The sequence below is a fragment of the Mytilus trossulus genome, chromosome 4 (genome assembly GCF_036588685.1).
Source record: "Mytilus trossulus isolate FHL-02 chromosome 4, PNRI_Mtr1.1.1.hap1, whole genome shotgun sequence".
Classification (NCBI taxonomy): domain Eukaryota; kingdom Metazoa; phylum Mollusca; class Bivalvia; order Mytilida; family Mytilidae; genus Mytilus; species Mytilus trossulus.
The window spans coordinates 54,374,663-54,496,614 of NC_086376.1; the positions used below are offsets into that span (position 1 = coordinate 54,374,663).

At 32.6% G+C, this 121,952-nt stretch overlaps 3 protein-coding genes across 3 annotated transcripts; 2 read left to right on the forward strand and 1 right to left on the reverse strand.

The window, feature by feature from the left end:
* The first annotated feature begins 17,732 nt into the window (after positions 1-17,732).
* On the forward strand, positions 17,733-50,315 carry LOC134715533 (pentatricopeptide repeat-containing protein 2, mitochondrial-like). Its single transcript, XM_063577772.1, has 9 exons — positions 17,733-17,779; positions 32,529-32,624; positions 33,303-33,432; positions 34,964-35,084; positions 36,459-36,641; positions 41,807-41,923; positions 43,244-43,324; positions 48,072-48,185; positions 49,733-50,315. Exons 3-9 carry the CDS (start codon positions 33,311-33,313, stop codon positions 49,952-49,954), a joined length of 960 nt encoding a protein of 319 aa, XP_063433842.1. The 5' UTR covers positions 17,733-17,779; positions 32,529-32,624; positions 33,303-33,310; the 3' UTR covers positions 49,955-50,315.
* LOC134714343 (uncharacterized) lies at positions 29,935-32,462 on the reverse strand. The gene is made up of 2 exons (XM_063575582.1): positions 32,183-32,462; positions 29,935-30,343 (listed from the first exon to the last, which is right to left on the reverse strand). Exons 1-2 carry the CDS (start codon positions 32,422-32,424, stop codon positions 29,935-29,937), a joined length of 651 nt encoding a protein of 216 aa, XP_063431652.1. The 5' UTR covers positions 32,425-32,462.
* Positions 50,316-57,773: 7,458 nt separating the features above from the next.
* LOC134715535 (deleted in malignant brain tumors 1 protein-like) lies at positions 57,774-118,797 on the forward strand. The gene is made up of 33 exons (XM_063577774.1): positions 57,774-58,252; positions 68,280-68,437; positions 71,338-71,503; positions 77,355-77,693; positions 79,820-80,140; positions 82,409-82,732; positions 83,421-83,735; positions 84,928-85,080; positions 85,548-85,715; positions 86,178-86,334; positions 87,370-87,530; positions 88,035-88,361; positions 88,872-89,192; positions 90,111-90,434; positions 92,301-92,609; positions 93,233-93,550; positions 94,350-94,718; positions 95,163-95,486; positions 95,723-96,052; positions 96,818-97,120; positions 97,443-97,547; positions 97,923-98,135; positions 98,603-98,746; positions 99,834-100,007; positions 101,330-101,656; positions 102,730-103,056; positions 103,741-104,070; positions 108,038-108,391; positions 109,285-109,602; positions 112,272-112,598; positions 113,172-113,522; positions 114,059-114,370; positions 115,294-118,797. The coding sequence occupies exons 1-33, from the start codon at positions 58,156-58,158 to the stop codon at positions 115,665-115,667; spliced, it is 8,940 nt and encodes a 2,979-aa protein (XP_063433844.1). The 5' UTR covers positions 57,774-58,155; the 3' UTR covers positions 115,668-118,797.
* The last annotated feature ends 3,155 nt before the right edge of the window (positions 118,798-121,952 follow it).

Below are 121,952 nucleotides of genomic sequence, written 5' to 3' on the forward strand. Positions count from 1 at the left end.
GTAGTTTTAGAGGAGAAGATTTTTTAAAGTTAGCAAATATGATGAACAAATTGTGAAAAATTGTCATTAAAGGACAATAACCCCTTAAGGGGTCAATTGACAATTTTGGTCATATTAACTTATTTGTAGATCTTACTTTGCTGATCATTTTTGCTGTTTACAGTTTATCTTTATCTATAATAATATTCAAGATAATGACCAAAAACTGCAAAATTTCCTTGAAATTACCAATTAAGTGGCAGCAACCCAACAATGGTTTGTTTGATTCATCTGAAAATTTCAGGGCTGATAGATCTTGACCTAATGAACATTTTTACATCATGTCAGATTTGCTCTAAATGCTTTCGTTTTTGAGATATGAGCCAAAAACTGTATTTGACCTCTATGTTCTATTTTAAGTAACGGCGGCCATGTTTTTTGACGGATCAAAAATCGAAGCACACACTCTGTGCAGGACAATCTAAGGAACAATCATGCTAAGTTTCATTCAAATCCATTCCGTTGTTTCAGAGGAGAAGATGTTTGAAAAATTGTAAACGACGACAGACGTCGACGACGTCGACGACGACGACGGACGCCAAGTGATGAGAAAAGCTCACATGACCTTTTAGGCCAGGTGAGCTAAAAAGGGTACTTGTTCAGTAATTATAGACGTCATACTAAACTCCGAAATATAACAATGAACTAAAATTAAAATCATACAAGACTTAAAATGGCAGAGGCATTTGAAATGGAACAGGCACACAAATGCGGCGGGGTTCAACATGTTTCGTGAAATCACAACCCTCCCCTATACCTCTAGCCAATAAAGAATGAAAAACACACAGTAATACGAACAGTAAAACGCACTAAAAAAAGGAATACAAGTAATATATCAGAATAGAAAACAAAAGAAACTAATCAAAATGACAATGATAATGAATTAACAAAGGAGTTGCTATACTAGTATATGAAGCTAGCAGTTACTGCCATACGACAGCTCCATTAATTGAACTACTATAGTAATTGTAAGGTTATTTCTTCATTATGCACACTCTCTTCCTGTTGTATTTATTGCTTATTTGTTCCGGAACATTCATGCAATATTTGTCACTGGCAACAAAAAATCGATAATTCAAATTTTAAATTGGTTGTTTACGTACAAATTACAAAGAAACTTAGGATTCAACTCGGACAAAGTAGCCCTTACAGATGGATTTTGATATGTTTTAACTTCACCTTGGCCAAACACCTCTTCAATTGTTTCGGTTCTTATTTTTCTTGACTTTCAAATTTCAATTTTCAGCGTTCCGTTGGTTAATTCTTTACTTAAAATTCAGCGTTTTACATTGTACTGGTTTTTCGAGAGCAACATTAGTGTATGGCCAAAAATCGAAAATTCCGCCATGCAGCTGACAGTGTGGCTTCTCTTTACACGCCCCATTCTGACTGGATGTACATGTACCTTTGTTCTTTTAGTTTGTTCAAAGTCGATTGTTGTACGATAACTTAAAAATGTTCTAATAACAAAATGCAAATACGGACCAATAATATCCCTTTCCTTTTATTTATTATCTAAAAAACAGTGATTGATTTAGGACCAATAATGGAGCTATGTATATGATAAACAGTCCAAATGCTGTCCATAAGGGAGCAACCATTTAACTTTAAAAGTGGGGTGTGGTTGTTTTGTAGAAGCGCTAAACATTTTAATAAGTTTTTGATCGATATTAATCAAAATCTGGTTAAAAATTTAACACTATGGCATGGAGAAAATTTGGATTCAGAATTTTTTGTCCTCTGCTTGCACAGAATATTATTTTTTCATCAAATTTGGGATCAGCATATTTTTAATGTACCATTATCGAAGACCCTCGTGGAAGTTACAAAGAAAGAAAAAGTGACTATCTATATTTTGACTTCCCCAACAGATTACCATTTATCGCTTAAATACTTTTGAAAAGAATTTTCATTTTCAAATACCGACACCTACAAATGGAGAGATAGGCGCTTAATGTAGTACGGCGGCAACTATTACATAAATATGAATGCTAAAATTAATGTTTATAAGGTATACATTTATATATGATTTGAATGGTTTCAACTTTTACAAAACCAGAGCTATAAGTTGGATAGAAACGTTTACTTTATTTGGCCTTTTTATTTTTATTTGACTTTATTTGCCTTTTTAACTTAATATGATTCGAGCGTCACTGATAAGTCTTTTGTGGACAAACGCGCGTTTGGCGCAAAAACCAATAAAATTTATATCCTGGTATCCATCTATGACGAGTTTATGTAGATACCTTGTGACAGTATTTTTGCTCCAATCTACTAATATTTGATCTTAGTATTCTTAATTTAAGCGTAAATAAGATATATATATATATATAAAAAATTCAAACATTGTAGACAAGCACAACCTTAATAGGGACAACGTTAATTGGGACAACTTTAGTTGAGACACCCAGGCGCGGATCCAGAAAGGGGAGGGGGGTTCGGGGGTTGGCACCCCCTTTTTTGGGACGATCAATATATTTGAATGGGGACATGTAATAAAAGCACCCCCCACCCTTTTCTGTCCCGGGTTAGGAATCCCCCTTTAAAATGGCTGGATCCGCTCCTGACACCATGTATTCAGTATTCCTACCGTCTAACAAAATATTAACTTAAATCATTGATACAAGGCAATATAGTTATGATCGTCACACAACCGATAAAAATGAAAACATAACTTTAAAAGTTACGACCGAAGCGCTTTTCTGGATCGACCTTCGTAGGAACGCTTAAAGCTGAATATTTAGGGCCAACAACTTACAAAGAACAGATTAAAACGTTAAAGATGCTCGTTAATAATGAACATAGAATGATATATTCTTTAGCCAACATGATTGCAGAGAGTAAGAAGTTGTAGAGCAAAACAGAAAAAAATTGAAATCAAAAGAGATAATACACCGTGCATTGAGCCTTTTTATCGCTAAGAGTTGAGAGGAAAATTTATACACATGCTCAACTTAACCAAAATATTTGACCTACTTAGAGTTGTTCAGTTTTTATTGTTACATTGTTTCTCCTGTTTCTCCAAAAAAATGAGTGCTAGAAAAACCAGCAAGTAAAATGGCCAATATCAGAGCCGTACGTCTTGTTTTGAAATGAATTCTCTTCTTTTGAGAAATATTTATTTTGTCATCCTATTTTTCATACTTACAACTTTCTGTCTGTGGTTTTATTACGTACATTAACTTTTTAAGTATCAATATGTTTTCAATTCTCAGTATTGTTTCGTTTCGTTTTTTACAGGTTCCCCTCTTCCTGCCCCTTTTCTATTTTTGATATTTTAATCAAAAATTTAAAAAATGAAACTTTCAAAAAGTGAAATAACGAAACTTTCACATTAGATTTAGTATTTTAAAAGTTTGATCGAATTCCTATACTATCAAATTTAAACGATATTTAGAATTTTAATATTTAAATAATTTGGTTAAAATTTTAAAATTTTAAAACTTTTATAAAATTTGAAATTTTGATCAAAATTCCAAAAGTCTAAAATTTCAAAACTTTTTAAAACTTTGAATTGATAAGTGTTACACGGACCAAAACCCCGTATGGAGGTGCTCTTAATTGCAGAAAGCTAATACAGATAAGAAGAACCGTACAAATGTTCCGAATGAACAATACGAGAGTTCCGAATATTCCTCCATAGACCATATTTCTAACTAATAAATATGCGTGAACCCACAGGGGTTCACGCAATGAAAAAACAATTTGTACTTTTTTTCGGAATAGTATTTACCTTTCTATTCTATGGATATAAGTTTTATATAACTTAACGGTTATGATTTTATAAAAAAAAAAAAAAGCTGTTTATTAGTGTGGACTGGTTGATTACACGGTATGGACGCAATAACGTGCGTAACGTCTATGTAGTAAGCATTCGATTGAAAATGACGCCCTTCCTCAACTTTATGAGCTGTACAATACGATTTTTGGAGTATCTGGCATTTTCAATTCTTAATGTGATGGGTGAGCACCGATTGTTAATTAACATATTAACTACTTTTCTTAAAATCAATGATATCAAAATAGTTTTCTTTTTGAAAACAATCTTTAAAGTAAAAGTGAGTTTCAAGTTTGCCTCAAAACACATAAACCTAAGTTTTTACAATAAGATAATTTGACAAAGACACTTGTAAGCGGAACAAGAATGTCGCACATTGTCTTAGATTTTTTACTTTAGTTGTTATTGGCTTTTATACTACACTCGTTCTATTTGAGCAGTGAAAGTGCGTTGACTGAATATTTCTATGTCATATACAGTACCTGGCCCGATATCACTTTTCTTCATGAATATTTAAATAGAAGTTGCCGAAATGTTCATGTCCGTCATATTTGTTTTTCGCAAGAGCACATATTTCGTCCTATTTGTCCTCTTATTTTTTAAGATCTGGGTATGTGTTTGTCTCTGTTTTTTCTTCATTTTGACGCTACATTAGTCCCTTATTTCTGCGACAAACTCAATTTAAATAAAACTTAGATGAGTGTTACAAGGGGTAGAAAGTGTTCCGCCCAACTCCAATATATGCATTTGTGTAGTTTGTAGTGGTGAAGCCTCACTCCCCGGAAACGCGAAAGAGGGAAACCCAAGAATCAAAGTGAAAGAAGGTAGATCGATCAAGACACCAACAAACAACGCGAACTACAACAGCACAGACTGACAGTGGACACCCAAACGATGAAATACAAAGACAAATAAAATACCCAGACACGTAAAACGAAAGAGGGACGAGGGAAAGGACTGAGCAGTTGCAATAAGCATGTGTATCAGCTCTAATATACTGAGAAAAATATACCGCATAGAAAGAATAATTGGAATCAAAACGGACAACTACAAATATAAAGAGAACGGAGTTGGTCTTTTTAGAGAAAATTTACCCATAAACATAAGACATATGTTTTGCCGGAATAATGGACTGTCGAAGTAATGGGTTGTCGGAATAGTGGGCTATCGGAGTAATGGGCTGTCAGAATAGTGGGCTGTCTGAGTAATTGGCTGTCGGAATAAAGGTTGTCGGACTAATGGGATGTCACCGTACATGCAGCATATATGGTTATATAATAACCAGTGTACAACAATTTAAATGAGAAAGGCTACGACCCGATATATAAATGAAACAAACAAAAATGTAATAGGAACACAGCAATAAAAGAAAACTATTGCTTGGACCATATCCGCGTTACGCCATCGGAGGTTAGCGTGTCATATCATCAGACAAACAACCATCGCACTTTCAGGGGCGGATCCAGCCATTTTAAAAAGGTGGATCCTACCACATGATGAAGGGGGAGGGGTGTTCCAACCACATGTCCTCATTCATATGCATTGATCGTTCGAAAAAGGGAGTTCCAACCTCCGGACCCCACCTATTGGATCCCCAATGACTTTAGTGTCCGACACCATCGCACTTAAGCCTAGTCGTAGACCATCTTACTAGAGCTTTCTTACAAATTGACGAAAGGTACGTATGCTTGACGAATCATCCAGAAGATTCGTTTTAGGGATCCTTTATTTTGACATATATCAACCGGCCCTTCCCCCACTCTTCAATATTACAATGTTGCACTGTTTAACCTAAGAAAATGTCAAAGCAGATACAAAAATTTTCTTCCCTAACAGAAACACAAATACTACCTTGATTCAAAATTTAAAACGCTCAAAATAATAAAATGAAAATGAAGAAAAAAAGATGATCTTCATACTATGTCATATGCTGGTGCTCGTTTCACAACTTTTGCTTGAATCATCGCCTCTACCCTGGTAAAATTTATCGACCCCTCCCCCCTTAAATGTGTATATATGATACACCGGAGCAATGGAACGGTTATTTTAGCGTATAACTGCGTTTTGCCTATAGTCATGAACATTCATGAAACATTAGCCACTGGACGATAAGTGACAACTTTGCGTCTATCTTCCAATCATGTGTACTATTAAATCGTCATTATAAAATCCAAAATACATATTATGCTGCAAAATTGTAGATTTATTCTCTTGATAAACAAAGTCTTTTTTTCTAGATTTATTCAACATTACTTTTTAAAAACATTGTACCATCATTTTTTTTTAGCAAATTTCGATATTCCACTTTGACAATTTGCTGAAAGTGTATATTCAGGCATATACTTTTTTTTTTAAATGTAACATCTGACTGTGGTCAGTTTATTGGGAAGAGTGATATATAAATTACAAGGACTTCAAACTGTGAAGGTAATCAGTTGTGAAAATTATTTGAGATTCCCTCAAATCTGAGGGCATTCTTCGGGCTGTACTATAAAGTATCAGTGTAATATGATATCATATGAAAAATATGTGTAAAGCATAGAAAAACATAAATTACATATAAGACCAATTTACTATTCTTTATTTCACGCATTATTTGAATTCAGAATGAATACTGTAGATAGGCGAGTTACTCAGTAGTATCGATATCGTAACGCGGGAATGATGGATTGGACCTAATGTTTTACTGTGCCGTTTATTAACGGGACTAACACTGGTTGGAGTTTTAATATAAAAAAAAAGCTGGTATAAAGACCGATTTTTTATATGACTTCAGTAAGAACTTCTTCAATCTCCATAATTTTTTTTATGTAATAGGGCCGTTGAAATTTTAAAAACATGTTGCCTACAATGACGCTATAAGAATGCTACAAAGGTTTTAATGTGCAGAGAATGGGACATTCTCCCTATACACGAGGTATCTGGTTTACCTTAACATCTACAATTATAATAGCTGAGCATGACTGCTTACATTAGCATCCAGTATATAGCCGATCGGACGCCCCAACTTTGTTAAATAAGCTCCTGTATTATGGAAGGGCATGCGAATTCTTAATGTGTTACAGCAAATTCCAACGAGTATGAAGCTACAGGTAGATTGTTTGGGTAGCTTCCTTGTTAGCTCAACCATGAAGTGATTATTACCTTAAAGTTGGGAGGAGCATAGTACCAATTCATCTCCAATGAAAACACTCATATAAATGGCCTGTTTCAATATGTATGTTTCATACAAACAGGTTTACCTAAACAACTTTGCAAATTAAATTTCATTTCTTATAGTTTTTGATTCAGTAAAAAAAAATCTAATAAAAAAGCGGAGTTACGGTTTATGTTTTGTTCAAGGATGATCTACCCTTGTGTTGGTTCAATGCTAAACAATTAGAAATGTTATAGAAAATCCACAGCACTTCCCCTTGTGCTGTCATAGTTGGCAATTTAGAAATTGATAAACGGAGGATTATTGCAAGTAGTGCTAGCAATGATTTCCTAAAATCAAGTTTATAAAGGAGTAAGTACGGTAAGGACTCATTTTGGCCTCAAATTTCAGTTTCATCTGACGAAATATTTTACCACTTTTTAAAAACACTTAAGTGTCTATTTCACTTGATTCAATTAGTTTTTGTAAAAGATTTGAACTGATTTAGACTTTAAAAACGATCCGATTCCAGCTCAAATATGAAAAATCTCTCAAATATGCCAAAAACGTCACTTTTCAGATGTTTTTTTGTCAAAAATGAAAGTGGTCGCATCCGTGTTCATCCACAACCTTTATATATGTTATGTATTATTATAAAATACAACTTGCATTTCAATATTAAGGATGAACACGAATGCGTCCACTTTCGTTTTACACGGAAACCGTCTAAAATTTAACTAAAATGATAGAATTTTGAAGATTTCAGTAATATAGCATGACTTAATGGTGCTACAACCCGATAAATGTGCATTGTATTGTCAAAAACAGGCCATATTTATGTAGTAGAAGCATTCAACTGTCCAATAAATAACTAAAAGTTTACATTTTAACAATTTTGTAAAACTGCCATATTTTGGGGCCAAAAAAAGGTCTTACCGGACCTACACCTTTAAATATTGGTTTAAACAAATATGAATATTGACCAATTCAAGTACACCTCCTAGGTTGTGCTCGACTTTCGTGACTTAGCACGATTTAAAAAAAAATAGATTGTTAGGGACTTTAAACAATAAACGCTAGCACATCATATAGAAAATCAAGTGAGCAATCTAAGCTTAAAATTATATAACAAAAATATCTGGATTTTCTACCAAAATCTTGGTTTATTTGCCACAAAATCTCTAACTTTGAAATGCAATGACACAATAAGTAATAATGCTTGCTCGAAGTTTCCCCTTTGTATATGTACAAAATGGCCCATCTCTATTATTCTTTTTTTTAACAAAATAAATCCTTTATTGCACATTTCTCTGCTGTTTACAACTTACTCGACTCACAGTTTTCAGTCGGGTATCCCTGTAAATTTTTTTATTAAAAATTATTTAACTGAAATTTTTGATATTGGTATTTTAGACCAATCTTTTGAAGGTATTTTATGGGTGTACCTGCATCATAGGCTGTCAAATTTTAGATATAATACATATGTTTGCTATCTTCCACCTGATCACTCTACTAGACCAGTAGACAAGGAATTATTTTTTGACACATTGATTTCACAAGTTTATGAATTCCAATATGATGGTTTTATTTTATATTTGTGGAGACTTTAATAGTAGATGTGGGGATGAGTATGATAAAATTCCTGAAGTTGATTGTATAAATATTAGAAGTGTTATAGATTTTACACGTAATAGTTACTTTACTACATTTATTGATTTTTAACAAGTAGCAATTGTTGTATGTTGAACGGTCAATGACTTCACATGTGTTTCATCAAAGGGTCAATCGGTTGTTGATAATGGTATTACTAGCTATGAAAATCTTCATTTTTTCAAGACTTCAAAGTTATATTAGCTTCGGACTTAATTATACAATCTAAGCTTAATATGACTCAGTCGGAAACCAGGTTGAAATAGAACAAAAGAATCGAAGCTCTCTTTTAGAGAAGGCGATAAACGTTTATTGTATCGTTTACTATAGTGACAAAATTTTTAAAAGTTAATAGAAACAAACAAAACTACAATTTTCTTCTCAATAACGAGGTGTTTTATTTTAAAAACACCATTTGCATAAGTTTTCAATTTTTCTAGTACATAATTAAGCAGAACAATTAGATATCAAGTCGACGACATGGGTATCTTTCAAGTTGGATGACGAAAATGCATAATCTCCGATTTTTTTTTTTAAATAACCACGGACGGAAAACATATCAATCTATTAGTTCAGTATTTTTCTTGTGTGCCCTTCCATTATATGACTGAAGAAAAAATTCCAAAAAATAGGTTACAATTGTATCGAAAAGAGAAAATCGAGTGCACATTTTTATGTTGGGGCGTGTTTGAGTTGAGTATTTTGTCTTGGTATCGTAAGAATATTTCATACATCGTCTCGCTTCAGATTCTATCATTTTTATATATTAAAGCTACAGGTTGACTTTATAACACAAAAAATAACAGTACTAAAAGATGAAATATATGGGTCAAGTGAAATACCTATCTAATGAGTTACAAAAACAGAGAAGGTGTGTTCGAATAGCTATTTTTTTTACTAAAAGTACCTGACGACAGTCTTACAAGTTGGATGATGAAAATGCATATCTTCGAAAAATTCTATTTTTTTGTATGTAGTAACTATGGTTTATAGTCTTTAACCACTTAAAAAATCTAGTCTGCCCCTCCACGAAATATTTAATTAGATTTTTTTTTAATGTTTATGATTTTTCGAAAATTCCAACTGACAACCGATCAGACAATAGTTTTAAGTTGAATCAATAGATCATTAACAGGTGCTCATTAGCTAGCTGATACATTTGTCTTTTAAAATATAACTGACATATAAGGATCGTATTGGTGCGATGTGGATACATTTATCGGTTTCCAAGAGCAAAATTGGTAGCGCGTCATCCCTACAATGGCTTCCATTTCTACGATTGTGAAAATGAACTGGCGTAATGGGGGGATAATTTTGACAAAGTAAGATCCTGACTGTGACTGGGTTGGATGCGAGATCGTTACCCGACCATTCTTTGTTGTATTGTGAGTTAAATATCAGTGCCTCATTACCGTCGTGTCATACCTCAGAAAATCGTAGTTCTGAATTTATTAAGTTTGATGTAAAAAACATACTTTCAAATTTTTGTCACGGCGATGATATACATTTGCGAATTTTGGACAATATCAATGGTCTTGAAACAAATGAAGTATCCCAATGTTATATTGATCAAGTTTATACTGATTTTGTGCTATTGTCAGCGAAGAAATGAATCAGAAGTTGCATTCAAAAGTAATTGTTATGTCTGATAGTACGTATTGTAATAAGAGAAAGAGAATGAAAAAACCTTGGTGGAATGATAATTAAGGTGTATTGTTTAATGATATGTGTTTTGCAGAAAAGTTATGGAAAAGGGAAAAATGTCTCGTGTATCTTGTGTTGAGTTAAAATCCAGTTTTGTGTCAAAACGAAGGATTTTCGATCGCGAGGTTCAAAAAACAAAACGTAAGTACTGGTACACATTGCAGCAAGAATTATTGTTGGAATCAAAAACTGATCAACAAACGTTTTGGAAGAAGATAGGGTTTTGACAGAAAGCGACTTTCATTTAACAGAAGAAATTTCATTTGAAGAGGTTTTTAATGTCGTATTGTAAAAGCAAAAGAGGCAAAGCCTCTGGTGTAGATGATATTCCAGCTGGTGTGTTATGTAACCAGAATTGTATTATATTTTTACATAAATTGTTTAATTGGTGTTTTAAAACTGGTAAAGTCCCAGAGATGTGGAATAAAATAACATGTCAGATAAAAGAGACCCCTTAAATTATAGGGGTATTGCTTTAGCCCCAGCTTCGTATAAATTATATTGTAACATATTAAACTTGAGGCTGTCTCAATGGGTTGAAGATAATAAGTACTTAGTTGATGATCAAAATGGGTATAGTCAGCTATAAAAGGTCCCGATATGGCAATGTATTTAAACAATTAAACGAGAAAACTAACGGTCTCATTTGTATAAAAAAAATGAACGAAAAATAAATATGTAAGTTTACACATAAACAAACGACAACCACTGAATTACAGGCACAAACATAAATAATGTGGCGGGGTTTAACATGTTAGCGGGATCCCAACCCTCTCCTTACCTGAGACAGTGGTATAACAGTACAACATAAGAACAAATTATAATAAACAGCTGCGCCATGAGCGCATGATACGCCCGTCGTCTTGTGTGAAAGTTTAATGCAATAATCATAAATAATTTCTGAGAAAGTTTTAAGCAATAACCATATATTGTTTTTGAGATACGGAGGAACATATACCCCCCCCCCCTGTTTTTTTCAACAACAACAAAAATATCACTAAAATAAAATTTTGAATCAAAACCAAAAAGTATACAGACCTTAATATTAATGTAACAAAGAAGTGTGTAAAGTTTTAAGCCATAATCATAAATTGATTTTGAGTACGGCGTGACATTTAAAAATAACCTCATTCTGTTATACAAAATACTAAATAACTGAAAAATGAAATTTTAAATCATCAGTTTTTCACCAAAAAGTATACAGATCTTAAGATTAATATAACAAAGAAGTATGTAAAGTTTTAAGCAATAATCATAAATCGTTTTTGAGATACAGCGCGACATGTAAAAATACCCTCCCCCTTTTTAAAAAAATACTAAATAACTGAAAAATAAAATTTTAAATCATCACCAAAAAGTATACAGATCTTAAGATTAATATAACAAAGAAGTGTGTAAAGTTTTAAGCAATAATCATAAATCGTTTTTGAGATACGGCGCGACATGTAAAAACCCCTCCCCCTTTTTTTTTACAAAATACTCAATAACTCAAATACGAAATTTTGAATCATCGCCAAAAAGTATACAGATATTAAGATTAATATAACTAAGAAGTGTTTAAGGTTTATGTACCCTTCTGTAGCCATTTTAGTACGAATTTTTCAAACCTCAATTGTATCAAAACTACAGATATAATACATAATAGAGATAGGCCATTAAGTACATATTCCAAGGGGAAACTTTATGCAAAGCATTATCTTTTACTGCTTCATTGCGTTTGATAGAAAAAGAGGACTTTGTGGCAAATAAATCAAGATTTTTATATCTCTATGATTCATTATATCTGTAATTTTGATACAATTGAAGTTTGAAAAGTTCGTACAAAAATGGCTACAGAAGGGTACATAAACCTTAAAGTTTTAAGCCATTATCAAGAATTGTTTTTGAGATACGGTGCGACATGTGAAAAAACTACACCCTGTTTAAGTTACAATGTGCCGTAACTCAAAAAGTATACAGATCATTTGACCATCATAAGAAACAACTATATTAAGTTTCATAAAATTTGGATAAGTCGTTCTCAAGTTACGGTGCGACATGTTTACGCCGGACAGAAAGACGGACGGACGGACGGACGGACACCGGACATTTGTATACCATAATACGTCCGCTGTTATACATATTTAGAAATAATAAAAATTAACTTACATGACTTCTTCTGTGTTCTTTCGTGATTAGTATGTCTACAGTCAATAAATCCCTGGTGCCTGATGAATTGAGATCGATAAATCCATATGTAACAGTAAACTTGACATACACCAAATTATCGTGATGGCTATAACTAGTCAGTGACTTTGATACCACTTTTATTAACTGTAAATATACATTTATTTCAACATATACAAATCTTTCAACAAATTCGGAAACAATTACATTCATTCATACTCTAAATAGAAAACCACAAACTACAATAAGACAAGGACTGACGGACTAATGAATTCGACAAAGTACTTTAAAATTACGCCATGAATTAATATCGCCAATAAAACAATTTCTAGCTGTAATTCAGTAATTTTGAACTTTACTAAAAAAAACTATGTAAACAGTACGGAAAAGGCGTATTGCAAATTATGATAAAACTATCATAATATTTCCATTTAACTTTTAATGAATGAAACTCTATCTAGAAACTAAATAATATTTTCCAAATAACAATGTTAACTAACCTGTAAATATTGCTTTAGCATATAAGCATCAGCTTTGAAAGGCGGCTATTCAGTTAATGAAATCCAAAATCTCTATATAAAAATAAGGCGTACACATATTTTCCCGCGCTCGTGCAATACTATTTTATTCTATTTAAATCGTTCAGGTGTGAAGTGACGTGTATATGAAATTGTGCAGTGACGTATATTAGAAATGTCGTCAGTCTCAGTCAATCGTCACAATGAGTATGATGAAACAGAAAATGGAATGAATGAATGAATGAAATAAATGAACTGATGAATAACCATTTAATAGACACATAACTATGACGGTGACACATATTAATAAAATTGAGAATGGAAATGGGAAATATGTCAAAGAGACAACATATTAATATGTATTAGAAACAAATTTATATTCTAGAATATTGTCCGTAAGAAAATCCTTTTGATGAAACATTTTCATTTTGGGTTGAAATACAAATGTACGAGCTAAAGGTAAATATTTACTTATCGGTCATTCATATCCACCGAATGCGGACACCGACTTCTGTGCACGATAAAATCATGCAATAGAAAGTTCAAACTGCCTTACAAATAAACGAAAATACAGTGGTCACTGGAGACCTTTAAAATTCTGACCTATGTATTATCAATAATAAAAAAAACTTATTGACACACTGGATTAGGTATAAAGAGTTACTGATACAAGTAATACACTTTTTAAGGGACAACACCAACAGATCAATGTAGGATACAAAACTTATATCAAATAATTTGGGGTTAGGGATCAAAATTGCAGCAAGTTTTGTTAATCCAAAATGGGTTTTACATATATCCATAGTGGTTAATCAATTTTCCCCAAATTAAGTTAAGAGGGGGGAGGGGGGGGGGAGAAAAAAAACTATGTTAATGAAGGTTTTTTTATCCTATATTGCACGTTTGATGTCGCCTCTTTTAACCTTTAATAATAAGTGATTGTGTGTTATATTATTCATCAGTTGTTTTTTAAGTATTCCCTCAGACAGTAGTACGTGATCTCAATGCAGCAGTAATTATATTTCTTGAGTGTTCATCAGCGATGTCACGTACTTTCAAACGAGAAGTGTGGAAATATGATAAGCAGGTACGGATCCAGCCATTTAAAAAAGGAAAGGTCCTAATCCAGGAAAAAGGGGGGGGGTCAAACTACATCATCCCCATTCAAATGCATTGATCGTCCAAAAAGGGGGGTCTACCCCCCCCCCCTTTTGGATCCGCCACTGAAAAGATGGACATAGATAAATGTTTGAAAATAATGAATGAAACGGATTTGTATCACTACGCACTTCTTCTCACTGACAAGGATGTAAATGAACTATGTGAAATATTTGAAGATTACAAAAATGGTTAGCTTTTATACTGCACTAGACTTAGCCACGATCTGTGTAGATCGCAGAAAGGTCGTAGTGAGATCTTCAAGATCGTGATGAGCGTGAACATGTTCAAAACAAGCGTGGTATGATCGTATTTCGAAATCAGGTCGTAGTTGAAGCGTAGTTAGAGCGCAGTAAAGTCGTGGTAAGATCGCAAAGGTCGCAAAAAAATACCATCGAAGTGAGACCGTAGCAAAAGCGTGTTTATATTCGGAGAGACTGCGCTACATTCTAACAGCGACGTTATTGTTATTACGACCTCACTACGACCATCACGTTTGAATATAGACCAAACTACGCTTCCACTACGACTATCATGCTGCTCAAAACTATAGTACGATTCTAGCACGCCCATGCCGTCCTTATCACGCTCTTCTTGCGACCTGACTACGTTCATTCTACGACGACCTTCATGCTCATTTTCATTTTCACATAAAATATATAAAAGCTCTCAAGGTTTTGTTTGTTTGTTTGTAATTTGGACATCTTTTCCTTTTTCTCTAACGGCGCCACAACCATGCTTGACACACCTGTGTCATCCCTGCTATCGTTATACGGCGATTAATGATTTCTTAGGATATTTTTTTCATTTCTCTTGCAATTTTGCATAAATGTGAGGTTGTACTGAATATGCATGAAATATTTCCCACTGAAAGTAACGTAAGCAACAAACAACAATATATATTGTATTTGGGTAATGCATAAGTCTATAAGAAATTAGAAGATATATTAGACGCAACGTTAGAAAAACGTTTACTTAAATAAAGCTTTGTCCCATGTAACAAACTCGGGACATGAAACTCGCACAATTCGCGAAATGTTCACGCAACTCTTTAGCATGAAAATTCTATGACGTGATATATTTCAGTATTGGTTAACAAAATTCGAATTGAAAAATAAATTGAGCTACATATTCAATTCAAAACAATAGATTTGCAATGTCTTGCGGAAATGTCCTAGTTAAACTTTCATGCCTTCACAAACATAAACTGCATTCGCTTGTTCCTTCCTCCACTAAACATGAATGTCCTGCTGTAAACAAAACGAAATGATGCATACATTACAAAAATACACATCTATAAGATGACCAAAAAGTAAGAAAACTTCAGTATCATAACTTATAAGCTATTGTATACTAGTCAACAGAAGAAACGATACAAGACTTTTTTTCAAATTAAAGATAAAGTTTTCCATTCAATGGACCAATATTGAAGGTAGTAATACTTAATCATTATGGAAATATAAATCCGTTTAAAAAAAAGATATTGTTTTGCTTTCGTGACCTTTTTGTCGCGATTAATTTTTTTTACAAAATTTACAGAATAACGACAATTTAAAAAACAGAATTTCCAACTAATGATGCCAACCTCTCATTTAATTAAAGGTAAAGACAGTGTTTGTCATCAATTTGTTTTTAAAAATCATACAGTCTCTTTGTTTATTTGTTAAGCAAAGTTCGGCCCTACGAGAAATCGTTACATTATCAACTGATTTACCATAGACAGTATGCGTACAGTGATATTCAAAAAGCGGTAACAATCTTAAAACTATTCCGAAGGTTTCCAAATTTACTGTGTGTTGTTTTCATATCTAAAGCATTGATTGGAGACGAAAATAACAAAAAAAAATGCATTTTTTGAGATTTCAAAAAAACACTTTAAAAAAATTTGAAAAAAAACATATTTCAACCCATTAGTTACAACATGAACATAACTTGATTAGCATATTGAATATTTTTTTAACAAATTTGAAATTTTATTTAGTACTTAGAAAATTATGTCTCGATTTTTTATTCAACTTTCCGCAAAACTAATTTGTACCATATGATCGTTTACACGGAATTTAGATACTTTCCAACAAGTTTTGATTTTCATTATCACATGTGCATACATTGCAAATGAGAGCTTTTTAAAAAGGTGTATCTCATTTTGTTTTATATTTAATACTTTTTGATCAATTTTATTTCAAAGTCGTGTATCGTTTCTTTTGTTGACTAGTATATTATTTTATTTGTGCCGGATCGACGTGGGCTGGATCGACTTGGGCCGGGTGGACTTTGGGCCGGATGGATATGGAAGCATTTCTCGATGCATTGAATACCTATTGGTAACCTTCTGCTGTTGTCTGCTCTTTGGTCGGGTTGATGTCTCTTTGACATATTTCCTATTTGCTATTCTCAATTGTATTTACAATTATTGGGTGAAAATGATAATTTTTTTATTAGTTCTTTTGACTTTTGTGTAGACTAGTACATGTCTTAATACTGTTATTCGAAATCTATGTGTCTTTTTTTTTCTATTTTGTTCTGACTCCGATTCTAATGGAGGACTATGGTGATATAACACTAATTATTTTATCATTAGTAATTGTAACGTCTTTAAATGTTGACCCAATCATTATTCCACCGCTCCTAAAAAAAAGAAGGTGTAATACTGTTTAACCTCTGTCCGTCCGTCTATCCGTCAAACAGTCTGTGAGTGCGTCCGTCCTTCCGTCTGTCCCTTGAATATCTTCGTTACATCTTTTTCATGAACTACATCACAATGATTTATGAAATTTCGTTTTAGATTCTATTGAAGTCAGCTTTACCGTGTGATGCGTTTTTTAGATTGACCACTCAACAACTTCTTGTTAACCGAAATATTTGAGCGGAGTATCATCAGTGAGCAGTAACTCGCACTTTCAATTGTTGTTCTTGATTTATATGCTATTTTTAGACCCTGTAATTGGGAAAATGAAATATTCCATGCCATTCTATTCTATATATATAGATTTTGAATTCAGTATACAGAAAGTATTCGAACTACCTATATAATGTATAAAGTTATTTCTTTAAAATGTTATGATACCTTGATACTTGACTAATGGTGTCGGACTAATTGGTTGTCGGAATATTTGACTGTCGGACAAATGAGTTGTCGGAATATTGGGCTGTCGGAGCAATGGGTTGTCGGACTATTAGGTTGTCGGATTAATGGGTTGTCGAACGAATGACATTGTCGGATTAATGGCGTGTTACCCTACATGTATACAAGCAAAAAAATGAAATTAAATTAAAAGGCAGTCACTGAACCATGAAAATGAAATCAAGGACATTGACATATAATTGACGGAAATTACAAGGTATGAATCATCCAGGTCTTCTACCTATTGAAATATAAAGCTTTATACAGATAGTTTTTTTTCAGCTTCTTTATCAATTTTTATTTGCTCTGTTTGTAAAGTGCAATGAGGATTTAAATATATATTTTTCCTTTTATTAAACAAAAGTTGATATATATCAGTTTCAGGGCAAGTCATTTGAAGACCTTGGTATTAAACCCTTCCGCTGTTAACATAAATTCACATCCGGTTTATGATTTGGTTCTTCAGTTTTCTGTGCAGTGTTTTTGTAACCGTTGTTTGTCTGTTGGTAAGTTATTTTCTATTTTACAATGACTCCTATTTGGGCTCAATTGACTATTTCGGTCGATTGATTTACATGTAGATCTTATTTTTCTGAACAATTTTGATTCTTTAATAGGGACTTCTTAGTTGGAATCGTATCTACAAAAAGTGTGAAATCATAATTGTAAAGGACAATTCTTCTTCTTCTTCTTCTTCTTCTCCTTCTTCTGATATACAGTTACAGCTTCATTATTATTGAAGATTACGAACTGTTGCATACGCGGAGTATATGATTAACCAATAACTGCTATAAGGGGCCAATTAATGATTTCATCCATATTTTTATTTCTTTTTAGATCTCATTGTTTTTAATTATTTTACTGCTTTTCTCTACATAATGATATGTATCATACTGTAGTGTATCATGAGTATTCATTTTTTTAAACATCTCGCTCACTGCATGAAAAACTGAGTGAAAAGTTTTTAAAATAGCAAATGTAAAAACAGAAAATATGCAGGTAATTACAGTGAAGGATTTTAGCACAGAAATAATAAGATGAGTCGACAGAGACAGTAAATACCATAACCAGATATGACATATGCCTCCAAATATAAAGGAGGTTTATACAAGATATTTAATCGAATCGACTTTTCTTGTTTCTCTCCCCATACCATAAGGTTCCTTACATCATGCGGATAGTTCTAGGTGTCAGACCACCAATTATAAATCCCTATCTGTTCAACCAAATTTTGCAATTTTCACAGCTTTCTAAAAATTTTACCTTAAGTTTAACTTCATAGAAACCAGGTATATCCTGAATTGTACATGTTTCAGCTTTCTACATGCCAATTTTCAGCATACCTTTAAAGCCTTCTAACAAAATAACTGACCTTTAAATAGAAGTACTCCAAAACAAAAACCTGGTTTTCTGGAAATCTAAAATTAGCATACTATGGAGCGCATTAATCCTCAATTTTTAATGCAAACTCATAGACAAGTAAATTTTGGCTCAAAATGATCTAGATATATTTATCTTTCACCAAAAGTTTCATTATTGCAAATTTGTTTGTTAGTTTAAGTAAACAAGGACATCAAAAGCACTATTTTGTGTCAGAGTAGGTCTACTTTTACATACGTTCTAAATTGGACGGAGTAATTGGTGGTCTGACACCTAAAGAGCAAAAAAAGTTGATCAGAAATCTTTTGTTTTGTTTTTTCTTAATCCTTAGTCAATTTGTAGTAAAAAAAATCCTTTCTGAGCATAATGCGACTCATATTACAAATTTCACAGCTCAATTTAAACTGACTGTAATGTAAGCCTTTGATAGAAAATACTTGAAAATCTCATTTTGGACTAGAGGTACATAAACTTTCAATGTCAAGATCAGTTTTTGTTGATTGTTCCTTGTTTGTTCTACTGCTTTAAAGACTTTCCACAATTTTTACAATGAGTTTAGTAAAATATCAAAGGTATTGAAGAATCAAGGAATATTGACCCCCCTTTTTTACACCTGGTGTCAGTAATGTGACTATAAACTGATCAAAAGTGCAGTGTTGGCCATCTAACTGTTTTATTTACTATCAGTCAATAAAATTTAAGGTATAAAACTTTCATTTGAGATAATAAATGAGATTTTTGTTAGTTTATGCAGTGTTTATATCAGGCTATGTTATCTGCCATATACATGGTATGCCGCATTGATATAAGGGGTAAAAATCAAATAATTTCATTAAATCTTCATGACAACAATTTTTTTTGGGGTAGTAATCAACCTATGGTTTAATGTTTAACACCACAGAAACAACTTACTGTGCATTTATAACAATTTATAACATTTTTTATATGAAAGCATATAGTCAGGGTGGGAAAAGCTAAAAATAGCACAAATTCAGGTTTACGGCTCCAAATTTGCAATATGTGACTTTTTACCCCCAAAAAGATTAAAATGTGGCTACTACTATGTCAAATAATCAGTTAAGACCAAAAAATCAATTGTTATCTGAATTTTGGGTTTCACCGCATTTATCTTAAAGGTGTCAGACCACCAATTATAAATCCCTATCTGTTCAACCAAATTTTGCAATTTTCACAGCTTTCTAAAAATTTTACCTTAAGTTTAACTTCATAGAAACCAGGTATATCCTGAATTGTACATGTTTCAGCTTTCTACATGCCAATTTTCAGCATACCTTTAAAGCCTTCTAACAAAATAACTGACCTTTAAATAGAAGTACTCCAAAACAAAAACCTGGTTTTCTGGAAATCTAAAATTAGCATACTATGGAGCGCATTAATCCTCAATTTTTAATGCAAACTCATAGACAAGTAAATTTTGGCTCAAAATGATCTAGATATATTTATCTTTCACCAAAAGTTTCATTATTGCAAATTTGTTTGTTAGTTTAAGTAAACAAGGACATCAAAAGCACTATTTTGTGTCAGAGTAGGTCTACTTTTACATACGTTCTAAATTGGACGGAGTAATTGGTGGTCTGACACCTTCTAAAACTTTTCAAGACTTTCCACCATAATACCTTGATCCAAAGTACTGTAAATAATTTGATGCATATAATATATATTATGAAAGATGCAGATTTCAAAAATAATTGTTGAGGACCAGTTACAATATTATATCTTCTCTCTTCGCCTTGGGGCACCTGGTCAAATCGGCACCCGGTATAGTCAATTCTCCAACAAGTCAAATCGGGACCTGCTTAATTCGGCACTCAAATTAGCCCTCAATGTAGTTTTTTGGCACCATGGTTAATATAAGTATCAGAGACATTGTATTATATGTCTATAGGCACAGGCATTTGTTAATATCCATGGGAAGCCCCACTATCAACGTATACATATACGTTGATAGTGGGGCTTCCCATGGATAGAAACAGATTCCTGTGTTAATAGGTGCGGAATAAACCAAATGCCTATTTGACTTGTACCCTTATTACATGTACTATCAGCCACTACCAATATATATACCAGATGCCATCATTTGTCATCTTATTTAACAATTCACTTAAAGGAAAAAACTTACTCTTTCAGATACCAGAATACAGCAGATCTACCACATGTAAGAACAACTGCATATGGCCTTCAATCGTTCAGGTATGCAGGTGCTAGGCTTTGGAATGAGCTGCCAGATGAGCTTCGTAAGCAATCATCTTTAAATCAATTCAAGAACTTGATAAATTCTTGGTCTGGCAGCTCATGCCAATGCTTTGCCTGCAAAACCAGTTAATCTCTGCTTATTATTTTTTGTTTTGTTGCTTTATTTTCAGCATGGCAAATTTATTCTAATACCTTTACTATAGTGCTTCTGCTGCTTTTGTGCTAATTTTAGAAACTTAATGTGCTTTTATGCTTTTTATGTGCAAACCATTTCATTTGTGCTTTTGTGTTTTTATCTCATAATTGCATGTACCAGTATGTGATAAACTTGTAAGATGCTTAAAGAACTTTTGTGCTGCATGTTTATATACTGATTAAACTCTTGCTTTATATGTTTAATGTTGTGTGCATGACTCGATATGTATGTTTGTTTTATTTGTTGTTATGTCGGTTTTAAAAGCTCTTCAGAGCTTATGTTTGTAATTGCTTGCTTATACCGACTCTAAATAAAGCTTTATGTCTTATGTCTTATGTCTAACAATATGCATGATGTGCGCATGTGCTAGGAAATGGACGTCTAAATTGCAGCTCTCAAAAATATTTGGAACTTACAGCTTTTCTAGAGTAATAAATCCAGGAACTTGCTATTACATCAACATTTGGCTTACATTTGTCATTGTGTGTATGAAAATTACCAAAATATTTGATATTTCCTTGTAAATAAAATTATTTGTATACGTAAATTTTTGATTCACATTTGTACAGTGGCGGGAAAATTTATTTTCCATAAATGTAAACATTGTAAACCACTTCCGGTTTACTTTTTTTGTTTTTGTTTTGTTTTGATCGGCAAACAGAGTCTCTGTGATTAAATAGGTAATAATATCCTATCTATCTATCCTTACACCTTATATAATATGGCTTCCTAGTGTGTTTATCCTGTGTCCTTGAGTCGCCCAAGGAACGAAGATCTAATTTGTCATCAACTACTAACTGTCTTATTAAACATGTTATGAATGTGTATGAGAGTCACCATCCTTCTCTTCACTGATTATATTTTTATGACACTTAGACTCTGTCAAAATGTTTAAACATAGCTTAGTCGTGATTTGCTCAACATTTTTTATTTTTCTGAGCACCGTCAATGAGTTTAATATACAAAATAATATACTAGACTCCAACAAATATGAGGGTATCACTATCAGCCTTCAATGTGACACAACAATTGAGGTATCTACTCAGATTTATTACTGGCACTTACATGTGTCCAATTTTAAAAGAAAATGTGTTTTTGGCAAATCAGATCGCCACATTCATCTTTTGATCAGAATTCTTTTAAGCAACCAGGTTGAAACCAACCCTGGCCCATCAAACTTGAATGACTCCAGTTACCCATGCTCTATTTGCTCGCATGAGTGTACCTGGGACAGTGATGCCATTGTTTGTGATAATTGCGATAAATGGTGTCATATTGGATGTGTAAATATAAGTCCATCAATGTATGAAAAGTTTGGAAATTCATCAGTACTTTGGATATGCCCGATATGTGATACTCCTAATCACTCTAGAACCATTTTTCAATCATACCTCTCATCAGGTAATTCTATTTTGAACCCTAACTCATATTCAGTACTTTCAGATAGTTCAGCTTTTTCCTTAAGCTTTAATATAAATGATAGTCATGAAAACTTTGGAGACCCAGTTGCTACATCATCACCTAAACCACCCGTGACGAAGCAATTAAGAAATAAGAATATTAATAGACAAAACTCATTAAGAGTTCTTCAGATTAATTTTAGAAGTTGTAAAAATAAAGTTCCTCAAATTGAAAATTTATTAACATCATCTAAACCAGATATTATTATTGGTAATGAAACTTGGTTAAACAAAGATGTATTATCTTCTGAAATTTTTCCAAACACACTATTTGAAGATGTATTCCGAAACGACAGGGTCGGAAAAGAAGGTGGAGGTGTATTAATCGCCATTAAAAAAGGTATTATTTGCCAAGAAGTATATAAAAGCAAAAATGTAGAACTTATTGCTGCCCAAATTAATATAACTGATACTAAATCCTTAGTTATTATTTCTGCATATAGACCACCAAATAAAAATGATATAGACTATCTCAAACAAATGATCATTGAAATTAATGAACTTAAGTTAAAATTTAAAAATTCCACCTTCTGGCTTGGTGGTGACTTTAACCTTCCAGACATAAAATGGCCTGAGCAAAATATATCTGGCTCAATGTATCCTAAGGAGCTGAATGAAGCATTTATAGATATGCTTAACAACTTAGGCATTGAACAAATGGTTGATTTTCCAACTAGGAAAGATAATATACTTGACCTTTTCTGCACAAACCAACCTGCATTAATAACAAAAATAAAATCTATACCAGGTATATCTGACCATGATATTGTTTTAGTGGATGCAATCTGCAAGCCCCAAAGATCTAAACAATCACAACATAAAATTTATTTATGGAAAAAGGTAGACATTAAAAAGATAAAAGACGTAACATCTCATTTTATATCTGAACTTATATCTCAGACTAATGAAAATTTAAATATTGACCAATTATGGAATAAATTCAAAGAAGGTAGTAATAAAATAATAGATGATAATGTACCAAGCAAAATCACTAAATCTAAATACACCAACCCTTGGGCAAATAGGGATATAGACCATTTATGTAAAAAGCAACGTAAAGCTTACAACAAAGCTAAAAAAACTGGTAAACAAGAACATAAAGATAAATATAAAAAGTTAAAAGCTACTGCTCAAAGAGAAATAAGAAGAGCCCAGAGCACATATATGCAAGAAATAATTAGCCCCCAGTTAGAAGAAAAACCTAAATCTTTCTGGCAATTTATTAAAAGCAAAAAAACAGAAACATCTGGAGTGTCACCATTAAGAGGAAAGGATGGCTTATTGTATAGTGAGCCGAATACACAAGCTAACATCCTAAACGAACAATTTAAAAAGGCTTTTACAACCGAAGATACATCCTCTATGCCAAATAAAGGTACAAGTCCCCACCCCACTATGCCAGACATATTTATTAGTAATAATGGCTTATTAAAATTACTTAAAAACTTAAATCCACATAAAGCCACTGGCCCTGATAATCTGCCAGCATATTTTTTACATAATTTTGCAGAAGAATTGTCTCCATTTTTGACATTCTTTTTCCAAAAATCTATTGATACTGGTAAAATCCCAAATGATTGGAAGCAGGCTAATGTTGTACCTATATTTAAAAAAGGTGACAAGCATAACGCTATTAATTATAGACCAGTTTCATTAACTGCAATATGTTGCAAAATTTTAGAACATATTTTAACAAGCAACATAAGGAAACACCTTACAATTAATAACATATTAAATGATAGTCAGCATGGGTTTAGAAGCAAAAGGTCTTGTGAGACCCAACTTATCATCAGCATACAAGATCTTGCTAAATCATTGGGATATGGTAACCAAATAGATGTCATACTTTTAGATTTTTCCAAAGCTTTCGATAAAGTCCCCCATAAAAGATTAGCCCAGAAATTAGAATTTTATGGTATTAGAAATCAAAATTTAAATTGGATAAATGACTTTTTAGCTGACAGGCAACAGCAAGTACTATTAAACGATGTAAAATCTTCAAAATTAGCAGTTGATTCTGGTGTCCCTCAGGGAACAGTTTTAGGCCCAACATTATTTTTACTCTTTATAAATGACCTACCCGAACATGTAACTTGCAATGCAAGACTTTTTGCAGATGACTGTTTATTATATAGAAATGTAAATAATAGTTCTGATGCACAATTACTTCAAAAAGATTTGTCTGGTTTAGTAAAATGGGAAGAGGATTGGCAAATGAATTTTAATCCTGAGAAGTGTTATGTAATTCATATTTCTAAAAAAAGTAAACCTTCAACTTTTGATTATATATTACATAATCATATTTTAGAAGCAGTAAAAGACAGCAAATATTTAGGCGTAACTATAAGCCATGATCTTGATTGGGGAACGCATATTGACAATATTACTTGTAAGGCAAATAAGACCTTAGGTTTTCTTCGTAGGAACTTAAAAAACTGCACACGTAAGGTTAAAAACCTTACGTACACATCACTTGTCCGTCCGGTCGTCGAATACTCTTCCCCTGTCTGGGATCCGTACAAAAAACAACACATCACTCAGGTTGAGCAGGTACAGCGTAAGGCAGCCAGGTTTGTCTTTAATGATTATAAAGACAGATCACCTGGAGCAGTTTCAAATTTAATAAAATCATTGGAATGGGAAAATTTAGAATCTAGAAGAAAGAAGGCTAGATTAACTATGCTGTATAAAATAAATTGGGGGTTAGTGGAAGTTCCTAAGGACAACTTAACAATTTCTGATAGACGCACTAGGGGGAAACATAAATTTAAGCAAATATCCACAAATAAAGATTTCTATAAATTTTCATTTTATCCTCGCACTATTTCGGACTGGAACTCACTACCTGAAGCAATAGGTATGTCTGACACCCTGGAATCCTTCAAAAGTGGCATATCCACTCTAACACTTGAAGGATCCACAGCAACTTATTAAACTTTAAAGCCACTGTACATAATGTATATATGTTATTGATAACGATTTTTCTTTGTCATATTGTTTTTAAATTAAGTCCATATGTACATAGCACACAAGTTCCGGGAAGTTTTACACTCCTACCTAGGAGTCTACTCCCGTATTCGGAAGAAGAAGAAGAAGACAACAGAAGCTTTTTAAAATGACTGCATTTATATATTCAGATAGATGTATTCACTTTATTTGTAAAATCTCTGTTTTGAACATGAATATAAAATATTGGAGTGATCGATGGCTTTAAACTCAAAGACCTGTCAAATGTTTTGTATGCTTTACTTGGAGTCAATGATTTACAGAGACGTCGGCAATTGATGACATTGCGGGCCTATATTGTTACATAAAATGGCGGACATTTTAACCAAATAAAAGAGTAGAAAATTCTGTACTTGTACTTTTGTTAGCAGATACTTATTTTTCGTGAATTGTGTATTTCAAACACATTCGAGGCCGGGTATTAAAATTAAAAATGTTACATGAAAAAATAACAATATATGAATAATAAAACAATTTTAACAAATTAAATTCATTTACTTGAAATAAATGTTTTTACTTAAGGTGGTACCTAACACTACAGGGAGATAACTCTGTAAAATCAGCAGAATGTTTTAATGACGTTGTGTTGTTGATGGAATATTAAGCTTCTCAATGATCAAAATAAGTGTTTGTCAAACTGCTATATAACCAGTGTAATTTGTCTGATTGAACGGTTGGTTCATATTTTTTGAATTTATTATTTTTTTGTTAAAGGGTCAAAGTAAATACTGTGTCAAAATTGTATGAAAATTAAACGAGCCAAATTAATTTTAGCGAAAGTGTTGGGTACCACCTTAAGGAATGACTGTTATATTTTTCTGTCTATGACAAAAAAACATAAAAAATCTGGTGCACACTGAATAACGCGCGTAGCGGGTTATTTAACAATGTGCACCACATTTTTTATGTTATTTTGAATAGACAGAAAAAATATTACAGTCATTTCTTTTAATTTAATTCAAAATTCCATTTTAAAACGTAGAAGACTATGAAAAAACGTTGCTGACGTCAGTCACCATGGTCACATGACTAAATTATGTCTATGGGCTCATAACAAAATAATGTCAGCCAATCAGAAGACGCAGTACATCCAAAATTAAATAGACCACTTTCGAGTTCATCCGTCACCGGCAAAAACTTGTCAATTATACACGCCTTTATGACGTCATTTACCAGATAGAGGGGCTCGCCTGTATCCCTGCACTATTTACGTTCATCAAGCGTCTTAGTGATCGTCTTTGTGCAGGATAAACTAGAAATAATGGTTGCTCTGTAGGTACTTACTGACATTTCCCTAATGACAGCAGTGTTGATTGCCAATTTTGAGAATTCAATTTGCCGAATAATTCGTACAATATAGAATTATAGTTTTCCAACCACTCGCTCAACATTGGAAGGAAGTGACGACGCCCCTAAACGCACTAATGACGATGATAAAGGCGCGTATAATTGACGAGTTTTTTCCGGTGACGGATGAACTCGAAAGTGGTCTATTATATGATATATTATATAAACTATGGCTGATTAAAACTGGGACAAGTTCTTCTTTATTTTAATTTAATCGTTGAAGTAGTTTTGAACGATTAAGTCTTTTCTTATTGTTTACAAAAAGTAGGTAATATATAAGGGTTGAATATGAAAAAAATAATTTTAAGTGAGCAGATCCTCATTTATCCCAATAAAAGCAATAAGTGTGCAATAAAAACAATGATGCCAATTTCAGTTCCTAATTTATTATATATATATAATTCCTATAACAGAAGTTAACCGGGTCTCATAAAAATATAGCCTCATTGTTTATATGTACGTTTCTAAATTTCTTGTTTACACCTAAATTTCAATATGGGAGTAATAGCTGTGAAAGGGCCTACTTTTTATGCCCCACCTACAATAGTAGAGGGGCATTATGTTTTCTGGTCTGTGCATCTGTTCGTCTGTTAGTCCGTCTGTTGGTTGGTCCGTCTGTCCTGCTTCAAGTTAAAGTTTTTGGTCAGTTTTTGATGAAGCTGAAGTCCAATCAATTTGAAACTTAGTACACATGTTCCTTATGATATGATCTTTCTAATTTTAAATCCAAATTAAACTTTTGACCCCAATTTCACAGTCCACTGAACTTAGAAAATGAAAGTGTGAGTTTCAGGTTAAAGTTTTTGGTCAAGATAGTTTTTGATGAAATTGAGGTCCAATCAACTTGAAACTTAGTACACATGTTCCCTATGATATGATCTTTCTAATTTTAATGCCTAATTATATATTTTTTACCCATTTCCACGGTCTATTGAACACGGAAAATGATAGTGCGAGTGGGCATCCATGTACTTTGGACACATTCTTGTTTAGATCTGATTGTGGAACCTATATTGTACATATATCACGGAGAAATATGCTTATGCAACCAGAAGACCATTACTCAGCAAAAAAAAAAAAGATTTTAAATACAAATATTGCATAAATAAATAGGAGTAAACAATTTTATTGGAACAGTATAAATTATTCTAGCTCTGCATGTGGTTTGTGTTTGTAATGAGAAGGAGGTTTATATTCCACTTTTCACTTTGTAAAAAATGACAATGAAAATAGGTCACTCCAACTTACATGTATAACCTATAAATATGATTTTACAACAAACTGAACTTGCATATCTTTTCAATGAACAGTTTTAAGAAATTTTACGAATCATAATTGTATCCACCCTATTTCATCCTGAAAAAAAATTCAACCTTAAACTGTCATTTTTTACAATTTTTTAAGGGCTAGATTTTGTGATAAAATAACAACTGTCAAAGATCAAGATATCTTTTATTAGTATAACTGGATTATCTTACTACTTTTATCAGTAATTGGATTATCATTTCGAATAATTACAAAAAAATAAAAACAAATTACAAAGATTATGAGATCAAGGCACGCTGTCACTGTCAAAACAATATGGCATATTATATCGATAAATCTTGCGCCGGTAAAGTCTCGATCTAATGACCAAGATGTTTTATTACACTGATGGTGTAACAGTTTCCAGTCCTGTTAGTATCATATTCCCAGGTCTAACCTTGATTAAAAATAAACAATTTATTTCAAAAGAACTTAAAACAGCCTAAAATTTACTAGATTAAAGTCTATATATCTCTTTAATGGGGTGTACAAATTTTTGTGTAAGTGGTTATGTTCAAGCGATATATGATTTTAATATTAAATTAGCACTATAAGGTTGCAAAATGAATATGAGTATTTTTCAAAATGTTTTGCAGCTTGAACTTATTAAAAATTTATATTTTAGTGTTGAATCGGTAATATTTTTCACTGTTAAAAAAACACCATAGAAATAAATAGTGATCTACTTGAAGGACACCCTTCTTCAGCTTTTATTGACAGTTATACCAAAACTGCTTTAGGGGTTAACCTTTTTTGTTACAACTAACTAGCCCAGGACTTATTGGCAGGAGGATTTTACTGGCCCTGTTTCAAGAACTGCTAGCCAATTAAAACCAACCTGCTAGCCCAAGTATCACTTACAAATCACTCAGGGTGTGCTGCATAAGACGCTGGGAATGTGTGTCATGTTTTGAAAGGGCATTTGTGCACTATCAATAATACTAAAATTACGAGGTCCAATTTGTCAGCCGTCATCACGTAAAAACGACGAATCAAAGAATTCAACTTTATATATAACTAATATAGTACAAAGGTGTAGATTAAAAATTACACCACTCCAGGCCCTTTTGTTTTCCACGTAATTAATATTGCCAATAATTAAGAAGTTCCGGTTCGAGTCCGATACCGATACCAATAGTATATTCACCTGTTACCTAATGCCTTATCTGTAAATTCCGCCTCTGACAGGTGCACAAACATACCGTGTATTCAGGACTAATATGCTATATATACACGGGTCATAATCACAGGGTTGACACTACTAAATTGTCAAATTGTTACCTATTGCAGTATTTTAATCAGTAAGACTTTCTAAGATAACAATACGAATACTAAAAATCTGGACTAAAACTAAGGTGTATAGGTACAGTTTTCAATTTGTTAGCGGGCATGACGAAAAACAGCGAATCAAAGAATTCAACTTTATTTATAACTTATATAGGGCAATGCTGTTGATTAAAAAAATACTCCATTCTGGGACCTTTTGTTTTCCAAATAATTAATATTACGAATAATTGATAAGTTCCAGTTCGACGGGTTCAAACAGAAAGATTTGAAAGCAGAGAAAACTATGTATCTTATAATTGGCATGACATTATCAGATGACAATACTAATACTAAAATAATGCTTGCTCATAGTTATATACTTTAATTCAGTCACGGACCCGCGATATCACGGGTGTGTTCTAGTAATTTAATAAAATAAATCAAATGAGGTTTTATATGTTTTATTTTTTAATTATAACAAGGATCTTCAGGCATCTTTTTGGAATTCGACATCAAAGACAGCATTGTCATTTTCAACTTGAATATTCAAGTTTTGATTTCTGTCCTTTGACCTTGGTCCAGGCAATTTATGATGATTGACATGCCTGGTAGTTTCACTGGACAACAGCCAGTGTTCAATACTGGCATCTGATTTAAATTGTGATAACTCTGGACCTTCATTCATAAGAAGCTGGTTCTTTAGGTTAATCTGTGTCATTGTACTTCTTAAATTTGTTTTAACAGTTTTCATATGTGAGAATCCCCTTTCACAACTAGCTGTGCTTATAGAAATTGACATTATGCACTCAATAAGCTTAGCAAATGCTGTGTCCTTAACTGATTCTTGTAATATATAGCTAGACATGACTTGAACAACATTTTCACTTTTCAGATGCCTGTGTCCTATAGCCATTCTTCCCCCATGCCAAAATTTCCGGGGGGAAATACTGGATCGATCCAATATTTCCCCCCGGAAAAATTGGCATGATCCAACTTTTCCCCTTCGGCGTTGTAAGGGGAAAACTAGGATCATGCCAATTTTCCCCCCGTGAGTAGCATGATAAGCTAAATTTTCCCGCCTTGTAATATAACGTCGGCAACGTCACGATAAGATTTTTTAAATGAAAGTAACTTTTTTCTCAGTTTATAGTTATCAAATGTATGAAGCTTTGGTATGTATTTATATGTGTTTTTCTATGTTGTGATGTATAACATTGTTTCAGAAAAAGGGAGAAGGTTTGGCATCATTAAAACTTTTAACGGCTCTCTGCAAAAACATGTATGCACCTGTCCTAAGTCACGAATCTTATAAACAGTAGTTGTCGTTTGTTTATGTAATTTTAAAATACGTGTTTCTCGTTTCTCGTTTTTTATATAACTTTAATAGACAGTTGTTTTTCCCGTTTGAATGGTTTTAAACTAGTCATTTTGGGGCCCTTTATAGCTTTTTGTTCGGTGTGAGCCAGGGCTCCATATTGAAGGCCTATTGTGGTTTACTTTTATAAATTGTTATTTGGATGGAGAGTTGTCTCATTGTCACTCATATCACATTTTAGTATATCTATATACATACAAAAAAAGTTTCTTTTCAAGCGGTGTACAGAATTATATATTAAAAATTAGATACACAAAAAGAGTTTTAAAAGCAGCATTGTCTAGCGCTTTTATCCATCTTGGGACTTTTCAAGACTATGAATGTCGTTATGGGGAACACATTAGTATTATGACGTAATGTCATTGTTCGTAAAATATTAGTAGTATGACGCAACGTTATTGTTCATGTAACTACTAAGCATTAAGCTTGGCGTCAAACACTTTTATAAATTTTCTTTCTAGTTCTTTACGCTATTCTTCTGTTGGGTCCGTACATTTGAAGAACGGGAAAAATTTGAATTTTCCTCAAGCACAAATGTCTAAATGTTCGCTCAACGGAATTTGTCTGTATTCGGGTTGCCGTATTTGCTGTTTATGGATCCTGACCCGTTCACACACACTATTTCCTGTTTGACCTATGTAGTTTTCTTTACAGTTGACACATGTTATACAATAGATTAAATTTTCTGATTTGCAAGTCATATTTGCGTTTACTGTAAAATTCTTACCGTTTTTGAAATATTTCATACTGCCGATTTCTAAGTAAATATAATTATCTCTGGAACATACTCCACAGCGTGAATCGCCACAAATTTGTACGGATGATATCTTTTTAACTACATCAAATCGCGCTTTTGTAAGTTGGCGTTTCAAATTTTTCGTTTGTCTTCTACTATAAATGATCGATTCTTCTGTTACCAAATTTTTCATTGTTTCACTTTGATGTAAAATCGGAAAATTCGATTTTATAAACTTGAAGGCATTTGGTAATGACGGATCATGAGGCCGTACGGTGACCTATAATTGTTAATGTTTGTGTCATTTTGGTCTTTTGTGGATAGTTGATTCATTGGCTGCAGAAAGATTTGTGTAAATGTAAATGAACAACAAATTTGTATATTTATAAATAAATCTAATTCTAACACTGTTCGGTTTAATTTCCAGACTCTATATAAACATAGTGAAATCTATGATGGGGGAAAGATTGGCATGGGGAAAAAGTTTCTATATGTTTACGTATTGTCAACTTTCCACAGGGGAAGAATCACAACGATCCAAAATATCCCCGGGGAAAGATTGGCTCATGCCAGTCTTTCCCCCGGGGGAAAAACTGGAATTGGGGAAGAATGACTATATAACACCTGCACTTTACTTTAAAATCTGTAAACTGTCCAAGGATTTCGTCAATTTCAACCTCAGTAAAGTGTTCATTTAGATATTCATTCATAAGTTTTCTGATCTCACATAGACCATGCAAAGCTAACTGTTGAACATCAAATGGCCATTTACTTATGTCAAAGGTTCTAAATAAGCATAGTGGTTCCTGCTTCAAATTTTTAAATCTCTTATTAATATAAGATATAGTGTCTGTAAGGAAATTCATAATATCATTATCATCTGTGTAAGAAATTAACTGCTTGAATTAACCTCTTGTTCTGTAAATGTAACCAAATCAAATGTGTTAAAGTCTATTTTTATTCTTTGCAGATAGAAGATATTTACTAGGTGATGGAGCATTAAGAATACAAAGCTATTTAAACCACTGTCAGGATTATCAGTGCAACTACGATGATGCCAGAAAAGGTACATCAGAAATTACAGATATATATATATAAAATAATATGAACCAAAAGAACATGCACATATAGGAGTGAGTATATGGCTGTTGGAGGTGAAAGCAGATAAATTTTCTCATAAATCAGCCATAATATAACTGAAAGCTAGACATGGCAAATGTTGTTTTCTGAAAAAAAATCATTTCTTTTACATGAAGCTTGGTTAATCTCAATCTAGAAAAGATGATCTCTTACCAGACTTGTGTGTATGGCATGTTTCAATTTGGTTACTCTTAGAATGAAAATTTACCGTTTATCCCTTTAAAATGGTGGTCAAGGAAGATAACCCAAACTTTAAGTATGATAATCAAAACCTATCTATTGGAGGAATGGTAAAATTGAGCCTTCTTAGTTTAAACATATTTATTTATAGTAGATTGGGAAACAAGTTTTGCAACTTATTTTAATCCCTTTCCACTTTGCGGGAGCCTTCTTAAGCACATGACCAGTAATAAATTGTTAACAGCAGAGACAGATTGAAAGGAGGGGGGGCTTGGTTGATTATAAAGGGAATCCCTGAAGCATGACTAGAGTGGGCCCCATCTTAGGAAGCCAGTGAGCCCCCACTTTTGAACATTTCTGCCACTGTACAGTACATATTGACTATTTCACGGGACTAGGATTAATAAAAATATATTTTTTGTAGAGACTTTTATGGCTGAAATGAAAGATAAAATAACAAAAGGAGATGTTGTTTTAGAAGACGAACTGAAAACAATGATCCATCTTGTAAAGAGAGATGAAGATGTAGAAATGTGTATAAAAATAGCTAACCAGTAAGTAGTGATAGTATGCATATGGTCACTATAGCTTACATTTAAGCATTTTAGATATGTTAGAATAAGAAACAGGTACAATAGCTTTTCTTTGCCCTCAAAATTGACATCAATTAATCATCAATGATGGTTGAAAATTTAATGATAAACTCTTTGAAACATGAAAACTGTTGGCTTCAGTAACAGCACAGCATCCAAAAATTCTCAAATGCTAGAGGATGAAATGGTGATTTTCTGAACTCAAATGATTAACAAACAAATTGTTTGTCTTGCAATGAATGGCCAATTAAAATATTGATAATGTATCCTAAAGAACAGCATACATTTAGGAAATATATTTCAGTAAAAAAAGTTCTATGTAAAATAAAAACAATATGGGGTCTGGATCTGCATTTCTATGTACAAATTTCAAACTATCTGCAAACAGGAAGAAGCTGAAAGTTGCATTCACTCTCCACCTCATCATTATCAAACAGCAGATTAAATATAAAAAAGTTTTTGAGTGGTTACTAAACCTGCAGACGCAGGTAATATTGAAAGAGATGTGGTATGATGTCCAATGGTACAGCTGTTCACCAGTGTCTAATGACAGACTAAGCAAATAAAGGTCACTGTAGTGCCTTTACAAAATAGCTCATTCACTATTCATTTAAAATGGTTCTGACCAGTTTATTTCATTTTGATAAACCATACATTGATTGAATTTGTCTTGGTTTTTGTTGAGCCTGCTACTTTTGTCGCAGAAAGCTCGACATAGGGATAGTGATCTGGCGACAGCAGTGACTGCGTTAACTAACTTCTCAAAAGCTTCATATTTAAGAAGGTGAAAGACCTGCATGCTTCATACTTTGGACATAGATGTCTTATGTTACAAAGTTTTCATCTATTTCATTGCATTTACATTGACCTTGACCTCATTTTCAGGATTCAGTGACTACTTGAAAAAAAGATAAGATTTGATTTTTTTATAATGTTAATTTCTCTCTTATTGTAAGTTTCAGTCTATCACATGTTCATTGTCCTTGACCTCATTTTCTTGGTTTACGTGACAACTTGAAAAAAAGTCAATTAATAATATATTGGATGACTATATTTTGTATGTGCGTCCCTTGCAAGTTCCTCATGCACATCATACAGTTTTCACTTGACCTCGACCTCATTTCATGGAAACAAGTGAACAAGGTCAAGTGTTGATGGTGAAGTCCATATCTCAGATTCTATAAGTCGACTATATTTGGTGTTTGAAAATATTTTATGATGTACATGTCAGTCTGGCAGGTATTATTTGACCTTGACCTCAATCAAATGATTGTAAGGTATTTCTTGTTTGGTTAATCTGACTTGGACCTCACTTCTTGGATCATATTAAGTTATATGTTAGTTGTAGTAAAGCTTTATAATTTGGACTTATCAACATAATATCAATAGTTCATAACTTCATGTAGTAAGTAAAGATCTTGATAGTTAAAAGATGGTATTTTTAAGTTGAAGAGAAAATACATGTGTTTGATTGGTGCTTGCACTTTTTCAGATTCCAGAAAGTAAAATATCAGCTTCAACAGCGATATTATTTTTTCTTTGGTCCTGTGTTTATGAGGATGTTACATCATTCTAAGAAAGCAGACATTGCATTTAAGTTGATGGAAGATAGGGTAACTACACAGGAAGTTTTAATAAATTACATAAATAATTTAGAATTTTTCTGAATTAAACTTAAGGTGGTACCAAACACCTCGCTCACAATTTATTTGGCTTGTTTAAATTTCATAAAATTTTGACAAAATATCTATTGACTTTATCATGTTTATGACAAAAATTCGAAAATTTGAAAAAATTTGAACCAAGCATTTTATAGGAAAAAATTAGTTGGATATGTAGCATTTTGACAATCACTAATTTTGATCATTTAGAAGCTTTCTTTAACACTTACTTAACAATACAATGTGATAAAAATGTTTAGATGATATTACAGAGTTATCTCCCTGTAGTGTTAGGTACCACCTTAGAGGGATGGTTGAGAATGATTAAGAGGTTCTCTGTCTGAGTCATCAATAAAGTTGCTAATGCAAATGGAGGCGATTGCGAGTGTTTAAATTCTGTCAAGTTGTAAAAAGGGACTGATTTGTCCTACTCTTAGCTTGTGTGGGCCCTGTTACAATATTCAAGACTTACACAAATAGAAAAGAAAGGTAATAAAAAGGGAATGAGTTTAATGAGGGTAAGCAGAAGTTGAGAACTGTGGTTCAGTCAAGGGACCCCATGTATACAGTTAGGATGAACTCTATATTATTATTCCCAGAAATCTTACAAACAAAATTTACATACAAATAACAATAATAGTATGTGTTAAATTAATTACTATGGATTCATTAATATTCGTTGGATACCAATTTTTGTGGATTTTGTGGGTACAGGAGAACCACGAATTCAAATGTTCAACGAAATACAAATTATGTAAAGGAATGAGTGTAGACTTTGCCAAAACCATGAAATTAAATATCCGCGAATATGTAAGTTTTCCTCAAACCATGAAAATTTGTACCCACGAAAATAAATGAATCCACAGTAGATATCTTTTGTATACACGTTGGTTAAAAGAAAACAAGGATTAGGAAAAACCAAAAACGGCTCACATTCAATGAAGAAAAAAAGAGTTGGTAATCAGTGAAAAGGAATGTAAATATAGAGAGCAAAATGTGTTAAAAAGTAGGAAAGTGAATGAGTAATTGCAGAATGAAAAATATAAAATGTTTTTATAGAATTATAACAATTATACATCATTGATAGAAGCTAGAAGTAGTCATTTAATTCTAATATTGGCCCTTTATTTCTGTCAAATATAAAAGTTATCAGTAAAAACATATTGCTACAATGCAGGTGCTGTCCTCAACTTTTTATAAATTTCCAGAAACCTGCTTTGAGATTTGATAAATATTTTGCATAAAGAGCCAACCTGTGGTAAAATCAGTACAAATTTAAGCCCTCCTGAATTATTTCTTAATTGATATTTTTTTTTATCACTTCAGAAGGGAATGAGAAATCTGCTATTCCACCTGACTGCAGTTGTGATCTATATGGATTTGTTGTATGAGGGAGAAAAGTATGACCAAGTTGTCAAATGTTATGAAGAACTTGATAGATCTCAGAAGTATAAGCACCTACCACTGAGAAATCACATGACTTTGGCAATGGCAGCTTTGTATAAAATGGTAATATTTGTTTTTTAGTTTTGTTTATATCTTTGAAATGAAGAACATGATTCATTTTAATATCAAACTTTATTGCTAAAGGTATGATAGATATTCCTCCTGTAGTTCAAAGAGCTATAGTAAGTGGTAACTTTGCCATGATTTATGAGGGGCCTGATGGGTTATTTTGGTTCTTCATGGTGGGTGCATTTTCCCTATCATGTTCCATTTTCTACAGGTTTTTTAGCTCACCAGGCCCAAAGGGCCAAGTGAGCTTTTCTCATCACTTGGCGTCTGTCGTCTGTCGTCCGGCGTCCGGCGTTAACTTTTACAAAAATCTTCTTCTCTGAAACTACTTGGCCAAATTAAACCAAACTTGGCCACAATCATCATTGATGTATTTAGTTTAAAGTTTGTGTTTTTTTACCCGGCCAACCATCCAAGATGGCCGCCATGGCTAAAAATAGAACATAGGGGTAAAATGCAGTTTTTGGCTTATAACTCAAAAACCAAAGCATTTAGAGCAAATCTGACATGGGGTAAAATTGTTTATCAGGTCAAGATCTATCTGCCCTGAAATTTTCAGATGAATCAGACAACCCATTGTTGGGTTGCTGCCCCTTAATTGGTAATTTTAAGGAAATTTTACTGTTTTTGGTTATTATCTTGAATATTATTATAGATGGAGATAAACTGTAAACAGCAATAATGTTCAGCAAAGTAAGATTTACAAATAAGTCAACATGACCAAAATGGTCAGTTGACCCCTTTAGGAGTTATTGCTCTTTATAGTAAATTTTTAACCATTTTTCGTAAATATCCATCATCTTTTACAAAAATCTTCTTCTCTGAAACTACTTGGCCAAATTAAACCAAACTTGGCCACAATCATCATTGATGTATCTAGTTTAAAGTTTGTGTTTTTTTACCAGGCCAACCATCCAAGATGGCCGCCATGGCTAAAAATAGAACATAGGGGTAAAATGCAGTTTTTGGCTTATAACTCAAAAACCAAAGCATTTAGAGCAAATCTGACATGGGGTAAAATTGTTTATCAGGTCAAGATCTATCTGCCCTGAAAATTTCAGATGAAACAGACAACCCATGGTTGGGTTGCTGCCCCTAAATTGGTAATTTTAAGGAAATTTTACTGTTTTTGGTTATTATCTTGAATATTATTATAGATGGAGATAAACTGTAAACAGCAATAATGTTCAGCAAAGTAAGATTTACAAAGAAGTCAACATGACCAAAATGGTCAGTTGACCCCTTTAGGAGTTATTGCCCTTTATAGTCAATTTTTAACCATTTTTCGTAAATATCCATCATCTTTTACAAAAATCTTCTTCTCTGAAATTACTTGGCCAAATTAAACCAAACTTGGCCACAATCATCATTGATGTATCTTGTTTAAAGTTTGTGTTTTTTTACCCGGTCAACCATCCAAGATGGCCACCATTGCTAAAAATAGAACATAGGGGTAAAATGCAGTTTTTGGCTTATAACTCAAAAACCAAAGCATTTAGAGCAAATCTGACATGGGGTAAAATTGTTGATCAGGTCAAGATCTATCTGCCCTGAAAATTTCAGATGAAACAGACAACCCATGGTTGGGTTGCTGCCCCTAAATTGGTAATTTTAAGGAAATTTTACTGTTTTTGGTTATTATCTTGAATATTATTATAGATGGAGATAAACTGTAAACAGCAATAATGTTCAGCAAAGTAAGATTTACAAATAAGTCAACATGACCAAAATGGTCGGTTGACCCCTTTAGGAGTTATTGCCCTTTATAGTCAATTTTTAACCATTTTTCGTAAATATCCATCACCTTTTACAAAAATCTTCTTCTCTGAAACTTCTTGGCCAAATTTAACCAAACTTGGCCACAATCATCATTGATGTATCTAGTTTAAAGTTTGTGTTTTTTTACCAGGCCAACCATCCAAGATGGCCGCCATGGCTAAAAATAGAACATAGGGGTAAAATGCAGTTTTTGGCTTATAACTCAAAAACCAAAGCATTTAGAGCAAATCTGACATGGGGTACAATTGTTTATCAGGTCAAGATCTATCTGCCCTGAAAATTTCAGATGAAACAGACAACCCATGGTTGGGTTGCTGCCCCTAAATTGGTAATTTTAAGGAAATTTTACTGTTTTTGGTTATTATCTTGAATATTATTATAGATGGAGATAAACTGTAAACAGCAATAATGTTCAGCAAAGTAAGATTTACAAATAAGTCAACATGACCAAAATGGTCAGTTGACCCCTTTAGGAGTTATTGCCCTTTATAGTCAATTTTTAACCATTTTTCGTAAATATCCATCATCTTTTACAAAAATCTTCTTCTCTGAAATTACTTGGCCAAATTAAACCAAACTTGGCCACAATCATCATTGATGTATCTTGTTTAAAGTTTGTGTTTTTTTTACCCGGTCAACCATCCAAGATGGCCACCATGGCTAAAAATAGAACATAGGGGTAAAATGCAGTTTTTGGCTTATAACTCAAAAACCAAAGCATTTAGAGCAAATCTGACATGGGGTAAAATTGTTGATCAGGTCAAGATCTATCTGCCCTGAAAATTTCAGATGAAACAGACAACCCATGGTTGGGTTGCTGCCCCTAAATTGGTAATTTTAAGGAAATTTTACTGTTTTTGGTTATTATCTTGAATATTATTATAGATGGAGATAAACTGTAAACAGCAATAATGTTCAGCAAAATAAGATTTACAAATAAGTCAACATGACCAAAATGGTCAGTTGACCCCTTTAGGAGTTATTGCCCTTTATAGTCAATTTTTAACCATTTTTCGTAAATATCCATCATCTTTTACAAAAATCTTCTTCTCTGAAACTACTTGGCCAAATTAAACCAAACTTGGCCACAATCATCATTGATGTATCTTGTTTAAAGTTTGTGTTTTTTTATCCAGCAAATCTGACATGGGGTAAAATTGTTTATCAGGTCAAGATCAATCTGCCCTGAAATTTTCAGATGAATCAGACAACCCATTGTTGGGTTGCTGCCCCTAAATTGGTAATTTTAAGGAAATTTTACTGTTTTTGGTTATTATCTTGAATATTATTATAGATGGAGATAAACTGTAAACAGCAATAATGTTCAGCAAAGTAAGATTTACAAATAAGTCAACATGACCAAAATGGTCAGTTGACCCATTTAGGAGTTATTGCCCTTTATAGTCAATTTTTAACCATTTTTCGTCCTTTGTTTAATTCACATATCCCTAGGTGAGCGACACAGGCTCTTTAGAGCCTCTAGTTTTTATTATATTTTCGTGATCCGTGATCATGGAAATTTATTTTCTGTGAATCGTGATTGACCAAAAAATCTACTAGTGAATCGTGATTGACAAAATAATAAAAACAACTAGTGAATCGTGATTAGACCCCCCCATCAGGCCCCTCATTTATAGCTTCGAGTTTTCCTGCTTTATTTTTTGGGACTTACATGGATCCAATGAGGGAACACAATGCAGTAAAATTAGACAGCAACCCAATAGTAATGATATTCATTAATTAGAGTTGAGGAATATGAATCAACTTTAAATTGTCACAAAAGTGTTGAGTTATTTTTTGTCTTGCGTGAGGAAAGCAAGATATACATGATAGTTGTCCAGCATCGTTGTCAGCATTATCGTCTATGTTAATAATTTTATCAACCAGAACTAATGGCTGCATTTGATTTTAACATTTATGAGTTAATTTCGAAAATTTTACGTAAAATTGCATATTAATATGGATGTTAAGAAGAATATATACTAAAGTATATGAAAAGAAGCATGGGTGTATTCTACAATTTCAAAAACAAACATTTGGGAACATAAACAAACATCACAAAAAGTGATAAGTCGTTCTTCTTTTATTTCTTGCTTATATACATGTATATCTATAATGCACAGCACTGTCTAGTAATTTTGATTTTGAAATAAAAACTGCTGACATTGTATAGCTTAATTCATTAGAAAAAGTTGTCTGAGACAAAATGATAAACTAAGATCTACCTTCTTAAAATTTTAACCCAGCTTTGGACTTTGATAAATTGTTGAAATCACAGTTATACAGACTTTTTTCTTGACACCTTCAGATATTGGGCTGATTTTTAGTATGTGAGGTAACCATGGTGAGATACAGATCAAGTGTAAATTTCGTTCCACTCCACTGTGTTTTGCTGAAATTACAGGCTTTGAACTTTGATAAATTGTTGAAAATCACAGTTATACAGACTTTTGATATTGGGCTGATTTTTGGTATGTGAGTTACTCATGATGAGTTACAGATCAAGTTTAAGTTTTGTTCTGCTCCATTAATTTTTGCCGAAATTAAGGGTTCTCAACTTTAAAAATTGTTGAAAATTAAACAGATTAAACAAACTTTTTGTCAGCTTTTTGAGCTGAGATTTGTTAACAGTTATTTTATAATCATGAACATATCAATATGAGACTACCATCATGTTTGTTTCTACATGTGTTATTGAATTTGCAGATTTTTCAACTTTTTGAGACAGGGCCATTTGTGTCGCTTTGTTTTTATGCTCCATTTATGTGCATTTTGTTTTCTGGTCTGTGATTCGGTTTGTGTGTCCATTGGTTTGTCCATCTGTCCGGCTTCAGGTTAAAGAGTTGGTCAAGGTAGTTTTTTATAAAGTTGAAGTCAAAACAACTTGAAACTTAGTTCACATGTTCCCTATAATATGACCTTTCTAATTTTAAAGCCAAACAAGAGTTTTTACCCCCAGTGCAATGAACATAGAAAATGATAGCGCAATTAGGGCATCCGTGTACTATGGACACAATGTTGTTAAGTCTTGATATGAATTCTATTCTTACTTATTCCTATAAACTAAGCAAACACATGATCTTTTATGCCTTTACCTATCAAGTTAATGCTAATCTACAGCTCAACAAAAATTATCTTTTTCTGCCAGTTTACAACCAGCCTTTGAACAGAGGTTCTTTCAAAGGCTTCTGACCAGTCTATTTTTATTTCTTATGTGAAAAATGCCACTATAACTAACTGGAAATGAAAGAACTAGAAAATGGCCAAGCACTTTTTTAAACCATTGTCTTGAATGAATTTTTATTTTTATTTTAAAACAAGGAATCAATCATCAATGAATTTATCAATGGGGTATGAATTGGTTTAAATATATTTTTCAGAACAGTCAACAAGCATTAGAAAAAGCTACAGAGTTAGTTCAAGCTACATATCACAACAGTAAGAGAATAACATCACCAAGAACAAGAGCATATGCTGCAGCCTTAGCTTTAAATCAGGTACATTAAAGGTGGTACATAATACTACAGGGATTAATAAACTCTGTGAAAAGCAGCTGAATGTTTTAATCATGTTGTATTAAGGAAACATTAACCTTCTCAATGATCAATATTAGTGTTTGTCAAACTGCTATATACATGATATTTATATTCAAAGAAAATTTTACAATAACATTGCCATTTTGTTTATTTACTACTATGATGTCGTTTGCATGGGTGATAACTTGTGTACAAATCAAGAAACCCAGAGGGTTATTCACCTCTCTTCCTTGCAATGGAATGAATAACCACTGAATTATTCCATGTCCTGTTTTACCAAACAGCAAAGCAAATATGTATAACAAAAATAGTGATTCTTTTTGTATATTTAGAACTTTGAACATATAGAAATTGGTAGATGGCAAAATAATTAGAGAAAACTTTTTATTTATACTTTATGTAATCCTAGGGATATTGAGGATGAGTTTCATTATGTTTCATAATGTTCAACAATAGGCAAAAGTAGACAAATGTTGTTAAAACATGTTTTTATCCTGAAGGACACCACATTTTGTAATGAATTTTGATCTTTATTTTTTCTTAACGTTTTAAAAAACGAAGACAATTGAATGGGAAATTTTTCAATTATTACAAAGCTGAAACAAAAGGAAGAAGAAAAGTTTATTTAACATTTTAGCAAAAGCAGTATGTGTTTATTACTATCACAGTGACACACCTCCTTATTAACGATCAAACCATCTAATCAACACGACAATTAGTATTAAGTATGATCATAGGTCGTGCATAAAAAGTCTAAAAAAGTGTGTGCAGATAAAAATTTAAATGACTTCTCGAATATTGAATTGATTTTTCAAAACAAAAAATATAAGATCAAAAATTAAATTATCTATCGAATGCATACCCTGAACATTCACTAAAACATCTTACATGTCCTGGTGCACTTTTGTGTCCTGAGTGCACTCTTGAGTTCCTGAGCAGTGTTTCAATGTTCATGGCTCAATAATAAGGTGTACAAAATTACATTTATCTCTAATAAATGGGGAATATATTTCTGAGACTTTTTTAAACCAATTGAAAGCCATATTACCAAAAACATATATAAATAATTTTGATTCTTTTGAAATAATCAAGATCTAGTGGCCACCCCATAAGGTGTAAAATATTTCATTTATCTCTAATAAATGAAGAAAACATTTTTGAGACTTCTTTTTTTTTTTTTTAAATAATATCTTTATTGCACTTTTCTTTGCTGAGACTTCTTTAAACCAATTGAAAGCCATGTAACAAAAAACTAAGATGAAATAACTTTGATTCTTTTAGAATAATCCAGATCTATCATTAGAAATACTGAAACTGTCTGTTGAAAGTGATTTTGTCCAGAGTTTGAATACAGCATTAAAAGTAAGTACAGGTATATGATATTAGCATGGAAGATGCACAACTAGAAGGTAATTATACAAAATAAACTAGAGGCTCTAAAGAGCCTGTGTCGCTCACCTTGGTCTATGTGAATATTAAATATTGGACACAGATGGATTCATGACAAAGTTGTGTTTTGGTGATGGGGATGTGTTTGTAGATCTTACTTTACTAAAAATTCTTGCTGCCTACAATTATCTCTATCTATAACAGTAGTTTCTGTGGAAAATGTAAGTGAAAATCTACAAATTTTATGAAAATTGTTAAAAATTGACTATGAAGGGCAATAACTCCTTAGGGGGTCAATTGACTATATTGGTCATGTTGACTTATTTTTAGTTCCAGACTTTGCTGTACATTATTACTGTTTACAGTTTATCTCTATCTATAATAATATTCAAGATAATAACAAAAAACAGCAAAATTTCCTCAAAATTACCAATTCAGGGGCAGCAACCTAACAACTGATGATCCAATTCATCTGAAAATTCCAGGGCTGATAGATCTTGACCTGATTACCAATTTACCTCCTGTCAGATTTGCTCTTAATGCTTTGGTTTTTGAGTTATAAGCCAAAAACTGCATTTTATCCCCATGTTCTATGTTTAGCCATGGCGGCCATCTTGGTTGGTTGGCCGAGTTACTGGACACACTATTTAAACAATATACCCCTAAGATGGTTATGGCCAAGTTTCAATTAATTTAGCCCAGTAGTTTCAGAGAAGAAGATTTTTCTAAAAGATTACTAAGATTTACAAAAAATGGTTAAAAATGGACTATAAAGGGCAATAACTCCTAAAGTGGTCAACTGACCATTTTGGTCATGTTGATTTATTTGTAGATCTTACTTTGCTGAACATTATTGCTGTTTACAGTTTATCTCTATCTATATTAATATTCAAGATTATAACCAAAAACAGCAAAATTTCCTTAAAATTTCCAATTCAGGGGCAGCAACCTAACAACTGAATGTCGGATTAATCTGAAAATTTCAGGGCTGATAGATCTTAACCTGATAAACTATTTTACCCCATGTCAGATTTGCTCTAAATGCTTTGGTTTTTGAGTTATAAGCCAAAAACTGCATTTAACCCCTATGTTCTATTTTTAGCCATGGCGGCCATCTTGGTTGGTAAGCTGGGTCATCGGACACAATTTTTCAACTAGATATCCCAATGATGATTGTGGCCAAGTTTGGTTAAATTTGGCCCAGTAGTTTCAGAGGAGAAGATTTTTGTAAATGTTAACGCCGGAAGCAGGACAACGACGACGACGACGGACGCCAAGTGATGAGAAAAGCTCACTTGGCCCTATGGGCCAGGTGAACTAAAAAAGAGTTTAACATAATTCAGGCTATTGTTTTTACATTTGACTTTTTCTCATCACTTGGCGTCCGTCGTTGTCTGTCGTCGTTAACTTTTACAAAAATCTTCTCCTCTGAAACTACAGGGCCAAATCAATCCAAACTTGGCCACAATCATCATTGGGGTTTCTAGTTTTAAAATTTGTCTGGTGACCCGGCCAACAAACCAAGATGGCCCCTTTAGGAGTTATTGCCCTTTATAGTCCATTTTTAATCATTTTTCGCAAATCTTAGTTATCTTTTACAAAAATCTTCTCCTGTGAAACTACTGGGCCAAATAAAATCAAACTTGGCCACAATCACCATTTGGGTATTTAGTTTTAAAATTGTGTCCGGTGACCTGGCCAACGAACCAAGATGGCCACCATGGTAAAAAATAGAACAAAAGGGTAAAATGCAGTTTTTGGCTTAAAACTCAAAAACCAAAGCATTTAGAGCAAATCTGATTGGAATTGATTTTGTTCATCAGGTCAAGATCTATCTGCTCTGAAATTTTCAGATGAATTGGACAACTGGTTGTTAGATTACTGCCCCTGACTTGGTAATTTTAAGGAAATTTTGCTGTTTTTACCTACGATAGTAGAGGGGCATTATGTTTTCTGGTCTGTGCGTCTGTCTGTTTGTTCGTCCATCCGTTCGTTCGTCTGTTCGTTCGTCCGTCTGTTTGTTGGTCCGTCTCTCGTCCGTCTGTCCAGCTTCAGGTTAAAGTTTTTGGTCAAGGTAGTTTTTGATAAAGTTGAAGTCCAATCGACTTCAAACTTAGTACACATGTTCCCTATGATATGATCTTTCTAATTTTAATGCCAAATTTGTGTTTTTACTCCAATTTCACGGTCCACTGAACATGGAAAATGATAGTGCGAGTGGGGCATTCGTGTTCTGAGGACACATTCTTTTTATTATTATCTTGAATATTATTAGAGATAAACTGTAAACAGCAATAATTTACAGCAAAGTAAGACCTAAAAATAAGTCAACATGACCAAAATGGTCAATTGACCCCTTAAGGAGTTATCACCCTTTAAAGTCAATTTTAAACAATTTTCATAAAATTTTTAAAATTTAATAACATTTTCCACTGAAACTAGTGGGCCAATCATTATATACACATGGAAAAAAGTAGTGCAACACCTTGATTTTTTGAATTTGAAAAATCAGCCTCTTTTTTGTATGAAATATAACAAAATATGTGTATAATATTATTGAAACATAGTTTATGATAACATTGGCATTGAAACGAACAAAAATGTTTGAAAATAAAGATTTATATAAATACAATTTAAACAAAACGAAGTGTTTTTTCTGCACAAAAATGTGTTTTACAACTTTTACTGTAGTCGATCTTAACAATGTCAGACATTTCAAAATTAATCTTCAGATGACTGTTCACATCATGGTTGATCATTTTACGCCAAAGAATTATTACTTTGTGCGCAGCCTCCATTCAAACGGATAACTGCATCTAAACATCTTCTGATTCCTGCCATAAATTGGCTAATGTGTTGCTAAGGTAGCAGCAACCATTTCTGATGAAGGGCATTGTTTATTTCATGATGTGTTTGAACTGGGGTGTCCTTTTGCACACTTTCGGCCCAATAATGTCACAAATATGCTCGAAATGGTTCAAATCTGGGCTACGATCAGGTCAAGGAAGATGAACCGAATTCCATTTGAACATTGGATCTTCCTCCAAGATGCTAATTTCCAACTTTGGCAAGCTCTGCACTACATTGGATACGGAAAACTGTGTGTCTGTTCGTTAGCAATGGTCTCCGATATGGTCTTATCGCACGATAACCAGTAACCATGAGTCGATCTCGAACAGTTCTTGTTAAAAGGCTCCTGTATGGCCACCACTCTCTTTTTAGGATTGTCTTGTATGCAATAGGTTTCCATCTGAACAACCTTCATTATGCTTGAATTTCAATTTGGTGTTGCAATACTTTTTTCTACGTGTATAGGTAGATAGGGATAACTGTACACAGCAAAAATGTTTGGTAAAGTAAGATCTACAAACACATCACCATCACCAAAACACAATTTTGTCGTGAATCCATCTGTGTCCTTTGTTGAATATTCCCATAGACCAAGGTGAGCGACACAGGCTCTTTAGAACCTCTAGTCTGTTTTGCGTTTGGTAGTCATAATATTGACTAAAATACTTTTTTCCACTCCATCTAGGGACAATTTTATTTAATTTGTGGTGTTTTTTGTTAGTCAGTTCCTCTGTCCATCTGTCTGTCCCGCTTCAGGTTAAATTTTCTGGCCATGGTAGTTTTTGATAAAGTTGAAGTATAATCAACTTGAAATTTAGTACACAAGTTCCCTCTGATATGATCTTTCTAATTTTGAATGCCAATTTGAGTTTTGACAGTGACCACAATTTCACAGTCCACTGAACAATGAAAATGATAGCGTGGGTGGGGCATCCATTAACTATAGACAAATTCTTGTTCATACATGTATTACAAATTTAGATACAAAATAAAAAAGGTGTTATCAACTTATCATAAACCAGTCTGTTGTTTTTCCTATTAAATAGTTCTGTTTTGTCAGTCTTTGAATTTTATAATTTTCTTTGCAGGGGTGGATCCAGCCATTTTTAAAAGGCAGGGTTCCTAACCCAGGACAAAAGGGGGTTCCAACTACATGTCCCCATTCAAATGCAATGATTGTCCAAAATAAAGGGGGGGGGGGGGTCCAACCTGGAAACCCCCTGGATCTGCCACTGTTTTGTGATATGAATTATGGTCATTTTGGAAGGCCACCATGAAATCACTAAAATACTTTTTTCAGATTAAGGATTTAGATGTATATTGTATTTTTTGAAGCTGTAACATTTAACACCTATGCATGACAGGTAATCAGTTCAAATATTATAAATCATTTAATAATAGTTGATTGCTCTTAAAACTTCAAAGATAAGGAGACAACTCCCTTGAACAGGGTCAAGTGTATGTCTGACTTCTCAATGATATCTAAATGTGCATTCAACAAAAACACAGTCAAAAGTTTACCAAACAAATGGGTGCTGCCGTGCACAAACGTTCAATTTTTGTGTAAGTATTTTAATGCTGAAATACCATGGATTCATTATTATTCGTTTGATACCAATTTTCATGGATTGCTTGGTTGAAGGTGTACCACAAAATTAAATGTTCAACGAATACCAAATTTTCTAAAAGCTTTTATGTAGACTTCAGCAAAACACTGTACCACGAAATTAAATATACTTGAATGTGTAAGTTTTCCTTTATCCACGAAAATTAGTACCCAGGAAAAAAGTAACCAAACTATATGCCATTGTGTGCCCTATTTTTTTCTTGAAACCTACACAAATTATTACTCCATGATATTTTTTTCCAGATAATTGCATTGTCCAGACTTGACCAAGTAGATGCTGCAATGGAATTGCTTGATAAATATCATGTCCAGACATCTATCAGCTATGACAAGCCATCTAAAATATTTCCAGATTGTGTAAGAATAAATGGAATAAAAGAAATAAGAAGATGGTGTGAGTGCCAATGAGACAACTCTACAACAAAGTCACCATTTGTAAAAGTTAACCATTATAGGTCAAAGTATAGCCTTCAACATGAAGCCTTGGCTCAAGCTGAACAAGCTATGAAGGGCCCCAAAAATTACTAGTGTAAAACCATTCAAACATGAAAACCAAGGGTCTAATCGATATAAAAAACATGAAATGAGAAAAACCTCATCAATTAATAACAACCATTTAACAAGATGCATATAAGGCTTATGGTACAGTGAATGTCAGTCAAATGAGAAAAGGGGATGTCAATTTATTGTAATCAACACTTCTAGCAGAGTTATTGCCCTTAAAAAAAATTTGCCTATCAAATTTCTTCAAAACAACAATAGCGAGAGAGAAACTTATTAAGACAAAAGACCTACAAACACAGACCTATTTACAGAAGAAAGCATCGAGTGTGTAGGTAAAGGCAGAATCTTTGGTATTGTTACATGTTTACTTTTCTACATTGGCTAGAGGGATAGGGGGAGGGTAGAGATCTCATAAACATGTTTACCCTGCCGTATTTTTGTACCTGTCCCAAGTCAGGAGCCTCTGGCCTTTGTTGGTCTTGTATTATTTTTTTTTTATTTTAGTTTCTTGTGTACAATTTGGATTTTAGAATGGCGTTCATTATCACTGAACTAGTATATATTTGTTTAGAGGCAAGCTGATGGACGCCTCCGGGTGCAGGAATTTCTGGCTACATTGAAGACCTGTTGGTGACCTTCTGCTGTTGTCTTTTGTATGGTCAAGTTGTGGTCTCTTTGACACATTCCCCATTTCCATTCTCAATTTTAGCTTTTTAGTTGAACCGTGAAGTTATTATTAGGTTAGGTATACTACCCTCCTTACAGAGTAGTCTAGTTCTACAGACAGATAGATTGTTTATCTGTCAAACTAGTCTTCTCTTAAAGAAGAGTAGTATACTGTAAACTAACTTATTTTCGCTGATACCCCTACATGTACTTTATTTTGCGTTTAGTTCTTCCTAATCCATTTCGCTGTTATTTAATTTCGCGATACTAAATTTGTCTTAATGAAGATAGATAAGAAAAAGTTGACTTTTTACATATTCACAGAGGTGATTTATATCCGCTAAAATCAGGAAAATTAGTTGTTTAACTTAATAATGACTTCACGGTTCAGCTAGCAAGCAAGCTAAACAAACATATCATCTTAACCATCACACTTAAGACATTTTGCTGTAAAGGCTTTAGTTTATATATTGAAGATGAACATCTAATTTACAACAAAAAAAAACCCAGATTTTTCCAAATGGTGACTCTCAGCAGCAATCTCAATAAAGGGTAGCCATGTTTTGAAAGAATAGATTTGTTATCTAATAGCTCTTAGGAAAACAGAAATCAGTAGATATCACTTCTTTTTAACCAGCATTCAAATACAAGTGTCATTTCGTCCTATCACAGATTCTTCTATATTTTGAAAAATTTGAAACCTTTAAAAGTGACAGTCTTTTCTCCCATTGCAGATAGAAGCTTTAAGTGAAATGGTTGACAGAAATGATGATCCACAAATAAAACAGACATTTAGTAATACAAAAATGGATTTGGAAAAAGCTCAACTTATAAATGATGTTTCAATATTTGACAAACTTTGTGATACAATTCTCAATAGTAGACCTGATAATGAACATATACAAAATTTACAAGATAAGCGAGGACGACTTGTTAGAGATCATCACAGATATTGAAATGTTCTCTTGCGTGGAAATTGATCAGATGCCAGAAATATAGTCTAGAGAAATTGATACACTGTGCCATAAAAGTATTTTTATTGATGGGCTATAATTGGAGCTTTATAATGGACTTCAAATGGAGCTTTATAATGGACTACAATTGGAGCTTTATAGATGGACTACAATTAGAGATTTATAATGGACTACAATTGGAGCTTTATAATGGACTACAATTGGAGCTTTATAATGGACTACAATTGGAGCTTTATAGATGGACTACAATTGGAGCTTTATAGATGGACTTCAAATGGAGCTTTATAATGGACTTCAATTGGAGCTTTATAGATGGACTACAATTGGAGCTTTATAGATGGACTTCAAATGGAGCTTTATAATGGACTTCAATTGGAGCTTTATAGATGGACTACAATTTGAGATTTATAATGGACTACAATTGGAGCTTTATAATGGACTTCAAATGGAGCTTTTTAATGGACTTCAATTGGAGCTTTATAGATGGACTACAATTGGAGCTTTATTGATGGACAATACCCATTCTGCCAAGGTCTCTGTACTTGAGATGTAGTCCTAACTTGCATTTGCTAGATGTGTATGTTTGACCTAAATGTCTTGAGATATTAAGTTATTAAAGAGTTTTGTAAGGTTTTTAAGAGAAATAAAGATATCAAAGAGAAATTAATACAGGAACTTTTTTGTTATGAATATGAATTATGAGATTGCCTGGTTAAAGATATATTTATACATATACAATGTACTGTGAAAGTACTTTACTTCGTGGGCATCAATTTTCGTGGTTTGAGCAATATTCACATGGTCGTGGGTTTTTAAGTTCAAGGATTTTAGTTTTGTAAAAAAAAATTTGAAAAAATAAAGCCGTTAGAAACGAAGGTTACAAATAGTCTGGATTGAAGGTAATTGCAAAGTAAACATTGACCGTGTATCGTAGTTAAAACACTAATCAACCCATGATAAAGTGATCAACAGATTAAAGACCATCAAAGGTGTTAATTAGGCCATAAACATGTCACCTAAAAAAACAGTAACATAAATAAATGCTAAAAACATATCTTGAATTGTCAAATAGTTCTTATCAAAATCAAGCCCAGCATGAAATTATTATTATCCATATGTACGAAAACTATGAAGATATAAAATGAACACTTTGTCCTACCAGCATATCAATACCGGAAATCTGACTTTCATCGTACAAAAATATTTTTTATGTGAATTAATAGATTAAAAGTTGTACAGTTTATCATCACTAAAGAGACATGTATTGTCGAAATGCGCATCTGGTGCAAGAAAATTGGTACCGTTAATTTTATTATGTTATTAAAGACTTAATGGGTATAATTCTTCATACAGTTGTAGTTCTGTGACTGCTACTAAAGCATTCTCAGACATGGCGTTATTCAATATATTCTCTAGACCAAGTCCATATCAGTAGTCAAACCTACCGATGGGGATCTTTCAATGTCTTTATTTGGACAATGGTTGTTTTATTTCGTTGGACTCTTAAATTCGTGGATAGAGTCAACCACGAAAATTGGTACCCCACGAATAAAAGTACTTTCACAGTATATGTAATCGTGATTACAACCACTATTCTTTGAAGCCCAATGTGACCCTCTATACTTTTTAGAACTGCCCTAGCTAAGCGTTATTAACAGCAAGGAGTTCAAACATGTTATGCATGATACAAAACTCTTTGTAAGATGTATGTTTATGAAAATATGATATGAAAATATGACAACTGACTACTGTAATGGCCTTTTTACAGTTCAAAATCGTAAAAACATGAAAACCAACCAAGATGAGGTTGTGATGGGAGTATTTTGATGGCCACTATGTTACTTTTATGGGCTGTAGGTATTGATTATTATCATAAATACATGTATTGGTGGTACAAGATATAATTTGGCCAAAAGAAATCTAGAATGTAAAATCTAGGTTACCGTTTTGTCAGAAATTGGTAAAAACATACATTTAGGCAGACCTTGCTTTCCAATAATAATTCCCCAGCAAGGCATTCGAGTCACATTTACTTCCAGTCAGTATGGATGGACTACTGTTAATATAATGTAATAATTGAATCAAATACAGTTTGGTCAATGTTCCCCTCTCAAGGTTGTAATAAATTTCGAAAAAATTATTCAGGAAATTACTATTTTTATGTAGGGGTGGGTTAAAACCAACTATCAAATATTAGTTGTAGTATCATGAGTCAACTAGTTTGCATATGATTGCAATATTAAGCTGTTTCATATAAATTGAAAGTTAAATGTACCACATATTAAAACAGATTAAGATTGAATGGTGGTGTCACTTTTACCAATCTATAGTAATGGACCTTTACAAATGGGAAAATTGCTAAGTTTTTGGTTTCTGTTCTCTTATTTATACCCCGCTTTAAAAAAGGGGCGGTATACTGTTTTACCTCTGTCTGTCCTTCCGTCAGTCTGTCAGTGAGTCCGTCCGTCCGTCCTATGAATATTTTTCGTCGCATTTTTCTCAGGAACTACAATACAAGGATTTCTAAAATTTGGTTTCAGGGTTTATCTTAGTCAGCTTTACTGTGTGATGCGTTTTCAGAATGATCACTTGACAACTTCCTGTTAACCGAACACTTGTATGATTTTACACATGATAGCCAAGTTGAAAATTTTCGTCACATTTTTCTCAGGAACTACAATACAAGGATTTTTGAAATTTGGTTTCAGGATTTATATAAGTCAGCTATACCATGTGATGCGTTTTCAGATTCATCACTCGACAACTTTCTATTTACCGAAAACTTGCATATTTTTACACTATTAATATTATCCACTTGCGGTTGGGGGTATCATCAATGAGCAGTAGCTCGCAGTTTCACTTGTTTTAGTCTGCCTAACTAAATTTTATGGAACTTACGCACAATACTGATTACCACAAAACACAAATTTTGGTGGCCTCACTTTTACCATTCTAGAGTTGTGCACATTTAAATATGGAAAAATGCTGTATTTTTTGTTTCATTCTAACTTAAGTTTGTGTCAAACAAATGTAATGAAACTTATACATACTTATCACCTAAAAACTCTGATCAGAGACATATATACACATATATATGTCTCTGCTCTGATCAAGTACAAGTGTGGGAAGGGTAAATTTTACTGTTAATTATGTCCCTTTTATTGTCTGTTAATAAACATGTCTTTAGATTTTGATTTTGGGTTCACTGGGTTCAAAATTAAACTGTTTGATTTCAACATAAATTGAATATACTTTGAAATGCTGACTATAATCCTGAATTTAATTTTGGATTTTTAGACAAAATTTTCAAGTTCATTCAGATCAGGGTCCAAAATTAAACTTTTGTTTGATTTCATCAAAAACTGAATTCTTTGGCTATTTTTATATGCTGATTTTAACCATATACTTAGATTTTGGATATTGAACCATAAGAGGTTAATGCCTTATTTCAAAATTTTCAGTTGTTGGACCACATTCATTTTGTGTCAAAAACCTATGCTGTGTCATATATTCAATCACAATTCAAATTCAGAGTTATTTTAAGCTTAAATGCTGTGTTCATGGTTTGAACCAAGCTCTGGTTGTATCAAGCTGCCCTTAGCAGAGCATTTCAATAAAAAAAAAAGGCATGCGAACACATCAACACAACATGATATGACATTTCATGCAATACCTAGTTTTTGTATTGTCTCAGGCAGAAGTGTCTACAACATAAACTATAAGTATGAAACTTTACATATCTGAAGTTAGAAGATCTGGGTGCTTCATCTGATATATACTGATACCTTATGTTATGAAGTTAATTGTTTGTCATGTCCATTGTCCTTGACCTCATTTCCATCAAGGATTTATAGATACAAATTCTTGTTTCTTTCCACAGTGCTTGAAAATAGTAAAAAATAATGTCATGTTAATTTCTTCCCATACTATGAGTAATATGATAACTATATTTGATATAGATAGATGGAAACTTTACATAGCAAAATGATCAACAAGATAATTTCTACAAATAAGCAAAATTTTGTCAAAATTCTTGGTTTACTTTTTATAGTTGGTTTGCCTTTATACTTGAAATTTTCATTACTGTTTTTTGTGTTTAGAGCAAAAACTAAAGAAAATAGAGAGAAACTTTAAACAGAAATTAAGCAGCAAAAAGATCAAAAAATATTTTTTTACATGAATTATATTCTAGTCCACAATGTTGTTGAAGATGCTCATTGACCAAGGTGAGTGACACAGGCTCTTTAGACAGGATTTTAAGTTTGTTTTTCTATCAGAACTGTAGTATTATATACATATTAATATGAAGATCAGATAAAATGAACGATATAAAATTGAGAATGGAAATGGGGAATGTGTCAAAGAGACAACAACCCAACCAAATAAAAAAAAACAACAGAAGGTCACCAACAGGTCTTTAATGTAGCGAGAAATTCCTGCACCCAGAGGCGTCCTTCAGCTGGCCCCTAAACAAATATATACTATTCCAGTGATAATGAACGTCATACTAATTTCCAAATTGTACACAAGAAACTAAAATTAAAATAATACAAGACTAACAAAGGCCAGAGGCTCCTGACTTGGGACAGGCGCAAAAATGAGGCGGGGTTAAACATGTTTGTGAGATCTCAACCCTCCCCTATACCTCTAACCAATGTAGAAAAGTAAACGTTTAAAACTTTACATGTATTGTAAGAAACATACTAAAAGTAGAGCCTTACACCAGATTACCAACTTTACTTTAATAAATACCAACTGAATATTGTTATGGATCTATACTAAGTTTAACCTGACAACTTTGGTTTGATATACTTATTGAAAAATGTTGTTTAATTCAAGAGAGAACAATTTGAAAAAAAGTTTATTATTAGTTAATTAATACAAAGTAGAAACACTAACTTATTAAGTATAACAAATATTTGGTATGATTGCCAATGAGACAATTCTTCACAAGAGACCAAATGACAAAGAAATTTACAATTATAGGTCACCATGCAGCCTTAAACAAACAAAACCCATACTGCATAGTTTCCTATAAAAGTTCCAGAAATGGCAAATGTAAAACAAGAAAACAAAAAAAATAACAGCCTAATTTATGTGCAATATAATGAACGAAAAACGAATATGAGTCAATATTGTATGTTTTAAAAAAGAATCGAAATTTTATGATTGCATTTTATGTCCCATCAAAAGTTCAATGAAGGATAAAAAACTTAATTCACATATTTTTTTTTTCACTGACACCCCCTCTTAACTTAATTTGGGGAAAATTGATTGATCAATAGGGATATATGTTAAATCGATTTTAGATTAACAAAACTTGCAGCAAAGTTGACCCCAACCTCGAAGTATTTGATTTAAGTTTTTTATCCTACGATCCTACAATTTTGATTATGTGATTACTTGGCCGTTTTTTTAATGATTATTTGATTATTAAGCCAAATATTTCATGATTATTTGATTACCTAGGACTGTATTTTTAGTTTATGATTATTTGATTACTAAAGATAAGCAAATATTTAATGATTATGTGATTATATTGGCAAAAAAATGGTGATTATGTGATTACTAGGACCCCCCCCCCCCCCCCCCCCCCCCCCATGAGGGGCCTCATAAGTAATATAAGTTGTATTTTGAGATCTTGTTTGTCTTTTCGTCGTCTTTCGTTTTTTATCATAGCGTTGTCAGTTTCGCGCTATTTTTCAAATTTTGTATTGAATTTTTGCTTGTTATCATCCGCCTCTTTGATCTATAAGAACGACAAGATAGGTGGCCATCACACCTTTGAATATTGTGTTGATATAAGAAGATGTGGTATGAGTGCCAATGAGACAACTCTCCATCCAAGTCACAATTTATAAAAGTAAACCATTATAGGTCAAAGTACGGCCTTAAACACTGAGCTTTTGCTCACACCGAACAGCAAGCTATAAAGTACCAGAAAAATGACTAGCGTAAATATATCTAAACAGGAAAACCCTCGGTCTAATCTACATTAAAAAAAAACGAGAAAAGAAAAACATTTATGAACCACATCAACAAACGAAAACCACTGGACAACAGATTCCTGACATAGGACAGGTGCAAACACAAGCAGAGGTTATAACGTGTTATCAGGAGCCAACATTTACCCTAACCTGCAATAGTAGTATATAACGTCACAACACTGAAAGACACACTATTACATCAATTGAAATGGCTTAATTCTATCAAAAGAGTTGTTAAATAAAACAAGTAAACATACACTAAATAAATGAATTTGTTTTATGACACAATGAAAACTTAACTTATCTGTTTGCAAAACTTAACTTTGATTTGAAAAAAAACCTTCTATTATAGATATTTGATTTTCTGTTTTCTTTGTAGTCAAATCGTTCAGAATTTCTTCCACCATAGAAAAAATATATGTTTGCTATTTTTAGTCGATTTATCATGATATCGCGATACTTCAGAACTTCAAAATGGTGTTAAAGGACAATCAGTTGACGCAACTAGTAATTGTAATTATCGATGAACGCAGAGGTGATTGTAATTATCGATTCAAGCAGAGGTGATAGTATTTGCTATTTTAGTCGATTTCTATATCGCGATAGTTCGGAACTTCAAAATGGTGTTAAAGGACAATCAGCTCACGCATCTAGTAATTGTAATTATCGATTATTGCAGAGATGATTGTATATTTCGATTAAAGCAGAGGTGATAGTACTAAGTTGCTATTTTTAGTCGATTTATATATCGTGATACTTGAGAACTTCCAAATTGTGGTAAAGAACAATCAGTTAACACATCTTGTTATTCTGGTTATCGACTAACGTAGAGGTGATTGTAAATATCGATTTACGCAGAGGTGATTGTAAATATCGATTAACGCAGAGGTGGTACTAATTATCAACTAACGCATCTAGTGATTGAAATTATCGATTTACGCAGAGTGATTGTAATTATCGATTTACGCAGAGTGATTGAAATTATCGATTTATGCAGAGTTATTGTAAAAAAATTATAACTCGGAATTATTGTTATCACTCTCTGGTCGGAAATAGCAAACTATTGAACCAATTATGGCAATTTCGTGTTTTTACTTTAGCCTATATAATGAACGAAATGAGTTAACTATTATATTAGCCAAGTGTTAGACTTTCTCTAAACTTTGTGGTTTGAAATTGGTTTATATATGAGTCGTGAGTATCAGATAGGACAAGACCATAGAAGCGAAAATTACATTTTAAGTATTGTTGAATCGACGAAGGGAATTATGTGGGAATATTTTAAATACTAAGTATTTTTTATTCCAGGACTATATCACCTAAGCTAAATTTGAAAAAAAACTTTCGCCGGAATTTTGAACCTACAATGCTCTTAAACCTAATTCGTACTTGTTTTGTCCTAATAACTTTTTTTCTGGTGCCCCTGAAGCGTCTTTTGTAGACGAAACGCACGTCTGGCCTGCACAAATTTATGTTCTCTTTTAGACTTCGATAGAAAGATTCAGTTAAATTGCACTAGAGAACAAACATGCTAGGATAATTGTCTCTTATTGTATGCTTAGCTTCTGTGGGTTCTTTTTAATTAAGAATAAATGAAATAAATAAATAATTTTGAAGTTATGTTTCTCGAATTCAAGCATATAACAAGTTTTCACATAAAGAACAGGTAATATGTACGACTAACGCGTTTATTGTTTAATATTCTTGCTAAATTATTACCTGTGTTTTACTTATTGTTTTTGTTATATATGACATATTTGTCATATAAAAATATATAAACGACTGACGTAACTAAAAGGCATTTAGGAGAACAATTTGTCCCCAAACTGCACCGCATACAGGATCTTACGCCAGAGGAAAAAAAATTGAAAGAGTGATTTATTGTTTTTTGTGTGTGTCTTATCCTGTCATTTTGTTTAATTGTGATCTTTCATTGCTGATCTGCAGGATTTTGAGGACGCATTAATTCAAATAATACCATGATGAGAATTGGTGCAAAGCAGAATTTCATAAGCTCTTCGATCTCCGGATCAAGATACTAGAATATTATTATTATACGTAATACGTCTTTAATATCTATAAGCGACGTTATCTTAATTTGGAATAATTAAGAATACCTAATTTGAACAAAAGTGGGTGTTCTGTTCTAGTTACAGTTTCTTATACAACTTTTTGTTGTTGTTGAATACTAAAGAAATGACTGCACAATTTTCACCTTGGATTTACATTTTGAGTGTATTTGTTATTGAAACAGTCTCAAGCAGTGAAACTGGAAAACAACAAAGTTCAGCAGGTATGAATACTATTTTAAAAAAAAATGAACAAAATCTTATGATAGTTAGCATTGAATACAAAGATTTATGTTTTCTTCCTAGTGTTTCAGTTAACAAAGCTGATTGTTCCTCATATACAATTTAGTGTGTATGTGTGTTTGTGTCTGTGTGTATGTGTGGATGTCAGATATCATTTGATTTATTATGTATAAATGCTAGTAGAAAACAATGTCTTTATTTAATTCCAAGGACTCGTAAACATGTATATATAAGCTGATTGTACCATATATAAAATTTAGTGTGTGTATGTGTTTGTGTTTGTGTGTGGATGTAAGATATCATTTGATTTATTACGTGTAATGCTAGTAAAAAACAATGTCTTAATATAATTCCAAGGACTCGTAAACATGCCAACCCAAATAATCGACTTGTGATCATCATTAATTTTGATAATTATATATGCCAAGGATTTCAAGTTTCCTAAGGTTCACGTGGTTAGGTATTAAAAGGGTTTGTCCGTTTGATGGAAGCGTTTCTCAGAAAATGTTTTTTTTCTCTAGAATGGTTAGAAAGGTTATGCTGGGCTGCTTTATCATTTGTATTGTCCTTTAGTTATAAAAAATCCACATGGATGATTGCTTTATTAAAAGGACTTTGTTTTAAGATGTTACTGTTATCAACAGAATAGTTGTACCTTGAAGTGTCTATAACCATACAACTATACTATTGCTTAAATATCGTATTGTAATAGTATTTTTAAAAAATAACCAGAATTAAGTTCGTTCCGGCTTACTATGACCATATTTAAATATTTCATTTTGTAAACAACCCAGGTATACGTATCCTTATGAAACTATTTCACATACAAATTTTATAATATATTCATTAATTTATACTATCTCCTTTTTATCTAGCTACAACGCATTTGAAAGATAATACGTTTGTATATACTAATAGTATCGAAACATTGTTTTAGGTCGTTCTAATAGACCGTTTAACATTATTATTATTTTTCCAGCATAATTACACAAATCAGATATAGTAATCATCTTATAATTATACGAAGAAACCTGCTTAACTTATAATTATACGAAGAAACCTGCTTAACTTGTACCTAAACTGGCCCCTATTTGATTGATAGATGACATTAAAAAGAAATAACTTCACTGTCACTACTTTTCTAACGCCCTTAGGCTTAGTTGGTCCAACATATCTTTTACTTTTGTTGAATAGGATATGTATATTTATTTCTAGCTAACAGCTAATTATATATAAATCAAAATATAATCAGCTGATATGTATTGATTTATGATAATTACAGAATGATATTATTTGTTTATAAGATAAACGATGTTTTTTCCCTGCGTCTTTTTGGTCGTCCCGGAAGACTATAGTTGTCCTTGTTGGAATGCAAGTCTTACATAAGATTTCTATAAATTGTAATTGATAAATTGTGTATCGAGCAGGGTGTTCCCCTGTCAACGTGTGAAACTGAGATCCACGAGAAGTTAACAAAGTGAAACAAAATATAACCAATCGACAAAAAATATGCAATACTATATGTTGAATAGTTTGTATATTTCTCGTCATTCTCATTTCCAAACTGCAAAGAATCCACTTCTCTAGAGATTTGGTAATAACAAATACTCCTTGATATTTCCACTTATTATATACCTTGCTTTTAACCACCGTCACTTTTTTGTATATGATGGCACCATGCTCCTCTGTGGGAATTTAGTATGAGTATAGAGATGGGCGTTACATACATACTACTGTCACTGTCCCTATCTGTGTCAGAGACTCCATATATGTACAACACACATAGCTGGAACCTATGAGCATATAAGTTAGTGAGCGCATTGATAGAGCAAGACCCCTATGTCCAACACACATAGCTGGAACCTATGAGCATATAAGTGAGTGAGCGCATTGATAGAGCAAGACCCCTATGTCCAACAAACATAGCTGGAACATACGAACATACACATAAGTTAGTGAGCGCACGTACAGACCCCCTATGTACAACAAATAACTGAAACATATGAGCATACAAGTGAGTTGGCTCATTAAAAGAACAAGCCCCCTATGTTCAACAAACATAGCTGGAACATATGAACATACAAGTGAGTAAGCGCATTTATAGATCAAGACCACTATGTTCGAAAACAAAGTTGGAACATGTGAAATTACAAATAAGTGAGCGAGCGCACATACAGAGACCCTCTTTGTACAACAAACATAGTTGGAACATGCGAACATACAAATAAGTAAGTCATGCACATACAGAGACTGGGCTCCCTATGTCACAACGAACATATGAACATACAAAAAAGTGAGTGAGCGCGCGTCCATTATTTTTAGATCTCGTATCATTTTCCTGAATCAGCAGGTACTATAATATGATATTGGCAATCATATACGTAAGATAAAAGACTGCTTTGTTTATAAAAGCCGCCACATATAACAAACATTACTACATGTATATAGTTAATATGTTTAGAAATATACATTATAGTTGAATTGTAATAAAGCATTGCTATCACAGACACGTATTATCACACCTCCTTTTATTTAAATATATATGCATTAAAACTATTTGAAAATACTTATTGTCATACGAAGCCGAATAAACCAGACACCAAGCAAAACTTAAAAGTGCAAATCTTAACTAAGTCTTGAAAAGGTGTAAACTTAGTTATACATATATATATATATCAGCTGATGAAGTAATATCATAAAATGGGGACAATATATAACACGTGCAAAAGAATCAAAAGACGTCAAATTATCTGATTTATGAATAATCATATTATTTTTCTTTCTTCTGACCCCTGTTTTCAGCTTCAAGCTAAGTAAAGCATAACTATACGAAGTAGGTTGACAATGTTTAAATCTTTACGTCAAGAGAGAAATTACTAATCACGATTTCATGATTATCTTAGATGAAGGATATAGGGAATAAGAAATGCACTAAACTTCAAAGTATAAATTTTTGGAAACAAAAGTCAATGCATATGAGGGTCTGGGTGGGGTTTACAAAATAAAGAATACTCGACCAAGAAAATAGAAAATGGGTCAACATGTACAGAACAGAGAGAGAAAAAAGACCAAGAAATAAGAATTTTATTAGTTAACGTTGGTTGCTAAATCTAGTAGATTGTCTTTCGTATATATATTCTCACTTTTTTTCACGGCTTAAACAGTTAACCATGAACTGGTATTCATTATTATTGTCCTTTTGTTACCTGTTGACTCTGTTTCTTTTATACTTTGCCAATACATGTGTTAAATTTTTTTCGATGACATGTATAAACAACGCTGAAAAAAAACCTAGCAGACTTGATCATCATTTATCAGTAAAGAATGTTGACCGTGACAAGTTTTTTTTTTGCGAACAAAAGCATTATTTCATCTCAAGAGAGTTTACGAAAATTATATCGACCTTAAGTTCACGTATTGCCATTTATTTTAGACCACATGACAATTTCATTTTCATATTTGACATAGAAACACATTTTTGCCAAACCCTGGAAGAATACGTTATGGCATAGCTAACATATATATATATAAGATTAATAGTTTTACCAAAAATTATCATATTATATAATTAGTTGGAAAACGTATTAACAAAGAGACAATGAGAGATACAAAAGACTTTTAACTCGCATGCCATTCTTGCCAACGTGAATTCAGTAATATCTTTTGTTTGTAAAGTTTGTCCAATTCCTTTGAACTATATCTTTGGAAAAGGGTGGGGGTAGAGAAAATCAATCTAGTAAAGAAACACCATACATATATATACATAGCAATACGGTTGAACTCTGTCCATATTTTTACTGCTTTTTATATGAAAGAAATGAAAAAAACGGTTGCTTTTCATGTACAAATTTACACAGTTAAAACATTGAGTCCCCCACTATCTCTCTCGCTCGCTGCAAGCTTGTGTTATAGTATTATAGAAGCCCGGTTCAGTAGCAACGCTTCTGAGATTCAGACTGAAAAAACGAATACCGCTCATAATTTAAGCTATTTTGCATGGTGTTGTGATTCAAATTTGTATGGTTCCTATGCAAATATATTGCCTCAAAGCTAATGCTGTAATTCGACTTCATCGTCTATATTGATTTCAAATCATAGAAAATATGCTTCTATTTTTGCTATCAAAATCACAGATACTTGTGGACATAATACCCCATGGGTGCCCACGAGTGGGAGTATCTCGAATGCCCCTACCCCATGTAGTTTATTTTTTATTTATATTTCATAAAACGTTTAATATATGTCGAAGTTACAAACAGCATTTGAAATTTTTGCCGGTCGACTGATATGTATATGTAGATATCATTCAGTCAACCAGCAAAAACCTCAAATGCTGTTTGTCAATACTTAGATACTCCCACTCGGGGGCACCCATAGGGTATCCTGTCCACAAGTTCCTGTGATCAAAACATCAGTTATGCCATTCATAAATTAGTATTCTTGAATTTCAGGAGAAAGACGTTTGATTCAACCTGGTATGATGAAGCATGCCGTGATTTGGCTTACGCATTTGTCAAAGTCGCATACTAGTGTTGAACTTCCTTCAGGCACAGAATTATATTTATCTTTATAGTCTTTGATACTTTATAATTAAATTTCTTTCTTTTACTATGCTAAATTTGTCTGCAAAAAAACAACCCCATGTTTGTCGTTTGTCGGAGACCAGAGAAAAATCATAAATAATATTTTTACCGTGCAATAGATCATGATTTGACTAGGTCACGCGGCAATTCACAAAGCGCTTCAGAGTTTTACTCCGCTATACGAAAATAACACAGCCCTTTCAAAAGACGATATTATGAGGGAACTCATTTTTTCCCTTTGATAATGGTTTTACATATTTTTATGGACTATAAAATTTTGAGCTTCATTTGACTACCTTTGAAGATTTCGAAAAGGTATTGTCTTAAAGTAAGGTTAAAATCCGAGTGAGTGTTAGAAAAGTTAAAAAAAAAAACATTTGGAATTATATATTGAATGCATAGTTTAGGGCCCTTCCAGAGCATCAGCCCATGTGTTTGGTGGGGTTCTTGTTGCTCGGTCAGTCTTCAGTTTTTATTGCCAGTTTGTTTTATGTACCGTGACGTTTGTGTTTTCGTCGTTTTTTGTGCTTTTGGCCTGACCTATAGCTTGTCACTTTGAGTTCGAGTATTTGATGACTTGTGTTTTTACCGAATATAAAATAGCACAAACAATACATTTTAAAAACACACAACATGGAGACAAGATATATAACAGCGCAGGTGTATCATTTTTCAGTGAAATACATTCAACTATGATCACTATTAAAATACATATCCATGCAAGCAATCAAATAAATGAAGTACAACAAAATTTAAGCACATCTAAAATTAACCTCAACTAAAAATAACCACAACTAAATTCAACCACAAATAAAATTAAAGCATCGGAATTTAAGCCATACCAGAGACATATAATACAATTATTGTATTATATGTCTCTGGCCATACTATGACATGTAGTAGGCGACAACTTCCAAAAGTAAATCGTTGCATCATATTAAAGTACATATGAACATATGAACTTCTTTTTAATTTATAAATTAATGAAACATGCAAATTTACTCTCCCATAGTTGTTATAAGGTCACCTTATACCATAACGTACATTTATTATTTTATAACAATACATAGTCAACACCCTAAACTTTGTAGTGTTAAAAACGTACGTTTTGGTCTGTATATAAAATTTCCAAAGATGGTCTACAGATAAACTTTGTAACTGGTTTCTGGTTCGATTTCGTACTTTACAACGGTTAATATATAATTGCAGTACCAGCTTCTTCTGAGGAGGGAATTTGTAAAAGAATCTGATACATGTTATTGTTGTAATTACTGTTTATTTAACATTTTCAAACCCCTGACGTTATCTTGAGAAATAAAGTTTCAAGTTTTTGAGATGACTTAGATAAAAAGATAAAATACAAATATTTCATGATCATAAACCCCACAGGGGCTTGTTACAATTGCCGGGTTTTCTATCCATACGAACCCCAAACGAACCCATACGCCCCTGGGTTCGTATGCATAGAAAACCCGGCAATTGTAACAAGCCCCTGTGAACCCGGCACTTGTTTCCATACATGGGAAGTTGTAAATTATATAAATAAATTCATCTACATCTACATGGGTAATCCGTAAAGAGTCGGTTGAATCATCACACGAATATGTTAAAATTAAAGTTATGCCATCCAAAATGTGCTCTTTTAAAATCATATGTACACATGGTACAGGTGCCAGTGCAGATACAAACATTTGTGTGCTGATTTACGGATATCTGTGTGCTATGAGACTGGTCTTGAACGCCTCATTGTCATCAATGTCCAATACACCTCATTGCTAATCCCGGCTGATCTGGCCGCTTGAACTTTTGACACATACAACAATCACTTTTTCATTGTGGCGTCAGCTATTTTGTTTTATGACGTCATAATTTTAATGGCGGACAAATCGCAATAAGTCTATAGGCTAGGCGGTAGTTCATTCCAGTTTGTGATGGTTCTTTCAAAAATATAACTTAATTCCACATTAATTTATTATTGTTATTGACAAGGATCCTTATCAGGCTTAAGACGGCTTTTATGTAAGCAGCATGAGTGGTAGACATGGTGGAGGATATTTTAATTTTATTTGCAAAATTAAACAGCTTACAATATAACTGCAATTTACAAAATATATTTATACTATATTCAATTTAACAGCAGTTTACAACATATTTTTACTATATTCAATTTAACAGCAGTTTACAACATATTTATACTATATTCAATTTAACAGCAGTTTACAACATATTTTTACTATATTCAATTTAACAGCAGTTTACAACATATTTTTACTATATTCAATTTAACAGCAGTTTACAACATATTTATACTATATTCAATTTAACAAGCCTTTTTTAGGTATATCATATTATGTATTGATCAGTCCTTAGGCTAGATCAAACTGGCCTTGTTAATTTTTTGCAAATAATAAGAGATTCAAATTTGTATGTTTCATGGGTTATCTACTTTAAATACATACAATGTAGCAAATATGACTTGAGTAAGTCAGCTAATGTTAAATAAATAATATTTGAAACAAAATGTTCTAAATATGGAATTCCTGGAGGCAATGTTTAAAAGCAACAAAAAGTGGCTTACTTCTAAGTTCTAGGCCCATGTACATTTGTACCAAGGCACATCTACATGTATAGTATGTGAATGTACTTGTGTAATTTACATTGTTATATATGTAGATATAGGAAGATGTGGTGTGAGTGCCAATGAGACAACTCTCCATCCAAATAACAATTTAAAAAGTAAACCATTATAGGTTAAAGTACAGCCTTCAACATGGAGCCTTGGCTCACACCGAATAACAAGCTATAAAGGGCCCCAAAATTACTAGTGTAAAACCATTCAAACGGGAAAACCAACGGTCTAATGTACTCTTTCTTCTTAATAAGATATCATTGAAAGTTTTAACCACAGAGACAAAATAATTCATTTGATTATTATTGCTTCTAATGCAACTATTTATCTTGTTTATAATGTTTATAGCCAATAAGAAAAAATTAATGTGAAGAATTATAATTATATATAAATATAATGAAATCATTACTTAAATGACAGGATTCTCACTCTCTTGACTATGGCAAGTCCATCCATCCTGAACTCATAATTTTAAAACCTCATTTATAACTGGTTAGACTAAAGATGTACAAATGTATCAAGATTGTAAACATATATTTATCATCATTTATTACAGAATTTTAAAATAACTAAATTTTATGTCATTTCCTTGTACTTTTTTTGTCAGGGAGATTGGACTAAAATCATATATCAATATAATTTCATCTTCTCACGGTTGGACACAAAAAATGATGAGTCCTTAAATGCCCCTTAAAAAATCCTAAGTGAGATCCCTGTTATATACATGATGTTTATTGATTGGAATAATAAATATTCATCTTATTCTTATTCTTCTGTATAAAAGCTTACAGTGAGATCCTTGTAAATTCTCATGTTTTTTCATTAATGTATTCTTCTTGACCACACAGTAAAATAAAGTGTTTCTAACTTTTGACCACACAGTAAAATGAAGTGTTTCTAACTTTTGACCACACAGTAAAATGAAGTGTTTCTAACTTTTGACCACACAGTAAAATGAAGTGTTTCTAACTTTTGACCACACAGTAAAATGAAGTGTTTCTAACTTTTGACCACACAGTAAAATGAAGTGTTTCTAACTTTTGACCACACAGTAAAATGAAGTGTTTCTAACTTTTGACCACACAGTAAAATGAAGTGTTTCTAACTTTTGACCACACAGTAAAATGAAGTGTTTCTAACTTTTGACTACACAGTAAAATGAAGTGTTTCTAATTTTTGACCACACAGTAAAATGAAGTGTTTCTAATTTTTGACCACACAGTAAAATGAAGTGTTTCTAACTTTTGACCACACAGTAAAATGAAGTGTTTCTAACTTTCAATCTGGATTTAATGATAGAAATTGAATTTACCTAAAAAAAGTCTGTCATTTTCTAACATGTCCAAAATTATTATCAAATTTTTTATCATAATACATGCTGTGACTTCTGAAAGTTTGAAACAAAACTAACACATGTTTATGGCTGAGCTCTTGTTGTACTGTTTATTTGTCTAATTTGTAAATCATGGTAAAGAGGCTGGCTAGTTACTGAATATTTAGTCTTTTAATAGCTTTTAAAAGTTATTATGAAGCCTCATATTACTTGAAATTTAGTGATTTTATATACATGTACATTAATAACTAAAAATTTTCCCAAATTTCATCAGACAAGGAGACTAATAAAAATCACATTTTATGTTTTACTTGTTTTGACTGTCAGACTTATGTCTTTCAAGAACTCTCAATTCTTGCACATGGTTTTTGTCTATGTTTTTACCAAAACAATTATTACCATATAATTTTAAAAATTGGGTCTGAAATTTGATAAAGGACTTGGCATTTAAATGCTTTTCATTTTTTCCTAAATTTTGTACTTTTTAAACTGTTACATATAATATAAGCTTTATCATGTCAAATGTAAAATTTATTCAATGCTTTGAACCTCATCCAACGAAGACATTGTACATGATATTAACAATCACAAGTTTAAATGTCAAACAAATAAATGTACATTAAGAACATATGGGAAATAAAGACTCATATTATCCTGAAAGATATAGGTGCATGTTTTACTATATTTGAGATTACATCCTATTATTGCTGTCTATGTTGTCATTTAATGCTTTTTTAAACTGAAGTTAAAGTTTACTCTATGAACAATTTATATAACTTTTAGTTTCGGAGACAAGTGCAAGTAATAGTATGATCTTTATCATACTGTCAGTCTGTGCCAAACTATTTTAGGGTTTGTCTGACCGAAAAAGAAATTTGGCTTTTTATAATATATTGTCAACTGAAAATCTTGAAATTTTTGTCTGATCAAAATATTTCTGTCCGCCATTTTGTTGGTCGGACAGAGTTTTGGATACACTGTACTATAAGCAAGTGTACTGGGAGTCGTTTTATATTTATGTATATTCATTTTAACTTCTCTGTAACCCTTTGTACTTGCATGGTTTTATGAGAATAAACTTTCTACATGATCTATCTAGTAAACAAATTGAAAAAATCACTTCACAATATTTAATGATTGTATTTTTCCATTATCACATGGAACTTTTATAACATACATGTATGGCAGATGCAGATTTAGGGGTGGGGCCCTGACCCCCCTCCCCTTTATCTGGAAAACATTTGATTGATTATATAGGGAATTACTGAAGGGTGACTGGAGGTGACCCTCTCTTAGGCAGTCAATGGTCCCCAACTTATGAAAATTTCTGTATCCAGAGTTGTTTGGCATAAACAAATATTGTACTGGTCTGATGTGTTAGTTAATATGTATGCACAAAATGTATTATGAAACATATCAGAAAAATATTTCGTTTTGTTTATTGATTTCTATTTATTTTCTAGGTCTCCAAGTGCGTCTTGTTGGAGGAGATGGTACATCAACAGGAAGAGTAGAAATAGCACAGAATGGTACAGAAGAATGGGGGACCATTTGTGATGATTTGTGGTCGGAAGCTGAGGCCCAAGTGGTCTGCCGAATGCTTCATTACCAATGGGGGATTGTAAGTGTTTTGCTAAATACTTTCGTGTATACTGTACATGTATTAACATACAACATTCTGACTTAGAAAATTTTCACTCTTAGATGTTCCTACACTTTTCAGACTTAATAAAATTTATTAATGAGTCATTTAAAAAAAAATGACATCTCCAAGTCAGATTTTATGGCAGTCGTACCTCTAGACTCAAAGCTAACATGAAACTTGTCAATGTCAACAGAAATTGACCCCAGTAAAACCAATTGTTTGTCTATATTATTATTATGAGATTTTAGCATGTTTTTGTCTATCACATTGTTTTGTGGTCTAATAATCATGACATCATAAAAACTGAGAGGTCACAAAGAGACATAATTAGGTATCACATTCATAAGGATTAGTGTAAATGCATGTATATAAGATTTATAGAAAGTACTTTTTATGTACCATGTATATGACTGATGTTCATTTTGTACTGTTTTCTACACTTAATGGTAAATAAAATCACATGTACATTCATGTATAGTCCATTTTATACCCTTGAGGTGTAACTTGGTATCACCTTAAATGTCTGTACACAAATACACATACGTTTTAGTTTATTGTTGTGTTCTCAAACTAGGCCGCTAGTTTTCCCATTTGAATTGTTTAACATTCGTAAATTTTAGATTTCTATGCAGAGACCTATAGTTAGTTGCTTTCCTACTATATGTATCTACTATGTCATTTGGCATAGGCGGATCCAGAGAGGGGGCCTTTTAGTGGGAAAAATTTGGTTGATTATATAGGGAATCACTGAAGCATGACTAAAGTGGTCCTCCCTTAGGTCAGTCAGTGCCCCCCACCCACCCTCCTATCAAAAAGTTCTGGATCCGCCACTGTTTGGTCTCAGTGGTAGAGAGTTGATCTTTTGTCTCTTGTGTTTGATATGTGAAAAAGCGAAAGGCCAAAATTTAAGAAGATTTTTATTGTTTATACATGTAAAATAAATAAGAGTTAGAATGATAAATTATCTTTTATTATGAATATTTAAAAAAAATATAAAAAAAAATGAAGCAAACAAACAAGTTATGTCATCACTTAGCTAATCCCGGACTTTTCCTTGAAACAATGTCAAATTTCGGTCATATGACAAATGCATGATAATTTACGTAATAAGCATAATTGATGTTTACTACTTGATGTGTGATTTATTCTTTCTGGAGGAGTGATTGATTTGAATAATAATACAATATACCTTGTTTATAAAGCAGTACATTAACTTTATAGTCTGTAGATTGCTGTTGTTTTTTTTTTGTTTTTTTTTAAATAAAATCACAGATGTATTTTGATGTGGCAGTATTTGTTTGTGTGACATAAATCTAATATAACTATAGGAGTGTTATGGTTTGAATGAAAAGACAAATTTTCAAAAGCCAAAGAAACTAATAAATTACATTATCTTATAAATCTCAAATTTGGGAATTTGGGAATAGCCAAACTTTCAAACCTGATATCTTTGTATCTACGAAAGAATTTAGTAAACATTTTAAGTAACTTGTGTTAAATCTGTGTAAAACTTGCTTATAATCTAAGCACACCATAAATATTACTATAAATTTCATAAGGAAATGCAAGATTTAATATTGTGAATAAATGAATAAAATTAAATTAAATCATATGAAGGAAAAAAATATGATGAGGGGTAAAAGTCAAGATACACATCCAGTCATCATCATAAGTTTACTAGAGCAGACATCAGTATGTAGCAAGATTATTAGAATAATTATATTTTGCCAGAATGCTGACATTTTTGCATTAATTACTGATTAAACGGTTCTTGCTTTTGCATATTTATAGTTTATGTTTCTGATTCATACTTATTTGTTTTATGAGTCTCCATATTACATTGTACTAATCTCAGAATGTTATTTTTGACTGTTTAATATTTTTCAAGTAAAGCTCTAAATTTGAATGTTGATTTTTTTCAACTTGTAAATATGAAGTTTATATAATGTTCTGTGTAAGAATTTACTGGAAAAACAAAGATAGAAGGTGCTTCAGATGCATGAAATTTAAAAAAGTGTTGATTTCTTATTTTACAGCACTGGGTTGATACTGCTGCTGGTGAAATGTCAGTCTCCAAGGGTATCATCAGCTGTCAAAATTATGTACTGCCATGGTTTATACTAAACTTTCTTAAATTACCAGTTTCAGTACTTGATATCTTGGTTTCACATTTTCGACTTTGAGGGTTCTGTGTGAACTTAATTCAGAAAAGTGCTTTGGATGCATTAAATTTTAACAGTGTTTGTTTTCATATTTTATAAATTACTGCTGCAGGTGTGGCAGAGCAGGTGTTTCACCTATATTTATCATAAAACATCTTTGGGCAAATTGTGTCTTAGTTTAAACATATTTGTTTAAAGTGGATTGGGAAACAAGTAATAGCAACTTATATTAATCCCCCTCTACTTTGCCAGTGCTGCATTGTAGCGGCATTAGCCTACTTTTTGGAATCTACAAGGGTGTCTTTTATGTGCCAGAGACATGGCTCTCTCTCAACACGGGTCAGCCATTTATTGTCCCCTTTCAACAGACTAATGTTTCTTAAGACCATACTCGCAAATGGTGCAGAAGGAGAGCCGAAAATTCAGTCCCTGAAATGTTCTCCTGGAGCAGGGAACAAATTGAGTCCCATAGACATAGGATACATGAGTGGGGATCCAATTGAGTCTTATAGACACTAATAAGACATAGGATACAAATTACTGTCAGCTCATTAAAAGGCAGCATAGAAAGACATTTTTCAAAACTTATCTTCACATGTTCTTGTACAAGTAAGTTTGTTGTTAGAAGCTTTTGATAAAACCTACAGAGTTTATTCTGTATAAAATGTTGAAGAATTTTATAATGTAAATCTTAAAAGTATTTTTACTTTACAGGCACATACCAATTCCCCTTTTGGAGAAGGCTTAGGAGCTATACATCTAGACAATGTTCAATGTACAGGATCTGAAAGAACTTTACTTGAGTGTCAGAGTAATGGATGGGGTGTACATAATTGTCGTCATTACGAGGATGCTGGAGTCTCCTGTTATAACAACTCAGGTATTGTCTAGCACACGATGTCAGTCCCTCATATGTAGTAAAGGTTATTTTACACCCTCCTAGTAGTAGGTATTGTCTAGCCCACGATGTCAGTCCCTCATATGTAGTAAAGGTTGTTTAACACCCTCCTAGTAGTAGGTATTGTCTATCCCATGATATCAGTCCCTCATATGTAGTAAAGGTTGTTTAACACCCTCCTAGTAGTAGGTATGGTCTAGTCCACAATGTCAGTCCCTCATATGTAGTAAAGGTTGTTTAACACCCTCCTAGTAGTAGGTATTGTCTAGCCCATGATGTCAGTCCCTCATATGTAGTAAAGGTTGTTTAACACCCTCCTAGTAGTAGGTATTGTCTAGCCCATGATGTTAGTCCCTCATATATAGTAAAGGTTGTTTAACGCCCTCCGTGTAGTAGGTATTGTCTAGCCCATGATGTCAGTCCCTCATATGTAGGAAAGGTTGTTTAACACCCTCCTAGTAGTAGGTATTGTCTAGCCCACAATGTCAGTCCCTCATATGTAGTAAAGGTTGTTTAACACCCTCCTAGCAGTAGGTATTGTCTAGCCCATGATGTCAGTCCCTCATATGTAGTAAAGGTTGTTTAACACCCTCCTAGCAGTAGGTATTGTCTAGCCCACAATGTCAGTCCCTCATATGTAGTAAAGATTGTTTAACACCCTCCTAGTAGTAGGTATTGTCTATCCCATGATGTCAGTCCCTCATATGTAGTAAAGGTTGTTTAACACCCTCCTAGTAGTAGGTATTGTCTAGCCCATGATGTCAGTCCCTCATATGTAGTAAAGGTTGTTTAACACCCTCCTAGTAGTAGGTATTGTCTAGCCCACAATGTCAGTCCCTCATATGTAGTAAAGGTTGTTTAACACCCTCCTAGTAGTAGGTATTGTCAAGCCCACAATGTCAGTCCCTCATATGTAGTAAAGGTTGTTTTAAACCCTCCTAGTAGTAGGTATTGTCTAGCCCATGATGTCAGTCCCTCATATGTAGTAAAGGTTGTTTAACACCCTCCTAGTAGTAGGTATTGTCTAGCCCATGATGTCAGTCCCTCATATGTAGTAAAGGTTGTTTAACACCCTCCTAGCAGTAGGTATTGTCTAGCCCACAATGTCAGTCCCTCATATGTAGTAAAGATTGTTTAACACCCTCCTAGTAGTAGGTATTGTCTATCCCATGATGTCAGTCCCTCATATGTAGTAAAGGTTGTTTAACACCCTCCTAGTAGTAGGTATTGTCTAGCCCATGATGTCAGTCCCTCATATGTAGTAAAGGTTGTTTAACACCCTCCTAGTAGTAGGTATTGTCTAGCCCACAATGTCAGTCCCTCATATGTAGTAAAGGTTGTTTAACACCCTCCTAGTAGTAGGTATTGTCAAGCCCACAATGTCAGTCCCTCATATGTAGTAAAGGTTGTTTTAAACCCTCCTAGTAGTAGGTATTGTCTAGCCCATGATGTCAGTCCCTCATATGTAGTAAAGGTTGTTTAACACCCTCCTAGTAGTAGGTATTGTCTAGCCCACAATGTCAGTCCCTCATATGTAGTAAAGGTTGTTTAACACCCTCCTAGCAGTAGGTATTGTCTAGCCCACAATGTCAGTCCCTCATATGTAGTAAAGGTTGTTTAACACCCTCCTAGTAGTAGGTATTGTCTAGTCCACAATGTCAGTCCCTCATATGTAGTAAAGGTTGTTTAACACCCTCCTAGTAGTAGGTATTGTCAAGCCCACAATGTCAGTCCCTCATATGTAGTAAAGGTTGTTTAACACCCTCCTAGCAGTAGGTATTGTCTAGCCCACAATGTCAGTCCCTCATATGTAGTAAAGGTTGTTTAACACCCTCCTAGTAGTAGGTATTGTCTAGCCCATGATGTCAGTCCCTCATATGTAGTAAAGGTTGTTTAACACCCTCCTAGCAGTAGGTATTGTCTAGCCCACAATGTCAGTCCCTCATATGTAGTAAAGGTTGTTTAACACCCTCCTAGTAGTAGGTATTGTCTAGCCCATGATGTCAGTCCCTCATATGTAGTAAAGGTTGTTTTACACCCTAGTAGTAGGTATTGTCTAGCCCATGATGTCAGTCCCTCATATGTAGTAAAGGTTGTTTAACACCCTCCTAGTAGTAGGTATTGTCTAGCCCACAATGTCAGTCCCTCATATGTAGTAAAGGTTGTTTAACACCCTCCTAGTAGTAGGTATTGTCTATCCCATGATGTCAGTCCCTCATATGTAGTAAAGGTTGTTTAACACCCTCCTAGTAGTAGGTATTGTCTAGCCCATGATGTCAGTCCCTCATATGTAGTAAAGGTTGTTTTACACCCTAGTAGTAGGTATTGTCTAGCCCATGATGTCAGTCCCTCATATGTAGTAAAGATTGTTTAACACCCTCCTAGCAGTAGGTATTGTCTAGCCCACAATGTCAGTCCCTCATATGTAGTAAAGGTTGTTTAACACCCTCCGTGTAGTAGGTATTGTCTAGCCCATGATGTCAGTCCCTCATATGTAGTAAAGGTTGTTTTACACCCTAGTAGTAGGTATTGTCTAGCCCATGATGTCAGTCCCTCATATGTAGTAAAGATTGTTTAACACCCTCCTAGCAGTAGGTATTGTCTAGCCCACAATGTCAGTCCCTCATATGTAGTAAAGGTTGTTTAACGCCCTCCGTGTAGTAGGTATTGTCTAGCCCATGATGTCAGTCCCTCATATGTAGTAAAGGTTGTTTAACACCCTCCTAGCAGTAGGTATTGTCTAGCCCACAATGTCAGTCCCTCATATGTAGTAAAGGTTGTTTAACACCCTCCTAGTAGTAGGTATTGTCTAGCCCACGATGTCAGTCCCTCATATGTAGTAAAGGTTGTTTTACACCCTCGTAATAGTATGTCTATAGTTTATAAATCCATCATGGCAGATGCATTCATTTAATCCAGCTGAATGGAGTCATGTCCACATGTCCATGATAAGAGTGGAAAATGACTTCCTTTATTAGACCTGCCATTTCTCCTCTTTTCATTGAGCAATAAAAAAAATATTTAAAAGTCTCATGATTCCATTTTTAAGATTCACAGTGTTCTATTTCAGTAAAAATTCACTTTATGTCTATGAAATTATTTAATTTAGAAATTGAGATTTTATAAAACTATGCATTTCTGTCACATATATCTGAAATGTCATATTTCAAATAAACCAGTTATGACAAGAAAATTAAAATTCATTATATACATCACATGCTGTTTTTCTGTTTTTGAAATTTGTTTATGTTTTAATTTACGTAGTTGGTTTTTAACAAGTGCACTGAAACAAAAAGTTTTGGCAGTTTAGGGGCATGTATCTTGTGAGTTGTCAAAATATTTTGTCCATGTTATTAAACAAAAGAGTGTTGATCACCTGTGAATATTTCCAAAACATTTTTTGGTGAAAACCTTATGCCATTACTGGACTTTAACATTAGTTCCAGACCATAACTTGATCACCTGTTAATATATCCAAAACATTTTTTGTTGATGACCTTATGTTATAAATGGACTTTCACCTTAATTCCAGACCCCAACTAGATCACCTGTGAATATTTCCAAAAATATTTGTTGGTGAAGACCTTATGTAATCACTGGACTTAAACCTTAATTCCACACCCCAAATTTTTTGAATTGTAATTGACTTCTAGTTTCTGGGTCATTCTCATTTAAAAAAGAAACTGTAATAAGTTTTTACATTATTTTGTTTGAAATTTGTAGAATGTATGTACTGCTATTAGTAATTTTCAAAATTGAATTACTTTCTTTATTTTTTTATACCTTGACAGAAGTCTACACAATCTTGCTTGAACATACAAAATGACCTTGTATGTAAAAACAATGCTCTTTAAGATTTGCAAACATGTCCATTTTTCATGAAATATTAGCATGATGAGTCATACATAAGTATATATCATGAATATATAGAATAACTATACAGTGTCGCAAAATATAAACATTATTCGTACAAGGCTTAGAAGCTTGTTATGATGCAATGCTTTACAGAGCATTTCTATCATTTTTCAATTCAAGACAAATTCGAATACAACATCTTTTTGATTGTATGACTTATTTTTATGACATCAATTCACAATAATTGCTATGAAAAGCCCTTCACCAGTTATCTTAATTTGTGATCATAAAATCACTGATTGATGCCAGCCGTTGGAGCTCAATAGTTTGACAATGTTTGCCACAATTTAGTTACTGTGTCGTGCAGTTATGTCTTTTAAAAGCTTCCCTGTCTTACTGTCCATACATATTGTTTGCAACTTCACACTTAATTCCTCCAACTAACCAAAATACACTTGATGTTTTATTAGAACCTTTTGCCAAATTTTTCCGTACAATCTTAATTTCTTGGTGTATCCAAATAGGAAAAAGTTTTAAAACTTTAAATGTAGAGGTGTATCCATCCATTTTTAAAAGAGGGTTCCAACTTTTATCCCCATTCAAATGCATTGATCATCCAAAAAATATGGACTCCAGTCCAACTCCCGAAGTCCCCCTCACCCTGGATCCACCCCTGTTCTATCAGGCCTTTCCACTGTTATATATTTTTGTATAATAGGATTATAATGAAAGGGCTTTAAACATCCTTGAACCTGATGACTCTTTTATAAGGAAATGTCTGCGTCATCACAAATGTTTTTTTTTTAATTTATGTATGCATTTATGTTTTATAACAATTAGCTTAGTAATTGAATGACAAACAAAGTTATTATGTACATGTATTTTGATTACACATAAATAAACTTTTATGAGGTTATTCAAGGATCTGTTTAAATTAAATGTGCTGTGGATTCATTATTATTCGTGGTATTCCAATTTTCTTAGATTTCATGGTCACAGTTGAACCACGAAATGAAAATTTCAACAAAATAACAAAAAAACTAGTGGCTTAGACAACACTATGAAATTTAAATATCGACTAACAAATTAAAGATGAAAATGCAAGTTCTCATTAATCGACCAAAACTGGTTCCCACGAAAAATTAATGAATCCATAGTACAGTCTTGAAAAAGCAAATTTTGAAATTACTTTAGGTTGTAAAACAATGAGAATTTGTTTTTTCTAAAGACAATGAAAGAATGAAACATGTTCATTGCAATTCAATTTTTCTCGTTTATCTGTAAATAATAAATTTTATAAACATACAAATAAACAGAGATTTGGGCCTTTTGTGAATGAAACAGGAATTAAAAAAAAAGGACTCACAAAAGTTGAACACGTGTTAAGGTCTTGTCTGCGTTACAATGATAAATGAAAACCCAATGGCATATTGTAATTAACACACAATGTTCAAAATAAGATAAATATGATTAAGACATGTAATACATGTATATGTATATAATTTATATTCAATGCATGTACACCTCTTTGTATTTATGCATTTCTTTAATTACAATAAATTATAAACATGAAACTTGTATTTATTGCATAATATTAATCTTCATCAACTGTAATTTATGAAACCATGAGAGTTCATGTGCTTATTTAAGTGCAATTTGATTACTGTGGATTCATTAATGTAAGCTGGAAACCAATTTTTGTGGATTTGATGGGGACAAGAGAACCACAAATTTAAATGTTCAATGAATTACAAATTTTCTAAGAGATTGTATGCAGACTTTGCAAAAACCATAAAATTAAATATCCACGAATATGTAAGTTTTCCTTAAACAACAAAAATTGGTACCCACGAAAATAAATGAATCCACAGTAGTTTAATTAAAGAAAAAGTTTTGATCACTATCCAATCCTCTTTCATTTTCACATCAATAAACATATTTTATCTTCTTTTTAAAAAATTAAAATGTCTTTTTTCAGTTCGCTTAAATTCACGAGGACGAACAGATGTTGGTACCGTTGAAATCCATACGAACGGAGCATGGGTACAGGTGTGTGATGCAGGCTGGGACGATATTGATGCCACCGTTCTATGTAAAGAAATGGGCTTTTCCTGGGGAAAGGCCTTGCTACGATCACAACTTGGAAAAGTATCTTCTTCGTCAATTTCCACCAAAGCGTTCACGCATTTTGCTTGCGTAGGCTCAGAAGATCGGTTGATCTCTTGTAACCACACATCTCTAAGATCAAAATGTGAAACAAAACACAGAGCCTCAGCTATATGTTATGAATCAAGACCAACTCCTCAACAGTTAAATGGTTTGTGGTTTTAGTATCTTGTAACTATTAGATTTACAAGTAAAATGCTCTTTGACCCTGTATAGCTCATTCATACAATGCAGTTTGAAATTAGTATGCCCTTATAAAATTCATTCTAAGCATAAAGTTGGCACCATTTTTTAGCAAGAATTTGAGCAGATCATGAAGTTTATTTATTTTTGGTCATTACTCAAATGGATTGAATTTCCTTATTTCAATATATGGCATACATCAATTTTGAAATAAATGACAGGGCTTTTGCACCAAGTTTTATATTTATATTCATTTTCTTGACACTTATCAACTTTTAGTTTCATTATAACTATGTTTATTGGTGGGGGTGGGGGTGCTGTACATATATTTGGTAATTCTTGTTAAACTTTTGATTTAAAAAAATGTATAAACTTGTTAATACTGCTATATTTAGATATAAAATAGTTGTTAAGCATTATCAAATACTGTAAAATAGAGCTTCTCGTACAAAATGTACCTTGTCTTTTTCAAACATTACGTTGCTTTAGGCTTGCTAATTTAAATACTGCATGTTTGCTTTTGATCTCGATAACATGACAGGACAAGCAGTTTTTTTTTTTGGTTTTTGTATTGGACAGATTTTTATACATTAATTTTTAGTACACTGATCACTCTTAAATTTGGTTAAAATTCACCTCGACAAAAGGATTTTTTTATGATTTTATTATCATGTGCTCTAATATATTTACGTAATTGGTTGTTATTTACCAGTTGATTTATATAGATGTACAAAACTACTCATGTCAATGTTAAAAGTTTTTAAAGTTTTTCATATGTTGGTTTTAAAAAAATCCTTGTTTTTGTACTTAAAGTCATAAGAAACCTCAAATCAAAAAAAATAATGCATATGTTTTTTATAACTCAATGGATAGTTTTCATTATAAAACTTATGTACATATACTTTTTTCTGAAGAAAATTCTTTAATTTATTCATATTTAGAAGAAGTTTACTTTATTTTAAATGCTTGCTTCCAGCAACCAATTCCCCCGACATATTTTCCGTATGCAAAGTGACCTCAGTGTGACCCATCTCGTAAAAATCCGGTGATCACAATACGCATGGATGTCCTTAAAATAAACTATTATCTGAATTCACATGTTAAACACGTGCTCTCTTTCCATGCTTTTTTGTTTATTTTTTGTCGATTGTTGACAAACAGGTGACCGTCGTTAAACTTCGGCTTCAAAACACGAACTTTAATTACCTGCCATATTTTCACAACAACACTGACCGATTGAAAAAAAAATTGACGATTATACGAAATTTACACGAAAAAAATGATAAATTCGTGCACAGAAGACTAAGTTAATGATATGTGTATGCATTGGTTCAAGAATTGGAAGAACATAATTTTTCACCGGTCACTCGTTTCTTATGACTTTAAGAACAAAAAAAGTTATTGTGTTATTGTTCTTGTGATGAATTTGTTAAATATATTATACACCAATTTTATCTCTTCCCATTTTAAAAATTACACTGGGATGAGCAAGAAACTTTTATAAATGATTTTAAACTAATGTCAAAAGTGATGCAGGTTGTGTAAAAACATTTTTTTGAAATGTAAAAATATCATGTTCTTTTGGAGCATAATTAGAGAAGAAATTCTGAACACTTTTTCTGTAGGATACATGATATGTTGTGAATATTATAAATTAAAACATTCTTAAATAATAAACTAATGAATAAAATGAATGTGACCTAAGTTTATGTATATTACAAATGTTTTAATGTCAGCCTTAATGATAAGCGTTATTCTGAGGCACTTGTAAAACTATCTTACTTTAATGTTAAAAAGGGGGGATGTTCACTTAAGGTTCTTTCATTTGTTATCAAACTCTTCTGTTAAGTTCAGAAACAAATATTTTCTACATAACAAACTTTATGTATTTTTGGTAACCAAATTATGTTCACAGCCCCTACATATTTTATAATACACATTTTTGTTTACACTCTGTATTTATAATGTAATGAGAAATTGATAATTTGAAACCGGTTTTGATGAAAATACTAAAATATATGAATAACCATTTGTAAAACCTGCAAATAAGAAAACCATAATTCTGAAATTCTATAAATCAACTTTTTATTTCAGCTTTTAGTGTTCGATTGGAAAAAGGCACATCTGTATGGGGTGAGGTTAGTGTTAAAAAGTTAGGAATTTGGGGTCAGGTGTGTGCCTCTGGCACTGAATGGAATGACAAAGCCGCCACAGTTTTATGTAAGGAGCTAAACCAAGGGTTTATCGGAGGAAAAGCGTATGGCACAGTAAACGAAACCTTACGACCTATCTGGATTACAAAGTTAAATTGTAGCGGTACCGAGAGAAGTCTGAAAGATTGTGTGTATGATGAGAACAGCTGGGGAGATGCAGTTTACTCATGCAGACCAGCATATGCTCTGTGCTTTCGTCGAAGTAAGTGTTACATAATTTATTGTTGTAATTGACTCAATTATAGTTGATAATTCTTTGTTCATGCAGCCTAATGAAAGGTATGACATAGGTTACTATGCTGTAATATGATGATCAAATTGACTTGATTATAGTTGAGAATTCTCTGTTTATGCAGCCTAATGGAAGTTAGGACATAGACCACAGTTCTGATTTAGCTTTTGAAGTTGATTATGTTATAATCTTTGTTTATAACATAATAAAAATTGACCATACAACAGCTTTTTTTTTGGAATTGATACATTTTTTTGTTGTATTGTTATTTTGGGATCCTAAGATATACTGTAAATACTAATAAATTCTATGAAAAAACAATAAAATATAACATTGTTAACTATTCCCTTGAAAAAAAGAAATGAATTTAACTTTTTAATTACCTGTCAATACCAGTAGTCATATATTAGTCACTCTTTAAAAATGAATTGCATACCAGTTTTTTACACTGGCTCTTTTTAAAATTATTTTGTTGTCAAATTTTTTCTTTTCTTTCAAAATCCAAACTATATAAAAAAAAATAGTTTTATTATTAATTCATACATACAGGAAAATGTAAATGGATGAAGTACTTTTGCTACAATTGTTTGAAGATTTCTTGTATGTCCTGTTTAATGGTTTAATATCTCTCTCATTTGTACCAAGAATGAGAAAATAACAACTTCCTGGAAATATACATCTGAAATTGACATATTGTGTTTGTCAGAATAAATAATTGAATTGGAACAAGGATATTCTTGTATCATAACAATATTGTTTATTGGTTCATATGTGTCCTTGTAGATCAGAACAAATATATTTTGTGGTTAAGGACATGTTATGAAATTGTAAAATACAAACAGATATTGTATAAAAATATGATGTCAAATTTAACACAAGGCATTAAGGGACTTCAGAAATATTCTGTAATATTATTTCCATTGGAACAAATACCGTATAGCGGGTTATTTTCTCGGGGTGTAAATTTTCGCTTATTTTCGCGGATAGAATAAAATCGGCAAAATAAATTCCGCCAATTTAAAAGTGTACATGCAAAGTTAATGTTAAAAATGTTGAATCCGCCAAAATAATAACCGCCAAATTTTTTCGTATACGTTATTCAATGAAAATCACGAAATTTTACACCCGCGAAAATAACCCGCTATACGGTATTACGATGTTTGTTCTTTACCCAGTAAATGTTTCTCGTTTTGTTTATATAGATTAGATCGTTGGTTTTCCCGTTTGAATGGTTTTACACTAGTTATTTTGGGGCCCTTTATAGCTTGTTGTTCGGTGTGAGCCAAGGCTCCGTGTTGAAGGCCGTACTTTAACCTATAATGGTTTAATTTTTGAATTGTTGTTTGGATGGAGAGTTGTCTCATTGGCACTCACACCACATCTTCCTATATCTATAGAATATTTGTTCCAACAGGAATAGAAATGATGGCATTGTTTATAACAAAGTTCCAGGGTAACATTTTGATACTGTAAATTCAGAAATTATTGCAATGTTATTATTGCCAAAAATTCAACAGGGTTATAATTGCAATAATTTAAACTCGCATTTTGAAGCTTTTTTACGTGAACTAATCAATATCACAAAAAATAAAATGGCATTTTAGTCTTAAATTACAAAATTGCAATAATAAATGCACGCATTAATTTCCAAATTTATAGCAGTAAGAAAAATTATATGATATTGAGATTTATTTATTTGGTCTATAATTTTTTAAGTTTCATTTATGCATAGAAATAACTGTATCATAATTTTAAAATATTTGCTTGCATCAATTTATGATACTAGGCATTTACACATTGTCAGTAACCTCAATTGCTGATTTAACATTGATTTTAGAAACATTGAAATACAAGAAAGTTGCCTACAAATCAATGGGTGAATGAATTTGATTAGTCATCCTAATTTAAAGTCATTGAAATCAATTTCAAAATAAATTGTTCATACATCAAATCTTAGAAGCTGATACCTAACAATACCTAACAACTGCTTAAGTTAGTTTGCTAGAAACATCTACAGATAGTCTAGATTATTGATATAAATTATTATTATAACAAAGTTGCATTACTATCAGTAAAATTTAGGTAGACAAATATTTTCAGGCCTTGCCCACTAGATCATGGTCCAGGGACTGAATTTATTCACCATGTTTTGTCCATGGGATTATTTTGTTTTTTGAATTTTTTCAGACAGACATATCTCTTTTGCAACAGTTTTATTCTAATTGTGATTATTTACAGGTGTAACAGTACAGTTGGTTGGTGGAGGGGAATATTATGGACGTGTACAGATCAATTATGACAACCAAATTGGTACTGTTTGTGATAACTCATGGTCGTCCAGTGATGCTCGAGTAGTTTGTAAACAATTAGGATTTGCTGACGGGGACCCCATATCTAAGTCATATTATGGTGGTGGCACAGGCCCAGTGATGATGGATGGCCTGGGTTGTTATGGTTACGAGGATTCACTCCTTGAATGTCGAAATAAGGGATGGTTGACAACACCTATGCAGGAATGTTTAAATCACACAAAAGATGCTGCAGTCATCTGTCATAAAGATGGTATGATTCAGGGAATGAGCTTTTTTATATACCATCTATATATATAATTTAATTTTGGATGTATTGCATCTTCTGCTTGGCTGATGTTGTTTTGTTTATCAGCTCATAGACATAATTTATTCATGTGACCGTGACATCATCTACGTATTGTCATGGTTTACTCCGGTTTAAAATGGAATTTAGAATTAAATATAATTTTATAACTGTAATATTTTATCTGTCTATTCGAAATAACATAAAAAATGTGGTGTACACTTTAAAATAACCAATTCAGTGTGTACCACATTTTTTATGTTATTTCTTCATAGACACAAAATATATTACAGTTATTCCTTAAACAAATTTCAAAAAGAAACAAAATCTTTTAGTGTTGTTTAGTTTCTTCAATTTCATTTATAGAAATGTAAAACGAAAAAAACTTTGAATATGGGATTGTAAAGACAGAAAGATATGAGTTATAAGTAAACAAAAATCCTTTCTTCCACTAGATCAATAATATTTAATGATTATACAAATTGTTGATTTAATACAGAAAAATAGTTTTCTTTTGCTAAATGTTCCTGTTAACCTCTAAAATAAGGATACCTAGATTTATTATCAAAAAGGTATAAGTTTAGAATGAAATATTTTATATACAGATATGATACATGTAGTTATATTTCTTCAATAATAAGAATTTATTTTGTAGTGAGATTATCCAGGGGAGATCACTCTCATGGGGTTGTTCAAATTATGGATCAGTATTGGTCCGTCTTGTGTGGAGAAGGTTTTAATAACACAGAGGCCAGGGTCGTTTGTCGACAACTTGGATTTGAGAATGGACGTGTGTTACCAATGGGATCTTTCGGTACATTTTATGGTCGATATGCTAGACCGAACATCAACTGTACAGGAAGTGAAAACAGTATATTGAATTGTAATTACGACAGGTTCCGTGGATGTCAGAGAGATAATTATCTGGCCTATGCTTCTGTGTCTTGTTACAATGGAACAATGACTAGAGGTAAGGTAGTTTTGAAAATAGCGTAAAGTGTGTTAATATTCTTGGGGTTTAAATTAAGCAATTCTGAAAGCTGTTCACATGGTTAATTTAACTTTTTTGGATTCAAGCGTCACTGATGAGTCTTTTGTAGGCGAAATTCGCGTCTGGCGTAAAATACAAAATTTAATCCTGGTATCTATGATGAGTTTATTATATGTTTTTTCTTGTTTTTGACTTTAATCTTCCTATAAAATCAAATTTATGCTATTTTATTTCTAGCATAAAATAAGTGAATATTAACCCCTGAAAAAAATCTCCACTTTGCAGTTAGTGCTGCACAAATACTTTGATATCAACTTTTTAATTTAAGATTTTAGCAATTCAATATTATTAAAGCATATTAATTTTTTAAAAGAATTTTATGTACATGTATATGCAAATTTGTTGTTAACTGCAGCAGAACAAAGAAATCATAAAAGTAAAAGAAACCTGCAGGGGCGGATCCAGCCATTTTTAAAAGGGGTACAACCCAGGAGAAAGGTGGGGTTACAATATATGTCTCTATTTGAATGCATTAATCATCAACAAAAGGGGGTTCCAAACCCTTGACCCAAACCCACCCTAGATCAGCCACTGACTTGGAGCTGTAAGATGGTAGTAATCAATATTTTCATGTTTCACTGACTTGTTTGAACATCATTGAGTTTAGCTGTAATATTCCTGTCAAATCTAGGTGTAAAAAAAACCCATGGAAGTCATTACATGATTAAAGTATGGTTTATGAGAATTTTTATGCCCCACATAGGGTAGTAGAGAGCATTATGTTGCATTATGTTTTCTGGTCTGTTCATTTGTTGGTCCCTCAGTTTGTTCATTCATCCCTTTGTCCTCCGTCCTTCTGTCTGTCCCGATTCAGGTTAAAGTTTTTGGTCTAGGTAGTTTTTGATGAAGTTGAAGTCCAGCCAACTTGAAACTTAGTATACATGTTCCCTATGACATGATCTTTCTAATTTTAATGCCAAATTAGAGATTTTACCCCAATTTCACTGTCCACTAAACATAGAACACTAGAAAATGATAGTGCGAGTAGGGCATCCATGTACTATGGACACATTTTTGTTTCTCTTATTGCAACAACAAAATGCAAGCCCTTAGGATCATGGATGATAAATTGTGTTTTGTAGATAGTACTGTAAAATTAATTTGTTTTCAGGTACACATTTGAAATTGGAAGATGGATCAGACGGATATATAAACCAAACAGGAAGGGTATCTGTAAACCAGTATGGTATCTGGGGAAGAATTTGTCCAAGTGCCTGGGATGATGTTGATGCTGATATTGTGTGTAAACAGTTGAGACATAGGGGTAAGTAACAGGGACAGTAACATGTGTGGTATCTCAAAGAATTTACTCAAGAATCTGAAATAATTTTGATGATGATATTGTTTGATAGAACATAGAGATATATAATAGAATAAATAAACCAGCAGTTCAGCACGGTTGCTAACATGGGATATGTCCACATGTTTGAAATGATTATTGTTACTTTTTGCTTAACTGCCCAAAATGGGCTTTTCTCATCATTTGGCATCCGTTGTCTTTCGTTGTCTGTTAATTTTTACAAAAGCCTTCTCCTCTGAAACTACTGGGCCAAATTTAATAAAATTTGGTCACATTCATTATTGGGGTATTTTGTAATACAAGTTTTGTTTTTATTAATAATAGAAATTCAGGAGAATGTATACAAGAAATACGAATACCATCTATCTCCCTTGTTCATTTTAGATCAATCCTTTTCAGGATAAGGCTACAGTATACATGATATATTTTAGGTGGTGTTGCATTCCAGCAGACGGCATCAGGCAGTGGGCCGTACTTCCTGGGTGAGGTAAATTGCCGTGGTAACGAGACCTCCTTGTTCCAATGTCCTATTGGTGGTGATGAATGTGACTCACAGTTTACCTCTGGGAATGCTGGTGTTTTGTGTTACAATCAAAGAAGTATGTATTATTTCTCATTTTTAGCTGAATAAAAAGGTGTAAGTCACATACATATAGTGTTATTTGTAATTAGGTTATCTGGTACACACAACATTACATTTTTGACTTGAACAACAGTTTGTAGCAAATGTTTTCAGTATTTAAATGTTGCTTTGTTAATGAATTAAAGCTTAATGTCATTGGGACAAAATAGATAGTTCACCATGGGTGACAATGCTTACCTGCTTAATATCCCTTGCTACTATCTGTTATATAATTAATTTAACTGAATGTGCGGCTACTGATGACTCTAAAGTTTCTGAATATTTTTAATGGTTAATAATAACAAAAAGTAATCTGATGGTTACACTTAATAAGTTATCTCCTGAGCCATGTGTTAGAGTCCAATTTAACCTTTGTAATAATTAACCAATAATAAATACAAGTTTAACATGAGATCATGATAACTTTATTGTCTTCTAGAGCCAACCCTGCAGCTGGTTGGTGGGACCCATAACTCTGGCCGACTAGAAGTAACAATGGACAATGAAGTTGGATCTATATGTGACGAGGGATGGTCAAGGTATGATGCCACCGTGGCCTGTAAACAGCTTGGCTTTACTGATGGTGAATACAGGAGGTAAGTTACAATTGGTTTACTGTGGGTTCATTATTATTCGTAGGATATACATTTTTGTGGATTTCATGGATATAGGTGAACCATGAATTTGAATGTTCAACCAACTTCAAATTTTCCATAGGGTTGTATAAAGATTTTGGTAAAACCATGAACTAAAATATCCATGAAAAGGCAGGTTTTCATCGATCAAAGAAATTTGGTACCTATGAAAATAAATGAAATCACAATAGTCTTATTTGAATAGAAAATCTGTTTTCCCTGTGTGCCAGTTTTCTCCATTATGCCATTTGTTGGTTTGCTGTGGTCATGTTTGGTATTGGCATTATGAAACAAGTATATGTTCTGGGAATCAGTTGAAATTATGTTTGTAACTGGTGACATAAGGTAGATTAATTGGTTTTTTTAAGAATTGAATGCTTCCTTTAATAATTTTATGAGGGTGTAAAATCGTTGATCAAAGCACATTTTTTTTATGTAGGGCAGGAGTGTGTATCCACGATCAACATTTTAACAACACTAGATTTTTTTGATTTTAAAAAAAAATGCATTCATGTTATACAATACATTTTTTTTGTACACATAAAAAAAGAAAATGTGGTATGATTGCCAATGAGACAACTCTGCACAAGACACCAAAATGACACATAAATTAACATGTTTATGCTACAACCATGAAATTCATTATATTCCAGCTTATCTTAGTTTTTGTTTATTGATTATCATTGTCATGGACAGCCATTTCTTCAAAGCTATTGTAATTTATAGCGATATGAAATATGAAAGAGTAGTGCTGTTGGATTGTTGACAGCCAATCAAAATTATGGGTTCAAATGAAACATACATATTATGTAATTATTTAAAATTAATGTGAATAAGACATATAGAAACTCGGAAAATATTCAAACAAAATAAAAATTCTGCAACAAGCAATATTTTTTAAAGCAATTTGAAAATTTAACTGCATATTGCATTAGCACATACTTATATGAAATAAAATGATCAAGAAAACAATTGTTAATTGAATTGATTTTGTAGGGGTTTGGAAGGTCCAAATCGTCCAAAGGTATTGTCGAGAATGGGTTGTTTTGGTGGAGAATCTAGTATATTTATGTGTAGAAATCCTGGATGGAAGAAAGATATTCCTTCATCATGCTCAAATCCTAAACGAGATGCTGGTGTATTCTGTTACAATAATGGTATGGAAATTTAAGGGTTTGTTTAAGTGTCTTTTAAAAAGAATCAAAAGCATAAAATGTTTTTAGACTCAGGAGGATATTAAAATTTCGAAAAATAAAAAAGGAAATTAACCAGCAATGGTAAACTTAAATATATTACCTACATTTTGTAAATTGAATATTTATGTTCAATGTATTTAGGGCAAACTTAACCACACTTTATTATTTGGCTAAACAAAAATGTATAAAAGAGAAAAAAATACCAAATGAACTTTAAATCTCATAATTTAAAAAAAAATGACAATGTCATGGCTAAAACATAAAAACAAGCAAAAGACAATGAACAGTTCCCATAGGAATGTTTATTATAAAAGGTGTTATGTGGTAAAAAGCTGTTCTTTACTAAATTGAATATCTTCTTTTTAAGGTAGTTTTGGCTTGATTATTGTGCTTTAAATTTGTAGAAATTTGAGTACTAGTACTCCCCCAGACACAACTTTACAATATAGAATATTTTTATTTCAGTAAGAGTGAGTGGAGGAGATAATGGACACAATACCACATTAGGAATGGCTGAGATGTATCTTCGTTCTACTTGGATTACCGTCTGTGGCGACACGTTTGATAACAATGCAGCTCGAGTTGTGTGCCGAGAACTTGGTTTTCCTAACAGCAAACGTCTGGTTAATGGAGCCTTTGGTTCAAAGTATTACACAGACTCTGTGATCAAATTGAATTGTACTGGCACTGAAGTGACTATCAAAGATTGTCATTATGAAGAAGGAGAATGTCCAAACCGGGCCTATAACTATGCTAGTGTACTCTGCACCAAAGAAAGGATAGACGAACAAGGTAAAATTGGTTGACAACGAAATTTGTCCCTTCTTGAAAAACCATGAATATAATTTGGAACCTTTTAAACCAGCTACGTTAAAGTTATCATAATGCTTTGATTTGTTTTTAGTTGATAAAAGGATAGTATGATTTGTTTTCTATTTAAAAATGATAGCTTTATTTTTGTTGGTATTTTTACATAAAGTTTTGATTGTCTGTCTGTAGCACATGTTGTTACATTTTTCTCTTTTTCCACAAGGAATCAAGGCAGGTGAGAATAAGTTTGTGGAAAACAAACAGGAAATCTGTGAATGTAAAGTGGGAGTAACAGGGGAAGGAGTAAGAGAGAAATGGGTGTCTGGGGAGGGGAGTAGGTCATAAATAATAAGTATGTCATGTATATATATGAATTTTCATATACCAAAAGATAAAGGAAGATGTGGTATGAGTGCCAATAAGAGAACTCTCTATCCAAGTAACAATTTATAAAAGCAAACCTATGTTTTTAATTTTTCCTTTATGTTATAGATATAAGAGTGTGGGGATTGGTGGAAAATAGTTTTCCTGCTCCAGTCCTGATCCAGAAATATGGTATAAATGGTACAATTTGTGCTGAGGGGTGGGGCAGTAATGATGCATCAGTGGTGTGTAAACAGATGGGCTATGCTGGTGGGGTACCATTTGGTCCTCGCTACTATAGTTCCCGGACCCCAATATGGATGTCAAATGTCTCATGTACTGGTACGGAGAGGGATATCAAATTCTGTAATCCTCAGGGAGAACTTGACATCAGTAGAAGTTGTAGATCAAGTAGGCATGCTGCTAGAGTATTTTGTTATAGAGGAGATGGTAAGTTTAATTTTTACTGAGGAGATGGTAAAAGATAAGGGAAAGAAACAAGAAAAATATGACTCCTTCTATAGTCATGTGAATTTCGAAATTTTCTAACTGCAATAGCATCAAAACAGCAAAGATGATAAACAATACAGATGGTTATTTTGTACCAATACCAAGGGAAAAGTTCATGCAAAACATTTTTTTTTATAGTTTCATTGCATTTATTAGGTAATTAAAGTGATCATGTGGCAAATAAAACCATTTTTTTGTAGAAAATCAGACTTTATTTAATACAGAGATTTTTGTTATAAGATTTTAAACATAGATTGCTCACTTGTTAAACTATGATTTACCAGTGTTTATTGTTTACAAAAATTCTTTCACAACCTTTAAAATTAAAAAAAAAACTTATGCTGAGTCACTAAAGTAGAGCCCACCGTAGAAGGTGTACTTAAATCGGTCCATATTTATATTTGTTTTAACCAATATCTAAATTTATCAACTTGTTTAAAGGAAATCACAACTAGCACGGCATGCAATAATACTCTTTCTATCAAGCACTATCTAGCAAAAATGAGAATACAAGGGTAAAGGCTGTGGATTTTGTATAAAATTTACATATATTCAGCATTGAACCAACACAAGGGTACATAATCCTAAAGAAAAGAAAAAAATTATCATAAAAGAATTACATGACAAGAATGTGCAAAATTCAATTTTGTTACATTTAAAAGACAGATCATTCTAAAATTATGGTTTATTTGTAATTTTGTATATTTCAGGTATAAGAAATTATAACAATCATAGAATTTTCCTGTTATTTAAAAGATGTTCCTATAAAGTTTGGGATAGGCATATTGTTGTTCTATTTACACACAATGATTTATGTTTGAAAACAACTTAAAATAAGATGAACTTAATATTTTGCAGGATTTCAGATCAGACTGGCTGGATCTAACACACCAAACAGTGGAAGAGTAGAAATAGCCTTTAATGGAGAATGGGGGACCATATGTGACTCCTACTGGTCTGACTCTGATGCCAGGGTTGTATGTCGTCAGCTCGGCTATGTTGATGGTGTTGCTCAACCCAAGGGAAAACATGGACCAGGCACTGGCCGATCGTGGTTATACTATGTTAGATGTGACGGAGACGAGAAGAATATTTGGGAATGTACCAATAGTGGTTGGAATGTGACACATTCATCCTGTAGATCCCACGAGAATGATGCTGTAGTCTATTGTACAGGAAAAGGTAAATTACATGTGGGAGTTAATTTCATACAATATGTTTTAATTTAATTTAAAACTTGAATTAACATTTATCATTTTAAAATCAAAATCATGTTCTTATAATGTCAGAAATAAAATAATACTTGTTTATTCAATGTTATGATTTTTTTTCTCTCTTACATCCTGTTAACAAATTCTACATCATAGCATGTGCTCACTTTTTTTATAAATTATCTTATGCCATCTGGTTAACTGTAAAATATGATAGAAATGTTTAGGTTAGAGTGAGATACTTGTCTATTTTCCATCTATCATTAATTGCGTGTGTTTTTGTCTTTTGTAACTTACATTTCTACGTTTAACTTGAAAATTGGTGAACCAACACCTGAAGTGGTTATCGTGCAGTTGGGTAATAGCGGGTGGATACCACGCGGTATTCACAGTTGTCTTTCACTATAAAAGCAAATAAACGATATTAAAGACAACAACACCCATCAATTACCGCATGGTGATTAGTTTATTGTGGTCTACATGTTCCGCCAACAAGCGTGGCGTCTTCAGGACAATATTATACATGAAATCAAACTGTGAAGTACAAATTTTGCGGTTGTGCGGTTCGCCGAACAATAGAGGTTGTTATGACGACGTTATAGATATAAATAGAAAGTGAAAGTAAAATAAGAATCTAGTATAGTTAAAAGAGAAAGTTAATCAATAAAGTTTTTAACGATGTGGTTATCTGCTATTCTTGCACGTCTGTGTAGTGGTCCTCATAGAAGTTTCTGGTGGTAATATTGTAGAAATGATGGAAGTAGCTCATAAAATGTCAGTTCCTTTCCAAATTGGACAACACCCCATTGGCCATCCCGTACCAATTCAACTGGCTTCGCTCCGAGGGAGGTACTACTTCCATTGAGTTAGTAAAGGTGAAGTGTATGATCGCCGCAATTTTGGGAATTGTAAATCTTGGTAGATGTGTTCATAAAAATTAACTTTGCTAATAAAATGTCTGTGGATGAAGCTTTCATTATAAATATGGTTTGTGGTTTATGTGGTTCATCTTGGTTCTGGTTCCTTCCTTTTTTCTCTATGTAAAATGCCTGGTATTCCGAATTACTTTGACTTTGTGTACTTATGTATGGTATGTAAATCTTCAGTGATGGACTGCTTCTTCTTTGTATGTTTCTGTGGTTGCTTCTGTTTCCAAATCTCTCCTTCTTTTTTCTTGTATCTCGTAATTATCGGGAACGGATCGAGAACTTTTTAAATGGTCCGGTATTTCGTTCATGCTGTGTGGTTGTTAGGTACAACGCTAGTTTGGCAAAGGTGGATCCTCTCTGATGCAGGGGTTCACAGTAAAAAAGTAAACTTCAACTTGAAAATTGGTGAACCAACACCTGAAGTGGTTATCGTGCAGTTGGGTAATAGCGGGTGGATACCACGCGGTATTCACAGTTGTCTTTCACTATAAAAGCAAATAAAAGATATTAAAGACAACAACACCCATCAATTACCGCATGGTGATTAGTTTATTGTGGTATTTATTAACCGCAAAATTTGTACTTCACAGTTTGATTTCATGTATAATATTGTCCTGAAGACGCCACGCTTGTTGGCGAAACATGTAGACCACAATAAACTAATCACCATGCGGTAATTGATGGGTGTTGTTGTCTTTAATATCGTTTATTTCTACGTTTAGTCAATATTTCAGGGAATAATTTAGGAATGCCTCTAGATTGTTCTTAGCCAATCAGAAGTGCATCTTCTTATCAAATATGTAATGTAATTATTGTATTTCACTACATTTTCATTTTCAGGATTCTTTAACAAATGACCAACAAGAAATTAACCCATCCTCATAGTTTATTTTATGTTATGTTTACAGTACGATTAGAACCCAACATAACCTATGGTGCTGTACAGGTATGGCAGGATGATGGCTACAAGCTGGTCTGTGCTGATCAGTTTGATGATGTGGATGCTCAAGTCGTCTGCCGAGGGCTTGGAAAACAAAATGGCATCAGTATTTGTTGTTCTGTTTTTGGAGACATGAAACATCCCATTACCATCAACAACGTTGCATGTACAGGGCACGAGGATTCTATTCTGCAGTGTCAGCATAATACATTGAGAGAGGCGTGTCCAAGTAAAAAATATGCTGCTGTAGCTTGCTCAGATTCTGCATCTAGTGGAGGTTTGTTGACTGCAGAAAAATGTTTCTTAATAAGATAAGATAAGTTAAGATGTTTTATTTTCAAAATTAAGTCCCCAGAGGGGCATACACATATAACAAATCTAATCTTTACAGCATACAGTATAGTACATGACATTCATATAATACATCTAAAATATTGATATAAAGTGATACAAAATGTTATGCAATTCAATAAAATGTTTCGAAAATTGAAGTATTTTCTTTCAAGAAATGATGAATATGTTGTACGCTGTGAGATGGCCTCCTGATGTGTTTTCATTATTGATATTTATCCAGTATCCCCAATGTGTTTAATAAAACTTGGATTAGAAATTGTTTTCATGACCAATACGATTTTGAGACTTAGATTTAGGGTCACTGTCCAAAGCAATAAAATTGCAATAAAATTATTGTTTTACCTATTAAAGTACATACTAGGATTTATATGCAAAAATAGAAATAAAATTTTAATTATTTTGTCTATTCTACATTTTGAAAATAATGTGTATATTTTAAAGAAGAAAATATAGGTTATAAAACTTAAAAATTATATGTATTGTTTTATCCTTGCCATGTAAATTTATCTTTTAATGAGGTATAGATGATGATTTTTACTTTTACAGCATATGAGTTGCGGTTATCCTCTGAAAATCAAGGTGTTGTATCAGTCCGCCATCTTGATGTGTGGGGATCAATCTGCACAAACGGCTTTGATGATAATGATGCTAAGGTGATATGTCGTGAGAAAGGTTTTCAAGGAGGATTTGCCTACTATCAACATGAGTTTGTATCTGGAAATCGTCAAAACCTACCATGGCTGTCGTACCTGAATTGTACCGGATCAGAAGGATATCTAGCTCGCTGTGGTAATATTCGTTGGGGTGATGTACGAGATTGTTCTACTGATACTATGGCTGCTGTTTATTGTCATGATAATCCAGGTAGGTTTTAATTTTTTAATTGTTTGCTTCCATTAAACAATTCAGCGATATGTTTTCCATATGCATTGAACACAGCGAGACCTCTTTAGTAAAAATCTGACGATTGCAATATGCATGAATCTGTCATTGAAATAAACTATTATCTTATTGTACATGTTAAACAAATGCTCAATATTCATACTTCTTTGTTGATTGTTTACTAAGATGACAATCTGTAAACTACGGCTTCAAAACACGACATATAGTAAGATGCAATATTTTCATATCATGACAGAGGTAGAGAGAAATTTTGTATTGACGATTATGTGATATGGATGCTTAAAAAGTGATAAAATCGTGCACAGAAGAATAAGTTTGTGATATAAACATGCATTGGTTCAAGAATTGGATAAACGTTATTTTTCACCAGTTGCTCGTTTCATATAACTTTAAGCTAAATATTTAATGAAAATGATAATATTGAGATTATTATTTCCAGATGTCCATTGAAATGATTCATGTTATATTTGGTATTTTCAGATGTCCATTGAAATGATTCATGTAATATTTGGTATTTTCAGATGTCCATTGAAATGATTCATGTAATATTTGGTATTTTCAGATGTGCATTGAAATGATTCATGGTATATTCGGTATTTTCAGATGTCCATTGAAATGATTCATGTAATATTTGGTATTTTCAGATGTCCATTGAAATGATTCATGTAATATTTGGTATTTTCAGATGTCCATTGAAATGATTCATGTAATATTTGGTATTTTCAGATGTCCATTGAAATGTAATATTTGGTATTTTCAGATGTCCAGGTCAGGTTTGTAAATGGAACTAGTCCACTGCATGGCCGTGTAGAGATAAATATTGGTGGACAATGGGGGAGTGTATGTGGGACATCATCCTGGAATGATGAAGATGCTACAGTAGTATGTCGCATGAATGGCCATTCATGGGGACGGGCATTACGTTACGGCAAGTTTGGGGCTGGACAAGGACCAATATGGGTGGAATACGCTCGGTGCAAAGGTGATGAGACAAACATTTTCCAGTGTCCAATTGTTTTCAACGCACAGCCAAATCAACGTTCCGGTAGGAGACTTCGTAGATTCCGACCAATCCGGGGCGTATGTTATTCACATAGTACAGATGCTGCTGTTCAGTGTTATGATTCTGGTTAGTTTACTTAAAATGTGTTAATTTTGTTTTAATGCAGTTTTTTGATTTTTTGAGAATCATAATTAGCAGATATTGGTTATAGAAAAATTGAGGCAATTAAATACTAAATCAGTTTTAAAATAAAAAAAATTATAGGATAAAGCATAAAGGTAATGAATTTATAATACTTTCAAAGAATAATTTGGACCACCATACATAATATATAATAAAAGTTAAACACAACTATGAAACTGTGCAGAAGCAGAATCCTGTGGTCTGTTACTAAACAGTTTTGAAAAGCATAAAGTAAGATTGATATTAAGGTCCATAGAAATTTTTCTTTTGTTTTTGATTTTGGGTGTTTGGTAAAAAAGTTGGTGTCCATTATTTATTTAAATATAATTTCTAGCTATCTTTTTTATATGTTCGTTATAATATGTCACAGTTTATTACATATTTCAGTTCGACTAGTAGATTCAAAAGATGTCTCCTATGGAAGAGTAGAAATGTTTGTGAAAGCAGATAAAAAATTCTACAGTGTCTGTGACACAGGATTCACAAACTTGGCAGCCAAGGTCGTATGTCGTCGTCTTGGTTACAGAGATGGTCTGTACCAGTGTTGCTCTGCTTTAGGACATGTACCAAATGCCAACATAAGTATTATAAACATCAGGTGTAATGGAGGTGAGGAGAGTTTGGATGTTTGTCCACATGAGTTTGGATCATGTCAGTCTGGCAATTATGTATCTGTTTACTGTTCTTATGACGTCTTGGCTCCAAAATCAGGTAAGATTCAGTTAGATATAAGAAGATGTGGTATGAGTGCCAATGAGACAACTATCCATTTAGGAACATAAGAAGCCATTTTTATGTCAATGCCTCATATTTCAAGTAAAGTTTTAAGTAGTTTTTATTTAGCTTTATTTATAAAACGTTTCCTTTGAAGCAAGACCAAAGTAAAAGCTTCTTTCTCACATTATATGTACAAAAATACTTAATAACTGAACTAATTCTTTTGTCAGATTTACAAATAAGAATCCATGAAATGAAATACTATGGATCTTTAGAAGTTGATGTGTATGGTTTCTGGAGCCCAGTTTGTGATGTAGATTGGGACGACCATGATGCTAATGCAACCTGTCATCAGCTTAATTATGTAGGGGGCGTGGCCTTTAATGGTATAACACACCTTTCTAACCCTGTGTCAGTTGGTAGGTTTAACTGCACAGGAGTGGAAAACCGACTTGGAGAATGTCAATACAAGAAGATGAATACAGATTTAGGATGTGCTGAGAAGATTGCTGATAAATATTCATGGCCTACAGCTGGAGTGTTGTGTTTTGATCATATGGGTATGTATAGGTTTACTGTTCATGTGGATTCCTTAATATTCATTGTATACCAGTTTCAGTGGATTTCGTGGGAACAAGTGAACCACCAAATCAAATGTTCAACATGATGACATATTTTCTTTATGATTGTACACAGACTTCGTCAAAACCATGAAATTAAATACCCACAGACATGCATGTTTTCCTTAATCCATGATAATTGGTAACAAGAAAATAAATGAATCCACAGTTTTATCAGTCTTAGGTATGCAACATACAACATTCATCCTCCAGCTTCCTCCACCAATAAAAACTGGCCAACACAAAACAGCCCAAATGTGGCGCTTAAAAGTGGCGTTAAAACACCAACAATCAATCAATCAATCAATACAACATTCATCAGTCATCAGTTATCATTTCAATATTTGTTACTCTTATTTCAGAAATTTTTGTTTTTGTTATTAGTGGTTGTTAAATTTGTTATAATGTTGATTCTTTAACATTCGTTGGATACCAATTTTCGGGGAGTTCGTGGGTACAGGGGAACCACAAATTTAAATGTTCAACGAAATTCTAATTTTCGAAAGGAATGTATGCAGACTTTGCCTAAACCACGAAACTATATATCCACGAATATACAAGTTTTCCTCAATCCATGAAAATTGGTTCCCACGAAAATAAATGAATCCACAGTATATTCATTGGTAAACCTTCAAATTGATTAAAATATATTGCTTGCCTGTACATTACTTTGAATACATGTACTATATTGTGAACTTTTTCTAGATGGTATCAAAATTGGTATAAACGGTACCAGAACTACAGGGAAAGTCATGGTCAAATTTAACGGTGAATGGGGTCGTATTTGTAACAGACGATGGGACGACAAAGACGCCAAAGTTTTCTGTAAACAAATGGGATTTATAGATGGAAGGTCTGGTCAAAGAGCTGTGTCTCGTAGCTCAGGATATGTGTGGATAGATAATGTAGACTGTGATGGATCAGAGGATTCGTTACTCAAGTGTCGTCTGACCTGGGATGCAGATTATTCGTCATGTGATGATGCTACAGTTGTTTGTATGGAAGCTGGTAGGTGTTTGATCAAAAAATGAGATTAATATTGCAATTTCTGGAATTGTCACTTACAAATAATGATGAAAAAAAAGTTCAATAGTTTTTGTGAAAACTATGTATTTTACTTTTTTTTTGCAATAAAAAGAAAATACAAAAATTTCTGATTTTACAGTATATTGACAAATTTCATGCAAAGAAAATATATGTTAGTTTTAAATTCTTTGTAGAAGAGTTAAATTTGTCTCCTAGGTTTGGTATTGTATGGTTACAGATTTCAAAAAATGGCTGTTTGGTAACATTGTTGTTATACCATAACTTTTTTTTTTTTCATTTTCAGTGCGATTGAACAAGGGAGATGATAAGACACATGGAGTTGTACAAGTACATATCAATGATAACTGGGGAACAGTATGTAACCATAAATGGGGACAGGAAGAAATAGGTAAGGTTCTGGTACCAGTTCACAGATATACTGTTAGAAATAAAAAATATAAAAAAAATCTGCACCTATTGATGAGATTTCTTTTAAAGGATTAAGATAATTATTTATTATTTAGAACAAGATAGTTCTAGCTGAAGATTTCCCCATCTGTGCTTCTGAAATTGCATCTGTTTTGTTTTTAGAGTAAATAGTATTGTATAATATTTCCGAAGAGTAGAGTAAAAGGTCAAAATAATGTGGACCATTTCTTTTCTTTTTTTGTAATGGATATTGTGTCCAAAGGAAGATAACTCATAAGATTTTATTTACAACTCAAAATTTTTGTAGTAAATAATTAAGTGTCAGCCACTGATTGATAAATTAACTTTATTACAGACGTAACATGTAGACAATTAGGATTGCAGCGTGGTGTTTCAGTATGCTGTGGAGCATATGGGTACATGTACACCAAAGGTGTACTTGATAATGTCACCTGTGCAGGCACAGAAGACAGTTTGTTAAAATGTTCCACTTCTGCTCCATACAGTTCCTGTTCCAGAGACTACGCAGCTGTAGCTTGTTATAATGGAACTTTGCCACCTAAAACAAGTAAGGAGATGAAAGTGAATGAGAAAATTTCATAGATCCTTCTAGTCATATATTTCATATCTGCTGTCATTGTTTGAAAATAGGTTTCTATGAATTTTTATACCTTAGAAAATAAAAAAGAAGTATGTGAGAATGTAATTTAAAAACAAATTAAACTGAAATTTAGATAAAAATGTTTAAATGATAAGAAAGTGTCAAGATTTTTTTTACAAATATGTTGGTTTTTTTTAAATATTTATTTAGTTTTTTAAATATGTATTTAGTTTTTACAGATTTCAGATTTTAAAGTATATCAAAATTTAACTATGTTATTTGAACTGAAGTTAAAAGGACACAAATAAAAAAAATAAAAAAAAAAATACCAGAGGTTGAAAAAACATCATTGAATTTGTTGTTGCGTTGATATGATGAATAAATAAACCCACTAAAATGAATTATTTTAACCTTTAATTGTTTATTTATTCTAGATTACACCTTAGACATTGAAGGTAGAAGCAATATATCTGGTTCCTTAAACATGAATTTTCTGAATATAACTGGTAGGATTTGTGCTGATGACTGGGACGACAAAGATGCCACAGTGGCATGTAAGCAGCTAGGCTACAGCAAAGGTAATTAATCAATGCCAGCTGGGCTACAGCAAAGGTAATTAATCAATGCCACAGTGGCATGTAAACATCTGGGCTACACCAAAGGTAACTAATCAATGCCACAGTGGCATGTAAGCAGCTGGGCTACAGCAAAGGTAATTAATCAATGCCACAGTGGCATGTAAGCAGCTGGGCTACACCAAAGGTAATTAATCAATGCCACAGTGGTATTTAAACAGCTGGGCTACACCAAAAGTAACTAATCAATGCCACAGTGGCATGTAAGCAGCTGGGCTACACCAAAGGTAACTAATCAATGCCACAGTGGCATGTAAGAAGCTGGGCTACAGCAAAGGTAATTAATCAATGCCACAGTGGCATGTAAACAGCTGGGCTACACCAAAGGTAACTAATCAATGCCACAGTGGCATGTAAGAAGCTGGGCTACAGCAAAGGTTATTTATCAATGCCACAGTGGCATGTAAACAGCTGGGCTACAGCAAAGGTAATTAATCAATGCCACTTTGTTAAGCAGGCAGATTGAATGCAGCTATCTTACCCATTTTATATATTGTTTCTTTCTTAATAAAAAAAACTAATTGATTATAAATTGTCTTGATAATTTAAAACTTGGATCCTTGTCTCTTTACATCATGTAAATTTGAATATCATGAAAAAATTACTTGCCTTGATAATAAGTTGGTTTACAGTATTAGCGTTTTGTTTTATGTGGCATGTGCCCATTAACTTTAAAAGAGTTATCTGTTTGAGGACAAAAGTATTGCACATTTTGTAAAATTATTCAAATGCTTATAAAAAACAAACAAACTATCAACTTGTATGCAGAAATGATTAAAACTATGAAATGTTTTATTCAGCAATCAAAGAAAATTATACCCAGGAAAAATACCACTTATAAAATTTAAAGAGAAAAAAAAATGTGAGGGTTGCCATTTATTGATAAAAAATTCAGGTAATATAATTTTTCTTTTAATAATATATATATATATTGTTGATTATATTCTATCATTAGATTCAGCAATTCATTGTAATAAAAACACTTGATTATAAGGAAGATCATTCTTAACTTTGTAAAAAATTCTTTCAGGATCAGCATACCAACACAAAGTATTGTTTGGTGAAGGCAAACCAATTTGGGCAAGCAATATCAATTGTACTGGGACTGAGTACAAACTGGCAGATTGTCCTGGATTCAATCCAGGAACTGTCAAAATGTGTACCTCCAGGAGAGATGCTGGTGTCGTCTGCTATTCTAACATGGGTAAATATATGTTATGAGATTCAGATGATTTGATTTCATCTTCATGTATAAAAAAAATAGGAGTATGGTACATATATCTAAGAAATTTTTTTTTGTGTTGTCTTTCCTAAAGTTTTGTTCTAATATTTTTATGTCATTGATCTGTGCATGTGTTTGGTTGTCTATCCGTTTGCTTGTTCATTCTTTCATTTGTCCATGCGTCCATGTTCCTTATGATATAGAAAATGGGCAAGTGGGGCATCCATGTTCTTTGGACACTTTTTTGTTTTAATTTCTGTGCTTTCATTTATGCATATTTTATAACGAAATAATTGTAATACTAAAAATATTTCTTTGCAATTTAAAAAAAGGAAATACAGTAGATTGCTAATACGACGGTTATTTCACAAAGTCCTAAGGACAAGGATTTAAACGGCTACAGGTTTCTGTAAGGCCTTCAATAATCAGCATAACATATACTGTATAGTAAGCTATAAAAGGCACGGGTTAAACATGTGACACAATAGACCACTTTCGAGTTCATCCGTCACCGGAAAAAACTCGTCAATTATACGCGCCTTTATCACCGTCATCTGTGCGTTTAGGGGGCGTCGTCACTTTCTTACAATGTTGAGCGAGTGGTTGGAAAATTATAATTCTATATTGTACGAATTATTCCGCAAATTGAATTCTGAAAATAGACAATCAACACTGCTGTCATTAGGGAATTGTCAGTAAGTACCTACAGAGCAACCATTATTTCTAGTTTATCCTGCACAAAAACGATCACTTAGACGCTTGATGAACGTAAATAGTGCAGGGATACAGGTGAGCCCCTCTATCTGGTAAATGACGTCATAAAGGCGTGCATAATTGACGAGTTTTTGCCCGTGACAGATGAACTCGAAAGTGGTCTATTCAGAATAAATGCAACAGCCTGATTTAAGCTTGTTATTAACATTAAAAGAAAATAACTATTTATAACATACAGCAATAACAATGGGGTAACAGCAAAATAAAAGAACAATTAAAAATCCATTAAAATTGTCTTTGACTCTAAGGTTTGGTACTAAGCTCTAGCAAAACATCCTTACTTAATCATTTATAAGTCACTTGACTCATACACATCTTGTTAAGCATTAAACTTCTGGATAATACTTAATATTTTTGTTAGTTTTTTATTTCAGGGTTTTTGAATCCATGTTTTATCTCTTATTATTCAAGAAAAATAATTCTCTAATCTTTTTTTCAGCACTACATTATTCATGGAAAATAATTCTTTGACCTTATTAAAAGACTTTAAACCTTTACAGGGTTCTTATAATTTCATTTTCCTATTTCAGGTGTATATTTCCGATTAGCTGGAGGACATTCTAAGTATGGTCGTGTTGAGATGTCTGTGGATGGTGTATGGGGCACAATTTGTAATCGATACTGGGACAAGATGGATGCTTCAGTCTTTTGTAAATCTATTGGCTTTGCTACTGGTTTCCCATATTATAAAGATAGCATCAAGGTTCAGACAGGAAGAATATACGAACCCAATCTTCATTGTAATGGAGATGAATCAACATTGAATGAATGTGCTCACGAAGGATGGAAAGTGGCGTCATCCGTTGGACCGTGTAGTTCACATGAAAAAGATGCAACTGTTCATTGTTATAACTCAGGTTAGTATTTTATTTATAAACTTAGGATAAAATGGTACATTACTGCCTGCCAAAAAAAAGTTTGCAAAAGAAAAGTTGATTACTGTTTCTGACTTGTATTAGAAAAATACAAAAAAAATACTAAGGAAAAGACTGGCCAATTAAATTATCAAAATTTTTAAAGTAAAATAAATCGAAAACTTAAAAATAAAGCTTCAGATTTTCTCTGTGCCAGACAGATACAAATTATATTTCTTGCATTTTTTTTCTCACCATAGTTTGAACTTTTACAGAACTAAATTAGGAACATCAATTAACTAACTTGATCTATTTTTTACAATTATTTATTTTGAGCAATAAGGTTCATGATTTTAATTGAATGCTTGAATTGGTGTCATCCATATATTTTCAACAAACATGTTTTATAATTTTTTTATTTGCTGTATTAACTCTCCCAAATATATTTTTTTATACATTTTTATTCTAAAGCAATTATCTTCAAATGGATACTGTCAAGTGAGGATTCTTTTAAAGAATTTTTAACTAGTGTGATTAAAATTAAACGCCAATGTAATATTTGATCTTTGAGGGAAAGATGAAAAAATCTGAAAATAAAACCATTCAAAGAAGTTGGAACCTAAAAATCATGGAATTTTTTTTACTTCCGGAAAATTAACCACCATAATTTATTATATATATCTGAATTCATATCTTTTTAGTTAAACCTCCTGAAAATAAACCACCGTAATACTTATATTTATCTGAATTCATATCTTTTTAATTAAACCTCCTGAAAATAAACCACCATAATGTATTATATTTATCTGAATTCATATCTTTTTAGTTAAACCTCCTGAAAATAAACCACCATAATGTATTATATTTATCTGAATTCATATCTTTTAAGTTAAACCTCCTGAAAATAAACCACTGTAATTCTTATATTTATCTGAATTCATATCTTTTTAGTTAAACCTCCTGAAAATAAACCACTGCAATTCTTATATTTATCTGAATTCATATCTTTTTAGTTAAACCTCCTGAAAATAAACCACAGTAATTCTTATATTTATCTGAATTCATATTTTTTTTAGTTAAACTAGACACAGGAGTTGGTACTGAGGTTAAACATGGTCCAGTGATGATTTATTACAATGAATCCTGGAGTGTTGTTTGTGATAAAGGCTTTACAGACAAGTCCGCCAAAATTGTATGTAAAGAACTCGGTTTTGACGATGGCAAGGCTGTGGCAGGTTCTGCATACGGGAAAACATTTGACCTAGTTTTGAAGAATAAATCACTGATCTGTCAAGGAAATGAGAAAGATGCCTTAAAATGTCTGACAAGTTCTGACTGTGGACGATATGATAATTATGCCTCAGTGATGTGTTTTATGATGTCTGATAGTATAAAGAGTCCAGGTAATGGTTATGTAAAGACTGTAGATTCATTATTATTCATTGGATACCAATTTTCGTGTGTTTTGTGGGTACATATGAACAACAAATTCAAATCTTTAACCAATATCATGATTTCAATAAGCTTTGTATACCGAGATTGGAAAAACCACGAAATCAAATATCAACAAATATTCAAGTTTTTAGCAGTCCATGAAAGTTTATACCCATAAAAATAAATGAATCCACAGTATAAAAACAAAGGGTATCCATCCATGATACAAAATCAATACATACATACACAGCAGAAAACAAACAAAAAGCAAAGGACTAGTGCTTTTATTACTGTTCTTAAAAGCAGAATAAAGTTCACTCTTTTTGTTTTAATTAAAAATCACTCTTGTTAACTTTGAGTAAAATCAGGAAATTACTGGGTAATTGAATAAGTATCTGTAAAAATAATGTGAACTTGGACTATTGAATAGACCTTTAGTCCTTTAGTAACTAGTCTTGACTATAGGACCAAATTAGGGAATTTTTAACCAAGTTGATTACGCAATACACAATTTGAGTCTCAAATTTCACAACTGAGAAGATTTTTAGAGAAGTACAATCTGTTCAACTGCTTGAACAATATTTTCCGACTGATGAAATTAAATTGAAAGAAATCACAATTGCTAAGCTAGATTACTATTTTTTTTTTCACAGGTTATAAAGTTGACTTTGAGGAGGCAACTGGTGTCAACATATCAGCTGGTACACTGTCTGTTGAACAGTATGGAGTAAAGGGACACATCTCTAGTAGATTCTGGGATGATACAGATGCTATGGTTTTCTGTAAATCTAAGGGTTTCAAGTCAGGATTTATGTACCAAAAGTCTCCAGACCCATTCCACAAAGATCCACCAATTACAGTTGGAGATTTTAATTGTACAGGGAATGAGGCTTCGTTACTGAACTGTTCCTTTAATTCTAGATTTAACCTTGGTAATAACACAATGAGTAATAGAGCTGGAGCTGTCTGTTACAACCATTCAGGTTAGTGACTCTTTGATTTAACTGTGACTTTGTGTATTGCTATCTCAATGGCATGTATACCCAAACTCCTTTTATGCATATTTTTTAGTTTTTTTTATGGTATTGGCTCTTTATCCACTGTTGAAGGATGTATGGCAACCTGTAGATGTGTAGATATTACATGTGTTGTCTTTTAAGTCTTTAGTTATTATTGGCAATCAAAACCTGGGACCTTGTTTTGATATCTTATCAATCATGATAATGAAAGACAGGCATTAAATGATAATCTATGTCTAGATGATAATTCAGGTCTAACAAAATGAGGGTTTGAGTCTTATTTTTTCATCGTCAGGAATATGGCAGTTGTTGTGTTTTTTGTTGGTGTTTATTTTTGTTGCAGTTCCGTGTTTCTATTGTTCTGTTGTTTTCTTCTAATTGTTGATCTGTTTCCCTTGGTTTTAGTTGGTAACCCAAGATTTGTTTTCACTTAATCTGTTTATGACTATTGAACAATGGTATACTACTGTTTAAACATGGTTATCCAATTTTCTCTCTAGAGGTATGCCTCTGTACAAATAAAAAGATTGATGAAATTTTTGTTTCCATTCTGTAACCTAGTTTGCATGAACTAAATGTTATGAACTTTATTCACAATGCTTATTATCACAAAACTGAGATCAAGTACCGATTTGGATGGATCACTTTTACTTTTCTTGAATTACTTTCCTTTATAATGTTATATGCAAGCAGGGGCATCTTTTGTCCCATGGACACATTCTCCATTTATTTAAAATTTCATCAGATATTAGTTATTCAAATGAAGATTTCATAGTATTTTCCAAAATTGAACTCTGCTAAAACCCACTGCCAATGTTTCCTTGCAAAGATCAGTAGTCATTCTGTAAAATTTTTCTTTTTCTTTTTGTCAAGCTTTTTAGTGAAATACAGGAACATGACAATTTAATAAAAAATGTCCAATCTAAAATAAAGGGAAATGTTTTGTCATTAAAGGAGGAAAGAAAACAATTTATTGATGTGAATAAAGTTAACAGAAAAAGTAAGCATGTAATTCATGATAAATTATAAGATACACATGCATATGGATTTTGTACTTTCACTTGTAGTGATAATGAAACATAGGATTCTACAATGATATACCATTGTATTGTTTTTATCTTTAAAACTATATATGTAGATAGGGTATTGTAATTTGGTCTTATGACACCAGACTATCAGTTAGATACTAAGCTTTTTAAATGAAGCCTTTAAAATGTTATCTGCTCTATGGTCAGGTTCTTGTCTCTTTGACACACTCCCAATTTCCATTCTCAGTTTTATTGTTGTAAGTATATTTTTGATATGCACAAAATGGATAACATAAACTTGATAAAAACATGGTGAGATTGACAATAACTGTTTCTGGAAATCTTAAAAGGATAATAAAAAGTGTGTTTCCTTTTTTTAAACATATAATATGAGTACTTGACCTTTTTATATTATTTTTATCTCTATCATACACACATTATAATCTACTGCTGATATATTTATGTATGTGCAACATAATTTAAACATTAAAGTTTTATCATGTTTATGTTTGTAAATTTTCACTAATCACATGACAAAAAATTGAAAATTTTCGTTATTAAAATGCAATCTTTATTTTGTTGATACAGAGATGACACAGAAGTTCAAAGTATGAAGAAAAATATATCTATAGGAAATAATCTCTTATTACTACATGTACTATATAAATATGTATATATAGAGCTAGTGTCAAAGAGAAAAAGGGTGTAAATGAATCTGTCCATTGTAATCGTTGCGATTTACAATAAATGGTGCAAATAAATCTGCCCATAATACAATTTGAAGATAATATTGTTTTTGCGATATTTACAAAAAAGCGGGCCAACGAATCTGCTCATACAATTTGCAGTTATTGTAATCATTTCATTTTTAAATATATAAAAAATGTACATTAAAACAAAAGAAGTTCTTTTTTAGTCTGTGAAAACTTTTCCTTGTTCAATTACACTTTTAATATTTCATAGTTAATATTCTAGTATGTTCATCTTATAAAGCTTAGCTTTGTTTGACTGTCCATCAGGAGTTTTACATCCAATATATAGCCAATTCAATTTCCCTTCTGTACTAAGCGCTAAAGATATTGGATTTTTGACGTCTTTGACTGTTGTTTTATAGGTTGCAAGACAATCACCATTGTGGTTAAGGAAATGAAGACTGTTGCTACTGGTCTCTACCACAATCACATTGTCTGATGATGTTGTTACTATTGTGTCTGATAAATATTTTCCTGCAAAAGCTATGATGATATCGTTCTGACTTATGACCATTACTCTGCTTTCACCATTTCCTATTGAAGTTCCACATTTGTCAAGAATAAAAATGTTGCCGTTACTGGTACTGGTTATACGCATAGGGTTTTTGAAGAGAAGAACATCATTTTTGTCAAATTCATATGTTCTCAATTCGTTGCCATCTTTATCCATTATGTGGACAGATTTTCTTAAAACTGAACATCGATGGGCTCCCCCTACTATTACATTGCCATCTTTTGTTACATGCACGCATTGTATTCTTAGTGTTTCTACACCATATACAGAGTCTTTAACGTCACATGGCTGGTCTGAATTTGTTATCTGTTTAAGTTTTGAATCACCAGTAGCCAATAGTAGATCATTTGTAGAAGTAAGGGCAATATCAAATACCGTAATATTGAATTTCACTGTTACATTTAGGTTTTTCTCTTGAAGTTCAATTTTCTGAAGAGCAGTAGGTTTAGCGAACAATCGTTGACAAAGTGTTTTTTGCTTTTCTCCACTACCAATCCATAGCAGATTGTTAGTTGATACTGATAAGAGCTTTATACAGTTAAGTTTGGTCGCATATTTCACTTCATTCGTTAATTCAACTGTAATTTGGGGTCGATGATTCCGACTTCTTTTTGTTTTTGATACTTCTAGTCTCATTTCTTTTATATCAACTATTTTGTGATCCCTGTGTAACTTACATCTTATATAAGTTTGGCCCTTACAATCTGTACACAATTTTATGTCACAATAAATACACTTCCATTTCACTTTTGAATTATCACACGATTTGCACAGAACAGCACATTGTTGATTTGGGGTAGATGTTGCCATTCTTACTTAGCTTATTCTGTGTAGTTCAGCTCATGACAAGATTATTTAAAGTGAACCTATTTTAACACACATATATATTATTTATCATGTTTATTTATAGGTAGAAATTTTCATAAATATCAATGAAATGATAAAACTTTGATAACATATTTTCAAAAAATTATAATTTAGTTTCACATTAGTTGTCCTAGGCCACCTTCTACATATAGACTCTATAAATGTTTTAATAGATCATGTGTTGTGTGCCTCATCAGATCACAGAAATAACTATCAAGATATTACATAATATCTTTCAAATTTGGCTTTTAGGTGTTGGACCTTAAGTAAAGTAAAATAAAAACTTTCTAGGAACACTTAAACTGAATTAAAGTATTCTATCACAACAAAGAAATTAGTTTTAATGTGAACAAGAGGGGGTGGTGTGTAAATAGAAAGGATGAGAATCTATGATTTCATTTAATCAGGCCACAAAAATCATATTTTAAGTTCATCTTATATTCTTAGAACTTACAATTATCTGTTTGTTGTTTTTGAACATTGGATATGCAAAATATTGTCTTGAATCTCCATATTTCTCATTTTCTTCCTCATGAATTGCCACCATTTTATGTAACTGTATTTTACTTTAATATTGGGTGGATTATTCGTAAGGAAGTTTATATTTTTAAACAAATAGTATATGAGTTCTATGATTTAAAGGAAATCATTCAACTAATGAAGAGGATGCTTGGTATATACTTGATCCTTTACATTTTAAAAGTAAAAACAACTTGCAAAAGAGTCTGAAGTTCAATTTCTAATAAAACATAAAATTGTGTCTTCTGCAGGTGTAAACTACAGAATAGTAGGAGGAGAAAAGGACAGTTTTGGTCGTAACAAAACAGGAAGAGTAGAGTTGCAGTTAAATGGACAGTGGGGCACGGTATGTGATACAAACTGGGATGACCGTGAAGCCAGTGTTCTTTGTCGATCCCTAAACTTTAGTGATGGCTATGCTATCAAGGATGCTCATTATGGACAGGGAACAGGACCAGTTTGGATAGGGTATCTGAATTGTAATGGTACTGAGAAGTACATACACTCCTGCTCACATAGAGGATTCAATGATGCAATTACTAAAAATAGCTGGAAGAAATGTACAAACCATAGAAATGATGCATCAGTGGCATGTGTTGATAAAGGTAGGTAAACCATTCTTAGTTGCCTAAATTGTCATTTAAATTTTACTTTCATTTTTAGACTTCCATCTATACTGGTACATGATAACAATAATTCTGAGATTGGAAAATACAAAGCACAAAATTCGTTTCATTGGGAAAATTGAAGCAAATATAAAATTACTTTTGAATTCTTTCACAAATATACATAGCTTTAAGTAAATTTTTACTTTCAAATGTGTTTTAAAATGCATGCAATTTTTTTACTTGTGATTTTATTACATTTGGTTGTGTTCCTGAAGCAAAATTTAAGACTCGGAAAAAGAAACCAGTTTAAATTTTATATCCATTTTCTTATACCGGGTAATAAACTCACTATCATTTTTAAGCTTAAAGGAAATATTACAATAGTGTTTTTTATGCCCCAGCTACGATAGTAGAGGAGCATTATGTTTTCTGGTCTGTTCGTTCCTCCGTCTGTTCGTTCGTCCGTCCGTCTGTCCCGCTTCAGGTTAAAGATTTTGGTTAAGGTAGTTTTTGATGAAGTTGAAGTCCAATCAACTTGAAACTTGGTATAAATGTGCCCTATGGTATGATCTTTCTAATTTTAATGCCAAATTAGAGTTTTGACCCCAATTTTACGGTTCACTAAACATAGAAAATGATAATGCAAATTTCAGGTTAAAGTTTTTGGTCCAGGTAGTTTTTGATAAAGTAGAAGTTCAATCTACTTGAAACTTAGTATACATGTTCCCGTTGATAAGATAATTCTAATTTTAATGCCAAATTAGAGAATTTATTCCAATTTCACGGTCCACTAAACATAGAAAATGAAAGTGCGAGTTGGGCATCCCTGTACTGTGGACACATTCTTGTTTGTGAATGATTTCATTACAATGTATACCTTTATTTTACAGTGAGACTAAGCCTTGGTTTGAATGCTACCATGGGTGCAGTAGAAGTTTATCATAACAAGCAATGGATGACAGTTTGTGATGTGGGCTTTAACAAGCTTGCCGCTGAGGTTATCTGTAGGTCAATGGGATTTTCTCATGGAACAGAAATGGAAGGATCTGTCTTTGGAAACAAGACAGGACCAATAGGACTGATTGACGTCTTTTGTGGTGGTGATGAAAGTGATCTATTTAAATGTCGTTATGAATGGAACTCAGTAGCTTGTCGTAGTAAGAAGTATGCCTCTGTTTATTGCAGTAATGAGGATATAGTAGCTACTGGTAATTATATAATTTTTATCCCAAATTACTGTGAATTCATTTATTTTCATGGGTACCAATTTAAGAGAAAAACATTTCTGTGGAAATTTGATTTTATGGTTTTGCCAAAGACAGCATACAACCTGACAAAATATTTGTAATACGCTGAATATTTAAAAAATTCTTGGTTCTCCTGTATCTACAAAATTTACGAATATTGGTACATATATACAATAATTTATTATGAATCCACAGTAATATATATTCAGGGCATATTTAAATTCTGTGTATGCATCCATTCATTCGTCCTTCTGTGCCGGTTTTGTTTACGCACCTGCTCATGAGTCGATAGAATGTTGCAAAACTATCACAGAATCTTATTCACATGATGTGGTTTTTTTTTCACCTTCTATTTCTTTTCTCCATCTGATCGATTTTTGGGGTTTGACTTTGTGATGATATGGACATGGACTTTGTCTTATCTGCACCTTACAGTTCCCATTTGTATCTTCTTCTCCTAAACCCTTAATCATAACTTAATGATACTTCCAAGAATATTTATCAAGTTATTTAATTGTGTACCTCTTATTTTTTGTTTCTTTGGTTGCAAATATTTTTTTCCCCCCTTTCATAGGCAATTATGGACTTTAAGTGGTAGGGGTATACATTTTTATACGACCGCAAAATTTGAAAAAATTTTCGTCATATATTGCTATCACGTTGGTGTCGTCGTCTGCGTCGTCGTCGTCCCAATACTTTTAGTTTTCGCACTCTAACTTTAGTAAAAGTGAATAGAAATCTATGAAATTTTAACACAAGGTTTATGACCACAAAAGAAAGGTTGGGATTGATTTTGGGAGTTTTGATCCCATCATTTTAGGAATTAGGGGCCAAAAAGGGCCCTAATAAGCATTTTCTTGGTTTTCGCACAGTAACTTTAGTTTAAGTAAATAGAAATCTATGAAATTTTGACACAAGGTTTATGACCACAAAAGGAAGGTTGGGATTGATTTTTGGAGTTTTGGTTCTAACAGTTTAGGAATTAGGGGCCAAAAAAGGGCCAAAATAAGCATTATTCTTGGTTTTTGCACAATAACTTTAGTTTAAGAAAATAGAAATCTATGAAATTTAAACACACGGTTTATGACCACAAAAGGAAAGTTGGTATTGATTTGGGGAGTTGAGATCCCAACAGTTTAGGAATTTGGGGCCAAAAAGGGGCCCAAATAAACATTTTTCTTGGTCTCCACATTATAACTTTAGTATAAGTGAATAGAAATCTATGAAATTTAAACACAAGGTTTATGACCACAAAAGAAAGGTTGGGATTGATTTTGGGAGTTTTGATCCCATCATTTTAGGAATTAGGGGCCAAAAAGGGCCCAAATAAGCATTTTCTTGGTTTTCGCACAGTAACTTTAGTTTAAGTAAATAGAAATCTATGAAATTTTGACACAAGGTTTATGACCACAAAAGGAAGGTTGGGATTGATTTTTGGAGTTTTGGTTCTAACAGTTTAGGAATTAGGGGCCAAAAAAGGGCCAAAATAAGCATTATTCTTGGTTTTTGCACAATAACTTTAGTTTAAGAAAATAGAAATCTATGAAATTTAAACACACGGTTTATGACCACAAAAGGAAAGTTGGTATTGATTTGGGGAGTTGAGATCCCAACAGTTTAGGAATTTGGGGCCAAAAAGGGGCCCAAATAAACATTTTTCTTGGTCTTCACATTATAACTTTAGTATAAGTGAATAGAAATCTATGAAATTTAAACACAAGGTTTATGACCATAAAATGAAGGTTGGTATTGATTTTGGGAGTTTTGGTCCCAACAGTTTAGGAACTTGGGGCCCAAAGGGTCCAAAATTAAACTTTGTTTGATTTCATCAAAAAATGAATAATTGGGGTTCTTTGATATGCCAAATCTAACTGTGTATGTAGATTCTAATTTTTGGTCCCTTTTTCAAATTGGTTTACATTAAGGTCCAAAGGGTCCAAACTTAAACTTTGTTTGATTTTGACATAAATTGAATCCTTGGGGTTCTTTTATATGCTGAATCTAAAAATGTTTTTAGATTTTTAACTATTGGCCCAGTTTTCAGGTTGGTCCAAATCGGGGTCCAAAATTAGATTCTTAATTTTTGGTCCAGTTTTCAAATTGGTCTACATTAAGGTCCTAAGGGTCCAAATCATAATGTGACATAAACCTATGTTGTGTCAACTATTTAATCACAATCCACATTTAAAGCTGTATCAAACTTAAAAGTTGTGTCCATACTTGTCCCATCTGTTCAGGGTTCTACATCTGCGGTCGTATAATGCTGCGCCCTGCGAAGCAACTGGTTAAGCTTTGTTTGCATAACCCCAAGCTTTTAAACTGGTTGGTTTCTTATATAATTTTTCATCAATTTATTACTTTGGGTATTTGGTTCATGTTAAAGTCTGCATTTAATCCTATAAGAAATAGGAAGATTGCAGTTTTTGTTGAAAGTTGTTCACTTGCTATTATGGATTTGTTTTGACAGTCTCTGCTTTGTACACTTTCGCTTTTTCTTACCTTTAACTTTATATATAGGGATAGTAGATCTTGCTTTGGATAGAAAATAAGTGCCTGTGTTTAATATTCATAATTTCAAAAAAGCTATTTATTTTTTTCTCATGTTATTAACATTTTTCCTTTTATTTCAGCATTTGACAGTAGGATAGTTCCTGATGATAAGTCTGACACTCACGGAACGGTACAGGTGAAGATAAGTGGAGTCTGGGGATCGGTCTGTAGTAAAGGATGGAGTAATGCAGAAGCTAATCTTGTCTGCAGGAAAAATGGCTTTGCTGGTGGGGTACCATATAGGGTACCAGAAACTAGCCAGGTCAAACCACCAATACTTATGAGCAATGTCAGATGCCAGGGGTCAGAGGCTGACCTAGATAAATGTTCTTTTACAAGGTCAGGACAGCAAGAGAGTTGTGAGTACACTGAAACCAGGGCAGGTGTACTCTGTTACAAAACATCAGGTAAGCATGGATTGTTTAAATCTGCTATATAATCGAATTTTTAAAAAATGCAGATACTATGTTTTGTGTTTGGTTTTTAGTCAATTTATTTTCTCAATTTTCTAACTTTTTGTTTTTTAATAAGAAGATCTAATTTTAATTTGAGTGACTTTTTGTATTAATCTTATTTTTATAATCTGGAAAGTAGTGAAAATAATTTGCACATACGAATAAGTTTCTTTACAGTATTTTTGCAGGTCCTTCTTTAGTTTTACAATGAATAATTAATTTGAGTTTTTTGAGAATGTCAAATTTTGAATCAGTAGTAGCCTTGTTTTATATTAAAAAAATATATAATAAAAGATTTATGTTACAAGGTTGTTACCTATGAACTTTGAAGTATAATTAGACATGAGTTATTGTGCTTGAAGTTGAATGGTAAGAATGAATGGTATTATAAAAGGGCACTAAGTAGTGAATTTAATATTTGGTAGAATTGGTTTTATTTTTATGCTGATGGTTACACCGTTTAAAAAAAAATCTTTTTACAATGATCATCAAACTTATTATTTTCTATCTTTATTCGTTTTCCAGGTATCCATTATTCACTGGTAGGTGGACCAAATAATGCAACAGGGAGAGTGAAGATTATGTATGATGGCCAGGCAGGTGGTGTTTGTAATTTCCTGTGGGATTCTCGTGATGCTCAAGTGTTCTGTAAAAGTCTTGGGTACAAGGGTGGCATAGAGATTGCTGGAGCTCAATTTGGGCAGAATCCTGGCGTGTTCTGGTTCTCTAGAATGTCATGTGATGGGTCTGAGGACAATGTACTCAAGTGTAGTCATTCTGGCTTTAATAGATCACAGGGATTTGAGACAACATATGAGAAATTGTGTAAGAAAAGACCAAATGATGCTGCTGCTAGATGTTTTAATAATGAAATCGGTAAGACTTAAGGCAGATGTGCTGAATATGTCATGGTATACTAAAAATGATGACTTATTTAAGTTTTACCCTCTCTTTTTGTAGGAAACACAAATTTTAAGAAACAAAAAAAATAAATAAGTAAGATACAAATGTTAAAACAAAGCAAGAGGAATGATATAAGTAAGATATATATAGCAAAACAAGGCAAAAAGAATAGAAATGGCTAAACACAGCAATATTGACAGACAAACATTTTAAAGCCACAAGAAAGTAGACACTTCATTTTAAAATCTCGCCACTTTGTTTGTTTCAAAAAGATACTGATTTTGGTTAATTTTGACTATAGGATAATTATAAATTTTATTGTTCAACAAGGTACAAATATTCTAAAGGCTTGTATGTAGACTTGGCGAAAACTCATAATCAAATATCAACATATTTTCTTTATTTCCTCTAAAACCTATATCACCTAAAAATTGATATCCACCAAAATAAATGAATCCGCAGTATTGCAAAAGTTTGTTTATATTAAATGCATAATTTTGTTTTTTCAGCTATTAAAGGTGTCAGATTATCCACTGGTTCATACTATGGTCGAGTTGAAATATTATTAAGTGGACCCAATGAATGGGGCACTGTATGTGATGACTACTGGGACGATCGTGATGCCACTGTTGTGTGCCGCCAATTAGGATTTAAAAGTGGCATTGCAAAGAAATCTGGACAGTTTGGTTTAGGATCAGGGCCAATCTGGTTAGACAATGTTAACTGTCAGGGAACAGAATCAGGAATAAAGGAGTGTACACATAATGGATTTAATATACAAAACTGTAACCATATGGAAGATGCAGGAGTAATTTGTCGTGGTATGTTTAACTATAATGTCCTGTACTTTAAACTCAAGACACTTTTCATATTTTTATGTTGATGATCATGGAAGTATATAATGACTGTGACTGGATATACAGCCCTCGCACGCTCGATTTGTTAATTTTTTTTGCAGAGGTGACATCAGACATTTTTAAATAACTAAGATTTACTATTTTTTAACAAAATGTATTGAGATGTGACATACACCTATTCTTCGAGGCCATTTAGGGATCTTAAAAAAATTGATTTAAAACTATACATTAGAGATGTTTTCTACCTCATATCTTTTCATTTTTTATGTCCTTGACACAGGCAAAGGGATTAACATCTGTCTTGCTGTCCTTCTGTCCCATTTTGATTTCCACTCTCTAATTTAAGTTTTCCTCATCCAAATTTTATGAAACTCATAGACAATGCTAAGAACCAAAACTACCAGTTGGAGTTTAAATTTGTGACAGTGAGTCACTAACAGTTCTAGAGAAATGACTCTTTTTAACTTTTAAAAATTTCAAATATTGAGTGGCAGCATTTGTGTCATCAGACACATTCTTCTTCGATTTGAACAATACATTGATGATAAAAAAGTAATAAAAAAGCTAAGTTTTAACCTTTAGTTGTCAACTTATTATAAACTATACTTCACCTGTCAGTAGCCAGTACTTCAGTACTGGCATGAAAATACGCATTGTGTGTTATTAAAATTTGCTTTGGAAATTTTTAACAAAACTGACAATGATAGAAATATTAAAATTTCAATAAATATGAACCTTTGAGACGCTTCATCGAAAAAAATAGTGAGAAGCTTAAAATTTCCTTAACATAGAAAGTGATTAAAACATTCATTAGATTTTTTCAGAGTTATCTCTATGTAGCTTTATGTACCATCTTTTTAAAAAGAGATGCTGTTTTATCATTTCAGGTAACAAGACAAAAAGTGAATCCTTAATATCTGAATTAACTGGTGGACAAGGTGTAGTGTTAGCAGCAACAATACCCATAATTCTCATATTAATGGCATTAATTGTCGGTGTTGGTTTATACTTTTGGCGGCAGAGGACTGCATCCCCAGACAAAAAAGTCTTGGTTGAAAATGATATGAACGACCCAAATCCAACAGCATCAGCTCATACGGAGGGTGGAGTTGGGGTGACACTGACAAAATTACGAGCTCATTTCTCTAAAGCAAGAACATCACTACAAAATGGTAGCAAAGACACGAAATCTCCTACAATGTCATTGGGTAATCCAAATTACGATCAAATGACTGACTCGAAATCGGAATCGGATATATAATTTGTGATGGCAAAGCTGTGATTTGTAATTTTGTACAGAACATGATTTTATATCTTCTTATCAGACTTATTTTTATAATGTATTGATTGATTTAACATTGTATTGACAATTGTGGTTAAAGTTATCCTTTGATTAATTCAAATCAGCTTACTATTTTCCTACAGTTAAACTTGTCTGAAGTTCCTTGAAATACTGTGGATTCGTTTATTTTTGTTGGTACCAATTTCATGGATGAAGGAAATATCACATGTAAATGAATATTTAATTTTGCAGTTTTGCTGAAGTCTTTATACAAGCCTAAAGAAAAATCATCATTTGTTGAACAATTAATTTTGTGGATCACCTTTACCCACAAACATTGGTATCCAACAAATAATAATGAATCCACAGTAGAAGGTATTTCTGTTGTAAAACTCTGACCTTGATAGGGGCTTTTCCAGAAATAAATACCTGGGTTGGACTACCACTTTTAACTTAGTTGGGAGTTTATCACCAGTTTCACAGGATTTATGAATAACTGGAACCATAAAAACAATCTGTTTCCAGAATAAGAATGGATTTCCAACCTTCTAGGTGATTTTTTCTAAAATTGCCAGAATCAAATGATAATTTTAATCAATTGTGTGGTAATGATTAGAAAGAGTGTTGTTGTTTTATGTAATTGTGTTATTGTAGAAACAAAGTCATTTATAATAGTGCTTACAAGTTCATACTCATACCTGCCAACATTCTCAAAAGACAGGCCAACATCTCTCATGCACGAAACTTATCATTTCAGAAAGTTGGCAGGTCGGTATATTTAATGTATGAACATTATCAAAAAGAATAATGCAATGTTTAGAGCTATTTTCTTAAGGCTTGGTTGGCTTGCTTGCTTTGTTTGTATAAATATTTGCTAAAGCATCCAAAGGCATAATACAAGCTTAAGCCTTACCTATCTATTGATCTATCTTAATTACAATGATTAAGCAAACAGTTATGCTAACAAGGCAAGCACACCAATCAAACTTTTAACCTGCATTTATTTGGAAAATAGCTCTAATCTAATTTACAAATTCTATAATGGATATCAGTAAGATAGATAGGAAATTGTGTACATTTTTTGGCTTGGAATTCACCAATAACGCAACATTTTTGTATCATATCATTTTTTAACATACACGGATCATCAAATATTGTTTTATAAACTAGGTAGTTGAAATAACCAATTTCTGTTAAAAAAGATTTTTATTTTTTTTATTGTTCCTATTTAGGTTAAGAATGTCTTCAAAGTTTGTGTAGAGGCCCCTTTGTCTATGTGACATTTATCTTTTTATCTTTTAACTGGATGTTTGAAAGCAAGAATTTGCACAGAATATTATTAACACTTTTCTCTTCTTTTTCCATGGGTTTATTTTTTAAGCTCCTACATGTTTTCCATTTAAATATTTTGACTACCTATGGATATGCATAGATAACATTTCTCATCATTTAGTTTTTTTCTCGTAATTTGGTTGAGATATTTTATTTTTTCCACTTTTACCCAATTATCACAGGAAATTTAAAATAATGCTGTTTGTTATATATATTTTGATTTGAAAATGCATAAAAACTAAAGGGCATCAATTGCAGGATAGAGGCTTTACAATTTGTTCAATAGCCTGTGTTTAAATTCTGACAGTTAAATTATAATTCTGATAACAGTATTATTGTATTTTAAGATTTGCAGGCATCAATGTTTGATTTGATGGTCACAAATATCTCTTCAATTGACCAATAATGACCTGTGACAGATGACACATATCAAGCACTATATACTCTCTTATGTTTAACATTCTAATTTATGAAAATTATTATTACATATAAAAAACATTATAAGCACTTTGTTTTGAAGATATGATAGAAAAAGTTAATAACATTGCTCCTTTAAAAAATGCTTTACATGTGCTTTATGCATTCAGAAATAATAATCTCTTGTGGAAAAGTTTTGAATGATACCTGTGCATAACAGCTGCTTCCAAAACAACTGTCACAAGGTATGGTCATGTCTGATATCTATATTCACATTCCATATTGTGATAGAACCATTCCAGCTTAATCTTTTGTCTTTATTCTATTACAGGAGTCATATTGTAATGTTTAATTATGCCCCCTTCTCTTTTACATATTTATATAAGTCCATTACTTAATTTCATCATATTTAACCTAGCTGTGGTCTTGGTTATAAAACTACCTGTACTCCGAGTAAAAATGTGTGCTCAAAAACAGCAAATCCAGGATTATGATTGGTTGATTTCTAAGTTTTTCTTGGTGTTTTTCTGTGCAAAACACTTCATCCAGTTCTATATTTGAAGAATTTTGTCTATGTTAAATAGTCATCAGTTTGTATTTGAATAGAAGTAAATGCTATAACTGTGGATTCATTATTTTTTGTTGGTGACAAATTTGGTGGATCAAAGAAAACTTGGAAGTTCATGGATATTTGTTATTGTTGTTTTGCTAAAGTCTACACAAAACATGTATCATTTCATAGAATGTGAATTTTAAAAGCTGTATCGTGTTTCAAATGTAGACTTATAATTTAAATAATCATATATAGGAAAACTATTACAGTTTATTGAAACATCAGGCAGGACTGTAAGCATGCAACAATCAATCAATCTATATAAAAAAATCATTTTCAGAGATGTATGGTTTTTATTCCATCATGAAATCCATAAAAAAAGTGTGTTTATATAAGCTCTTAAATACCTTGTATCCCTGGCATAGATTTGAAATGCATGATTTGTAAGCCAAAAAAGTAGTTTAATAGCAGTAAAAACTAAATACTGTGGATTCATTTATTTTAGTGTGTATCAATTTTTGTGGATTGAGGAAAACTTGCAGTTTTGTGGATATTTGATTTCGCAGTTTTATCTTTGGATGCAAAACCTATGGAATTTTTTTTGAGGTTCAACTATACCCAGGAAACCTACAAAAATTGGTATCCAACAAATAATAATGAATCCACAGTATCTTTTATTTCTGTCATTTATTTGTTATCATTCCAGTCTGTAAACTTTTTATGATGAATGAAAGATGAGTTTGTGAGAAAAATCATCCATTATGCTATTATTATTAATGTGGAAGCACAAATAAAATGTGAACATAATTTGTATTGTCTTCTTTTTGTGTGAAGAAGTGGGCTCTGATTCTGTCCATGTCAACAATCAACGCTGCAGCATTTACATCAAGATTTCTGAGTGAATATAACGCAATGCTTAAAAACAAAAGGGCAACAATTGCAGGATAGATTCTCTACAATGTATGCACTATGTTAAAACGTATCCCCATGCCCCAAATTTCTAATATAGAAATAGAACATGTGGTATGATTGTCAAGAGATAACTCTTCACAAGAGACCAAAATAACACAGAAATTACCAACTATTTTTTTTTCTATAGGTCGCTGTACTGTCTTCAACAATGAGCAAAGCCCATACTGCATAGTCAGCTATTAAAGGCCCCAAAATGACAATGTAAAACAATTCAAAAGAGAAAACTAATGGCCTAATTTATGTAAATTCGTTTCACATAGATCTCCAGCAGTCTTAACAATCCATCACCCCCAAACCCCTTTTCAAAAGTAAAATCAAAATAACCAAACAATACTCAACCTGAAAAATGTTGTCTCCTTCCTCCAGTGTACACCATTTACAAAACCACATAGACCACATCTTTGCTTATTCATCCTTGTGCTTCTGTAATAGTATAGAAATAAGAAAATGGGGTATGAGTGACAATGAGACAACTCTCCATCTAAGTCACAATGTGGAAAAAGTAAACAATATAGTTAATACGGCCTTCAAAACAAAGCATAGGCTCACACCAAACAGCAAGCTTCAAAGGGCCTTATAAACTATATAAACTTGTGTACCATTCAGCCTTCACCACAAAGCATGGGCTCACATTAAAACAGGAAGCTTCAAAGGGCCTTATAAACTATATGAACTTCTATACCATTCAGCCTTCAACACAAAGCATGGGCTCACATTTAAACAGGAAGCTTCAAAGGGCCTTATAAACTATATCAACTTCTATACCATTCAGCCTTCAACACAAAGCATGGGCTCACATTTAAACAGGAAGCTTCAAAGGGCCTTATAAACTATATAAACTTCTGTACCATTCAGCCTTCAACACAAAACATGGGCTCACACCAAACAGCAAGGTTTAAAGGGTCTTATAAACTTTATAACATTGTGTACCATTCAGAAAGATTGGCTTTATGAATCACCGTTGGATGTAGTTAAATTGTCATTGTTGATGTTCATCAGACTAGATGATGAATCTGCTTTAGAAATTTATTGTAAAAACGATTAGTTGTAAACCATATAAATAAAATAATAACAAGGACAAACTAGATTTACTCATTCCCCACCCCTCACAAAAGATGTTTGAAAGAAGGATGATGATACATTTTGTTTTCTTGTATTTCTCTGTCAGCAAGTTGTGTGCAGTTCCGAGAGCCTTTGAATGACTTCAGGGAATTAAATGATGTTTTGTATCAATTTTGCCCACCAACAGAGGGTGTGGTGTGTCTTGAGTATTAGTGAAATTGATTGTTTTCAATGCCAAGGTCATAGATATAGATAAACTTATTCAAATATACAAAGTCTTGTCTATCTCAGTACTTTTTAATTGCATTGAAAGATATTTTGAAATAATACTTGATATGATTGTTCATCACCATAAGAAGATGAGTCATGAGTAGGTTGGAACGTATATTTTCAAGGTCAAGGTCTCAAACTTAATTAAGTTCAAATCTTCAAAGGTGAATCAGACTTTGAACTTTTCAATGCCATAAAGAATATTAATGTGCTTGTTGTATTTTTTTTTTTTTTTTTTTTTTTTTATATAACATTGTGTCTTAATCATATTGAATCACTTGTAATCATTTGTATGTAATTAATGTTTGATTGTTCTGCTCCTTGTGGGCGCTTTGATTAGCAATAAAATATATTTATATTTGATACTTTATGATATCCTTGCTATAAATCACCAGAGGGTGTGCTGCAAATAAGGTTTAAATGTCTTTCTGCAAGGTCAAGATCACTTATATTTCATTTGACTTGCCATCAAAGTATACAAGATGTGTCTACTTAGAACTTAATAACTTTAAAGGATACAGCTTATATCATACATTTTGACACCCACCAATAGCAGGTATTGTGAATAAGGTTGAAATGTGTTTCTGCAAGGTCAAGGTCATTTTTTTTTGCCCCCTTCCAAACTAAAAAAATTTTTGAGAATTGAAGTGGGGAATGTGTCAAAGAGACAACAAGCAGACCAAAGAGCAAATAACAGCCGAAGGCCAACGGGTCTTCCATGCAGCTACAAAATCCTGCACCCGGTGACATGCTTCAGCTGGCCCCTAAACTAATATGTATACTAGTTCAGTGATAATGGACGTCATACCGGCTAAACTCCCAAAATATTTAAAAGAAACTAAAATTAAAAATCACACAAGTCGAACAAAAGCCAGAATCTCCTGAGTTGGGACAGGCGCAAAAATGCAGTGGGTTAAACATGGTTTTTTTAAAAATCTCAACCCTCACCATATACGTCTAGCCAATATAGAAAAAAACGTACACAACAATACGCGCAGTAAAACTGACTTTAAAAGAAGTCCGAGTCCAATGCCAGAATAGGTAACAAAAGAAGCTAAACAAAATGACAAAGATACATAAGTTAACAAAGGACTACAAGAAGTAACCGACATCCCAGCTCCAGCTCAAAAGTATGTTGCGAGATTTTACAAGCACATACTAAGCTGTACAATGATATTTTTTCATAATCTTAAAACCAGATACTGAAGGAGATTTGATCCATTTCGTAGTGGACATAAGAAAACATACGGTATCACTTTGTTCCATTTTTTATTGGCAACAATTTAACTGCTGTAATAAAAGCATCACTTCTATTGTAAGACATTAATGTTTATATCCAGTCTATTTCTTGCAGACGTTGATTTAATTAAAGTGTTTATTCGCAAAATTTAATGACTTCATTTCATAGTGGAAATTTTGTCAGAGACTCACCTGCTAAAATTGAAAATCCTTTGTCAAAAACTGTTTATTTAAATATTTTGGCTCTAGACATACTTTTGAATAATCATAAAACTTACACTGTAAAAACAGTGTTTAGATTCTAAACGCAATTCTAAACACTTTTTCTGTGTATGTTTTGAAACATGTTTAGCATCTTAACATGTTTAGGTTTCGACAAGTGTTTAGATGTCATATGTTTAGATTTCCCAAGTGTTTAG

Bases quoted from the DNA above. Each gene is read 5' to 3' on its own strand.
- LOC134715535 (XM_063577774.1), top strand. From the start codon at position 58,156: ATGACTGCACAATTTTCACCTTGGATTTACATTTTGAGTGTATTTGTT. The intron at 82,733-83,420 runs GTATGATTCAGG...TTTATTTTGTAG, and splicing joins AGTCATCTGTCATAAAGATG to TGAGATTATCCAGGGGAGAT. The intron at 109,603-112,271 runs GTAATTATATAA...CTTTTATTTCAG, and splicing joins TGAGGATATAGTAGCTACTG to CATTTGACAGTAGGATAGTT.
- LOC134714343 (XM_063575582.1), bottom strand. From the start codon at position 32,424: ATGAATTTCCTTACAGACACTATATCTTATATTAATAAGAGATTTAAA. The intron at 30,344-32,182 runs GTGTTATATAGT...TATAGGACACAG, and splicing joins GATTTTAAAGTAAAGTGCAG to GCATCTGAAAAGTGAAAATG.
- LOC134715533 (XM_063577772.1), top strand. From the start codon at position 33,311: ATGGCTGAAATGAAAGATAAAATAACAAAAGGAGATGTTGTTTTAGAA. The intron at 33,433-34,963 runs GTAAGTAGTGAT...GCACTTTTTCAG, and splicing joins TGTATAAAAATAGCTAACCA to ATTCCAGAAAGTAAAATATC. The intron at 48,186-49,732 runs GTAAGAATAAAT...CTCCCATTGCAG, and splicing joins CTAAAATATTTCCAGATTGT to ATAGAAGCTTTAAGTGAAAT.